This window comes from Melanotaenia boesemani, chromosome 10 (genome assembly GCF_017639745.1).
Source record: "Melanotaenia boesemani isolate fMelBoe1 chromosome 10, fMelBoe1.pri, whole genome shotgun sequence".
Taxonomy (NCBI): domain Eukaryota; kingdom Metazoa; phylum Chordata; class Actinopteri; order Atheriniformes; family Melanotaeniidae; genus Melanotaenia; species Melanotaenia boesemani.
In genome coordinates, this window is record NC_055691.1 from 28,752,937 (window position 1) to 28,897,115 (window position 144,179).

General features: G+C 37.2%; 2 protein-coding genes across 4 annotated transcripts; both read left to right on the forward strand.

Annotated features, from left to right (window-relative positions):
* Positions 1 to 16,262: 16,262 nt before the first annotated feature.
* Positions 16,263 to 84,162, forward strand: LOC121648032 (voltage-dependent calcium channel subunit alpha-2/delta-1). Of its 3 annotated transcripts, none has more exons than XM_041997934.1 (40): positions 16,263 to 16,485; positions 22,709 to 22,790; positions 23,727 to 23,843; positions 37,336 to 37,395; positions 37,945 to 37,980; positions 38,837 to 38,966; positions 48,561 to 48,692; positions 50,136 to 50,205; positions 50,567 to 50,617; positions 50,809 to 50,908; positions 56,822 to 56,980; positions 57,389 to 57,493; positions 58,736 to 58,814; positions 59,144 to 59,193; positions 59,285 to 59,374; positions 59,495 to 59,569; positions 59,662 to 59,742; positions 60,123 to 60,197; positions 65,673 to 65,744; positions 66,018 to 66,089; positions 66,299 to 66,360; positions 66,580 to 66,656; positions 67,496 to 67,507; positions 69,810 to 69,818; positions 70,144 to 70,204; positions 70,289 to 70,380; positions 71,603 to 71,684; positions 72,235 to 72,297; positions 72,838 to 72,941; positions 73,423 to 73,512; positions 73,603 to 73,670; positions 74,308 to 74,346; positions 74,524 to 74,595; positions 77,055 to 77,207; positions 77,346 to 77,398; positions 77,787 to 77,842; positions 78,257 to 78,386; positions 79,088 to 79,200; positions 79,801 to 79,883; positions 81,999 to 84,162. In XM_041997934.1, the coding sequence occupies exons 1-40, from the start codon at positions 16,397 to 16,399 to the stop codon at positions 82,107 to 82,109; spliced, it is 3,255 nt and encodes a 1,084-aa protein (XP_041853868.1). In that variant the 5' UTR covers positions 16,263 to 16,396; the 3' UTR covers positions 82,110 to 84,162. The 3 variants fall into 3 exon arrangements, with proteins under 3 accessions (XP_041853868.1, XP_041853867.1, XP_041853869.1); XM_041997933.1 differs by lacking the exon at positions 81,999 to 84,162 and adding an exon at positions 80,213 to 80,350; XM_041997935.1 differs by lacking the exons at positions 69,810 to 69,818; positions 81,999 to 84,162 and adding an exon at positions 80,213 to 80,350.
* A 10,970-nt stretch (positions 84,163 to 95,132) lies between these two features.
* On the forward strand, positions 95,133 to 114,758 carry LOC121647741 (hepatocyte growth factor). Its single transcript, XM_041997410.1, has 18 exons — positions 95,133 to 95,263; positions 97,226 to 97,385; positions 97,692 to 97,804; positions 98,353 to 98,467; positions 100,144 to 100,292; positions 102,136 to 102,256; positions 103,061 to 103,179; positions 106,073 to 106,238; positions 106,340 to 106,473; positions 107,473 to 107,566; positions 108,758 to 108,888; positions 110,239 to 110,268; positions 110,907 to 111,012; positions 111,221 to 111,295; positions 111,390 to 111,539; positions 111,646 to 111,752; positions 112,253 to 112,395; positions 112,881 to 114,758. The coding sequence occupies exons 1-18, from the start codon at positions 95,215 to 95,217 to the stop codon at positions 113,058 to 113,060; spliced, it is 2,142 nt and encodes a 713-aa protein (XP_041853344.1). The 5' UTR covers positions 95,133 to 95,214; the 3' UTR covers positions 113,061 to 114,758.
* The last annotated feature ends 29,421 nt before the right edge of the window (positions 114,759 to 144,179 follow it).

A 144,179-nucleotide genomic window follows, 5' to 3' on the forward strand; every position in this document is an offset into this window, starting at 1 on the left:
TAAACTGCAGCCTGAGGAGCCCTCGGTAATTTATCATGCACCTTGGCTCCTGAGATTTGATTAGCAGTCCATCAAAGAACAGCACATGGGTGATGTGAAGATCAAATGGTATGACTGTGTTCATCAAACGGTGAAAGGACAATTATGGTGGAACAAGAAAATAGTGTGGTGCAGTGCTTGCCCCTGGGAACCACTGTCATTTGCAAATGACATGGGAAAAATATGCATAATGGCTTCATTTTAGATTGTTATGAATATCTTGCATGAAATATGAAATGTGGAAATGTGTTTTGCTGGCTAAATTGTCTAAAGTGAAGTAGATGATTTCTTAAAGTTGATGTTACAGTATTTCAACTAGATGAAGTTTCTAAAAATGACTCTGTTTAGTTAAATCTCCTGTGAGGCTCATAAAGTCAGATATTTCAGCATTTTCTCCTCACAGTGAACTGTCTGATGGTAATGTATAATGCAGGCTAATCCTACACTGTTTCAAACTTTTCTTATAGTCCAAGTCAGGTTTTTCAGTAATTTGTATTTGTTTGAGTAATCTTTGACTCATGAGACATAAGTGTTTTTCACTTCTTTAGCCAACAGAGATGATGAAAATGCCGCACCCCATCACTGGAGAAATTCAGGTACAATAAAACAGATTTAATAAAACATTGCTGTTTTTTTTTCCTAAGCTGCAACAAAATAAAAAATTCAGTCCTGGACTTTGGTTTCTCTCTGTGCATTCCCTCTACTGTTTTTTTTTTTCAGCTCCAAATCAACTATGACAGAAACCTTGGAAACCTGATCGTCCACGTCCTGCAGGCTAGAAACTTGGCCCCCCGAGACAACGACGGCTACTCTGACCCCTTTGTGAAAGTCTACCTTTTACCGGGGAGAGGGTGAGCTTTGAACGTGTTTGAGTGTTGACTGATGTCTGTCTGCCTCTCTGCTTTTGTGTCTGTCTTGTTTTCTTTATCCCATTTTTTTTTCTGACTTTGTATTGACTGTGTCATATAGCACTGACTAACCATTTGAGTTTGTATAACACAGGACATGATGATATGAGGCAGTCACTTGCATTGTAACTTGATTCCAATTTGGGGGCTATAGTTAATTTCAAATGTCAAACAAAGCTGCAGGAGGTTGTCTTTGCCCTGCTTCTATAACAAAATGTTCTTTTTTTTATTTTGTCCAATTTTAACTTTTATTTTTATATCCCTGTTCCTAATGTTTCAGACTTCCTCCTCTTATCTCTGTCTGCTCCAGTCTTTTCCCAAGAGCCCGTGAATAGCAAGAAAGAGGATCGATATAGGCTTTATCTGCTCTGTAACAATATCTGCTCTTAGATAATGACTCCATCAGATCTGTTTATGGGATTATACACCCTTTCTACCTACATGTACTGGTCAAATGAAACCTCTTTGAAAGCACCTTTTTGTTTATTTGAAGAGTACTTTTAACTGCTTTTGTCTTTCATCAGCAGAAGAGTGCAAACAATTTGCAGTAACAGCCTAAATTCATTGTTAGGTTCTTCTTGCATTTGTGCCACATTTGTATTCTGGGGACAAAAAACAAAAAAACAAACAAAAAAAAAAGAAACAAGGCACAACCCTCAGAAAATATTGATTGCCTCAGCTCTCTATCCTTTACTGCCTTTTCTTTGAGCTCTCTGGGCTTCTCTGACTGTTTTTTGTGTTTTTTTGCCTTTCTTGTTTGTGATATCTGCCCTCCTCTTCCTCTTCTGGACTCCCTCAGCCAAGTCATGGTTGTCCAGAATGCAAGGTAGTGTGGTGCCGATCTTTGCTTTTCAGTTTGTGTCGTATTTTCTTTTTCTTGAATTTTTGTAAACAATGTCTCTAAAGTGCTTTTCCATCCTTTCGTTGTGGCCTTTGTTGTTCGTCCAATTATATGCTTTATTTCATAGTTTGTGAAAACACTCCAGTCATTGCATTTTTCTCTCCATGCCTCTAACTTTTAACTCTCCTCAGCTTCTAATCTTTAGTCAAATTTTGATTTTGTAAAAGCATTTTGGTCAAAACAGGCAATATTTGAAAGTAGAAGATGTCAGTTTCTTCTATCTCTTCATTGGAGGTGTTGGCCATTTTATAAACATCTGTTTATCACAGTTGGTGAATGTTTGCCGTGGGATGAAGCAGGGAAAACATCTATTTTTTTTTTCTTCATGTGCTACTGACCAATTTTAATGATGATTTTCATGAATTATCAGTGCTGATAACAAGAGGAGGACCAAATATGCTCAGAAAACCATGAACCCAGAATGGAACCAGACAGTAATCTACAAGAATATTCATTTGGAGCAGGTACTGTGCAGAAACACAAACACACACATATATACAAACTTTACAGTGCAGTTACAAATTGTGCTGTTGGCCATTTTGGGAAATGCGAATGTCTAAGCCTGTTTTATATCCAAACATTCTCATGTCTTTGCCCCTGGGCTGTTTTCAGTATCCCTATGAAACCTCTTATTAGCTTTCTCAAGACTCAAGCTAGCGACCGATACTTTTGCTCTCCCACAGCTTCAGTAGTCTTACTGCATGTCATGAGATGAGTGATAGAGACAGATAGGGGAGCATGTGCACGTTTTGAACATCCTAAAAACACATACTGATAAAGTTGCTTATGCGTGCACACTGGAAAATATAAAATACAACTTGTGTTTTTTAGATAAATTATGTTGCAAAGTACTTTACATTATACGCTGCTCATGACGAGTCACCTTCACATGCTGGTGGGACATATACACACATGCATAAACACATATTTCTTCCAATTTATGCTGCACTGAATGTTTCACCATCAATTTTAATCTTTCCTTTCTTTGTTCCTCTCTCTACCAAGCTGAAGAAAAAGACGCTGGAGGTAACAGTGTGGGACTATGACAGATCATCCTCTAATGACTTTCTCGGAGAAGTGAGTGTCTGTAGAATCTAAATCCCATGTTTCAATATATCAAATGCATTTCTCATGTACATTATATAGCAGGTTTCTTCTGTTTTCTTTTTTGTTGTTGTTGTTGTTGTTATTTTTCTGATTTTGATGAACCAGTAACCAATGAATACTATAAGTCAGTTATGACTTCATGTTTCTGAATTATCATAATCAGTATAACCATCTACAAAAAAAAAAAAAAAAAAAAAAATGCAATACGCATTCCAGTTGTATTGCAAATAGGCTGTTCACCCACTCTACTGTGAGGCTTCTTTTCTATCTTTATGCAAGAAATGAATATATCTTATTTCCACTTTGTAATGTTTTTATTGTATTTCAGGTTCTGATAGACTTGTCGAACACAGCCCAGCTGGACAACACTCCCCGCTGGCTGCCTCTGAAGGAGCAGAGTGAAAGTATTGAACATAGCAGAGTCCACCATGCTGCTCAAGCTCCACCAGGGTCTGGATCCGGTCAGGGTCAGGGTCTTGGTCTTGGTCAGGGAGATGGCCAAGGTCTAGGCCATATGACTGTGTCTGGACAGGGGCATGGAATGGGAGAGGGTCAAGTACCAGGACAAAGAGACGGAAGTCAAGATTCACCAAAAAATTCTGTTATCAAGAGCAGAAGCCATGGGATCTTCCCTGATCCAGCCAAAGGTAAAGGTCCACATTAACGCATCCTTGATATTCATAGCTTTAGTATATCAGTTTGTTCTGTATCAGTAAATATTTGAACCATGACACCAAAATCAATATTCTTGGTAGGACTCCATAATCACATTACGACATGTCTAATTAAACTTCATGTAATTATCAACTGCTGCATCTACAATCAGGACTGCAATGAAAATGAAAATACACAGTGAATCCTCTTTATGCACAGCTTTTTTCATCAGTTAGAACTCTCCATTTCATCTTCCTCCAGACATGCAAATGATGCCTTTGGAAAAGTCACACAGCAGTCCAGGCAGCTCAAAGTCTTCCTCCGATGGGCAACTGCGCTCACATGGCCCCTCTCGAAGCCAAAGCAAGAGTAGTGTCACCCAAGCCCACCTTGAGGATGCCGGGATTGCCATTGCTGCCGCAGAGGCTGCCGTGCAACAGTCCCGCCTGCAACCAAGTAAATCCTTCCCTTGCCCATGACACGTGTCCTGTGACATGCCTCCTTTTCCCCATGCATGCAAGTTTTATTTAAATTGTTTGATTAAATACCTGAAATGTAGTGCATTCACCTCCTTAACATTTTACCTTTGCATTCTGCTCGCCTAATTTTACTTTGTATGATCACAAAGTGATTTGTTTTGACCAATAACCTCAGTCTAATTTAAACTTCCTCCAAGTTAGAACAATTTTATTGATATAGTCAATAAACAAAATGCAAGGGGAATAAAAAAAAAAGTACAACCATAGAACTAAATTGTAAAAAAAAGAAAGAAATAACAGAAAGAAAGAAAACAAGTAAAACTATTTAAAACAATAATAAAAATATATTTCAATCAGTTTAATATTTTGGAAGCTGACATATATATGAATGCAGAGTTATTTACACAGCAGATGACTTTAAAAATATTCTTTAATAATAGTAAAATATGTAAATATATACTTAGACATACTGCAAATTCATTTAATTAGCTCCATGTTAGTGGCCCAAACCCCTCTGTTTCTGCAAGAAGTGTGCATGTGCCTATCCCAAGCTTATGGTTTCTACAGAACCCCAGTGTGGATATCTCCAATCCCCCTACAGAAACCAAGCTGGGATGGCATTCCTTCACATGTTGTATGTCTAACTATGTTAACATGATTAGAACAATATCCATTAATGTTCATGCATAACCCTCAGTGTGATGTCGTCGAAATCAAAACAAACTGTGATGCCTTTCTGAGACAAGTTAACACAGTGGTGGAGCTAAATAAGCATGCAGTTGCAGACTCCCTGGCTACTGTTTTCTGGCCATTGAGTACTTTGTGGTACTACAGTATTGCTGTGTATGTGCATGTGTGTCATATGAATGAGCCCTTAGAGAAGTCACAAAAGACACACACAGGCACACACAGGTATGGCACACAGTCTTCCCACCCCATCCAGTCCTTTCCCATTCCTGCCGCCTTAAACAAAGGGGACACAAATGTGAGACTGGCCAAGTCAAACCAGGAAACACAGAAACACCAAGAGGTTTCAAAAGTCAACAGGAGGCTCACTCTGCACTTACCGGCCAATGAGAGTAAAGCTTTCGGCTAACCATGAGAGGAGCAGAAGTGTCAAGGGAAGGTGAGGCAACATAGGAAAAATGTGCAGTATGAATATATAATTAAAGATTTTCAAGCTTTCAAATCAGAAATCCTTAAAACTAAAAACACAGAGAAAAAAACATAAGTCCACCAAATAACCAAATGTGTTGATTATGAAGTCAGTTATCTCGGATGTCTTATTTAACCATTTTTATGTAGACCCAAATCTTTCAAAGTCTGAGAATTTGAGTTTTTGTTCTATTTATTCATTCCTACATTTCAATATCATTGTTGCTGAAAATGTTTGCTGACACATGAAAGAAATTACACATTGTGTTTCAGACAATGTTCATTACACTCAATCATACGTTAAAAGGAATAACTGCAGACAAACAGGATCAAGAATAACAGTTTTCCCCAGTCACTTTGATGCATTTCTCACATCAGATTTAACATTCTCACAACTATTAGTTCAAACTCCACAACTAATAGTCATTTATGCACATCAGACTAGCATTTCTCATTGCACTGATCAAATTGCTTATGCTTTTGGACATGTAGCTTTCAAACAATTCTCTGCTACTTCATGACATTAGTCATCATGACATATTAACATATTTGATTTGTTTTGTTCATATCTGTCAAAATTAACTATACTTACAACTGCAGAATAGTCAATCCCCATAAAATTAACGGTTCTCATTGCATTGCTTGAGTCATTACAGACAATTTAAACAATCTGTAAAGCAGATTTTAAACAATTCTTTATAATATTTTCCTGGAATGTCTTCTAAATTGAATAAATTGACCCTCAGCTTTAATTTAATCCAGTAGAGGTGTTTTTCTCTGCCTGGAGGTGGAAGGTGTACGACCAGCTTCCACCTAAAGAAATCGCTCTGCTAGCAGCCATGGATGCAAGATGCAATGAGATCACAGCAGAGTCCTGCAGAGGGTGGTTTCACCACTTGAGGAGATACCTTCCTCGCTGCATCGAAAGGAATATCTGATGTGATGTTGATGAAAATATCTGGCCAGACAGACAGCAATGTTTTGATGCACAGGAGTAATTTTGTATGTTCAGTTACAAACACTAATATATATGTACTGTTACAGAAGTATTTTGTTTACAGTTATGCATAACTCTACCCAATTCCTGATACTTATTTGAAGTTTGTTGTATATAAGTGACTGAAGTGTAGGTCTTTTTTGCATAATGCTGTGAACAAATTACTGTAAGATGGCAAAGACCGTATGAAGTGAAAATGTGAAACAAATGCATTTTGTGTCGTGTATTCAGTTGCACTGCTAGCAAAAGTAATGTGTAACTTTAGTTTTCAAATGGATCTACATCTAGTGTGTGTAGTGCTGACTTGGGCATTTTCTGGTAGTGTCTCCAAGATCAGAAATTTTATTTTTTAAACGAAATCACTTACAGATTAAATGGCCATCATGAAAACATGACTAAGCCATTCAAGTACGGTGTTTGTACTCTTTTCGTATTGACGTCTGTGACAGTTTCATTGACATAAATACTTGCTTTTGAGGAATGCTATTTTTAGTTCTGCAATTTGTACTAATTATTTTGAGAAATGCACTGACTGTTGTGCAATTGTTAATTCTGATGAGAAAAATGCACTGAAGTGACTGAGAAAAACTGTTAGAAGGAGATTTATGAACATGCAGCTATAACTTTATTTTACAATATTTTTTACATTTATTATTTCTTTGTGAATTCATAGATAGATAGATAGGTAGACAGATAGATAGATAGACATAATCACACTCAGTGTTGCGACCCACAGGACCAGGACACCGGCTGGGCGATGTCTCAGGATCAGTGGTGCTGTCTGCCCCGAGTCTTGTTGGAGATGCCTATGGAGATGTTGGAGGGGATGAAGATGTGGGGACTGGAGTTGACAGTGCCATTTTCCAAGTGCCACGCATGTAAGAATGTTTTTGGGGGTTTTAGTACAGCATATATCTAGTAATGCTTTAAACAGCTTCATTGATTTTGTGAATAAAACTGCATCTATATTACTTTCTTTTTTCGTTTTTCCTTTCAGTGGTAAGACTATTCCTAACGGCACAGACAAACATCAACAAATCACCCCAGAAAATGAAGGCAAGCTGCAGTTGTTTTTCTTTTTTTAGTTGTAGATCTCCCCCTGCTGGGCGCTTTACATTATGGCACCATAGGTACACTTTTTTTAACCATCTCTAAACTCTGTTTCCATAATGAATTGCAGTCTCAAATGTTCAGTTAAGTGTTTATTGTCTACTAACTGTGCTATTTCTGGATAATGATTAAATGCCTGACTTGAAATGTTGGTAAAGGAGAGAAACGGATGTCATGCTATCCTACCCCCATTGTCATAACTATATCTACATTTTATGTAGCTCAAGTGTCATGATGCCTCCTCTCCATCTCTAGTTTCATCTCATTACAAAGAGCTCAAGGTCATTTAAGGCTACAGCCTGACAGCTGTTACACAGACGAGGGTCAGAAGGTAATTTCCATGGCGCCTGACAACTCATTTACCACAGCTCACGCGACTCACCTTGTTAAACTCTTAAGCGTAATTAGCTCTAGAGGCACCTTACAATTTGATTAGATTCATGTGAAACCTCAGATATGCCCCCTGACCTGGTTTCATTCTTTTGAAGGCTCAGGTTTGGGGATACAGAATTGTTAAATAATTCGGATGAGTTTTTCTCCTGCAAGCTTGAGACAGCGCCACAAGAGTAAAGAAATATGGAAATCTTACTTTTTTTTTTAATTACTTTTATTGTTAGGAGGAAAGACACAAGTAATGGGCGAGATCAAGGTTGCTCTAAAAAAGGAGGTGAAGACAGAAGGGGACCAACTGGTCTTGGAGATCCTTCAGTGCAGAAACATCACTTACAAGTTCAAAAGCCCGGACCACCTACCAGGTCTGGATATACTGCACTGTAATATTCTGTAATATGCATTTGTTTACATGCACTATGCAATTTAATTTAACCATACATTTTTATTTTTTATTATTTTATTATAATTAAGCTAATGTATCTTGCAATTCCACCTACATTTCAATTTGTTACTTCTATCCGGTCTCCAGACCTGTATGTGAAGTTGTATGTGGTGAATGTGGCCACTCAGAAAAGGATCATCAAGAAGAAGACCAGAGTTTGTCGACATGACAGGGAGCCTTCTTTCAATGAGACCTTCAGATTCCCCCTCAACCCAACAGGACACTCCATACAGGTCAGTCTGGTAACATAAGGACTATGGACATGTGATTTATTTCAGTGTGATGTTTCTTTTGAGCCTGCAAATTATTTAGTGTCACTTGCCATTTGCAAAGGCTGAGCTTATTCTGTAAGCTAGAAAACCACTGTTTCAAGAAGGGGAACTATTCAAGTATTGTACCAAATGACATTCATTAATACATTTTAAGGAAAATGGTCATACATGAATAATGATCTACAGAATAAAACATAAAATTCCATGTACAGTAAGAAAGGGTACAGCCAAATGCAGCAGCTTCATCCTATCTCATCATGTAGGATTACGTTTTCTTATATTCAAGCATTATTGTCTGCAAATATTTCTATGGACGGTGATGACTTAACCCCACAGACCGGACATAATGCTCAAATTGCCATCTTAATCTGTGAATTAGTGATTGTTTTTATGACAAATCATTTGTTTGTGCTTTAAAAAAGAACAAAAGAACAAATGAAGTGTCTAAACCATCGTCCTTTAAGTGTTCTGGTTCAGTGACAGCTTGTATCATTATACTGTTTACATGTTGGTATCACAAGACCAAGATGAGTCCTAACACACGACAAGTACTGACATATTGAGATGTCATGTTGTTGTATCACTACTGATGGCTTAGTTCCAATACATTGTTTAGATGAAGGAATTACCCTTTCATGATTTTACTTAAATGTACTATTTTTACGATATAAAATCAGTGTAGCATGAATGTTTTGACTTTTTCTGTCAATTTCATCAAAAGTTTATGATCCCTAGTTTTCTGTGAGCGGTGTATGTATCTAACTATTTTTGTCACTTCTTAAAACTGGAAGCACTTGTATGTTTTGAAAGGAAATCGTGTTTAAGAATCCAAATTGAATTGATAACTGTTCACGATTAACAAAATGCAAAAGATTATGCTGCATACAATAAAATAATGACAAACTTAAATGTTCTTTTGATTGTATTTCAGCTTTTCTTAGTGTCTAACGGAGGAAAGTTTGTGAAGAAGACCTTAATAGGCGAAGCCTACATCTGGCTTGACAAGGTGGACATGAGGAAGAGAGTGGTCAGCTGGCACAAACTGTTTGTCAGCTCCACTCAGACCAACCCCTGAGATACAAAGAAGATGCAGACACAGTAGATGGGTGGATGGTGAATGCACAGATATGATCTGACAAGGAAGAGAGAAAATAATAGAGTAATAGAAACATCTATTTAATTTATTTCCTCAGTTAATATGTCATCAAAGGAGAAGAATCATGTCATAAAAAATTGCAAATTTATCAATCCAACACTGCCAACACACATATCCATCTCTCTTCATCATATCAGCTCTTTGCAGACTGTGGACTTTGGTTAATGCAAACATGCAAACACCAAGGCATGTACTGTGTCACTCCACAGCAAAAGGCTTTAAGGGCAGTGATGTCTTTCTTACCACTGTTATTTGGATGCTGCATGACTGAGGTAACATATCTATGAAAAGAAATAGTGGGAAAAAGATAAAAAGATTACTTCGGGAACTGTATGTCATTCACAGTTGTGATGTTTGTGGACATCAGTGGTCTTGATATATTAAGGATGAAGGAATGCATAATGATTTTTGTATGATAGTCTTTCCATTTTATGTAACATGGAAAAAGCATTATAAAGCCTAAGTAGATCTCAGACTGTTGACCTTTGCAATGGGATGAAGATTAAATGTACAGCACTTCTGACTGTAGATATCCCACATGCAGATTACAGAGCATATCAGAAAATTGTACAGTGTCATATTTATATAACATGAAAAGTATCAAAGTACAATATAGGTTATAAGAGTTGTTCTCTTGTCACTAGATTATATAGAAGAAGAAATAGACAAAAGGTATTGATAGATTAAAACTGTGGGTGGCGCATTGACAATCCACTAATCTAAGGTGTAAGCAGCCTTTATAGCTGCCAAGTGAATGTGGACCTATGTGAGCTCGACGTTGGTCCTTCGCTCCTCTGATCACACTGATGCACCACTTTGTTGAACAGGGCCATGATCATAGGTCGATTCAACATCTAGTGACAAGTTATTATTTCTTTAGCATTGTATTGTAGTGCGGTTTAGAATTAAAATAGGAACGAACAGTATCTTGTGCTCTGAAACCAAAAGCACATGCTGTGTTGAATGTTACCGCACAAAGTACTGATGATGAGAAAGGTTTATCACATCTGTGTCACATGTGCAACATCTTAATTAATGTAGTGGCTCAGAGCTGAAATATTTCTTCATGTAAGGCCCTTCATGTTATCACACTGTTGGTATCGACATGTAATTCACACAAGTTGTGTCAAAACCATATTTAGATCTGCAGCTGTCATTATGTCTGTGTGTTAGAAGTGGCTTTTGATCTCAGTTTTACCTGGAAATAAATTCAAAATGAAGAAAAAAAAAAAGGTCTTAACCATCAAATGTCAAGGTTCCTCTGTGTCTCTGGCTGTGCTGTGAAACACTAAACTGTTTTGTGTCAGTGACTCCCGTTAAACACAGTGAACCAGCATCTTCCACTGCCTGTGATCAAAACGTTATCTCAGGCCCAATCAGGTTGAGATTGAATCATGAGGCTGAGCACGAACCTGTATGCAGGTGACCCATGTATTCATCTGTGTTTTTTTGCCACTATGTCCAGAAAATAAAAAAAAGAAAAGAATACAAAAGAAAAAAAAATACTGAAAACTTCAGTAAATGTATCTATTACAGGGCTAATGCAACTTTTTTTTAAAAAAAAACTAGCAAACACACTATGGAGCAAGATGTCACCTAACACTTCAAAGAAACAAACCAGAAAGTCAAGTGAGGAAGGGACTAGTAGTTATTTTTTATTTTTATTTCTATTCCAATGTTAATTATTTTAGCTGTGCCAAACTTTGTTCTTTGTTCTAAATCTCCCATTTGTTTGATTTAATTTCAGTAGTATTTTTAACTTTATATCCCTGACCCTTCTGTTGTTTTAAAGTAATTCTATGCAACATATGTATTTGAATGCATTTGTGTTCTTGAAATTAAATGTTTAATATAATAATATGAAAATATTATCTTAAAAGACGTCTAATAGAAAAGTCTCTTTAATTTGTACATTTGTGAGAGAAATTATTGAATATATATTTTTTTTTTACTTATTTTAATATATATATAAATATATATATTGATGTTAACAGCCGTTAACATCTACATGGAGCTTGTGCACTTTATTACAATGTTGTTTTGTTTTCTCCTTCTAAGCGTCATGACATGCAAGATTACGTGTTTTGTGTTTCTGCACTGAAGCAAACTGACTCATGGTGTATATGGCAGCAAAAAAAAAATGAGGTGTGCATTTTGCATCTATGTGGCAAAAGAAAAACATACAAAGATGCTGGGGTTCTTAAACACAATGCACAATCTAAAGGGAAATCACCCTTAACTACATTATGCTCATTGTGTACTTAACAGTCTGTGTACACAGTACAGTAAGTAAGACCTTATCTCAATGTGTAGTCATGACTGTTTGGCCCCTCGTGTTTCATTAGACTTCCCTCAAGCTAAATACTGTTTGTTTAGATCAGCTGTTGCCTGTAATCGTGAAACCATTCATTTGTTGTTGTACTGAGGAGTGTGAATGTGACTCAAGTCGTCTGACATGTGTACATAAAGTGTTTATTTTCTACAATGATTGAATGTTTATATTGTCCGAGGTTTGAGCATGTGAGTGTTGGAAAAAAAAAATACAAAAGACTTATAACTGTACAGCAATGAGTGTCTATAGTTGTATAAGGGGAGTTGAGAGTGTAATCAAAACATGCGCTGTCAACCAATGACTGATCGTGCAACTTTGTCCTCTGAGCTGCAGAAGCATCACAAAGGAAAAAAAATCTATTCACCTTCAATAGTTGTCTGAAACGTTATGTTTTGGATGTTGCATGTTTTGTTGATGGTTTGTCTGTATATTTTGCCTAAAGATTATGTTTAAAAAGAGAGAGAATATGTATAGATTTATCTGTATGCTGAGTGTAAAGAAATATGCTTGTAAAATTGTCTTGTTTTTCACTCAGTGTAAAAAACAAAACATATAATGTCATGGTTTTGTGATTGTACACAGGATGTGTTGAGATATGCAAATTGTGCTGTAAAAAAATAAATAAGAAAAAAATTCAGCGTTTCCCCAGATTCAAAAGAATAAATATTAAGAAGAGCTATATTGCATACCCAAAGTGGAGTTTTGTTCTGTTTTTAATTATGGAAAAGGATTTTGGGGAATGTCTGCTAATATTTTACCATGAGTACAAGATATCTTTCTTTGTGCCTGGTCCTGCTAATCTTGTATCCCAATTCTTAATTCCTACTTTTGGAGCTTATCATCTATTATTTATACTTGTTCAAAGAAGGGTGCAAGCTATTTTTGACCCTTTGTTCCCTGTAGGGTCTGCATTCTCTCTCTGAAAATAGCCACTCAAATTACGTAAAATCTATTGAAACTGACAGTTTAGTGCCAAATCACTGTGGTACCTGTGGACAATGTTTGTAGTTAGCTTATGATGCTGCTACTGACTTATATCTGAGCATTTAATTATGGCTTATTGTTAGCTAAATTATAATACTACATGTTCTGTTCATTTTCATTTCACACTATCAGGCTCTGTATTACCACTTCTATAACTAAAATAACCAAACATTTGCCTTTAGTCAAATAAGTTTGAAATCTGGTCATTTAGGATGAAGCAAATCCAAAAATGAAAACAAACTTAAGAATTCATCCAGCTGTAATTTCAAAACACGGCCACACTGAGGCAGAACTGGATCAAGTTTCTATCTGAAGCTGATTTGTTTCAAAATTGGACAGTAGAATAAAATCTAGTGGTTTATTTATTACTGATACAAATATTATTTTGACACTCAAATAATTTTCTTTCACTCTTCCTCCCTTCCGCTTTTCTTTTTTACTTGGAAAACCCAACCAGGGACAATAGTTGTGAATTAGCTCAATGCTATAGTCTCCATATGCAAAACATTACTGGTTCTGTATGTCCTCTTTGCATTGTCCCTGATTTAAAAAAAAAAAAAAAAGCAAAAAATGGAGTCTGGTTAATCCTATAATGACAAAAATGAAAAGAAAACTAATAAAGTTTAACAAACTATTTCATTTCAGTATGTGAGAAATGACTGAAGACTGGCAACAAATTGGTGTTTTTGCATCAGAAAACATTGATGATCAGTAACTGAGGCAGGACTGGATCTCTCACTCCACCTGAGAGTACAAACGGGAAAATGGATTTACGTATGTTCACAATTTTCATCCAGATAATCAGAATTACTCAATGATAATTTGCTGCACAACAATTTTGGAGAATGTATTTAAGATTAATTTTATTTTCTTAATAATAATAATAATAATAGCAGTTTGCATGGTCTCTCTCAATTTGCTGTCCCGGTAGGAATATCCCTGTGATGGACTGGTGACCTTACCAAGGTGTAAATCACATCTTCCCTAATAGCTTCTGGGATTGGGTCCAGCCACTGTACATCCCTGAATTTGAATAAGGGGGTCTACAAAATTAATGGATGGATAGAATGTGTGTGAGTGTGTTAACAATATCATGAACTATGTCCAGGATGTACCCTGCCTCTAGCCCAGTGTTAGCTTTCGATTCCAGCCTTATAACGGCATCCTTATTTAGCCACACATATGAGTTATTGTTATTGGCATTACTGATTAACACATGCAGAGGAATAAATACGCTGTGTTAGTGTTAGTTTATTTGTTCTGTGAATTACAGCAGATAAAAAGAGAAATTACTGCAGAAAAAAAAGCAGAAATGTTCTTAATGATAATCTCATGTAGGTGCAGTTTCGAGTACTGCAATGATCACATGGATTTTATAAGTTGTTAAATAATTTAAATTCTAGTTTTCATTGCTGGTAATAAAAATATAATGCATATCTAAATAAACCATAAAATATTTACATATTCTTGTAATGTCAATGCATTGCCTCCAGGTGGCAATATTCTCTGGCCACTGTTTTTTTTTTTTTTTCTTTTTTCACTGCTGATGCTTTTAGACATGTAATTAATCATCAGCCTGCCAGTTACTGTCTTTACTGAAAATATGAAAAGCATTATATCTCCTAATTTCAAAATGGTGCCGTGTTGGACAAACAAGTATGAATTATTGGCTTATAGTGAGATTTTTCTTCTTGTTCTTCTTCTTTTTCTTTTTTTTAACCTTGTACCATTATACTAAATGGTATGCACTGAGCAGATGTGCAGAGACATATGCAGTTTGTCAGCTTCTGTCTGACAGATTTCAGGTTTTATACGAATAAGAAAAAGTGATACAATGAAAGGAACAATCTGACATATCTTCTTATTTAGGGTGTAATGTGATATTCTTTCAATTAATAAAGAAAAAAGCTACTGTATGAGGCTGTTTGTAAAGGAGACCTTCATTCCTCTGTGCTATCAACACTGTTCTTTTCTATTACAGTATGTTCCTTCACTCTGAGGAACCTCTCCAGTTCTCATCATTCACTTTTTCTTCCTATTCTATCAGCAGGTGCATCTGTTTCTTTGCTAGGTGAAATGAGTGTGAGGAAGGGGTAGTGAGAGGAAATGTGGAATAGGAGATGTGACAAGGAGTGTGAGGATGAGAACTGAGAAGAAACTGAAAGGGAGGAGAGCAACAGTGCAGTACACTCAGAGCATTGGATAGGTGGAGAGGGAGAGACAAAGAGAGAATGAGGGGAAAGGGAGGAGGGCAGGGTGAGAGGACAAGAGAAATGGTGTGTGGTTGCCAAGCAACGATTGATAACCAAATCCCCAAGCATCCTGCTTCTGCTGCCCTGCCCTCCCTCCTGGCCTGAATTAGACACAAACACACACTCGCAAACACACAGACATGTGTTCATGAACGCACATAGCTCCTTTATGTTCTTCTATTGTTGTTAGATTATTTTCAATTATTCAGAGTGTTGATGGTTTGTAATTTCCATCTCTGATAGAAACTTGGATTTTTTTTTTCTTTCTTTTTTTTTTTTTTTTTATTAATATTACTATTCAGCAGCCACACTGGTTTCAGTAAATCCAGTAATTTATATGCTGGTGTTGGGATGAGCAGCACATAGTCACAAATTCAATCTCATAAAAACAGGTATGATGGATGGCTCTGAAATTCATCAGACTATTGCTGTATTTTTCTCATAAGATTTTCCACTGAATGTGGGAAATCAATACATCTGTCACTGTAGAAGTCATCCTGATGTGGGACAGCAGCCTTTCCTACTGTAACTACTGACAAAGACTTTGCCGTCAAAGCTAGTATATTCTCTCATTTCTCCAGGTTGTAGAGATTTGAATATATATATATATGTATATATAAGCATATATATATATATATATATATATATATATATATAAGCATCTGAAAACATGGTCCCTCCATCTGTATTCAACATGCGTGCAGCTTGTGTGGGTGGTTGTCCGACCCTCCTTGTAGCAGGTGTTTCTTCATAGGGAAGCAAAGAACAATTTGTTACTCACAATATGGAATATGCTGTAGTCCACTCTGAAGGAAAGGAAAAAAAATATATATGAGGAAGCTTCTTATTGCTGAATAAGCTAAATTATTGTACTGTTTGGTTTATTATTTTGTTAATTATATAATTAATTTCAATTGCATATAAGGTTGAGTGAAAAGTACTTTTTTTTTCTTCTCTTTCTCTGAAGGAGTGGGGGCGGCTGGGGAGGGTGAGAGAGACACAGAGAGTCTGACATACCCTTCTCCAGCAGCCTACCTGTTAGAGCGCGGGATGGCCGAGTGATCAGATTAGAGGTGTCAGGGTTCGTTAATCTGTGTGGGAGCGACAGGCTGCCACACGCGCTGCTTGCGCACATCGCTCCATTCATCGGCGGCGACGGGGAGTGGAGCAGATTGGATACTGACGCACGTCGGGGAATTTCCCCCCCTTTCTACAATGGATACCTGCAGGGTACGAGCCTGGGTGTTTCTGCTCCTGCTGTGGCAGGAGGGCAGTTTGGCATCGCCGTTCCCCTCACCCGCCGTGTAAGTATAGCCCTTGTAATCCTATTTCCAGGAGTAGCCTATAAGGTTCGCAGATTGCCTCTTGTTTCAAAAGCTTATTGTTTAGGGCTGAATTTTCTTTATTGAGCCACTCGCGCTGCACAGTTCGGTACGTGGGTGTGAGAGTGGGACGGACAGGTTATTTCATTCATGCACCCATGGTCACCTTAAGACAGGCGCAGTGATGGCAGACAGTATTTCATCCAAACTCTGTCCGTATTCGGGCGTTGATTAATGTTGGTTACCATAATCAGCAGTTTGTCGCCGGTGGCCACACAGCGGTGACAGCTCCTCAATGAAGTTGTAGAGGAGTTACAACGGATCGTCTCCCTGCTTTATTTTTGAATGCTAGAAGTTGGCCTTTATCTGTGACCTTAGTGTTTAATGAGCTAATTCCTTGCAGTAAAACCAGCCCCTCGTAGTGGATAAAAGGCTATTTTTGGGGGGGGCGGGGGCGGGGGGGGGTTTAGGGTCCCAAATAGGCTATTCATTTTGAAAATCACGATGGCTCATTGCATTTGAGAGGTAATTTCATATACCAGGTGCTCTTAAAATGCAATTCAGTTCCATCCGTTGCATTAGTCTGACTCAGAAGCAGCAAGAATAAAAGGCACGGTCTGTATAGGCTGCAATAATTCTGAATCATCATTAACGTCTGAATCACACATGACATATCAACACTTCATGTTTTACAAGTAAAAATAGAACTCAAGCATCTGAAATAATTCACTTTTTTGCCCATCAAACTGCTTTTATAGATGTGTTATTGCTTGTGATTCCACATCATTATTCATTCAATTTTTTTTAAAAATAAAGGTCTGGTCACCTGACTGGACCAGAAATTTTAAACTAACATTTTATTTGAACATCCGGTCCAAAATATCAGTATTTAAGTCTGCAATGGCAGACTAAACACTGTAAGTAACACAACAGAACTTAATTGTTAAGAGCCTTGTGGTTACCTCACACCTGTTTTATTTAATTTCTGACTTTTTTTTCTTTTCAAAGTAGAAACAGTATTAGATATTATTCTTTTGTATGCTCAGCAATAGTAAATTTAAAAAAACTGTATGCACTTCTACTTATTCTCGAAAGGGGGTAAAGGGGTAAAAAGTACTATATAGCCTATATATATATAGGAAAATAATAGGAAAACCTAAAGAAAAGCTGGTTTTGCTTGAACCATGCACAGACAGATGGGCAGAAAAGTCTAGATGAGCTCTGTTTCACATCATTCACAGACAGTATTTTCTTGGATATAATTTACTTAATTGTCAGTAAAAAGAGAGAATGGACATCATTTCTAAAAAATGATAGATTTTTTGTTTGGGCACTCAGGAGATTAAACATTTTGCATTACCTTTGATGTTTAGAGCAGCATTTCATTGTGCAACAAAAAGAAAAAAAAGACTGAGACAAAATCTCTTTTGACAGTATCATCTGGGAGTTTTTTTTTTATTTACATCATGACTTAGTGATTGCTATGTCACTAAACCATTAACAAGTACAACTGGAACTCTATGCTCAATCCAAGTTGTTGAAAAAGCTTGAGGGTGTTGTGGCTGACACCAGAGTTGTATCCAAAAAATGTCATTAAGGTGTTGTTTAGTGTCTTTAATGGGCCAGACTGAGGAAAACCTAAATTTGCCTCCTGGGTGTTAGTGGTTACAAAAGTGAGCAGAGCACTGGGAATCGTTTTGGCGAATTTCAGTTGGTGTTTCCATGCCTTAGTCTGTCTTCTTTTTTTTTTCTGGACTGGACAACTTGCCTCTGTAATGATGTGTAATTAGTGTAGTTTAACACAGCCACCAGCTGAGTTGTACATTATGGGTCAACTCATTACTCTCTCTAGTTCCAAAGTGATTGTACCACAACATCTGTCTCATGTAGTCTTGCTGCTTCTCATTCTGTTCTTGCACTCATTTGCTCTTCCTGTGACTGTAAAACAATGTAGGGCAATGTCTGACCCAGTTGCCACTTGTACATGCGTTTGTGTGTGTGTGTGTGTGCATGTGTGTGTGTGTTTAATTATCCAGCATTGTACCACAGGCAGCAGTAATCAAAGCTCAGCAACCCGAGCAAAAATATTGCTACCTCAGCTCAGCTACGCTGACTTCATTTATTACTTTTCGGAATCACAATGTTATTTTAGCCTCGGATAAGAACCCATCTTTTTGTGTGTACTAGGAAAAAAAATAAAAGTGATAATAAGCTAAACTAGACGTCGTCTACATGACAGGTAATCTGACTTTATAAAACATGATGAACTGAGCGCATGCTTCACCTCGTGGCATTTATGCTGTGTTGCTATTAAAGGTTAGGGCTAAAGTTGCTTAAATATGCATGATTTAGGGGTGATGAATTAATGTGCTGAGATTTTCTATAATTGAGGATAAAATATCTAGTTCAACATCTGTTTAAGAAGAAAATCGAAGTTACAGATGTGCAGTTTTAGAGACTTCCTGTTTATGTCTGTTTTTCTGAGTATAATAGGTTAACTTTACAGCACATATTCATGTGTTTGGTACTTTGTCCATAGAAATGAAGCAAAATATACTGAGCAAATACAAAAGATTCAGCTTCATGTTAGAGTTGGACCGAGTCATTCTGCAGTGATAGGAAATAGAGTTTCATAAGAATGTGGAATAAGAAAAAAGAGCATTTTATATATCAGGCCTTATTATACACTGTCTGGCCAAAAAAAAAGTCACCACCACAAAAAAAAATCACACACTAATATTTTGTTTGACCGCCTTTAACTTTGATTATGGCAGCATTCTCTGTGAGATTGTTTCAGTAAGCTTCTGCAATGTCACAATATTAATTTCCATCCAGGGTTGCATTATTTTTTCACCAAGATCTTGTACTGATGATGGGAGAGTCCAACTACTGCATAAAGCCTTCTCCAGCACATCACAAAGACTCTCAATGGGGTTAAAGGTCTGGACTCTGTAGTAGCCAATCCATCTGTAAAAATGATGTCTCATGCTCCCTGAACCACTCTTTTACTATTTAGCTCTATGATTCCTGGCTTTGTCATCTTGGAATATGGCCGTGCCATCAGGGAAGAAAAATTCCACTGATGGAATAATTCAGTATATTCAGGTAGTCAGTTGACCTCATTCTTTGGGCACATAATGTAGCTGACCCTAGACCTAAACACCTGCTGTAACCCCAGATCATAGACTGCCCCCACAGGCTTGTACAGTAGATACTAGGCATGATGGATGCATCACTTCATCTGCATCTCTTCTTACCCTGATGCTCCCATCACTCTGGAACAGGGTAAATCAGGTAAACTCATCAGACCACATGACCTTCCTCCATTGCTCCAGAGTCCAATCTTTATGCTCCCTAGCAAATTGAAGGCTTTTCCTCTGGTTAACCTCGCTGATTAGTGGTTTTCTTATGGCTACACAGCTGTTCAGTCCCAACCCCAAAGTTCCTGTTGCATTGTGTATGTTAAAATGTCCTTACTTTCACTATTAAACAGCCCTGAGCTCTGCTGCTGTTTTTCTTCAATTTGATTTCACAGAGGAGGAGTAATTGATGACTCTAAATTCTCCCTAGGAGTGTGTGCGAGTGTGAATGGTTGTCTGTTCCCTATGTGTTGGCCCTGTGATGGACTGGTGACCTGTACAGGGTGTACCCTGCCTCTCACCTGTTAATGTTGGCTCCAGCTTACCTGCGACCTGTATTGGACCAAGTGGTACAGAGAATGAATGAATGATTTCACCGAACGTTTTTGTGATCACCGATTACCATCATTCAGGAATTTTTATAAATGACAGTTCTTCCTCAAAGACAATCGTTCACCATCCTTCCAGTTTTTATTAAAATGTTGGAAAATTCTTAACCCAGGTTTAGTAGTTTCTGCATCTCCTCAGACGTTTCCTCAGACAAAAATTTAACCCTTCTTAACCAAACTTTCCAGTTACCACAGGATGTGTCTTTTGACATGGTTGTTTAAGGAATTTGAAGCTACTCATTGCATCAGATGGGGTTAAATAATGTGTTGCCAGCTGAAAGATAAATCACCATGCAGTAAATATCGAATAGGAGGCGTGTTCCTCTTGGCATAGTTAAAACCAGGAGGCAACTTCTTGTTGCTCCAGGCAATGTGTCTTGGATGTGTAGAATAACACATGCACAAATACTACACTAATGCCTGTGTTTCCAATCTATTTGTCAGCACCTGAGAGATGTTTCGCAGAGATTTACAGAGGTTGCAGCAGATTTCATGAAAGTTAAACTGAGGAAAGAAGGCTCTACTTGAATGTCAGATCCCTGGAAACACACACTTACACATACACCCTCTCTCTCTACACACACACACCCACGCACACATACATGCACACACACACACACACACATAAACTGTAATTCAGGATTGAGTCTTTAGTGCCTCAGGCTTTTTGAGCTTAGAGGTCCAAGGTCCAATTAAACACCTGCAATTTGTAGGTTTAGGGACAAAGACGAAAGGATCAGAGGATTGAAAATCAAAAGGAGTTTAAGAGAGAAAGCAGTGACAGAAATACAAGGAAAAAAAGATACAAGAGACGTGAAACAAGAGATGAGAAGATTAGCAACATTACTACAGTTAAAAATATTCTAATTGTACATCTAAGTCCCAAAACCAAATTTAAATGTGCTAATCATTTCTGTATAGTTAAATTCGTGGATTCAGAAATCCTTCCCCTTAGTATATTGTACTTTATGCAGCACTGGCGGTACATAAACTCAATCACTATCATAAAACAATCAAATCTCAGCATCGAACATTGCTACTACATATACAGTTTGGAACAAGAGTGCTCCAGTGCAGATGTTGACTATGCATCTGACTCTATTCTAGTATATCTGAGTTGAATTGCTTTCTTTAAACTCTATACAGATAAGTAAGCAATTTTTTTTCTATTCTCACAACAACTTCATAACATTCATACAATAGAATGACCTTCCCAATATTATTACATTTTTAAAAAGTCTTCTTTTCTTGTAAATCTTGGAAGTTAGTACTGGAAAGGTAAGCATCAAGGTATCTTAACTTTTACTGTTCATCTGGCAAACTTTCTATCAGTGTGTCGTCCCAATATGGTATTTCCTCTCATGCAAAGTATCTTATCTTTCTCCTCAAGTGTACTCGCTCTGAATTTTCCTAATCCACTGTGTATTTTGTGTCTCTTGCATCTTTCCTCTTTTTTCTTGCTCTTTAGATCTTCTTCACACTTTCTCTCCTTCAACTCCCCTTTCCTGTAAAGAGTGTCACAGTCAATGTTTTTGTGCATTTTGGCTCAGACATGTTTATTATTCCACTGCTGCTAACCTCCCTTTTTTAGATTATTCATTGGAAAATAAATAACAATCTTTCAGTGTTTATACTACATTGCATACATGTGGATGTGAATGGCTCTTTACCATTAGGGAGGGTCACAGTCAGTGTTAGTATGGATGCATAACAATGAGAACATCGGTATTCTAAGTCAACTTTTTATCACTCTCATATAATATTTATGGATCTTCTCCTTACGTGTGTGCACAAGAGACTCATTTAGTGCATTCATGGTAGCAGACATTGTCTAGCAATGGCTACTTTCCTTTGGAGCCACAGAGTGATGGATCTCCCTGCCTAGAATGAATTTATTCCAGCCATAGAAATAGGATCGCTAAACAAAACAAGATTTTTGTTTTGTTTTGTTTATGCATTGGATCAGTCATTTTTATTCAAGAGAGTGGGTATCATGTTAAAGTCATATGGTACCAGCAGGGTGGAAACAATGCTAGGCGATCTTTGATATACAGAAAGACATGTTGATCTTGGCCCCCACTCACCTCTTGCCTGTCCACTCACATCACTGTTCCTGGTCACAACACTACCTGACACTTATCTGATTGCTTGAGTTTATGTTTGCACTCAAAATGTAATCATACTGGGTGCTAGCCAGTGACACATGTTTATTAAATGACTTTGTTCCTGGTGATTCAAGTCTGATTGGTTGACATGTTCTTGACCTATGAGAGTGATTCTCCCTGGTCTTGTTTGTTTTCAAGCTGTGTGACTGAACGGTAATGCTCAATGATAGATGTAAGATATAAGATAGCTTGATTGACAGTTTAATTGTGCTGTGAAATGCCTGTGATGTCTCTTTTAAACCGGCAACATCTCAGTTACAAGATAGGCTGTGTGTATTGCTTTGTCCCGCAGGATCAAAGACTGGGTTGATAAAATGCAGAAAGAGCTTGTCACCCTGGCAGACACAGCCACAGCTGGGAAGAGCCTCACTAAGGTAGAAACACCCAAACACGAGAAACACATGCAGAGGACACCATAATCCAATTCAAGTATTTTGAATTATGCTATCTACATGAAACTATATATTAAAGCCCCAGTGTGTAAGAATTACTCCCATCTAATTGTGCGCTAATGCAAGCAAACAACAAAACTCGTTATTACAACTATGAAAAATGCGGAGAGTCATAAATGTGAAAACGTCAACATCTCGCATAAGTTCGACTGTCCCGTCACGTGATGAGGTACAGAACGATACATAATTCTGATTTTTTTTTTTTTTAATGCTGTTAACTTACAAGCATGCCATCCATGTATTTGGTACCAAGCTACTGCTAACAGCTAATGTTATCGTGTGAAATCGTTTTTCGTGACTTACAGACTCAGAAATCATCTGATGAAGGGAGAGGAAGAGAAAAAGTGAGAGGAAGAGGAAAAGGGTATGACTTCTGTGAAGTGTAACAACAACTGAAAACTGTTGCAACAGAACTTCTACTATAGGCTAACCAACAAATAACCGTTTCTGCCGTTTTATATAGCAAGTAACGGTAAATGATCCGACTTAAATGGGAGGATAAAGTAGTTGCTGGACTGCCCTGCCCCTTTTCTAACATAACAAAATAAACTTCAATTTTAGATTGAATTAACTTACCTATTCAGCAGAGTTCCTCTGGATGCGATTGTGATCAGACTTTGGTAAGATATGTATTTATGGAAGCAATACTTGATTTTTGCTAATAAAAAGCCAAATAAGTTACACACTGGGGCTTTAAGAAATTAAATCCACCCACAGTATTTACAGAAAATTAAAAAAATGTATGTTTTTTTCCAAATAAAATCCTTTATGGTTCAACATTCAACAAAAAAAATTTAAAGTCACATGAGGATTACCATGAATGATTGTGTACACTGTATGGTATCTGTATTTATCTAGATTTTTCTGAGAAACCAGCACCTTTACACTGTGGAACAAAATGATGCAGAGGAGCTGGTGGACAGGGCAGCCAGGAACATAGAACAGCTGCTACGGAAGAGGTCTGCGGCCTTGGAGGTAAGACTCCTCCCACTCCAGGGAACAAACTGTCCGTTTGCAAGTTTATGTAGATTTTGATGCTGTGCAGGACAAACTCTTTTATTAACAAGGGCCATGATGGATAGCACTTTTCCATCTGTTCTTCATGAGGACTTGAAGATATATAAAGTGTATTAGGCAATCCAAGTGTGGGGGTAAAAACACTGAAGTTATAATTAAGTCCAGTAGTTGGTAACAAATTTTATCTAACTTTATCTAACTTTTTTTATCTGAAAATGAAATAAATAATAATAATAATAATAATAATAATAATAATATTAATAAAAATATTATTATTATTATTATTATTAGATGCTACAGAATGAATCCTTGTATTTGCTTATTTAAACACTTGCTTTTAAAATGTTATATAGATTATTATTATTATTATTATTATTATTATAGAACCCACTCATATAAGCAGTGCATAAGCATGATATGAGCCTTTAATGTTAGCATACAGCTACTAATGTGATACTAGAAGCTAATGTTAAATCAACTTTTTTTGTATTTTTTTGTGTTTAGTAGCAAATTTGTGAAATTGATTGATGATAGCTCTCCCTTATTATCCCCAAACCAGTCAGTGAGTGAAGCATATTCATATAAGAGCATAAACCGTGGCTTGAGGTTTTTTCTTTCTTTTTTGTTGTAGGAGGAAATGTGATAATGAAAGTCTTGACCCTGGGGAGCTTATGTCTAACTCCCCACCTTCTTTTTCTCATTCAGAAGTAGGTCAGAGATGCATATCCATATTATGAGTTTAAGAGTGATTTTACACATTGACAGGGAGTCCACAGCACCCCTTACTTTGGCTTTATATGGGCTCATCATTGTTGTATTATTAGTAATGGAACAGAAGTATTTATGAATATTTATAAACATTTCTTCTGCCAAGTGTCTGTCTTGTATATGTTAGCTAAAGACTCTGGTGTTCTTATCATTCTTCCGAGTACCAGTGCCACACGTAAGTAAGCAGCAGAGCGAAATTAGCAATAGTGTATTAACAAAGTGATACAGGAGTTCTGTAGCAGTTAGGCTGGGTTACTTCATGCATTTTCATGTATGAACGGTTTATAAGAGTAGGTGGTAGGTGGAGCACTGGTTTGCCTGATGCTGACAGTAACTCTCACCCCCAAGACATTGATCGTGTCTCATTATTTATTGTCTTTGGGTCTCATCCACTCTTATGAGTATCCTCAAGGTATACTGGTATTGGATTCTTTGTCCTCAGGTGGGGGATAAATGAATGAACAAATGCTGGGGTAGAAGTGCAAATGAGGACATTGTTGATATGTGGACCTTTGGATGGAGAGACCAGATGAAGATATTTGCAAAGGATGGTGCAACTCGTAAAAAAATGGCATGGTTTCAGAATTCTGTGCTGTTCTTTTATGACTCTTAGGTTGCCCTGAGACCATAAACAAAACAATTTAAGTAAGTTGCCCATGTAGATTTTAGATCTGCTTTAAAACAACTTTTGCTGGCTAACCTTTATGTGAGGCGCTGGGCTGCAAGTTTACCTACAGAAAAGAGAGGGGTACTTTTCATTTCAACTTCCTTTATTGTTCAGTGCATTTAAAAATAAAAAAAAATAGTAGAAATAAATAAATAAAATTGTGCAGTATCAATATAATCAGAGGAAGCCTGAGGCACTCGAGCTGGTTTTCAACTGTTTTCAATTCTTCATCTCCTCTTTGCATTTCATCCCTTTCATTTATTTACTCTGTCTTTCTCTGATCTCTTCTGCATGATGGATGGCCTTCTGCAGGCCACGGTTTACCTAGCCACAGGTGTGTGAAACAAGTGTGTGGCAATGTGTGGCTACTCATGCTTCCATAAATAAGTGTGTGGCAGAATGTAACATGCATTATTAATGAGTACTTGGCTGCATGCTGTTTGGAGGGATTGCTTTATCAAAGGTCTTACAATGTATGCTGTGGCTTGAGCTTCACAGGGGACACTCACACACTCACGGTAACATTCACACCAACAGAGCCACACACAAATATAGTCGTGCCATCTTTGACTAAATTAATAATTTTTCCCTGAGTGTTGTTTGTGGTCCGTTGAGAAGCATATTAAACACCACACCAAGGAAACATGGTGATGTTTTAAAGTGGAGTTTCTGATCAGACACGTTTCATTTTTATATATTTGATACATTCATATAGGTCATATTTCATACAACACTTTTCCAGACACTCAGACATTTTCTCACATAATTTATGTTTTTGTTATTCCTTTATAATAGAGGGTGCAATGTAGAACCCCTCATAGGTCCATGTTTCCCTAGGTTCTTTTTAACTATCTCAGTGGTGTGGAAAAGTGTTTCCTCCTGCACAAATCAAATAGTAAAACTGCTTATTGCATATAAACATATGCTACAATGTGGACACATTTACTTTTCCTGAAAAAAAAAAAAAGAAGCTGTGCAGACGTCATCAGCATCAACCCTTAATTCTGCTTCAGGGGGAAATCACTGAAACGTTTGTTAAATGTAGATGACCACATAGTGAAAGTGTAAAATGTACTCAAGGCCAGATCCAATTACTTGAACACATCCCTCCCTCCCCCATCCCCAGCCTGTTCTCTCTTTGTCTAGCTTTTTGTCCGCACTGTAATTAAAAACTTAATTATTGATGTTGCTTAACTTTTAATGCAAAAATAGCATCCAGGCATGGTCCCATGTTATGTTATTGACTGTTCATTATAACCTAGAAGGGTGAGGTTGTGATAGAGAAAGTTAAGACTATGACAAGACTAATATGTTTTTATTAAACATTCCTATTTCAAAGATTATTTTAATCCAAACCATCTTATAGTAATTTCACAAATAGCCTTAATACTAACAACTAAGAAATATTGTCACTATGTAAGTTTTGTATGCCTCTTTTACATGTAGGCTGTATGTTAACGCATGTTAATTAGGATGTACTGTATGTCACTGTTTTGTTTGCATCTGGGAAAGGGTTGGATTGTATGGTCACACAGGTCCCAAAGAGATGATAGCACACAGGTTCCAGTCAGGAAGAGACCGATGAGTCTGTACGAAGAAAGAAAGGCAATTAGTTAGCTCCCAGTCTGAGAAAATGAAGTCAACTAATGCCAACAAGTGCATTTTCTTGAATGGCAACTGAAAGTGGGTTCCCAAAGCAAGTAAGTGTAACAGCAGAAACAGCCGTGTTTACAACTTTGTGGAAAACTGCTCAGTTGTTTGTGGTTGATATGATTCTCCAGTTAAACACACATTACAATTTAAAAGAACAGTAGTTAGAAATCACTATATTTATGCAGTCCAGACCACCATGCAGCCCTGGAAGTCTGTAAAAACACCTTTAAAAATAATATTATTTAAAAAGAACTATTGAACATTTTCATTGCAGCATTGTACATATTGAAGTTACAAAAATTTCTCATAAATGCCCATAACCTGAATGTTAATAAATTCATTTCCAGTGAAGAGAATGTCCATATTTAAATAAAGGATACACACTAATTCATTCACAAACTCTCAAATATGACACTATTCCCAAGTCTTAAACAACCGTATTCCCAACAACATGCTCTTTGTTGAATATATGGCGACACAAATCATTATCTAAAGAATTTAATTTCACTGCACAGCTGATTTGTAAACTTGACATTAAGAATTTGCACAACTTTTTATTATTTTTTAAACTATTTGCTCACGTAACTTAGAAAAAAATGTTAAAAATGTCAAATTTGTTGTTTTTTTACAGTAAAGAGGTAGATTTTGCAACATTGACTTCTCTTGTAGTGGATAATTAATATCATCTTCCATATCTTAAATGTGTACCCTGTCACTAAACAGTATCCATAATGATGTCTCTGCTTTATTCCCTGCCACCATCTCAGCAGCACTCTTCTTAACAAGCACTTGTGCTGTTTGAGTAGAGGGACACTTGGTTTAATCCACTCATTTTGTAAAGCAAGTCAACTTCCAGGTATCCAGCCCAGCTCAGCTTTATTTATAAAGCACTTTACAAACAGTAGGTACTGACCAAAATATTGACCAGTAAGTATCTAAGTATCTAGGAATTAAACCTGCCTCTCATTTTCACAACACACAGACTCTATTTAAGAAAGTAGAACAACAAATTCAGCTCCTGAGGCAATAAAGGATTTTAAACATAATTTTAACTGTATCTTACTTACTATTTACTAATGGAAGGAAATTAAATTATATTTATCCCAGAGGGAAATTACATTGTTGTAGTAGTCTTTTTTTTTTTTTTAAATAACAACAATAATAATTTTTTAGAAAAATATTGTGCTTTTTTCCAGAGGCGATGGCTGCTGGCAGGAATGATCTCCAGTAGCTTTGCACTGGATTTGACAAAGCCTGAACACACTCTGTAGGTTCTTCACTGTGTTATGTAGAGGATTATTTTCAGCAGTGTAAATGGCTATACCTCCATCACCCTACCCTTAAAAATAAAAAGAAAAAAAAGCTACAACCAAATGTTCACATGGCTTCAATATGACAAGCCACAATCCTCGGAGTAGCTACATCTTTGTTATGCTGTGGATGTGCCAGAGTTGGAAGGACACTGGAGGTAAATGTATTAAGAGTTATTAAGGAAAACATATTGTGGATGTAGCCTGTAGGCAGTTGTGTTAAAAATGTTTTACTTGAATATGTGTTAAAAAAATAAACTGCAGAGTTTTTTTCATTTTCACCACCTTTAATGTGTTTAATACAACATACACATGTTAAAAGATCACTTTCAATAAGAGTTAAATCTTTGTTTTTAAAAGTATGAAATAATACCAATGCATTAAACAATTCAAGATCATTTTGACACTGTGTTTTGATTCCAGTGATGTATCAAGGCCTGAAACTCCTGGCCAAATTCTGTTTTTAAAAGTTTTGTACTTTTAACATAAAAAGCTTACCTAAAATAAATTTAGCTCCACACCTTATCTTTAAACAATAATATTTAAAAAAGTGGCCACATGAGGAACATAAATCTCAATAAACAGATGCTACAGATGAGGCTCCACTTTGCCAGCTGCACCCACCATGTTTATTCCTCGGTGTACAACTTACTGATGTCAGATGCAACATTTGATTGGACACCGATGTACCAGAAATATTGTAGCAGACCCTTGACTGAAGAGTATCTTATGTGATTTGTATTTAATCAGTGTCCCACATCCCAGTGTGAAGGGGTTCAGTGTGCATTGGATGCTCATTTAGTCACAAGTCAGATGTCTGCTGTCTGGAAGTGATGTTTCTTAAATTTAAAAACCACATTTCTGCTACCGCTATTTGTTACAGCTTGAACAGCCAGCATAAGATGACTGTGTGTCTGTACAGTATGTGTGAATCTGTACAATCTGTCTCTTCTCCTGTGATGAAAGGCTCTGTCTCGTGACTAATGTGCTAGTCTACAACATAACTTTGAGGAAAACTTCAGCCAGCACTGCTAAAACTCTAAAGGACTCATGTGGTACAGTTCTCCTTGCATTTATACTGAATATGAGCTTTGATGCCTGCAAGTTTGTGGTGTATGATGCTGCTTTTTAAAACAGCATATCTGGCTTTTTTCAATGTGTTTCATGCAAATGAATAATTGAAATTTAAACAGTCTTAATCACTGAAGTGAAGAGCATGCATGAAACTGTAAGGCTTCTTGAACATCAAGCTGATAACTGACCTTTAGGCACATCTAGAGCATCAGTGTGTGTGTGTGTGCCCCTTCAACATCATCAGACTCTATCATCCTCCATTTCTGACCGATTCCACTTGTAGAATTGGGGTCCTGTTTGTGGGTAAGAGCGCTCAGTTTGATTGTCTGTCTAACACGGTGAATGAATGTAGAAGGCAGAGGCAGTGATGATTGACAGCTAATGGCTAACTTCAAATGTCACACACAACCTCTCCTCTTTTGTCATCTTCATTTCTTCACAACAAGCAACATATTTTCAACTACGTGGCCATGCTGATAGCTGTATTAAATATAATCCAGAGTGAAGATTTCCGGTGCTAAATGATTTGGTTATTCAGTTCCATTCATTTTGAACTGTGTGTTAAGTGCTTCATGTGTTATCTCCGCATATGTTAAATAGAGTCTTTGAGCCTCAGGTGTTGGACCATATTTATATTAATGTGTTGCCTGCTGTTATAGTGTTATAATACTGAGCACAAGATGTGACATTGTGATGTTTCCATGCATGTGGCTGTGAGTGTGTGTGTGCAGATGAAACGCAATAATGAGCAGGGGCTATGATACGATCAGAGATATGCCAGTCTCCAGAGCAGATGTTGCCCAACCTCCCATCTCCACTGTGTGCTGATCATATTAAGCAGACGTGAGGTGTCTGCATGTGTCTCTCTCTGTGTGGTTGCATATATGTCTATGTGTGATGACGGAAAAGCCAAGGCAGTGGGAGGGCGAAGCACAGATGGGGAATTCTAACTAGACTCATGGTAGGCTAGAGACGAGTGCCTAATGCATTCATTGAGAAGAAATTCAAACTGTGTTGATGGATGCTTCGGAGTTATGACCTTTTGCTGCCAAGAGCAGCAGTTTCTTCATTTCAAATAGTGATCGATATCAATTAAATGTGGTACATGCATTTTTTTTTCTGTTACCATTTTGAAACCTTGTGATAATTACAGTAACTGAGATGTGACAAGATAATAATGGCTTACAGCAGCTGATGTAACGGTTTGCCTGCCACATCAGATATGCTTCCTCTCTACATGTGCTTGTTTTTACTTTATGTCTAACAGAATTTATTCTGTTGGGAGAGATGTTTTTTCTGGTATTTTTATAAGAGCTAGTAAACCACTGCTTCATATGAATTAATTAATAAGAATGATTAATCAGTTATTGCAGTTTATTCAAAAATGTATTTGACAAGAACAAATGTAGGTCGGAATAGGTCTTCTGGCTGTTGATATCTTAATTGGTTATAGAGAATTATAACTTGAATGTAAGGCCTCTTTTTAAAATGTTTTACAGAAAGTTTGGGCTTCCTTTGTAGCTGCCATTTATTGATGTATACAGTCTCTTGAATTTCTATTTTCTTTATCGCTTACAAATGCACTGGAGTACTCTGAGGTTTAACATCACTGCCACACTACCTTTATTCACAGTCGCTTCATGTCAAATTTACCAGCCATGTTCTAACTGCTCTTTGTCTACCATGTTTGTACCGTTTTTTTTTTTATTATTTAATGGACTCTATTCTGCCTGCTCCCCTCTCTGGTTAGTTTGCTCCACCGACTGTCTAGACAAACTTACCAGCATTAAATGAAATCTTGCCTGTTGGATTTTACTTGACAGCAACCTGCGTTTGGGTTCTCAATTCCACCCCACATTTCACCACAAGTGTAGTGGTTCCTTCTCGCCACATCAAGTTGTCACGGTGTGGCAGAGGTGAGGATCCAAAAGCAGGACTCAGAGGTAGACAGGATGCAGGAACAAATGATTTAATGTCAACTTAGGAAATACCGGAACCATACGACAGAGAAAAACCACAATGAGCTGACAAAGGGAACTGAAAACCAAGGGGTATATATACAAAGACTAACTAGAAACAAGTGAAGTGAATGAGGAAATCAGACCACGTGAACTAATGAGCAGGAAACAGAAATCAACACAGAACACACAAGTGAAGGAACTACAAAAATAAAACAGTAAACAGAACTAAACATGACAAAACCGAGAACCTATGATCATGACACAAGCAGTTGTTTTCAAGAAAAACAGACAGAAAAAAATGCACTCTCAATATCATGTGGACAAAATTGAATACGGTGAATATAGTAAGTTATCTTTGCAGTGAAAGAACTATTTCAAAGGGCAGAAAAAGAACAAAATATATTTTGTGAATGATCCATTACTGCTCCATAATTAAAATGTCAAAAGATGCCTGTGCTGACAAAGCTTCTTGGCATTTTTAACCTCAAGGTTAATGGCCTTTAATAAGGAAACCTATGAGGATTTATTATGTGATGTGCAAAAGTCTTTTCCATGCCATTGGAAAACTACAGTGGGGTCTCCAACTCCCGTCCTCATGATCTACTGTCCTGCAGGTTTTAGATGTCTCCTACTACAACACACTTCTGCACAAGCCTGTTAATGACCCAATGATTTGAGTCAGGTGTGTTGCATCAGGGTAGAAACCAAAACCTGCAGGACAGTAGCTCATGAGGACCAGAGTTGGAGGTCCCTGAACATAAATCTGTGAATTACTAGCGTTCCACTGACTGACTGACAAATTAATGTCGCCAGGAACCACTGATGTCTTTAAACTTCGTTCTGCTAATTGTGTGCATGAGTGAACAATGTGCTCATGGTTCTGCTTACTAGTTCATCACAAGCTCCCATCTGTGTGTATTTTTCATATAAGTGAAATTCTGCAATAAGCTGAATGGTGAGTAAAAAGAAAGTGAGATTGCTTCAGTATGTAGTTCTGCAAAGTCTAAATCACGTAAAGCTGATATAGTGTTTAAATGCATTTAAGACGTTATTTTCAAACTGCATACTATACTATATAATTGTATAATGTCTTGTCTTTATTGTTCTGTATTTTACATCATACAGCAAATGTCTCTCACTGTTTTGATGCTGCTTTGAAATTCGATGCGGTGAGGGACTTTTCAAAATGATTTGGAGATTAGTGCCACTGATAGACACATGCATCAGATACAAGTATGAAAGTAAAAGAGCAAAGAGAGTGAATGAAATGGAGAGCAGCTGTAGATTTACTGTTCCCATCAGAGGGTTTTTTGGCTGCTGAGAGAAGCCACATGGAGCAGCAATGCGCTCCCATGGGTTCTCACAGCTGCAGATGTCTCACCCTTGCTCTCATTCTCATGGTATCTCCCTTTAGCCATCTTACCTCTTTCTCTTCGGATCATTGCATCTCCCCCTTTTGTTTTCATTATCCTGTATCTCCAGTCTACAGTATCTTACCTTTGACCATCTCCTGACATTTTGTCACATTCAAATTGAATGTGACATCAAAAATCAACTCCTTTACCCTTTTCCTTAGTCTCACAGAGCCCTCCTTTTTTTCTTTTCCTTACTTCATCTGATTTATTCTCACACAACCCTCCCCTTTGCTTCTCTTTAATATTTTGCTCTTCTCGTATCACTATCATACACTTTTTATTCAATTTGATTTCCTTTTCTGTCCTTGTCTTGTTTCTCTTTCCCTTTAATCCCCTTGTTTATTACTCTTATTTTATTAATTTCCTTTCTGTTTCTCTTGCTTACACAGACAGGGTATTTATTTATTAAATATGAAAGCAATGGAAAAACTTTGATGACCTAACTTTAAGACTGATCATGCTGAGTCGATAGTTTTTTGTTTTTTTTTTCTGTTTTCTCAGACTTATGTCTTTTACTATTTCCGCTCTCTGACCCATTGTACTTTGCCCATATTTGCTTTCCTGTCATCCTTTTGAGCTGGAACTCATGGTGAAAAGACAACCAGCATTCAGAAATATGGACATGTCAGGTATGAGGAAGGGGAAAAAAGGTGAGAAATGATGTTCAGGATCTCTAAGACTCATATGAACATAGCATTTTTTTTGTCTGTTTAGTGGGACAGTATGCACAGGATGGCCCATTGATTTTAGGCATATGGAGGCAACACCCCTCCACACACATGTTCACACACAAATACAAACCCACACACACATGCACACACATGAAAGGCATCTGAGATAGGCTGTGAAGTTTAGTAGAGCCTGTCTCATCTTCACTGTCTATCCTTTAAGCTGTGCTCTGCTTTTTCACTAAATGCATGGTGGGTTGCTGGGCTGCCCTGGCAGAATGACAATAAGACTGGTGATAGTCGGGTAGAAATATCTCTCTGTGGGGCTCTCAGTACTAGCACAGGCTAATCTCAGGTTTTGCTTTGAATTGCAGTGGCTTAATGATCTCATACATCTTATACAGCCCCCTGTCCAGGACATTGTACACAAAACTGTCATTACACTTCTGAAATCCTAATAACCCTCTATCCTACATACATATAGTATGTAGATGTACTCATGCTGTACTGTTACTGGGAATGCTATTTTTATTGATCCTCTTGCTATTATATTTTATTTTATTAGTAGTATCCCGTCCCAAATATTTATTACATCATTTACACTTTTATTTTTTACTTTTTACTACTGATGCATTTTTATAACCTTCTTTGAATTACATTATTATTATGGAGTTTTTCACATCTGTGCTCCTGTTTTCAGTGAACCACCTCATTCTGTTATCCACTTCCTTAATGCCATAGACTCAGTGACCAATCTCACTGTATACATGCAGTCCTCAGTCCCATAAAGCTGAAGGGGAGTAATATCTCTCCTCTGTTCTCCAGTGGTCATCCATTGAAGGAGTGGACTCATTATTGCATAGAGCTTTTACGAAAAGTGAAAAGGAGACTAATGAGCAGTTAGATCAAACATGCTACAGAGACTGTTATGCACTCCTATTAAGTAAAACACTTGAGTGCTGAATTTGTTTCAACTGACTTCTAATCAATTGGCAGAAATGGCAACTTGCAGCAGCTCTGTAATGAACTGTTACACAAGTTCAGAGACTGGCTGCCACTCACTGAACAATCTCATCAAATCTGGACTTTGCAGGTTAGAGCCGACGCCACTGCTCGGTTATTTTTCTTTTTTTTCTTTTTGGATAGCTTGATAACATCTCTATATGTTTGTGTTTTAGGAAGAGAGAAAAAAAGATATTGAGAAGGATACAGAGAAAAACAGAAGGCTAATTACAAATCTTTGCTCACACACCCATTTTCACCCTCCCCCAAGTCTCCCAGAGGGGAGAGGAGCCTCGTCAAAGCCTTGTCATGAATTTTTAACAACCCTGTCGGTCTGCTCTCTTGAGAGGTGTGTGTATGTGTGCAGATCAGCATGTTCATGTGTGTACAGTGTAAGGGAAGTGGGTATTTTCACACAAGTTATTATCTTCCTATACTTTATCATTGTGGGACAAATTGTTCAAAATGATGTGTGATATGTCAAATATCTAACCGCTGTTCCTTACGTTCATCTTTCATATCACAGCAATGTTCCAGAAGAGATTTGTAATCAATATCCATATGTCTATAAAATGCCTCATGAGTGTATTTCTAAAAATATTGAAACTATTGATTCAACAAACTGAGCATATTTTGCAAGGTAATTTGAATATATGCTAAAATGTTTAAGTTAGTTAACCTAATTGTACCATGTCATCTTGATATGACATTAAATGGCTGACATTAAGCTCATAAAAAACCTAATATAAAAGCTTTTCAGGATGCTTCTCAATCTGTTCCTCAAATAGTGCATTGTTAGTTCTGAATATTAGCTTTTTCCATTATAGACTTATGGGATGAAATTATAAAAAACTACATATTTGCTGACATAGTCATCAAAGCCTTTTATACAACCCAAGTCAGGTTCTCCCTGAGGCTTCTTCATATGTTTTGTTTAAACCTTTGAATAAGTACTAAGCCATTAGTTAAAAATTTGTACATTTATAAAACTTGGTTTTGTGGGTTAAAGGTGCCCATAACAGAAGAATATGATCAGCACATTATTTCCATTGGAACTGATGTACTGTATACTCTTGCACTGTGATAGACATCTTTCCATAAGATAGTTTTATTTTAAATAAAGCTCTTTAACAAGATGTAAATGGCAATGCAGAGCCACTATAATACTGTAATATCTAAGATAAGATGGATCAGTGTCAAACAACAGACACAATGCACAGCGGAAAAACACGATTTACTACATGATGCTGACAACATCCATATTTTTGTTTTGAGGTAGACCATGCATAACAATTTTACCATCACTACTTTGTGTTGGCTGCTGAGTATATGTTTGTTTATGACTGGAATAAAGTGTATATTTAGCCGCTGACATCCAGCGCAGAGGAGATGGAGATGGGTCTGGAACAGAGCCCAGGACCCGAGGAGAAAAGGATGAGACTGTTGATCAAGAATGGAACTGCCGACAGCAGACACACGGTCATAGAAACACACAGACGAGACCATGCCCACGCTCAGAAAGAAGACAGAATGACTGATACTATAAACATCCAGTTCTGACATGCATATTATTTTATTCTTACTTGAACAGTCCAACTGATGCAGATTATCGGGAGATGAAGCAATAAAAAGTAGATTATGTATATTTTCAAACTGCTTTTATCTATTCAAAATGCTGAGGGGGACTTCTCTGTATATTTTGTAACATTACTGTTGTGAAAGAAGTCAGTATGTCAGTTGGATTTCTTTTCTTTCTTCCACACAATTGACATTACCCAGTAGAAACCAAGCAGGCAGGCCATGGCTAGGGTAAACTTAGATTTTTGTGGATTTGCATGTCTGAGCAAAAACATGGTTTTCTGCTGAAGCTTCCATTGCCTACTACATGCCTTCAAATATTATTAATATGATATTCTAAAAACTGATCTGCTCATTTCATACTGTAGTATCAGAGCATGTAATGTTTCTCTGTTTATGTTACTTAGTTATTTGGTTTGGCAGTCATATTGAAAGAGTACAGCAAAGCTGCTGATTTATTCATACAACTTTACCCCTCCAATAAGCAGAGTTTTGTAGGTGGGCTGCTGTTTGTTCTGGGGGCCCACGCTTTTGTTGGATAATCACTTGCTAGCTCTGGTGTGGACATGACAGTCCATTAGCACTAGTGCAAGGGTGTTTAACAGTCTGTAGCTGTCCTGTAGAATGTATAAGTGATGTTCAGAAGATAAACATTATATTTCTTGACAGGAGTGACCCCTCACTCTGCTCACAGTCCTCCAAATATCTATTGCTAGCATAATATGAAAGATGATAAAGTAAGCTACAGTAACTAAAGCTTTGTTTATGTGTTTTTTTTTTTTTTTTTTTTTGTTTGTTTGTTTGTTTTTTTCCTGGGTACTTTTCTGTTTTCTCTAAACCTTCTCTGTTCAAATCTGTGTATGCATGCATGTACAGCTAAAGAGATGTGTAGCTGTAAAGGTCAGGTTAATTACATCTATATCCCCTTTGTTATTCAGCAGTATCCAGTCTGATTGACAGCCTCTCAGGAGGTAATCCATTTGCTCTTGACTTTATCCAGTGATCAGCCATCTCTTAGAGTGCTGACCCCAACTTTTCTTCATTTCACTCTTTGTTTCACACATTCAAACACACACCCACACATACATGCACATTTTCTTATGTTTCAACCTTTTATAATGGTATTCAGATACACTCTTGTCTGGCCTTTAGTGGGCAGTGAGTTCTGCAAGAAATCCCTATGGTTTGAGCACTGCAAGTGAGATTATAATAATTTCTCTGTCTCTGTGACGGTCTCCATTGTGTTTCCTAACATATGACCTGATGCTCAGGTTTTCTTAAATCAGGCAGATGCTCTGTAAGAAAGACATTCAGAATTTTTTTATCTAAACCAACGCCAAATTTCTCTCTGCAGAAATTGGCCTCAGCTGCTGAAGTTTTCCAGATGGAGCATGAATGGAAAGATGAGTTTGAGGTAAAGGGCAGAGAAACATAAACACACGCTATGAATCTAAAATAAGAAAAGATGAATAAATAAACACAAAAATGTAGATAATCATGCATGTTGTCTAGATTTAATTTTTTTTCTCTATTATTGGCAGATCCTAAATGTATGAGTTTCTAAGAGTCTCAGTGGCAGACAATTTAAATAGAGAGTTAAACTTTGGTCAGGAAAAAAACAAAAAACAAAAAAACAAAACAAAAAAACAATGTGATAGCTTTGTGTTGAAGCTAAAAAAAAATCCCCATTATTCTCTTAATGGCAGGAAAATGCATCCTTGGAGTTTTGCAGTTGGCACACAAGAACATATGTAAAAAAGGAACTCTAACAATAAGCATAACCCTTAGTTTTCATTTAGCACATTCCAGTGTCAACAGCACCATAAATGCAATGCTTTTACATGCCAACAAATAAAAATTAAAACACACACACACGTTCATAAACATAGATACCACACTTCTTTGTGCAACACCTTAAAGAATAAAAACCTGATATTTCTGCTCCTTCGTGACTTTTTTACAGGATGACGAAATCGCCTACTACAATGCAAAGGACAATGTGAGTGTGATTTTTTTTTCCCTGCATCTATTTGCTCTCCTTTTGCTTAAGCCCACACACAGGTCACATTCAGACATAGGTTAGTAATAAGCTTTTGCCACAACACTCCCTATCTTGCCCTCTTCGCTCGCTCATCTCCTCTCCTATCCCTTATTTCCCTGCTTTTCACCATCTCATCTTTTTTTCACCCTCACTTTGAATTAATGTCTCAGCTTTTTACTGCAGTATCCCTTTCTTTTACCCCATCTTCTGTATTTTCCTTCCTTTCTACGTTTTTGTTCCACTATCTCTCAGGTGAAGAGGTCTTTGCCATATTTCTTCTCTAATTGACAGATGAGATGTATGAGTTGGCTACGTTGTTGCTTTATTAGGAAGCAAGTGTTCACACAATTCCTCCCTCCCCCCTTTCTTTTCCCTCTGTCAACACCTCACTATCTCTGTACCCTGCATTCTTTCATTTCTCTTCATGCTTTTTACCCTGTATTTCCCTGTCTCTACCGCTCTCATTGATGTAAATTACCCAACACACACCAGGAGTTATAAATTTGCACATAGACTGCACTGTACTTCCTCCCAGTGGTAATGACATAAAAGAAAATGGCAAGACATCATTGAGCAAACAGTCTATAATACTCTCTTTATAATGCAAGCATCGAGGATGTAGGATTTACTATAATAATGTAATTGCTTCAGACAAGGTTTGTTGGAAAGCGCTTTTTAGTTCTCATGCATTCACATATACTAGAGTATTTAGTTGTTTTTATTATAATATTTGCTTCAGCAAGCCGGGCTTTATTTGATATCTTGAAATTGTGGTGAGAACTACCGCTTACATTGTGATTTTTTCCCCCCTCAGCTGGATGCAAATGAGACAGAAGCAAGAAAATACAGGATTCGACCAGACTTTAAAGAGGACCCCTTGTTTAAACGTTTGACAGATCACAACCACACGGCTGTCCACATTCCCACTGACATCTATGATGGCTGTGAGTACATAGACACACACACAGACCCCAAGTGGTAACCATGGATACAGCTGACACACCAGCCCATTATTTTAATGCTGTTTACAGCTTGTGCCACTGCCTAACTTGCCTGTAGCTAAATAATGGTTTTAAAAATAAGTGAAACAGCATAATAGGATCTTCTCTAGGCTACTACACTGCTGTCTCTAAACCAAGTGTGACCTTGGGATGTAGTCGAACAGAGGGTGTACAAACTGAAACTGATGCGTGAGCTGATTTTTTCATATTTTCCTTTTTTTCTTTATTATTATTTTCAACAGAGTTTTGATAAACATTTTTTAAGAATGAACTTATAAGCAGTTTTGTGGCCTTGAATTGGGGTCATTTGAAGGCACAAAACATTCAGAAAAATAAATATCACAACATGAATGTTTAAGCTTTTGAGTCACACTTAAATGTGCTGTTGCATAATTTCCTCGTTTATATTGACTGAGTGAAAAAATTCAAATGTGTTTTCTTAATCACATGGCTAACACATAATGTATTTATTTATACTTACAGTCTGTAAACACTCATTATTTGTCGTTGCTGTTTATAACACATTGGACTAAAATTAGGACGGTTACATACTTACTCTTAAAGAAATCCTCACATGTGGTAATGAAACTATATTATTAGCTGCTGAAAGACAGCTGTGTGCTTGCTGTATTGACATTTTTATAACCAGATGACTACTCTGCAACCCTGAATTGGATTAGGTGGGTATAGAAAATTGATGTTGCTATAAATCATTTTGGCAACCTCGTGTTTGCTTCAAGTTGTTGGTGTGAATTTTACTAGAACAATAGTTTGTATTTCATAAAACTAGCTAAGATTTAAAATATACTCAAAGAGCTAAAGCATTATTGCTGGTTTATAAAAAAATAAAAAAATAAATAAATAAAAACTAATTTACTCACAGTTAAATCTTTATGTATTAGACTTTACATGAACATTTTGTTTTGGATGTACTTGTGTTGGTTAAACTTAATCTCACAGGTCTGTGTTAAACAAACACCATGTATTAAAAATGTATTGCAGTACAGGTTTAGCCTAAATAATGCTTGGATAGGTTTAGGCAAAATGAGAATATTTAGTCAGGTTGAGGACTAATATATGCTATAGACCGTCCACTGTTACCCAAAGAATGGGAATAGAATTTAGTGTAATTTTCTAAGTAATTTGTTATTTACTAATATGCCATTGTTTATATTTATTACATAATGCCGTGTTAAGTCATGGTTATTTAAAATATTTCTGTGAGACCAGCTTGTGTTGGATATTGAAGAAATGAGAAGATGTTAAGACCTGAGCAACTCTGACAAAAGCCATATTGTCTTGGCCAGACATTTTGCTTGGAGCACTTTTAAAAGGGCAAAGCTTGTGGGGTGCTTTGAATCAGCAATAGTCCTGAGCATGATCACCTGGTTGTGTTTTCAAATGGAGTAACTTGTGTTTTTTTTCTAGGGAATCTGCAAGAAATTGTCCATTGATCAATTGAAAAAGGTCAAGAAATGTTTGTCAAAGAAAGTCTGGTATTTAAAAATACATCATATTAGCATGTATGTTGCAGCATGTTGCAGGATGTTGCAGCCTGTAGGTTGCAGGTTACCAGTCCACAGTCAACTTGGGACAGTCAGATGTTCTTAATGAAAATAAAAAATAAGCAATGTTAACCCCAAACTATTCTTGTGCAGCTAACATAATTCACCTGCACAAAATATTTACTCAGGAAAAAATAGACAAAAGTTTTATGTGAACATACTTTAAATATTGACACAGATAATTTAAGTTTTTTAGTTTTCTCTCATATTTTCAGTACCTGCATCTTACTTACTCATACCCACCATGCTGCTCTAGCTGAGCAGAGTTAGACAGCCAGCCCATTAAAATCCTTCAATTTTCACTTAAAACAGGTTTTTATGGATAAAAGACTTCTTCACACATTTTACTGGACTACTTTTACTGGACCCTTGCTGATGTAACAGGAATATTTTTGACCATGTGGCCAGTATCATCTGCCACTGGAGTACAGAATGGCTTCAAAGATAAATAAAATTTGTGACTGGTCAGAAACTGAATATATAGTTATTAGTTTAGCCTGTAATGTTACACATAATTCAAAACTCAAGAATCAGCTTTCCAGTGGCATATAATGCATAGGTACATGAAAGGTAGACATGTACTGTGAGCTCTCTCCAGCCAGAGAAAAACAGTCTTATCTTGACTTTTGTCTTATCTCTCGCTCTCTCTGTCTCTTTCTTGTCCTCTGTTCCTCCAATAATATCCTGTTACATTTCTTTGCTGAATCAGCCACGCTGCACGTTCAAAATGGCCAGATATTTGATATCCATTTGCTAGCATGTGACGTAGTGCACACAGCAAAACTCAGCTGCGACGACACGTGGCAGCGGAAGAAAAAGTCTCAGGAAGCTGCTGGGCAGCGATGGCTCCAGAAATGTGTGTGATGAATGTCACCGTGCCATCAAACGTATCAGGAACGCAGAGTTTTAAGGTCGGAAAGTTACATAGTGTGTCTTTAAAATGAAAACATTTCAATGAAGGCATGTTGCTCTGTTGTGCTTCTCATCTCCTAAATGTTGTCAAACGATTGATGAACAAGGAGACGCCTTGAATATGAACTACTGAGGTTTCATAAAACATGACAAAGCTAATATTAGATGTATTTAGTTTGTCTAAAACAGTATCTGGTGTATTGAAATACACAACTTCCAGACTTTAAACTTAGGGTAAGAATGTCTAAATCCCAGTTTACCCTAATAAATTCATCTCACCTGGTTCATTGCATCTGTTGTCATAGTGAGTAATAAAAGAAAGACCATGGAGGAGCAGCGATCCCTTTAATGTGACCTGCTAAAATGTTAGAATAAAGTCCTGTACAGAGACAACTTAACAAATGATCTCATCATAAATGCTAATGTGATGTAATAGAAACAAAATGCTTGATGTAGTCTCCCTTAAAAATGTTAAGTATGCCCTCTGAGGACATGAAATACATGTTATTTAGACAGATAGTCTGTCAAGAAAACAAACTAATGAATTAATTACTGAACTAAAAGTCATCTTAGAAACAAAGAGCAAGAAATCATCTCTGAACTATTTAGTTTGGATTATAAGTAAACTTCAAGGCTTTCCTCTATTTGGTAAGAGATTTAAAGTTGGTATAAATAATATGTGACAACATGTTTTCAACATGCATGTTGTGATCTTGTGATAAATTGCACCTGTTGCAACAATGATTTTGGCATAATTTCCTGAAAGTTGGTACTTACCAAAGTAAAATTGCTCCTAAAAGGCAGGGATACAGTGATCTTTGCACCTGGTCATATTCTAGATGTAATGATGAGTTTCCCTTTGAAACATCACATGAAAAAATAGATGCCTTCACCTTTATTTGACCAAATTCTGCTGAGTATTCTGTGTAGACCATAGTTTCTTCACAATTGTTGTTGTATGATTATTTATTTTCCTTCTCTTCTTTTACCTTCAACCTTCCATCACCTGACCTTGTCTTTTGCACTTTCATTGGCTGAGCTCCTCTCCTCATGGATGGCTCACTTACAACTACTTTCCCACTGGCCACTCCAGGGTATTGGATCAGAGACTGGGATGTTTCCACGAGACTCTTAAACCACATGTTTGAAATGTTCATACCATTTTTTAGGCACCTGTTGTCATTTAGAACTTAAAGACCGTGGCCTGGAAACAGGGTTTTAGGGATAATGCTGTTAAGAACATTTGTGAACTATTTCTTATTAAATCTCATTTCTGATTATTTCATCCAGGTGTGGTGACATTTACCTTTGAGTGTTTTAGAAAAAGTGGGTTCTCTCGAGTCATTCTGACATTAACAGAGCACAAGTTGAATGTCAATGACTTAAGGATGGTCTGCTGAATATCTGAGCTGTGGTTTGAATTATACATAATTCAAATGATGTTTTCTGTTTGGTTTTTGTTTTTTACTCCTACATGTTTTTTTACATTTTTATCTCTGGAGTGATAATCTAATTATGTAACTTGGAGGGAGAGCTACTAATGGTACAGTGTTTTTCTCAAAAATGTAATCATCACAGCAGAGGTTCCAACTGAGAGACAATTATAAGAGTCTGGTTACAGGATAGTTTTTCTAACCACAAGTCTGCTTTCTTGCTTGTTAACTTGTTTTCGTGTACTTTACTGTGCTTATGTGAGATTGGATCTTTGTGTGTTTGGATGTGATAGGAAAGCAATTAGTGAACAGTGGAATGTGGTGCGTCAGCAGTGACTTGGAGGGTCAGCAGGATAGAGTGACTTCCACAGCATGGACTTCAGCCTGCTGGGGAACCGTCTGGCTCCAAGGTTACATGTAAAACCTTTCTGCTGACCCCCAGATGCAGGGGCAGAAATGAGGGACAGGTATATCTGTCCAGTTTTTTTATTTGTGCAAGTCTGATGTATTAGCATACTTTTGGACTTGCTGTGACTTTGTCATTGTCTTGCCTTAGATACCTGTGCGACCAGAATCTGGGCAGGGTGCCATGACTCATCACACTCTCTTCTTAGCAACAATGCCGTTTATTGGTAGCTGGTAATAAGTATGCATAGATGCGCCGAGCCTCAGAGATTTATCGAGCACTAAAGTCTGATCTCAGGTAGATTGAATGAAACTATAGCTGTGTGAATGTGGGTGAAAACCTAAAACAGGGTGTGGAGACCAATTTCTGTCAATACTAATGAAAAATTTTCCCTACAAGTTAATTTTTTGACTTAAACAGGATTTGAGAATTGACTGGGTAAGGAAGGTGAGATAGATTTAAAGTAATGCTACTACTGATGGCAATGAGCTTAACAATAAATGTATTCAAAGAGAAAAATGGAAATAAAAAAAATCTGTGTGTTTGAGCTTGGTATATACGACCACACATCCAAGAGAAAAAGAGACGGCAGATTTATATGTTGTTGCAGTTTCAGCTCTCCAATTTGATCTCTACCCCTATAAATGTTCCAGGAATAGCCTTTGCTCATCTGGAGAAGATTGGATTTCTCGATAAAGTGGTTGATGAGTTTATAAAATCAGTATCACATGCGCGAGCCAAGTATTGGACAGGATACAGTCATTCAGATGACAAAAAGATCTCAAAAGCCAAATCTGTTTGTCTACTGAAGGACGGAGTGCTCAAGGCTGAGAGAGACAGAGACTGGCAGACAAGTAAAAGACAAGGTTGAATTCAGTGGACATAGAGACAGAAACTAAACACACAAGCTTAAAATGTATGTAAATAGTACATGTAGCTTACATCCCAGAGCTACAGAGCTGCACTAAATCCTTTTGAGGTGTGTGGCAAAATATTTCTCACTTGAAAGATTGTATGACAAAATGTGAAATTTCCAACATAGTTTTTTACTTTCAGAGTAAGGTGGCATTCACCACCCAGGAATGACCAATGGTCCAATTTAGAGTGAATGCAGACAGAGCCTGAGTAATATTTCAATTTAAATAGTAAAATAAAGAGGTTTAAAAAATAAGTTTTCAAAAATTGTCACTTTCTTCAATAGAGTTATATATTTATGGAAGGAAAATTATTTGCTATTTAACCATGTAAAGGAACAGGTTTCAAGTAACACATTTTCTTTTTTCCAGCCCAACAAGAGCCTAAAGTTTTGAGGTGTGTTGTAATAGTGGTTTTTTTATTCCAATATATAAAAAATACAATATGCAAAATTATATTCTGATCTCACAGTGTTCTGAAAACTGAGGTTTTCAAATATTTTCATTTCTAAATTTTGTTTTTAATTTTGATGTGTTAAAAAGTATTTCATGGAATAAAAAAAGTTGTAGATTAGTTCCTTCATTATATAAACAGCACAAACTCAAAAAAAATGCAACAAAAAATATATAAGAAAATGAACAAAACATTCATCTGACTTCTGAAAAACAGCTGACAGAGTTGACAAGAAGTGTGTTTTTATTTCTGATTAATGAACCAGATTATTTTTAAACAGATCAAGGTTACAAAACATGAACTAAATGCTTCTAATTAAACTGTATATAATGAAATATGACAAACTACCACAGATGAAGACATGAAGACAGACCCTTTTTCTTTCTTTGCCCTCTCCATGTATTCATCTTTCTCTTCTTTTTTTATGTATATAAGTAATAGTTTTATTTCCTTAAAACTTATATATATATATTTTTCCTCTGGTTTATATAATTAATCCAAAATCCATAAATTGCAATATTTTTCTTTTTTTAAAACATGATTTGAAAAAAATAACGTAGGTAATCGGAAAAGCAGCAAGATAATTGAATACAATAGAATTATAAAGTTAGAAATATTGAAGTGGCATTCTGGCCACCCATCATTCAATTCAATAATTTATTGTCATAATAACACAGAATAAATAACGAGTTTCTGTTTGAAAATCTTATATGGACGAAGTTTTAAGTCTTAAAAGGACTACTCAAATCTTCAAGCTAACGCTAATACTTATGAATGTAGTGAGTTAGAAAGGTAATCAAAACTGTTTACCAAACACAAGATCCATAGTTATCTTATTCAGATAGACGAACCCAACAGCAGGACAACTACCAGTGTTGCTCTACCAATTAGAACCTTATGACATAATGGACAAACCAAAAGATCTTCATAAGAGATGGACGTGTAGCCACTATGCTAATGTCATGTTTGTGAAGCCTTGATTCCAGACTTTGGCAACTTTCATGTTGGACAAAAAGTCTTTTGTGAGTATGAGTCATGAGTTGCATTTCACTTTAAACCATTTCCAAGTTGGCTTCAAGTCTGACACCAGATGACTATGTTGATTTTTCATATGTGATCTATGAGCCAGATTGAACAAATTCCTTACAAAAAGGCATGTGGCAGCCCACTGGGAGTTTGCCAGAGGGAACTGGAACAACTTTCAGACTACAAGAAGCAAAAACCTCTGATCAGATGAAACACAGATTGAAAAATATTAAGAAAAATTATGTTGTGTGAGAAGTAAACTAGGAATCAAGCATTGGCTCAATAATTCTAATAACATCCTTACAGTAACACTCAACCAGATAGTTTGTGTTCTCTTCTATTATTTAGTTTTGTACATGTTAACAGAGGACTGCGTGTTAATTTATTAAATAAATCAAACTATGGAACCCTAAGCCCAACTGCTTCCCGAAGCTGAGAAACTGCAGGTCACCACATTTGGTTCCGGCATGCCACGTTCATTTTACGCACCACGCCGCACGCTAGCAAGCGGCTATCAACACGTTGGCTGTTTTAAATGCACACAATGGCTGATTGGCAATGGCAAAGAAACACAGATTACATTATCTGAGGAAGAGAGGACATAGCAAAAGGGACAGAGCAGGAAATAAGACAAAAGTCAAAATAGGGCTGTCTTTTACTGTCTGGAGAGAGAGAGCAGTACAAGAAGAATCCAAGATGGATGCTGATTTAGCTGTTGATAGGGGGCATGTCACTGAGAAAATCTGTAGTTCTATAGTGCTTCTTTAAGATTAGTTTGAAAAATAACACTTTTGTTTCTGACTATATCTTCCTGTATAATATGAATATGGAAATAGTTTTTCATCTTTAAGTAATGTAGAAAGAAAATAGTCTCCTGTTTTAATTTTATTAAAAAAATTATTTATTGTCTTTAGTCTAAAATAATGAGCTCATCCATCTTCTAGAAATCTGTCTTAATTCACATTGTGTTTTCTAGTTAATTATATTGTTCCTGTGATGTCCCACACTGATAAAGTGATTACTATATGTAGATTCAGTTTGGCATCAAAGCCGCACTTGGTGCAGCCAAGGAATTCATTAGTGTCGGGGGCAATATGTGCAACCAGAGGATTCTCTAGCCCTTAAAAAGCAGCAGGGCAGTTTAGCTTATTAAATATTATAACTATCAGATGTGTTCAAACCCATTAGTGGCATTAAAGAGAAACATTACAAGGTAAAGGTTTTGGCTTTGCCTATGTAGTCAGTCCAGACTATGTATGTGCATGTTACCTGTAAACTATTTATTATCTATGCAAATAGAAAAAGGTCAAGGCTTGTTAGATACGATCATCATCATACCAGTCTATCATCATTCATCCCAACTCAGAGATTCTACATAAAGTTAAGGTATTTTCTGAGTATCTAATGAGGGCTGTGGTGTTATTTTCTCCCCCCTTCCCCTTTAATATTCTGAGCTTGATGAGAGAAACACACTAATTACACATACACAGCATACTTTTTTTTTCTTCTCGCTTTCTATACTGTGATGAAATACATGCACTTCTGGCAGCCAGGCCTTCATTAACTCTCCCCCCAAGAGACATGCATGCAAATGAACAGTGTTTGCACATCAATGAGCCACGTCACACCCAATACAGGGTATCAGTGTGTCCTGAACATGTGCACATTTACACAACTACTCACTCAGATAAAAATGTACAGTCATACTAGCACATATTATACATATATGATCTGTTCAAAGAAAGAGGAACAGAAGACATGGAAGCTAGTTAAGCAGAAGAGCAGTAGACAGACAGACAAAGGGAAAATAGAGTTGGGGCAGCTTATGTTGTGTCTCCATCCATCATAGTGAGGGTTATGTGTCTCTGAGCTGTCTGGGTGCTGTGCCATTACATCCATAATGCCTGTTGTCTCTCACTACACACACTATCAATCACATGCATACACTCATTCACACACACACACACACACACACACACACACACACACACACACACACACACACACACACACACACACACACACACACACACACACACACATGCAGGTCTTTCAGGTAAAATTAACCACTGTTTAATTTTGTCAGAGCAAAGCAATTACTTGCCAGAATAATATTCAGCGCTATTTTTGACTAAATATGTGTATTAGCTCATGTGCCGGTCAAATATTTGTTCATATGTCCTGCTGGGCTAGAGGGTTTATACTGAGAGAGGCTGTGTGAATGTTAATGAATGTGTTAATCCTGGATGTTCAGATGTCTTTAACCATGTCCATTGACATTCTGACAGGATCTGCTGTGTCCTCTACATGTAATCTATACATAGAATTGTAGGTTTAAGATTGCAAAACAAAACAAAACTAAATAGAAGTTACAATCCACTAATACAAATCAGTGATACTGATTTACTGTGATACTGAAGTGAGCTGGTTATTTGGCCATTTCGGCATCATCAGTACTGGTAGACATGAGCTGCAACAGTAGTAGAGAAGTTTGTTTCATTTACTTGGAATAATTTTGTTTTACCCATGGAAAAAAACAGATGTCCTCAAATTGACGGAGAGAATACAATCAACAACTATGCCCGACAGTTTTTAACGTGTTTTTGTTCAATTGTTATTTTATTAGAAAACAAAGAAAGACTAAAGAAATGTGATGCATCATGATTCAGCTTTCAGGCCTCCATGTTCTCTAACTTGTTGTCATTGGCCTTTGAAAACACAAATTAGTTGACCTCTGATATACTGTTCTTCCTGTACATTTCTTTCTAGCTTGAGCTGGTTTTGACATATGTATTTGTTTATATTTTTACTTTGGTGGGATGTGCAGCTACCATTGTGTTGAATGAGCTCAACTGGACAGAGGCATTGGAAGATGTTTTTAAGAAGAATAGAGAGGATGACCCGACCCTTCTCTGGCAGGTCTTTGGTAGTGCTACAGGCCTGGCTCGCTACTACCCAGGTAAATGAAAACAACCAAATAAACAAACAAATGAAGCCTAACTAAGGCCAGTAACTGCTTTGTATGACATTGAAGCTGTATGACCTTCCATTCTTAAGGTGGATTCATTAATAAGTTTTTTTTTTCTTTGAGTGGGATTATGTGAAGTAGTTATGAGTAGTCAGTGTCTTATCTGTAGTAGACAGTGGATGCTCTGAGTTTTAAGAATCATAAGCTTTCCTGATGGGCAGGCTAAAGCTTAAAGCTACCCACAAGGGGTTTACCAGAAGAGCAATTTTTTTCCCATGTAAAACAACTTAAATCTAAAAAAAATGTCTCAGGCTTTATCCTGCTACAGGAAGTAGGAATTGGCTTTGACTGGCAGGTCTAATCCCAAAACAATGCAAACAGCAAAAATGAGTGATTTTGAAAGTGACATCAATGTGTAATGTAATTGGAGAATTTGATGTATTTTCTGATCATTGCATTGCTGTTCAGTGCTGCTTGGTTTTACATAAAATTCATCAAAAATTAGAGCAATGCAAGTGGAATGTTTCCTCAATGCAACCAATAGAGTGTTGACATCTAAATATTGTTCAAAAAGCCAACATTTCTAGAGGTGTCTTTTAAACAAGGCAAATAAAGTTAAATGTATAGTGTGACAAGGATCTTACTCATGAAAACCACAAATATGTACTTTAAATCTCTGCAGTGCAGTCCTGCAGTACAGGCAATGATGTGGAGCAACTCTCAGTTGAGAAGGTGGTGATTAAGTAAACAAAAGTAGTGGAGGGGTAAATTTATTTTTATAAAGTGTTTGCTTAAACCACTATGACTCTTTTGAGGTTTTAGATAAAAAAAAACAAAAAAAAACAACAAAAAAAAAAAACCTTGTGGGTGCTTTTACAGTAACTTTAACTTGCCTGTCAGAAAAGCAAACTATTCATTAGTACATAATCTCAGCCTTGTAGTTATTTTATGTGATGGCATGTGCAGCAGTTTTATTCCCTATGGTGTGAGTCTTGACTAACTTTGATCTAAGCTTTTATGCAAAAACTGCTAAATTATTTTATTTGCTTTATTTGCATGGCAGCCAGTTATAAACTCTTGTAATTACTTTTTTTTTTCATGGTGCCGCTCACCAATAGCAGGCAGAAATTAACTGAATCCTGTTCTTCACACACCTAATTTTAGATGAATATTAAATCTAATTTCCTTTCTTTTTACCCCTGTAATGTGAGCATAAAAAAGTTAGAATTTAGATAATGTGATAGATTTAGGATTCTGTCCAACAAGCCAACTGTCACAACAAAACATGTCTGACAGTGACACATCGCTGAGATTAGGATGGCTTTATCTTGCTAGATTTTGTGAGTCTTGCAGTCACATGTTTCATAAATGACACCAAAATAGAAATGAGTGTTTATTCCTTTAATTAATGTATGATGTGATCTCCTTTTTTAGCCTCTCCATGGATGGATTCTCGTAAGACTCCCAGTAAAATTGATCTCTATGATGTCCGCAGGAGGCCGTGGTAAGAAGATCAGTAATTGTTCATTGTTGATTAGGATGCTGTATGAAAATACACACCATATTATATGCATGATCACTTTTTTGGTTAGTTGGAATAGATCTTTGTAACCAGAAATAAATATGGCATTTTGAATATTATGTCATGTGCATATAGGACTGTAAAAACAATTGGTTCAATCGAATAACAATTTCTAGAAATTTATTACATTTTTATTTATTGATTCTACATAGTATGTGTCAATGCTATCATACAAATCAAAATTTATTATGGAAATTATTTACCCTTAGTATATTATCAACTGCTGTATTAGGTGTGTTTGTCAAAAGTGTTTCTTTTTTTTTTTTTTTTTTCTTTCATCAAGGTACGTTCAAGGAGCTGCCTCACCTAAAGATATGCTAATCCTGGTGGATGCGTGAGTAGCTTGATAATCTTACAGATCCATAACCTTCTTATATCTGTCATTTTTCTTCTCATCATAATGCTTCTTTATATTTACCATATAATTTAATCTGTTTCCTAACTTAAACTTAGTGAAATTTTATAGCTAAAGAATAGAGTACATACTGTTATAGAGCTGTCGGGCTTCTCTTTTTTTCTTTTTAGGAGTGGGAGTGTGTCTGGTTTAACTCTTAAACTGATCAGGACATCTGTCAGTGAAATGCTGGAGACTCTGTCTGATGATGACTATGTCAATGTAGTTTATGTGAGTATCAGAAAACCTTTCACTCATTCACTGATCTGTTTGTGTGAGGGCAAGATGAGGATTCATGCTAAGATAAGGGACATAGAATAAAAGATTGATTCATATTATGAATGTGTATACTTAGGTGCTTATTTAACTTATAAACATTCAGATAAAGTTTTGCATCTGCACGTGTCAACACATGAACAACCCATTCTCATGCGGACGTGACATATACTCGAACAAAAGAGGCAGCAAGATGGATGACAAGTGCTGAAATATGGATTTCTTTCAAGTCTGGCCACCCTGAAACAGGCCTTTAATGAAATACCCACTGCTCCATTTGGTGCTCAGGATTAAAACTCTGCACCACATACCCCCACCCCTCCTCCAGACCCACTGTTGTGGGCACCGGTATGGATGTCCATCCCCTGTGCTCCTAAAGAAATTAAAGCTGTGCTTCTGACTGCAGTGAACCCCACGAAAAAGCCATCCATCAATCTTTTTATCTTTCCATCATCTCTACCTTTCATCATAAAGTGATGAAATTCCTTGCAGCATTTCACTGTAAACCTCTATTCATCTCTATGTGTCAATGCATGGTCTATTCAATATATGCCTCCTCTCCTGTATTCACAATATTCTATAACTTCCCCTGCTATCACTGTTTCCACTTTCTTTTTCCTTCTTTTCTGCTTTTACCCCCCACCAATCACTTCCAGCATTCCTCTTCTGCACTTTTCCATCTAGGGCCACAACGTTTGTGATTACACTCAGAGAGAACCAATCAGGAGATTGTTTGATGGAAAGATGGGTACCCATGGAGGTATTTGTTGAGATGAGTCTTTATAGAGATTGAAGCTATCACCGTTGTCCTCACAGAAAGACAGCCATTCACATTCTCTCTCCTCTCCATGGGGACCTTTTGTTTTGGACACAATGTATTCTGATCTGTGGTGGACTTGTGATTCTGCAAAGATGTGTAATTACTGGAATCTGTTGGAGAGCTAAGTGTGCCTGTGGCCATATTTCACAGGAAGCCAAACTGACTGAGAGATTCTTTCAAAGAGTATAATCCTTTTTGATTTTCATGTTGCTTTTGGACTTGTTTTTTCTATGTGTTAAAACTCAGAGGGTGCATTTGCCATCCATGAGTGTTAAAAAATACACAAGGATGCAAAACGATCATTTAGTTTCCAAAAGATAATTCTAATTTGAAAAATATATTTTAAACATTTATACAACTGTAAACACCTATTTGTTTTTTTTTAAATATAGAGTACTGAACACACGTCACAACGTCATCTCAGGGCACTTTACATACAAGCAGTTCAAGCCAATCTATTTTCATCCAGTCAGTATTCATGATTGATGAATTGATGATTAATAATATCCTAGCTAAGGTAACCAACAGACTGCAGAGTGAAACTAAACTTTGATTCAGTCACCCACCTGAGCATGCATTGGACAAAAGTGGAAAGGAAAAACTCCCTTTTAACACAAGGAAAAAAACCTCTGGCAGATCCCAGGTCTGCCTTGACCGGTTGGGGTGGAGAGGACAGGAAAGAGAGACCAAAAGGCATCACAACCTTTAGCCAGAACAACCTGCTGAGAGAGAAGAGGAGAAATACTTTAAGCTTGTTACAAACTCCACAAGAAAGGCGTTTGTTCTTGTTCTCGAGGCCTCAAGAACAAGAAAAAGGTTCCTATCTGGTCAGTTCATACTCCATGAGAAGCTTCATCTGCGATGGGGCAGGATTACTGCAGGGGCGATGTCTGTGTTTTTATGTGTCATGAAGAGACACGTACATGGCAGTGCGGGTTGTGCACGCGGTAGTGTCTGTGTCTTTAAATCCCACATGTATTGTATAAATTTACATACTTTTTTCCCACCTCAGTCAGCTGTTCATTAAAATGATCTGTTCAACCTGACATCGGGGAAATGCGGATGCCACAATTTTCCACTTTATTCTTTCCAGCGTTAACTACTCCCACCTCAAATGTCCGACCAATCACACAAAACTTCTTGAAGTTCTACGACAAGAAAGTTCTGCTCGGTGGATGTAGCGAAAACAAACCCCAAGATGTCTCCATTCACATCCTCAAGAACAAAATGACGTCATTTTGTTCTCGTGGCCTCGAGAACAAGATAAAAGTTCTCGCTTTTCGTATGTAGCATCCTTTAATGATGCCAATACTGTCAGGAGTTAATACATGGAAGATAATGAGCAGAGAGATGAAAAGGAAATTTCATGGAACGTCCCTATGCAGTATAAGCATATGGCATCATTACTAAGGGATGGCTAACTATCCCTAACTGTAAGATTTATCAAAAAGGAATGTTTTAAGCCTGATCTTAAATATAGAGATGGTGTCTATCTCCTGAACCCAGACTGGGAGCTGGTTCCATTAGAGAGGGGACTGATAGTTGCAGGCTCTGCCTCCCATTCTACACTTAGAGACTCTAGAAACCACAAGTAAGCCTGCAGTCTGAGAGTAAAGTTATCTTGTTGGGAATATATGGAACTATGAGATCTTTGATATACAATGAGGCTTGGTCATGGAGAACTTTAAATATGAGAAGAATGTTAAATGTTGTCCTACATTTAACAGGGAGCCAATGAAGAGAAGTTAAAACTAGAAAAAATATGTCTCCTTCTTGTTCTCATCAGAACCTTCACTGCAGTATTTTGGATCGTTTGGAAACTTTTCAGGGCACGTTTGGGACAGCCCATTAATAAGGAAAAACAGTAGTCCAATTTGGAAGTAACCAAAGCTTGGACTAGTTTTTCTGCATTATTCTGTGAAAGGATGTCCCAATATAAGTGGAAGAAGGCACTTCTAGGCAACTGTTTTATATGTGAGCCAAAGAACAAATCTTGGTAATAAAAAACTCCAAGGTTCCTTACTGTAGTAGTGGAAGCCATATTGATGCCATCCAGATTAATTAAATAGTTAGACAATTTTTCCAGAAAGTTTTCCAGATCCAAAGACAACGACTACAGTCGTCACAGTTACAAATCTTTTCCTAATTTTACTGTCATGACTTTATTTCAGACATTTACTGAGGCCTGAGGTGCACCACCTAGATTTTCTTGGCGCACTGCTGCATTTATTGATGTAATTACAATATGTTTATAATTGCAATGATAATAAGTCATTAATGTGGCTACTTTTGTTGAATAATTATGACACGTAACATGCCATGCATTCTTCATCTAAGTAAGTGATGAAACATTGGCATCAAGATTATCAGAAGAGGTTGTAAACAATTCAGCAGTATGACCAGATAATTCAAATGATATATTTTGTTTCATTTTTATAATTTTATTTTTGAATATTAAAGAAGCACTACTTAACTTTGGAAAAGTTTCTCACTGATGTGCTCCACAACAAATAATTTTGCATCCATCTTGCATCCTACCTGTACATTAAGTCTTCGTTCGGTAAAAGTCAGTTTGATGTTGAGTCGTGCTTTATCTCTTGCTCTGTACTTTTTGATAGTTTTTCCTCCTGTCTGCCTCCTATAATGTCCTTTTGTATTTCTCTGATGAATTAGCCACGGTGTTCATACAAAACAGTCTGTTGATAGCCAGTTGCTGGCATGTGACACATTACATGCTGTAAAACAAAACCAAGCTGTAAAGTGGCAGAACGTCCTGAAAGAAAAAGTTGTGAATAGCAGTTTTTTAGCCTCTGGATGATGCAGGAACGTACATAGTAAATGTCACTGAGCCATCAAAACGAGTAAAAAAATGCATACTTTTAAGGCCAGAAAGTAACGTAATGCTACTTTAAACTAAACACATTGGTAAAATTTCCTGATAACTCATAAATGAGGCGCAAGTTAAGGCAAATGTAACAGGCTAAGGCGTATTCAGGAAAGTTTGCAGAAAATGAACAATTTGGACTTTTAAAATGTGGAATTGTCTAGCACTTCTGCAATCACAGTTGTATTAATTGCTCCATCTTGAAAATGTTGCACACTTATTTTCAGATGTCAAAATATGTTGAGCACAAACTTATTATAACCTACATGTAATAAAATATAATAATTAAATGAAAGAAATAATAGAAAAAGACAATATAAAAAAACATATGGAAACTGGAATCAGTTCCAGTTTTCCTGCCACTCATTAGTTTGTAAATGATAAACCAGGGTTCAGTTTGCCTTTTCTTCAACAGAATGCGTCATGCAGTTCTTCTGTTATTGACTCGCTCATTCATACACCTGCACACACAGCAGCATTTGTCTGGCCCCAAGGGGGGTGTTACCTGTCACTAAATCACTGGTCTTTGATAATACCTATTAATCATTAACCTCATTAACAGTAGCCCAGGGACTAAGTTGGATTTTTATAATGGAAGACACTCACAGTCTTCCTTAACGGCTTGGCAGGTCAGAAAATTGTTACTGGCTGGCTTTGTCTTCTCTTCCTATGTCTGTCTTATACTCTTAATTTTTCTTTTCACACTTGTGTTCTCACTTTCTTCAAGTCTCTCACCTCACTGAACCTTCATCACTTTCTTCTTGCCCGTTCAGCCATGTCAGTCAGCGTCAGTGCTGTTAGCCAGTGTCACTCCAGTAGGCAAACCAAAGTACCCAAGCAGCATCTCAGACAGTCTGCTGGGATTAGAGCTTGAAGATTAGCCGTCTCTCCTGTGTCATCACTAATCCATTTCCAAGGCCTGGACCATAACACACATATGAGTGCTGCTGTATTAGGACCAAGAGTATACAATAGAATTTCCAGTAGGTTGTTTCACATTTTTTTTAATTTTGTATATGTTCTACTTATATATAAAGTAAGTACTTTTCTAATTACATGGCTGTGTCATATACACTACACGAGCTCATTGTATGGGATAGAACTTCTCACGTTCCTGTTTTTGAATCTTATATTCCCACCTTCCTCCTCTCTTTTTATCCTCTCATCCAACAATATGGTCTCACCTTCTTCAAGTCTCTTAATAATTGATTATTTGATCTAAAACTCTTTTTTCCTTTTTTTTGGTTTTCTTTTTTTTGTGGGCAGTGACATGTGTATGTGATTTTTTTATTTTTATTTTATTGTGTTCTTGCCTTGAGTCAGTCAGCCAACATGATATTGCCTTTTAGTCACGTAGAGACGTGTATGTCTGGTATCGTCACTCTAAAAGAAAGCCAAGGCTGCCAGGCTCATGGGAACACACACATGCATAGTCACAGACACATATGGCTCTTTTTGCCTGCTCGTCTGTGTAGATCAGTGTTTTCAGCCTCCCATTTGGCCATCTCACAGAGACACATTGATTAGTTGAGATCGATGAGGTGCAGCTTTGTTTTAGAGTTCTGCAACAAATGCAGTGTGGTTTTCATGTGCTGGTTTACTACTCTTTTGTCCCCTCTCCTCCATATTATGACAACTTCTTCTATCATTTATATGGTTATCAATACTTGTAATTGAGAGCATATAGAAAATTTCCTTCACTTCAGTCTAGATCAAAGTTTCAGGATCAGATCAGATATTTACCTATGAAAATACATAAAAAATTGGACTGAGCTGGAACAGAGTTCAGTCCAGAAGCCATAACTTGGGTTAACAAGTGAAGTATTTGCACATATATATGTTGTAAGGGTGAAAACGTAGAGGTCTCACCTTTTAAAGGAAAAAATATGGTGTTGCTTCCTATCCTCATTTTTATATAGCTGAATCTAGTTTCCATGGGTACCAAATCGTTGAGCTCCAAGGAAGTGAAGCAATTAGAGGGGCTTGATGAATGTGTCTGTTTACCAATGCTTGATAACAGCCAAGGCCAGGTGGGAGTGTTTGTGTGTTCTTATGTCTGTATGTGTGTGTGTGTGTGGGCATCATTTGTATTTGTTACACATGCACACATGCTATTATTATATGAATAATTTGCAAGTCATAACTTCTTGCCTTTGCTTCCTAGTTTAACACCAGGGTGAAAAAGACAGCATGTTTTGACCATCTGGTTCAAGCCAACGTGAGAAATAAAAAGCTGCTGAAGGATGCTGTACAGAACATCACAGCCAAAGGAATTACAAACTACACTAAAGGCTTTGAGTTTGCTTTTGAGCAGCTCTCAGCGGTAAGAAAAACATGCTATTTTGTCTGTCTTTAGTGTGACGTGGAGCACAGCTTTTAAAATAAGTTTTCAACCAATGGCACCTGTGAGTTAAGCAGCTGTACATTGTTGTCTTTTATCGCCATCTGCTGGTTGAATGTGTTACTCCTGCTTAGCTGGATAATCACAGAGAAGTATTGTTACAGATGAGTGGTCAACACATTTTTTATAAATAACAATGACTGTGCATTTGTGAAATTATAAATTATTTTAAATAACTATTTAAAATCTGTTTGGTACCAAGTGAGATTGATCTAATATGAATTGTGCAGGGAATGCACCCATATTTGTGGAATTTGGCTTTGAAATTACTTTGAATCTAAATTTTTAAAAATTAAAAATCTTTTTTACTTGTCTGTTTTCTGTGACTAGACTAATGTGAGCAGAGCAAACTGCAACAAGATCATCATGTTGTTTACTGATGGAGGAGAGGAAAGAGCTCAGACCATACTGGAGAAATACAATGCTGACAAAAAGGTAAATGGACCAAATACACATCTCTGTCACTTTAGAGGTAATTTCATTGCTTTTCATTAATTATGTCATGCTTAACTCCCAACTTCATTGTTTTAATCATAGTCTAAACTTAACCTTACTCAATGGCAGGGTCTTTAATAAAAGTTTTACATTTTTTTGGGAACTTACTTTTTGTTTCCCAAAAGGAGGTCTTTCCTCAGGATGTGATGCAGTAAACAGGTTTAAGTACTTGCAAAATAAAATTTACAAGCATGCACTTGCATATGCACAGATAAGCAAGTTAAATATTAGATTTTGGTGCTCCATTTGAGTTGACATATCAAGGGTTCATCCTCTACCCAGAACTTCATGCAGGGGCAATTTAAGTCTTTTTGCATACTTTATAACATTTTATTTTTATTTAATTTAGCCTTTATTTTAATGGGGTAGATGTTAGAGATCAAATCTCTTGTATGAACTGGGCCTGGCATAAAATGATGACCTGCTCATGTAACCATGCACACCCGTGACTATCACAAATCCATCTTACACAGATTCTCTTTAAACATTTTTTTTTTAAATTCAGGACACATATTGGAGAAGTCTGTAATAAAAACAATCAAAAGTGTTTAAAAGAATGAGAATTACTTCTATTGAAGCTGTGTCACTCATCTTGGTTGTCATAATTATGAGATATAAGACGTTGATTATTTAGTTTCTTTTGTGTCAATTGATTTATAGAAATGTAAAATAATCCTGTGTTTGAATTCAGCTTTCAGTGGTTTAGACATGGTATAAAGAGTACTTATTATAATATAAAATATTATATAAGGTACAAGATAAACAAAACACTCACACATACTAAAAGCCACATGCCAAATATTGGGAAAACTGTTTCTTGCTGCCAAAACAGCTCTGACGTTCCTGAACCTTTGGAAAGTTTGTAGAAGTCATGTGGTGTCTGGCACCAGGATGCTGGCTTGTTTTTGTGGTGTCTTCCATCAAGTTGTAATTTTTCATAACCATGTTCAGATGTGTGGTATGTGTCATGGTGAACTTCTGCATGAACATCAGGACTAATGGTTTCCCAGCAGAATATTGGATTGGAATGACGTGATCAATGCTATTCACTTAACCTGTCATTGCTTGTTATGTTATGACTGTAGATTCTAGACCAAGTAAAAAAAAAGGATTATATATATATTTCACCAGTGTAAAGGTAACTGTGTGCCATTGTAAATGTTTTTTGTTTTTTTTTTCCAGGTCAGAATCTTCACCTTCTCAGTAGGACAACACAACTATGATAAAGGACCTATTCAGTGGATGGCCTGCTCCAACAAAGGTGTTGCACATTATTGCTAGTTAGTTGTAGTTCTAGTAATAGGTAATATTTTTCCCACCAGCTAATCAGCTCTATTTGAAGGCTTTATATACTTGTGTTTTTCCAGATTAAGATGCCCAATAAAACATATGGGACAGATAGTGAATATTTTAAGAGAGCAAAGTAAAAAGACAGTGGACGTAATTTTAGAAACAGCTCACGAGTCCAAATATCCTCAGCCAGATGTGTCTAATCCCTCATAAAACTCAATGGAAGCTTTGCAACCCACATTCTTTTCCCTGATACCCTGTTGCCTGTCTTCCTAAAAAGTTTTGTGATGGTTTCCTTAGGTTACTTCTATGAAATCCCCTCCATCGGAGCCATCAGAATAAACACACAGGTGATGTTAAGCTATTATTTATTGTTTTTCCCCCTTCACCAAGCATTTAAAAAGTCCACAAAAAATAGCTGTTGTTGTTTGTTTATTTTAGGAATACCTCGATGTCTTGGGAAGACCCATGGTTCTAGCAGACAAGCAGGCCAAACAGGTTCAGTGGACTAATGTATACCTCGATGCTTTGGTATGACATCGTTCTTGGTTGTGTTGTCATGAATAAGAAAACTTTCAGGAAATATCTACATCTTTGTTTATTCTACTCTGAAATATTGCTGAATGGTTCTTTCGCTTGATTCTCCATCAGGAACTGGGTCTGGTCATCACTGGAACACTGCCTGTTTTCAACAGGACCAAGACCTTCGATGACAGGAATGGCGAGGTAAAGTAAATAAATTCATGAGCACACAATGGGTGGAGTCTTCCTGGTTGTGTGTTACTCCTCATCTTTTCTTTCATTTATTTCTCCATCAGCACCAGAATCAGTTGATTCTTGGTGTAATGGGGATTGACGTGTCTCTTGATGACATCAAGAAGCTCACGCCACGCTTCACAGTGAGTGTAACACAACCATGTGTGATCACGTGCATGTATGCAAGTGCATTTAACACACACAAGACTCGTGGCATGCCCAGTTGCAAAGACCTTGCTTGTATGTTTTCCTCTTGAGTAATTAGTATGTGATTTGATTCATTGGATGAGTTGTTCCTTACTAGTCATTCACAAATAAGAATGCTCTAGTGGTAATTATGCCCATTCCCTTGTGTTATACCCATGTTTTGTGACCTCTGAATTCCTTTTTTTTTTTTTTTTTTTTTAGTTTTTTAACTGCCTTTAATACAAAATTGTCATTATTCCATATAGTGCGTAGGCACAGTGGCATCATCAAGTTTTCAGGATTAAAAAATAATTTGTTCCATTTATCTTTATACCAGATTGGCCCAAATGGATATTATTTTGCCATTGATCCAAATGGATATGTCCTGCTACACCCCAATCTTCAGCCAAAGGTATGACATCTACCATATGTGTGACTTAGCATGGTCATGGCTAAATTTATCATATTATACCCTGACTATTCCACATAGTTCCCCTGTAAATTCTTACAGTCAGTGAATAATATGCAGCCTAGCATATGGTGCAGACTCTTTTCAAACTTTTCCATGTGCCGTCACCTCATCAATCTTCATGAAGAGAACCTATTTCCCAGTTAGTGTATGACTTGATAAAATCAGTCCTTAGATACTGGCTGGAAGGTCACTTCAGCCATGTGGGATTTCTTAGATATGAGAGCTTGGCAATGAACTGGCATATATGTTTAAGAAAGAGGGATAAAAAGAAACTTTGTGGCATATTGTAGGGATAATGTGTCTTAAAGTGGTTAAAAAAGCATGCCATAGCACAGCAAAGCATGCCACTATAATGGGATTTCCACCATTATTAGAATCTCTTGAAATTAATCAATCTTCGGTCTCTTAAACTATGCTTAATGTCATTTAAATATATACTTCGAACATTTTTTGTTTTGCTAACATTATCCATTTTTACAAGGCTTAACATTTAAATTTGAGGGAAACACATAAAACTTCCACTGCAAATGAAGTGTCAACTAATCTACCAACCCTGATGCTGCCAAAGGCCCTGCATAGTCTCACAGTTTGTCAGATAAATGCAACAGGACTTCTAGCCACTGGCAGGTATTTAAATGTGACCTAATAAAAATTAGCCATGACCCCACAATAGATTCCAGCCCCTTTTCTTTTTTTTTTTAGCAAATCCTATTGCAGCTCAATACCTTCAGCCTGAGGCAAGCTGGCGCTGACAGGCTGCATACGGGCCATGTGCTGCTCAGAACTTCAAATGGCACCTCATTGGATCTGAAGCTGCAGGCCCCACGCACTAAGACAAATAGTTATGGATCCAATTATTTGAATTCTTGGTTTAATTCTTTTATTGATGTGGTAATTTGCATGCTGCCAGTACACATTACTACTATACACTTGTAACTGTGGGCTCTTGGAAGTAAGAAGAAAAAAAAAGTGACTTTTATATCGTATGAATTTTTCTATCATTATAAAAGACAATAAATAAGGTAGTAACAGTGGTGATTATAACACCATGGCACAAAGGCTTTGCTGGTTAATGTAATGGCAGATGTCCTGTAAAGCTTCATATAATTTATTCAGACAGTTTCAAGTATTCATTTGTACAGGAACATTTTAATCTGATTAAAGTTATGTGTGCATGTAGTGTTTTCACTATGCTAAAGCAGCAAATCACATAATCTATCTTTTTTTTCTCTTGTCAACTCTAAAAACCAATTTCCAACAAATTATAAAGCATCAAAATTCATCACTGTACATTTCTTCATAATTCTGCAGAAGAAGATTCGTAACAGGAAGCTCAGGCTCAGTAATAAGTATGCTGTCACTTTCCATGAGGTGAGACGATGTAGGTGCACTTAGAGTGCAGGTGTCATTTTTAAGTTGTAGAGTTGTCTGTGTTGCAGTCTCATAGATGTAGTAATAGTGACCTTTACATCTCAAAAGAAATAAAATTAAACTGCAATGTAGTTTGCAGCTGAAATAATAGTGCTGATAGTGTGAGCATAGCTTTATGTGTAGTGCTGATAATTATGCACATGCATCTGTGTGGATTTATTTTGTGGTTAGATTTACATCCTCCCCATCCAGTGTATCCAAGAAAAAGGGAGTCTTTCTTTATGGTCCAATGCATTGCAGTTTTGGTAGCATTAAATCCCCACCACAGATTTTCTCAGTAAGGCACCCCCAACAAATAATTCAGCATCTGTCTTGCATCCCACCTACAGTGTCTCCAGTCAGTAGAAGTCAGTTTGATGATGACTCCTGTTCTGTCTCTTGCTCTGTCCTTCTTTCTGTTTATTTTCCTTGTTTCCTTTAATAATGCCCTCTTTCATTTTTTTGTTGGATCAGCCACAGTGTGGGTTCAAAACGAACACAGAGTGTCAATATTCAGCATGATGCAGTGGCATGAAGAGAAATGCTGCTGTAAAGTGATGTGCTAGGATGGAAAAAAAATATGCACAATAAATGCTGCTGTACCATCAAAACAATCCAGAAGTACAGAGTTTAAAGGTTGAAAATGTATGTAGTGCTACTTTAAGAAAAGAAGGATATATAATGTTAGTTTAATATAAATAAATAAATGTGCAAAGTAACATACATACATTTTTTGTTAACCCTCTGCTGCATGAATTATTTAGTGGTGTCACATTTTTTCACATACAATATTTTACTTTTACATTTACAGTGATCCTTCTCTTTATTTTCAACATTACTTGATTTTTTATTTAGTTTATTTTTATCTTTTCTATGAAAATATTTGTAAAATATGTTGTCATTTATATAACATAAAAAATACAGCATAAGGGCTGGGACGCGCTTAAGAAAATTGAATTCATTAGAGGGTTTGTAATTAATTAATCTTGATTAATCACTTTTTAATAGCATAATATTTACACCAAAAAGCAACATTTTTTAGTTTTATTAGTGTATGACAGTATGAAGTAATAGACACAGACATTAATATTGTAAACTCAAGTTCTAGTAATGTCTGGAAAAACGTGTTTATTTGCATTTCAATTCAAACAGTAGAAAAAGAAATAGAAAATATCTCTGGTTATGTTACGATACTAGAAAAAGCATTACATTCATTCACGTTAGTTTCCAAAAGTCTCTAATAACACCAGAAAACATCACTAGATTTTTTAAAAATTTAAAAATTGCTGAATATAGCGCCAAAGTAGTTAAATTAGCCACAATTACATGCATTAATTTAATCGGTGGACTGACAAACGTTCCGTGTTGTATGGAACACAAACTGCGATTAAATGCTTTAGTTTTTTTTTGTAATAGATCATAACTAACGCAGTATAGTTCCACCCCTAATATATGTATATATATATATATATATATATATATATATATATATATATATATATATATATATATATATATATATATATATATATAGATATATATATATATATAGATATCGAGACCTAACATATTAATTAATATGACTTCTGTTTTCCTGTCAAGTTGGTAAACGGATCAATGTGACCTCACAGTAACCTCATGTTAGAAACATAAATAATGATCTCACTTTAATGTACTATTCTAGTAAGCATTTTCCCATCAGCCCTAAGGCACATTGTCTCACTGAATCAACCAAATGGAAGATTGTGGAATACTGATAGTGACCTTGGGCCCTTTCAACATCTGAATAGGAATTACATCATCCAAGGCCCCATGCTGCAGCAGAGTTTGATTTTGATCTTATATCCTATTGCTCTTCAACAAATCTCATGATGATACAGTACCATCTCATTTTCATTCTCTCTATGTTGTTTAATATTTTCCCCTCGTTATCATTTTTCATCTTGCTTTTCACATCATTCATCATCATCTTCTGTTTTTTTTTTCCCCCTCCTGTCATACTGCACTTTTGATGTTTTATTTTGCATCACCCAGGGTTGTACCTCTTGATCTTTTATTCTTTCTTTTCTTATTTTCATGTCGCGATGCCTCGTCTCCATCGTCTTCCTTTGCTGCTTCTATTTATTTCACTTACCATGTAAGATGCTCACTTCACTGCTTTTCTTGTCTGTTTCAATTACCTCTTAACTACTTTAAAACTTAAGCTCACATATGTCTTGAGTTAGCATTGTCTTATTATATGCCAGTGTAAAAGAAATTGTTAAAAGCATAACTTAGCCTACATTTTGTTACCCTACATGTTGTTTGAGTGTAAAAAGGACAGACTGGTATCAAATTCCAAATACAACTGTTTTACAGAGAGGGACTAGATTACTGCTACTTTTTTATACCACCATAAAGCCACTCAGGCGTATTGGGTTTTTAAGAGAGGACAATAACAGAGTTCAGTGTCAATTTGTATCAACTGATTCAGCTGTGTCCTGTGTCAGTTTTAATGTCAGAACACCACCCTTTGTCTTTTTTTTATTTTTATTTTTTTTCTTTAAGCCCTGCTTCTGATTAGATTCAAGTACGGGGACCAAAAGAAGAAGAACAATAAAAAAGAAGGATTGGCATTTCTCCTTAATTGACTACCAAATATTTTTTTATTTACTTTATGTAATTAAATTTATACTAACAAACATTTCCATTAATATCTGGGCTTGGTGGCAACTTGATAAAAAGCCTATGTTTTCAACAGCATACTGAAAAAATAAACTTGTTAAATTATAAATAAAGGACTTTTTTAAAATACAAAAATAAGTAAACTGGCTCTGATTATGTAACAGAGAAACATTTTAAGCAGTATGATGGATAAACTTTGCAGTTATATATTAGGGGAAATATGTTAATGGCCTGTTTCATATAATGTTTCTACATTGTTTTTATTATTAAATTAAAAGTTAAAGATTCAGAGAGGTTTGCATGTTTGAATAATTGTTAGGATGATGGCAGTGCAACTGGTTTAGGGGCTTAGTTTAAAGCTGAAATTTTCTTTTTTAGTAAACTATTTTGACAACAGCAGTCCTAAAAATTGGGGCAAACTATAATTTACTTATGCAAAAAATCTGTGGTTCAGAGTATTTGTATTATGCATTTGCTATGAAAAGTAAAGAGTTAAAAAATATGTGGTCCTAGTTTTGTGAGGGAAAAATGTTCTGTAGGGAATGACCTGCTCCAATTAACCCAAGGTAGTTTTTCAGCCCAGGTCTGCAACTGAATCTAGAAGTTTGCACCAACACAACAAAATGACAAACTTTGGTAATTAATTGTTGTGACCACATAAAAAATTAAATAAATGGATGACAACACTTTCAAAAGGGATTTATGGCCGGAGCAATGTCCACATTACCTTTAAATCTTACACAGAATCTTTGTTTGTTTCAACTTTTTAGTTGTTGTTAATATTAATTTTTCAAATTTCACCATTTACTTAAATATTTCTTGTGTCTTTATAATTATTCAAACATTGTTCTGGTCAAGCTACAAGTTAAAAGTAATTGTACAGTGATTTATGTCGCTCTAGATTTGCTCCAAGTTGCCACTGACTCAATGCATGATATAGTCTGAACAATGACTCATGCAAGGGTCGAAAGCATTGGCAGGACTATGATCCAGATTTATAGAGAAGGACTAGATTCCTCCCTGTGGCTGACTAATAGTAAGAGCACACCTCTAAAATCATGTTGTTAAATGGCCCACTGCACTTTATTACATTTCTCTGTATCAACTCAGTAATCTTTAGATGAAGTGATCACAAGAAAAACTGCTTCCAGCTTTAGTCTGGATGAGCCTAAAGTCAAGAATTCTCTGTTTTTCTCTGATCAAATCATTATTTGTTTGTGTGTGTGTGTGTGTGTGTGTGTGTGTGTGTGTGTGTGTGTGTCTGTGTGTTGTTTCTTAGGTTTGAGTGTAGTTTTCTGGTTTAGTGACACACTTCAGACTGAAATGTTATCCCTTCCACAGAATCCTAAATTCCAGGAGCCTGTAACGCTGGACTTCCTTGATGCTGAGCTGGAGAATGACATAAAAGTGGAGGTAATGCACGCACATACATAGATCAGTCCCACTCACGCACACATTTTCTAGTGCCAGATGTTTAATGTCTTCACAGGAAACAGCTACATGTTGTGTCTTCTTCGGTTTATTCCTGAGTTGTTAGTATAAACTTATTAACACAAATAAACTGAGTCAGAGACAGTAAAGTTACACTGTCTGTCTGTCTGTCTGTCTGTCTGTCTGTCTGTCTGTCTGTCTGTCTGTCTGTCTGTCTGTCTGTCTGTCTGTCTGTCTGTGTGTCTCATGATGCAGATTAGAAAAATGATGATTGATGGTGAGACAGGAGAACGCACCATTTACACGCTGGTCAAAACTCAAGATGAGGTAAGTCAAATTAATCATATTATTATAAATTTGTTTGGATTTTATTAAAATGAGATATATAGATTTAGGTTTGCATTTTCAACATATAATGAAATAATGCTGTAAACTGTTGTTACTATAAAAATATGATTAAATGAATGGTTAATTAAGGTTTTACATTTAAACTGCTGCTCCTTACATTTATCATTTGTGTGCATTATTTCTGATAGAGATACATAGATAGAGGAGTCAGGACCTATACATGGGCACCAGTCAACGGAACAGATTACAGGTAAGAGATCTTTTATGATGTTTGTTTCAGGCTCATTATGTTTGTCTGTGTGGAAGCTACCATGGAGAAAGCCAACAGGTGTCAGTGTCCTGCCTACCAGCTTTGCTTGGTTAATTGGAAACTTGATTGAGAGATCATTTTTTACATTTTACTAAACATGTAAAGGACACTTTACAAAGTTCTGCTGTAAACTGAGTTTTACTTTCATGTTTTCTGCAGCCTGGCCCTTGTTTTGCCTAAATACAGTGAACACTTCATTCAAGCTAAGCTGGGGGATGATATAAGACAAGCCATATGTGAGTATGACATCCATGCAAATGAATTTTGTTATTGTCTCACAGCTAAACTCCCATGCATACCTTCTTTGGGTCATACTCTTAAGTATTCATTGCTTTGTAATACTGCTTCTATCTGGGACCTCAGCCACTCCTTTGTATTTGCAGTTCAGATCAGTGAATTCCCACTGTGCTTGTCTTTTGTAGTGTAACCCACTGGTCAGTCGCCCTTCACTCCCACACAAGCTATTCCACATGCTTCTCCTCTCATATACCCAGCCCAAGCACACAGTCTTTTGATCTTGTCTGTATTTTGTTCTTCTTTTCCACTTTACTCCCTGCATTTGGCTCTTCTTCTGCTTTAGAAGAAAACAAAAGCTCCCTTTTCTTATTATTGTCATGTCTATTACCCAACAGTTTGCTTCTTCAAGACCTTACCATAGTAAATATTCATCTGATTCCAGTTCTTACAATATTGCTGTCTTTAAGTCTGACTTTTTTTTCTGATATTCACCATGGTAATGGGTTTTCTTTAGCAGAGCTTTCAACCTTTTTTCTCTCTATCTTTCTAAGCATGCTTTCTATTCAGATCCCTCTCCCTTCCCTCTGGATTTATTTTTTATTTATCCTATTTATATATTTATTTTTGCTGTTGTTGCGCTCTCAAGGTTGTGGTACAGTCTGTCTGCTTCATCTACCAGCTCACAACATAGCGGATAGAATAGATGCTTATAAGTCACAAGGACCGAACTTAGTCATACACTAACATGCTGTGCGTGCAACTCTTTGTACAGCTCATTGCTTCATTATGCTGATTAAATTCCTTCTCCTTGTCTCTCTTCTGTGTTGAAATTTTACAGCTTCCTCTTGGGGTAAGTATCCAGTGTTATATCTCCTGTATCTACCTTATCCCATGTTATGCTCCCCACTCCAAAAGCATGTTTGATTTTTATTATCTCTGTGTGGTTACATGTCACTCCAGAGAGTTGAAGGAATGGCTTTGGGTGACATATCGCTCAACATTAATAGCTAAGTGATTGAAAGAAACCTGATTTTCAAAAGGCAAAATGATTTAAAAGGTACATTATAGTTAAAAAATAACATAAAAGTTTTTTATGAATTCCTTCTGCCAGAGGGATCTTTGTCTGGGAAATGTCTGTGCTGTTAAAGGACTGTGATGGACTTCAGTCTAAGTTTTTTGCAGTGGTCATACTGAGGTGTGTGTAAGATCATCCTCCTGCAGAAAAAGTAATCCTCCTTTTGGCTCCGTGATTTTTAGTGACAGCCTGCTTATAGATTTCTCTACATTTCACTGAATTCCTTCTTTCCTCTACTATTGAAACCTGACCCTCATGACACAGGCTGCAAGTCCAAAGAATAACTGATTCAAGATTTCTTTTCATATCTTTGCTCATTGCAACTAAAAAATTAAAAGTCTCTCATCTTCATGCAAAATGCATTAAAGTTAAGAAGTCTGATTTAGAAGTTTCATATGAAATTCTACTGTGTGGATGCAGGGTTAGTTTTCCTCTGATGAATATATTGAAGTATATAAACAGTGCTTTAACACTCCAGAGTCAGAATTCTCTTGAAGGTCTTTTTCACACAAATGCAGACTTTGATTTGCATTTCCAGTAATTTTATCCATCTCTAAATGCTTTCTATACTACTGTACTGCCTTCTACCTCAACAAGCCAATGTAGCTGAATAATTTTGATTTTATGACACTATCCGGCACCTATTTACACACTTCTCTTCTTGTTCTCACCCTAAAGTAGTACAAAACAGAAATACATTTACTCTGGATTGGTGAAAATAATATTTCCTTCTTGTCTGCCTTTTGGAAATCAGTTCATTTTGTACTTGCTTAACTATTCATTATAATGTGAATTATTTGGTTTTAGGCATGAATGGATCAGTAGATGATTCCATTTTGATAAAAGCAAAATGGATTAATATGAAAAACTGAGAAAAACTTTAGATTTTTCTTATAATTATCAGTTTTTATTGATTTTTTTCATAACTTTGACATGACAACACTACAGAGCATAAACAACTTATGGTGCCGTTACTCTAGCCAATGAGATTTTGAGTGAGTGTTTCAGCTCTTCTATCACTACTCTTCTACCATAACAAGCCTGTCACTGTGCCATAAACACTGTCAGCGCATTTACAGGCCTGTTAAAGAAGGCAAAACACCATGTCTTACTGCCGCAGACCACTCCAGCTGGGAGTTTCGGACTCTAAAGTTCTCTGTACAGCCATATAGAGTTTCACACTGGAGCCAGACCACCAAAACCTTAAACTATCTTACCACTTTCATGCAGTAGGTGGTTTCTGCAGCCACTTGCCCTCATTATTCTTGATGAAGGATCTCTAGCCAAGGGATGGATGAACAGAGATTTATTTATACATTTTTTGTTTTCTTTCATCCATATAGCAGCAGTGCTGTATTTGTTGAATAAATGACCTAATACTGGGGTTGAGGAGATGGTGACAGATAAGTAAAGAGCTACAAAGCAGAGAAAAAAATCAAATGGTGTGGAAAGACACTGGACTTAGAGACACCCTGCCCATTATATAGAGACAGAGTGACAATGAATGTGCTTGTAATGTTTTATGTGAAAGACATTGTTTCATCCAGCACCAGATTTCCAGGACCCCAAGGAAAGTCAGTGTTCAGTAATTGCTTTCGCAGACTCCACCACATGAGTCAATATATTTTAAAGGCATTGTCCAAAAGTCCTCATTTTAAGAGAGCAGTGAATGATGGCTGATGATGCCTGTCCTGTCATTTATGAGATAAGAATTACAAGATAGTATTTTAAATTAATTCCAGAGTCAGCAAAGCTTTGCAAGGAATTTGCTCTGATATCAAACAGTGTTTGTTATTTTGTTGTTTTCCATAATCATCTATTAGTCCTTTTTTTTTAACAAAGTGTATCTTAAGTGCATCTTTTTTCACCTTAAGATATTTCCTGTTGGAAATAATAATCACAGCATAGTTTTGTTTTGGTTTTTGTTTTTTTAAAACCTACTGTGGCAAAAATGCACAAATCCCAGCATCTTTCTCCAGGTATGACATAATTTGTCAGATGACGAATGCATTTTTATCACCTTCTGTCTTTCTTACTTTTGCCTCTCCCCGACTCTTTGTCCCTGGGGTCCCCACAGGACAAGAAGGCAAGTATTTCTCAGTCAGTTACTCTCTCATGCCTCCCCACTTTTACTCTATTCACACTCTCTACCATAATCCATCACCTCATATCTGTCCAGTATGTTTTGTATCTGTGTGTGTGTGTGTGTGTGTGTGAATGTGGGAGCCTGTTATGGAATGTGGACTGGTGGCTACATATCAACCAAAAAGCATTTCTTAAGAAAAAAAAGTCTATCATTTCAAGAAAAGTGATCCAGATTTATTTCTTGATGGGGAAAATATATGTTTTGATACTTTATTCCATAATTTGAAATCAATGACCCTAAACAAATCACTTTGTGTTTTCCAAAGCCATGGAGACTATACAGCCAGAGAGTTTTGATGAGTTTGGTTACACCTACATTGCTCCAAGGTGAGTGATCCTCACATTACTGTACAAAACACACATGGAAGTAGACAAGTCACAGATTCCAACCCATTAATATTGTTTCTTCAGGGAGTACTGCAAAGAGCTGAAGCTGTCTCTCAACAACAGCCAGTTTCTCCTTGACTTCAACCAGTATATTGACAGAAACACTCCAGATGCATGTGAGTCATTCATCTTTAGCTGCTATTTTTCTTTGGATTTGTACTGGTTTCATTGGTTTCATGAACTGTTTATATTCATAATGACTATTTTAGTTTCAATGAGCTAGTCATTGATAATCTCAGCATTTCATAATAATAATTAATTAAAATTACATAGATTAGGATTTTCTGTGGTTGCAGCTGTAAGCAGACTGCTATTTGCTAAGAGTAGTGAATTTTAGACTCCATAGGCTGATGTAAGGCACATTCAGGTCTTGACCTTATAAGGCTCTGTGTCTTAAAGACTAGACTCCAGCACAGGATGTGAACATGAAATTCGAAGCACAAAGACCATAACAAATAGCTTAGACATTCTTATAAATATAAATACTTGATGTGTTTTATCGTTAGCTCTTGTAAAACATTGGTATTTCTTTCCCTGGTCATAATGATCAGCATCTCAGGATCAATAAGGTGGGAGAAGGGTGACATCAGACTGGCTCACTTTCCCAGAAGCCTGATCGTGTCATGATAAACAATGACTCATGGTGTTTGATTTGTTATCTTCTAATGGATCTCATCTCTAATAAGGTCTACCACCATCATCCAGCTAATGGTTCAAAATATCCTGGATCCATTTTAACGAGTCATATACGTTAGCATTAACGTTTTCCATGCTGCTGCTTTGTGGAGTCTTCTTAAAATATGTGGGCATGATTTAAAACAACATTCAAGAGAGGCTGTGTTGTAAATGTGTTGTTACTTGAAAGGTAAATGTGCTCAAATAATTTATTTTGAAGTACTTTTCTTGACATTGAGGTTGAAATTCAACACCTTTTCTCTCTTCTAACAGCCAGTCATTCACACATTATGTTAGTGATAAGGACAGCTCAGGTCTCCCTTCTGGATGATCTGCTGCAAGACACCATGAGATAAATGTCAGTCTTCAGTTATCAAAAGAAAAAGAAGTTAGTTGCTATATTTAAGACCCTAGCTATTACCTCCATCTTAGTCTTACAGCTAGGCAATAAACAGATGTGAATCCTGATTTACTGGCACTTTACAAGGTTTTCATTGGAATTGTTTGCCACACAAAAGCATCACATATTAATTTTTCCAACCCAGATGTGTTGAATAAAGTGCCTTTCTTTCAGTTACAATGGTGCTCCTTCTCTGTGTGATTACTATGGTGTTGTGTGATTATAGGTGCAAAAGTGAAACATATCTTTTCTTTAATCTGTAGGCAATGTATCGCTTGTGAATAGACTGATCCTGGATGCAGGTCTGACAGCTGAACTGGTTAAACTTTGGAAAGAGCAGACAGTGTGAGTGTCAAATGTTCCAGTTTTTTTATGTTTTACCCAAATCAAAGATGTAATATTCTTTAAATCATATAAACTATCCTCTTAAAATCATAAAAAATATATATGTATCTCTTATGTATGATTGTGTCTTACATTTGTACATTAATCCACTGAATTATGTCAGTTAATGGTTATTTCATGCACCATTCATTGCCAAACAGAGCCAAGTTTTAGTTCCTTACTTTTGATGGTTTGGTCCATTGTTGCTGTTGAAATGGGATGAAAGCAAAGCAAAAACTACACATCACACCCAGCACACTAAATCCAGCCAGCACATGCTGTTTCGAGAGGAATGCAACTGTAACTGGATCAGTGTGTTTTTCTTTTATTTTATGTCCACGTCTTAAACAATCTAAACATCCGTGAGCATATCATGAAGGGTGTCTGTTTAACATTAGGGCAGAAGGGGACATACAGCTGGGTTTTCACAGGTTACAAACTCATTTTTCCCAGTTATCGTGAGTCGCATCAACATTGACATATGATTGACTATTATATTTCATGTTCTCAGGGATGGGACAGTAGCCAGATTTGTTGCCACAGATGGAGGAATCACAAGGGTCTATCCCAGAAGGTACCCTTCCCTCTCTCTTTTCAGTTTTGCCTTACATCATGGCAAGCCTTTCCAAAATATCTGGTACCATTAAAACAAAAGATGAAAATTGATACAGACTGTGATATTCTTAGGTTGAGCACTTTTGGCTGCTCTACTCACCTGCTCCTCTGGGCTTTTATTCAGAACATGGGGAATTAGACTCTTTCAGATTAACTCCCAGAGCTGGCCAGGCCAGAACGGGACGTGGGTCAAATCCACAAATCGTTTATAGCCAAATGCTGCTGATTTTCCTCAGTTTTCAACTTGCAACAGTTTCCTGAGCTTAATTTGGAGGTGCCATATGTCAAAAAGTAAATGAATGTATGACAAAAAAATATTCCTGGAAATGGATGCATAATTAAATGTGCTCAAATATTACTCTAATTACTGGGTATAACTCCTATTTACATTATTTATCTTGGCTATAGATCAAAATGCTACATTTGAACACAATTTCCTTCGGTGTACTTCATAACCCGGTATATGCATCATATCACTTGAGCATTTTCATGTTTTCAGTGCTGCAGAAGTTTGGACTGAGAATCCTGAAACATATGAGTCCAGCTTCTACAAGAGGACCCTGGATAATGAAATATATATATTCACGGCTCCATCTTTCAACAGTAAGTGTGCATGTTTCTGTGCGTGAGCGTCTTCAGTGTGGTCTGGAACTGAGCCTGTTCTGTTCACTGCCTTTGGACGTCATCCCAACCTTACTGGCAATGATCAGACTCTTAGGCCGTTGATATCACTCGCCTTATCCTTCTCCCTTTCCTGCTGTGCTCATCCCCGCCCTCCCTCCTTCACTGTATACATCCTGTCATCTCCACTGATCTCTATAACAGACTCTAAGACAGGCAAATGTCAGTGTTACAGCTACAGTACACTTGACAGGATTACCACATGTTCTGGCTTCACAGACTTCACGTCCATAAATTACAGCAGCTAAAATGTATGGAATTTTCTATGAAAACTATCATTATTTTACCATTTTTATCATGAAACCCATTGAAAAGTTATCTCTGCCTTACACTTAAAATAATTTTCAGTTAAATCATCAGGAAGCTGTTTGCTGTTCTTTATGTATCTTTGTCTAAATTGCAGCAGAGGCCAGGGAGCCTGCATCTGAGTCAGGTATTCTAGTGAGCAAAGCAGTGGACCTCATCATCAATAATGTCACGCTCAAACCAGCAGGTCAGTCTTTCTAATACCAGACCGCTGGCTTCCTGTGTGATGCTATAAAAGTGTGCTGACAGCCTCTTTGTTTTGTGGTTGATTCTTTAGTGGTGGGAGTGAAACTCAATGTCTCATACTGGATGAACAGTTTCATTAATGCTACACTGAAACAGAATGTAAGTTGAGTTAATAAAACTAACTTCTATTGTTTTCAGTAGGAATGCACCGATAGCGATACCAGTATCGGGTAGCCCATACTATGTGTGTCTGCTTGTACTCAATGTTCATAAAAGTGTTTCCTATACTACAGAATCTGATGCCAATGTGAATAAATGAATTAATTATTTTAATGCATAAACAACAAAGTTATTACTCATGCCATATTAAGTGTGAATTTGTCCTCATCTCAGTAAGAGAATCTGATTTTGGGCATATAGGTGGGTTGTCATGGCTGTGAACATGATCCATCAAAAAACACTTTATCCTCCTTATCTATTAAGATTCTGACAGTTTTCCAGTCACAGGATGACCCATCTGATATATAACACAATTAACCACTCACTATGACATTATGGTCCACACTCCTTACCAGTGAACTGTAATGAGGTTTATTAGTGCTTATTTCAGTGTTCGTTGTCAGCAAGTACATAAATTTAAGTACTTATATTTGGTTTCAACAAATGTGTTATCGGTGCATCCCTAGTTTTTTTAATATACTGCATACAACTTTATATATTTATTTATAGTTATTTCATTGTGTACAAAGAAAATATAAAAGAAAAAAAATGTTTTTCCCTTTTTCTTATCTTCTAGTGCAAGGATGAGATTTGTGGCTGTCTGAGGAATGACAAGGTATGTGTGGGAAAATTACAATTTTTTAAATAGTTTTATCAGTGGTTGTGTTGCTTCATCTTGTTTTTGTAACTAATCTTTTAATCTTCTGCTTTCTGTTATTATTATTATTATTATTATTATTATTATTATTACTATTATTATTATTATTATTATTGTTGCTGTTTTTTGTTACAGCATGTAGACTGTGTACTACTGGATGATGGAGGATTTCTTCTCATGTCCAATCAAGAGGAATATATTTCCCTAGTGAGTTGTTTCTTATCTTATCTTATCTTATCTTATCTTATCTTATCTTATCTTATCTTATCTTATCTTATCTTATCTTATCCCTCCTTTGTCCTCTGTCTCCTGGCTGTCTTCTTGTAAGTGGAATATCATGATGCAATAAGACCACAATCTGTATAGGTATAGATTTCACCACAATAGGTGAAATCAAAGATGTATTTCTTATTCCCTATATTCTGTTTTTTTTTCCACCATTCTTGAACTAAGTCCCTTGCCTTCATCAGAGTAATTCATCAACATCATATTAAGATCAAATAAAAGCTTCGTGACTCAGCTCAGCTATGAGAATAGCCCGCTTGCTCTGAAATGTACTCCTGTGTTACAGCAGTGCAACCATGTCTCTGGTAGAGGAAAGCACCAGCCACTGGAGGAGGATCAAAGGAAAGGCTGATAGGTTTTAGTCCATCATGGAAGCTGTACAGAAGTGTGTCCCCTGTGTATGAAAAAAGTCAGTTCTGCTGCGTTTACTCTGCTCTCTTTTTGGCTGCCCTCAGCATCTGCCCGTCAGTGGTAGGAAATACGCTACAGTGGGTTTGGAAACATTTTATGTCAGTCAAGAAGGAACATCTGGTTCCTTTGATCCATTTTTCCATGACAAAATATGACATATACTTTATCTCCTTCAAGCATTTGAATAAGCGTCTTTCTATCTCTTTTTTCATATTGTGAAACATTTGTTGTCCACAAGGACCTTTCAGAACATTTTTTCCTGCTCTGTGCTGTCGAAGAAGAATTGTTATTGTACATAAGAAGAACTTTAAAACCCTTCCAGGTTGAATAGCTCTTTAGATCTATTCAAGTCATTTTTTTCTCATTTAGCAGCACACAACATTGCATATTTACAAAATTGTCCACCATTTGGAGACTGATGACAGATAAATAATTCTTTATTTTATCAAATTGGAGGATTTTTCATCATATGTTCTCAAAGTGATTCAGGTGCATCTTTGCAAGTTTCCAGCAGTCTGTCAATAAAGAATTCCTTCTGTCTGGACACTACCATAAAGACCTGATTAGTAAAGTGTTGCACCGATGGTCGTGCTTCTATAAGATTCTTCTCTTTCAACAAAACAGCTATTTACACTGTCTTGTCACTACCTTAATTCTAGTCAATGGCTTGTAGATTACTGAACGAGCCCTTAGTTTCCAATTAGCATGTTTGTCTGGTCAGGCAGATGCAGGAGGTCTGTTGGTGGTCTCTCGCTTCTTATTTTAAAGAACTGCTTTAAGGTGTTGTACACTATTACACAATTTAATGTATTTGTGTCCAACCATATCTCTGTCATATTTGGGAAATTTTACAAAATTCAGATGTTTTAGTTTTGTCTAATTGTTCACAAACTTGATACCAGCATTTCTGTCATTTTTTTTATTCTTTTGATAAATTTACAAAATTCTTTGAATAAATTACATTTGTGTTGTCACTGTAGATGTATAGATATATTTAAAAATTAAGGAATAGAATAGCAACTTTGTATAATACACAACAAAATGTGGAAAACTTGAAGCAGTCTTAAAAATTTCTTTAGACTTATTGACTATGTTTTAAAAAAAAAACAACATTTCTAGAATGATTATGTCAAATACTTGCACAGAAACAGATGTAGGTCTTATTGAAAAATCAAAATTCATCATGTCTAAAATGTCATACTGCAAATTCGTAAATACTTGGAGCAATTCTTGTAGTTTCTTAATGTATTTTGTGGTATAACACACCCAGACATGCAGTCAAGATCATAAAGAACTATTTTTAGCCACAGGACAAAACAATAACAGAACGTCTGCCCCCCACCGAGCCCTGAGCCCAACATCACATTGGTCTGGAAACCCATGAAAAGTGGAAATGTACTGAAACAGCCAAATCCACAACAAAACTGCAAGCTTGCAAAGTAAAAAAAAAAAAAATCTGCTTGCACTGAACAAATATTTTAATGTTCCTTGCAGAAATTTGGCTGTTTATTTAAAAGCAGGCTGGTTTATGCTGCATGTATTACAAATTATTGTTATTTAAAATCCAATTTACTCAAATAAAATAAACTTAGTGCACATTAACTTTAGTTTAAAAAATATATTAAAATGGATAATTCACAGTTTCGTATTGTAGTATTTGACTTCAGTATAACTGTTTCTTGGACTACTTAATGCTTTCTCTGATTGACTTTCGGTTCAGATTATTATTATTATTATTACTAATATTATTATTATTATTACTGTTATTATTATTATCATTATTATTATTATCACAATGGACTCACGTTGATCGGCTGAGCCCACAAATACAAATTATGAAAAGAGAAAAATGAAAAGAAGTTCTGTAAGAGAAAACAGCAGGACAGAGCTGCTTTTTTTTTTTTTTTTTTTTTTTTACAGTGCTTTAACTGCTTGTTTTGTGTGTGCGTGCATGTGTGTGTATACATAAGATAGGTCAGTTCTTTGGCGAGGTGGATCCGGTGCTGATGATCAACCTGGTCAACACCTCCCTGTATTCCTTCAATAAAACGTATGATTATCAGTCTGTCTGTGACCCTGAGAAGGACAGCAAAGCAGCAGCAGGACCTCGCTCCATCTATGTGGTTAGATAACTCACTCACACAAGCTGTCAGAACACACTCACTCTCTCTGGCATTATTATTGTTTGCATACTCACATACTCACACATTCATGCAGCAGTTTATTATTTTAAACAAATATATTTCCTTGTCCTTCTCCAGCCTACCATAGCAGACCTGCTCAGTATTGGCTGGTGGGCCTCCAGCGCTGCTTGGTGAGTAATACAGGTCAGGCAGGTTGTTTTTTGTTTTTTGTTTTTTCGTTATTTGATAGTGGACGTACACTTGGCTTCAGAGTGGGAGTTTCTATGGGAATGGACTTGCATGTTCTAAAGAGATGAGGTTTGTTGAGGCTTGTAGTAAAGGGGCATTTACACAGCATGACACTGCATCATTTTCTGCATTGTCTGTCCAACTGCAATATAACCAGATTTCAAATAGGCAAACTAATATTTCCCATGTAACATCATCAGGGACTCCTAACCTAAGACAGATGTGCTGCTTTCAAAAGCAGCTATTGGTTGTTTATTGTAAAGACATTAAAGAAGCTTGCAGACTTACACAAGTGACTCCTTTTGTTTTTTCTTCTTTTTTGTGGCTTAGGTCAATCATTCAGCAGCTGTTCTTTGGCCTCATGTTTCCTAACCTTTTAGAAGCAGGTGAGAAACACATCTATAAGTGTGCATGATAATCACCATTATTTTACACTGATAATATTTGACTATCCACACTTTCAGTTAGAATCACATCCACATAAACATCCACTTTGGGTAGTGGCCACAGCACTTACCTGTTCCAGCAGCTTCACCCACTATAAAGCATTAGTTTAAACATTAATCCCATCACACACAGTTTGCATTAAGGAGGAAATTACTATTTGAGACCAACTGTTTTTTCATACCAGACATTTAACGTGCTTATTATTACTGTAAAATTAGGCATTTTAAATGGGGATCACTTCTGGAGCCAGTGGATTTTTTGCCACTTCCATAGTGCCTGCTTGCTTTTAGTTCCACATGCTGATCGTTTTTTAAGTAACTTCTCTAATTACTTGATATGTTTCTAATTTTCAGTGGAATCGGCAGATGAAGAGATACCAGATGCCATGTTCAAGGAAAGCTGCATCACAGAGCAGACTCAGTACTTCTTTGACAATAATGAAACATCTTACTTGGGTGTCCTGGACTGTGGAAACTGTTCCAGGTATGTCCATATTTGTTGTGTAAAGATCTGACTATGCTCCCATCTCAGTTGACTCATCCTGTAAATGGGATGTGCTGTTTGGGCTTTTTAACCTTTTATATCTTACTGAACATCCTCCTGTTTAGCTGTCCCTGAGGATTGGTATAGAAAACTGTTCATTTCCTGGCTACTCTCTCTCTTGCAGACTGATTTCAGGCAGCTGTTTTGTGATGAGCTCAGTTCAGATACAAATTACCTTGATCTGTCAGTGACTGGAATTGCAGAGGGAAGAGCAACAGCTTTCCTTTTCTTTTATTTTTTGTCCCTTTGTTTGCTGTTTGGCTGTACTTCAAACTCACTTCTTCACAGAGCATTGCACTTTTGCTTTGCTCTAACATCCTTTTGTGTCATATTGTGCTGTATAAGGAGGTTAAATATGGGTATAATTACTGCCCGTTATGAGTCTCATGTGTCTGATGCTTTACTCTCCAAATTTAACAACTGCAGAAACAGAAACTTTACTGACTACCATAAAATGCCTGTCCCAAGAGGAGGGAACTGCAGGAATCTGTACAACTGCATACATTCTTATATGTATATATACAAATGCTTATTAGGGGGATTTAATGCATTATATAAATTAGAGGTGCACAATAAATCCATACTATAGGTATGTCACAATCTGTATGAACACAGACTGTATGTCTTTGTTTACTTTTTAGAATGTATCGTGCTGAGAAACTTCCAAACACCAACTTAGTGTTTCTGATCACTGATGCCAAAGCAACGTGTTTGTCGTGTGACCCCAGGCCACTTCGACAGGCTGAACAACCCTGTATCCTTTCACTCAACTTGTAAAATCAACCAGTTACACTTCCTATGTGCTCTCCAATCCTCCATCCATCACCCACAGGACAGCAGGGCTTTAAGCTGTCAATACAAGGACACACACACACACACTTAAGGAATTTGTAGTAGGTCCCTTGCGGATGTTCACCTGTGAACAGTAATCCAGATGCACAGCATATGAAAAGTGGTCTCACATTACTCTTGAATTAGATTTCTTTGTATAAATTCACCTGGGCTTTAGTCTGCCATCAAGCTCAATTAAAGTAAAAAAAAAAGGGGTGTGTTTTAGCCACACATGTGCATATATGTTCAGGATATGTGTTTGACAGATGTGGTGTGAATATAGCTTCCTGCTGATGTAACAGTGAAGGTGTCAGAGGTCACAATAGGGCTGCAGCAAGAGGATCCATTTGTTAATGTTGATGCCAGTCAACACAGATATTATGCAAAAGATTTGTGGTGAAATTAAAATATGTTTCCTAGTTTCCTCAGGAATTCAAGAGGGATCCAGGCACTATTGCTTTAATCATCATTGTTAAAAAAAAATTGTTGATAGAAATTCATGTTTTTCTGAGTATCTGTTCAGCTGAAGGTCCAAATCCTTGTGAGCTGGCTCAGAACCCCAGATACCGCAAAGGACCAGACGTGTGTTTCGACAACAATGAAAATGTAAGTCACAAACACATGTGGCTTTGTGCAGAGAATATTGCTGGGAACAGCTCTATTAGTGAGATTAAGCAGTTGAGTTCTGACAATATCGGCCTGATTTTCATTATTATGTTGCTTTCTGCATTAAGTCAGACGGCTCTTGGTTTCCTGCTCTTCCATGATGGTTCATTTATTCCCTTTGGTGTAATTATCATGCTTTAATCTTTTTCATGTCCATGGTTTTTCTGTGATAATTCTTTTGATCTTGTTTTTGTCTTTCCTTTCTTTTCTTTGCATCTTCTAATTTGCTCATTATCTTTCATTCTTGTTTTGTCATTCTGCATCCCAAGGATGAGCCCTTGTGCCCGATCAGCAGAGGTTCCAAACTCAGTCCTTCACCTTTTTTGTTGTTTCTGGTTCTGACTTCAGGGTCAGTGTCATCAAACAGTTTCACAAGGCTTCATTGTTGACATACAATGTACACTCAGGTAGTACACCTGCACCCTAGTTGGATGTCCAGGAACATTTACTCTGAGATTTTTACATTTTTGGATAATATGCATCTGCATGAGAAATACAAAATAAGTTTTACATTCATGCTCCACACATCCCAGTCTAATGTAGCTTGGACTGAGTCTGCTCTTTTTTTTCAGCTAATTTCATTGGTTTTTCCTGAAATATCATGACAATTAGAAAGCAGTAAATAACACAAAATATAAATATAGCTTCTTTGTTATATTCATGTCTTTCTAATGCAATACTAAGATTTGCAATATGCCTGACAAACATTTCTCATCAACAAATGTGAAAAACAGTCATGACTGCAACTGTTTCTGTTAAATGTTCTATAGAAAGATCACAAGTTCCTTAGTTTTCACAATATAAAAAAGATAAAGGTGAGAGGAAGTCATGGGGAGAAAGTGCACCATGCCACCAACCTAAAAAAAAAAAAGATCTATGGGAAATCTGTGCATTGTGCCTTTTGAGCTAAATCAGTAAAACAAAAGGGCAAGAAAGATAAATCATATGTGGGAGAATTTCATCACCACCCAAACTTTGAACAATTTACAAGATGTCTAAATATTTGTTTTAAAAAAATGCTTCTCATATCTTTGTGAATCCTGCCTTTCATTGTGTTGCAAAAGTGTAAATCATACAAATAGCAGGACACCAATTCATGTGAGTGTATGTTTATATTATCGGGAGGCCTTTCTAGGAAGCAACAGGGAGGGGATGAATGGCTGGGGAAATAGATGAACAGAGAAAAAGTAGGTCGTGTCCCTTTTCCTATTTCCAGCTGTCCAATTACTTTTGGATTTGCTCCTCACAGGAAGACGGTCTGTGTCCAGGCCAGTTCATTTTGTCAAAGGAGTAAACAGAGGAAGCGTCACATGGCTTTCCTGCCCTTTGAACAGGGAAGACTCCCACCTTTTTCTCCTCTGTGTTTTGCATGCACGGATATCCTGAATATTCCCATTAAACATAAAAAAGTTAAATACAGTTAAAGAGGCAGGTGTAAGTGCATACAGCACACACAAATACACACAAAGACAATGAGGCGGGAAACAGTTCGACTTTCACCAAAATGTTTATTAGCAGTTAATCTTGGACAAACTTGCACATTTTCTTACTTGTTGAGAGTTAGATGAAAGGACTAATACATGAATCACTCTCACTGCTCAGCAAATATGAAGCTCCTGCCAGCAGCCAAGCAGCTTAGCACAAAGCCAGGACGAGGGGAGGTAGTTAGCCAGTTTCTGAAGCGCGCCACAAAAACCTGCAGCACATAGACTGTCTCTTTTTGCAAGGATTAAACATAAAAAACAAGACAAGCAAACAAAAAACAATTAGTTCATCTGTTAACTCTTATGTTCTGGTGGGTTGGTTGGTTTTGTGATATCTGAACAGCCATTCTGACAGTTTGAGTCTTTCTTCTAAGGTCACAATTTCCCAGATTCAACTTTGTTGTTAAGAGATACAAGATAGCAAATAAGCTAACGATTGGCAATAAAGCAATATAATAGGATGAGATATTGTCTTAAAATTGTAGAATAGCAACAGGAATTTTCTAGATGGTCTACTTAGTGTCAGAGAACCTTTTTTTTTTTTTTGAATGACAACTGCTTTGTCCAACAGGAAGATGATTCAGATTGTGGAGGGGGGACCTGCCTAAGCCCGAGTCCATGGCCAGTGATCGTTCTCCAACTGCTGCTGCTGTGGCTCACCAAATCTTTACAACATTCATGACCCCTACACACACTATCTAGCTCACTCATATGCTGATGATCATCCCATTTCACAGTAGACCCAGAGTTGTTTCAATTACGCCATACAGGATGTATGCAGAATTTTTGCCACACAGATGACCTGTATCAGCTTTTCCATTTTCAAATGCCAAAGGGTGCTCATTCATTTCTGCCTCCTCATTTTCAAAAGTAGAGACACATTTATTGTTCTCAGCTGCACACATTTCCATGATACACACTTTAATCTTCTATGGTGCAAGAGTAAGAGCTAACCAAACCCTTTAATTCTGCCTCATTTGTGTCTCTGATTTGTTCAGCAGAGGTTAAAGAGTTAATCCACTATGCCAACTGAAAATCATTCAAAGACTGTATGTTTACTGACAGCATCAATTTGTGTATTGTCAGTATTGTTTGTTGCTTATTATAATTATCACATATGGATTGTTATGCTGTAATGATGACTTATTTTTTCAACCAGTGCAACAATTGGGGATTTCCTTTTGGACTGAGTGTTTTATAATGTTTATTAGCTATCTATCTATTTCTTTTCTTTTTTTTTTGTTAGATTGCAACAATCAACTAGCATTTTTTGACTAGCAGGGTGTTGTATTGTAGCAGCATGTGCTCAGTACAGAGCGTGAGACGACACCAGTATGTTGACACCAAAGCTCCAAACAGTATCAAGCGCCACAAAGAGATGTAAAAACTACTACAGATTATGTCCACGCTAGTTTATTTCAAGAGATTACTCTGGCTGGACACCAGGGTGGTAACCCTACATCTGGGTGGACACCAGTATTTAAGTTACAGCATTATGCCAGTAATGTAGATACATTAAGATATCTCACAGAGGAATAAGTGAGATCAAATTGCAACCGATGTAAAAATCTAGAAGTATATTCTAATTAAAAATATGTTTGTACATGGACTGACAGCTTTGGTTGTCTTCAATTTGATGCATCAAATCCCCAGTGCCTACATAGTAGCTCAAGCAGTCTGATATCTAAATGAAACAATTCATCAAGGTTGTGTTCTTTACATGTTTGCCTCTATGCTAATGTTTGCTACAGTATAGCATGGAGGTCAGTCCTTGTAGTAATGTCTGATGAAATGGGCCAAATCTGCTTCTGTTATTCTAATTTTAGAGACCCACACAACAGTAGAAATAACCAGTGAGTTTGATTGTGGGAGAGGAATATTATTTTCCTCCCAGGAGAAAACTAACCTAAGCCAGACTTGAGCTTGCGTTCCACCATCTCTCTCTTTATTAATCCTGTTTCTGTTCCCTTTCTGGATCACAGACTCAGGAGCCAAGATGACTTGTGAATGAGATCAGCATATCAAAATGACTGTTTCTTTGTTTTGTTCTCCTTGCTGTTCTCCTCCTAATGCTTGTTCCTTCTTTGTGTTGCTCTATAAGTGCTGTGAAGCAGACGCTGGAATGCTCAGTGTTGAAATGCTGCAATGTCATGGGATGAGCTTGTTCTGTGTTTGAACACTGTATTTGCCTATGATCATCATCAGGGCCTGCTGGAGAGAGCCTCTGGAACACACTATGACCAGTGGTAGTTTTGCATTGCCTTACATTATCACAAAGATCACATGAAGGTTAAGTATTTCAGTCTGTTTTTGAAGCTTATTAAATTTTGAGTTCTCTCCACCTCGCCTTCATGGTGACATACTGGTGTTGAGTGATCAGGTTATGCCGTCTATCAGAGTTGCGTGTTGACTTGTGTTTTACCCCGGGGGTCCCGTGTCTATGTGCAGGCATGTGCGTGTCCCTCCGATAAATGATTGTGCTTTAATACCGTACATGAAATACTCTTTTGTGAAACTTCACTAGCCTGATTGAAATTTTGTATACATTTGTACACTAATACTATTTAATGTATTAAAAAAATGAGAGAAGAGAAAAAGATGTTTATAATATTGTGTTGATTATTGTGCAAATATATATTCACAATAAATTGTTGTATTGTTATCACCTGAACTTCTGTTGCTTTGGGCCAACTGGGAACACATCAAACATGTCATCCTTCATACTGAAAAAGGCATAATGATGTTTGCTTGTGCTTCACTGTGCCTTTCAAATTCTGATACTTTGCTTAATGCATAATAATACCAATAATTTAATAAAAGCTACCCCTGTAAGTGATGTCTGTGTTACAACTATGATACAGCATGTCACTGCAGCAAGGCGATGGTCAGAGAAAACAAGTTTCTAGGGTTATCCTTTTGATTTCACAAGTGTGGTTTAATAACATTACTGTGATCCTGGTTAGTGCAGTAAATATAGGAAAGCATGAAAACAAATCTAACCAAGTATTTTGTGTTGGGTCAGCAAAGCCCTCTGTCAGTGCTGTTTATGTCTATTTTTTTGTGTTTATGGCAACACATGGACAGTATAACCACTATATTGATATTATTGAAACTGAGAGGGAGCTTATAAGCAAAGGAATCAAAATTTTGGTTTGGCTCAAGATCACAGTCACTAAACAGAGCCCTGTGCTAACCAGCCCATCTAATGAAAGCTGCATTGGAAATAGAGCTATTAAGATCAAAGTTGCAAATCTCACTAGTTTGCATCCATATTGGAAAGTAAATTCTGCATGAATTCTACTTGATAGTTCTGTGTTCTAACTAAACCAGCTCACTATATAGATGAATGGGGAGAGAATGCTCACCAAGACATAAAATAGGTGCATAAATAAATTCACTTATAAAATGTCCGATTTTAAATGTTAGAAAACTTTGAGTTAGATAGATTTCATTGTTTCATTATTTTAAAAACCATATTAAATAAAAACAAAAAACAAAAAAAAAAACACATTTTTGAAGCTTAAAAACTAAGAGAAGATATACCATGGAGTTTTACTTAAACTATAAATGCTGTGATGTTGTATATAAACTTTATGTAAGAAGCATGCATAAAGATTGTGCAGAATCAAGACAACATAGTATAAAATAAAAGTAATAAAACTGTGCTTCATGAGGGGGATATGAAGTTTATTTCAGCTTCGGAGGGTAAGGAGGAGTAATCCATCTATTCAGGCAAAGTGCGCAACTGCCTGTGGAAAGAGACTGTTTTGAAATCTGTTTAAGTCTTGATTAGATTGTATATTTATCCGGTGGGGTGGAGATGTAAATGGCTCTCTACCATCTCCTTTTGTATACAGAGGGCAGAGTGCTCTTTGCTCTTTGATTTACTAAAATCAAAATCTTTCCCTTAGCTTTTGTGACTTTAATCCCTGCTTACTGAGAGCAATATTGAATTTCCATGTAAACCTTTCTCAGAACAACAATGGTGCTATGTTTGGCAAAATCGACAATGCACAGTCATGAGTGAAGGTGGAGTGGACAAAGTCCTGGTGGTGTCCCACTGTTCAGGATGAGAGTGGTTTATGTGACAACCAATCTCGACAGGAAGTCCATGCCTACAATTAGCTGCCAAAGCCAAAGTTGCCTACTTTTTTTTTTTTTTTTTTTGTAAAAGCTGAGTTGAAATTCACAAATGGGCTTTTTCCTGTTCCAGGTGAGTAGGGGATGTGTGGGGAGTTGTGTTGACTGCATCCTCTGTTTAGCTGTTTCCTCCATATGCAAATAGATTTCATCTGATACCCAACTTCCATAGAAAATGGAAGTCACAGGTTACTTTTCATATCAATATTTTGCATTACAAATTGTATGGAGAGATTCTGAGATAGTCTAATGTCAAATGCTTAATCAGAGATGACATTGTGTATAAATTCAAGCCAAAACAAATGTCTATTACATCCTGAGTCATCACCTTTAAGAGTAAGCTTCAAACTAATTTCCCGATTGGGACAATAAAATTATTTTACTTTTACTATACTTAAATAGTAGGCCTTACAGGGTACACTCCAGGGGGTACATGAGAAAAAAAAGAGAACAAAAGTAACAATATAGTGTCAATTTAAATTTTACAATAATCACATAATAAGAATAAATATAAATGCGTATAAAATAAAATAAAAATTTAATATTCAGCTTAATTCGTTGTGGAAAAACCTAGATCACCTTATTACCATGATTTTTGACACATTCCAGCCCCTCTCAAATAACATCACCTGTCAATCATTTATCACCATGAAAAGATTGTACTTATTTTTTGAAGCGTGGCAGCAATGTTGCAGAAAACAAAGAATAAAGAGCCAAAGAAGGGGAAAACAGACAGGGTAAAATTCAGAGTATATTTTATTGGGATTTACACCCACGAACTCCAACAAATTTGATTTACCAAGAGGAGCTTTAAGGGTATAAGGTTCCTCTTGATAATCTGATTTTTTATTTAAATGATTTGCTATTTATTTTGAATTACAGAACTTAAATAATATTGCTGGACCTGACTGTGGGGGACAGAAATAAAAGGAGAAGCATGAACAGAAATAAAAAGGAGCGTAGAGAAAGAAAGAGGAGACAGAGGTACAACATATAGAAGGCAATGACTCTTCAGTCCAAACAAACACCAACCTACTGTACAGAAACACAACAGAGATTTTCCTATGGCTTTTACAATAAAACAATGATGGCAATCATCATGAGCACCAATAAGAGATGAGTAAGCTAAAAAATAAAACTAACATGTACCACAGCAAAAACCAGAGTGCCAAAAATACACTCACATAAAGACCTAAACAAAACCCACAGGACAATGCAGCGACTGTGTCAGCATGCAAAATATGAGAACTCAAAGATGAGTGTGATTGTACAAACGTCACCATGCCGCCACGAAGGTTAGAGGCAGACCGGGGCGGCTCAGATACCTGGGAAATCAGCAGCAATACCGGAGCACGAAACCCAGCCACCCCACCACTAAGACGACCCCAGAACTACACAGAAGGTGGCAGAGGAAAGCCCCAGCCAGAGCCCCCCAAGGTCACAGGTAACAGGCCCCAGCGGGCTAAGATAGTAGCCGACCCCGCCAGGTACCTCCATCCAAGGTGGACAGAACCAGGGCCCAGGGCCCCAATAGCCTGCAAGCTGCCCCCCCAGATGACCACCCGGTGTGGACCAGCACTCGCCACAATGTTCCAGCTGCACGCCATCACCCACCACCCCCTCTCCTCCGAACAACCTCCAGGCAAAAAAAATTTGGAGGGAAAAACAACAGGAAAGGACATATTTAATATCGTTAACATGTTTTTTAAACAGGTTGTAAATATGTCCTTTCAAAATGTTTGAAATTTAAGGGTTTTTTTTTTGTCAAAGATTTTAATAAACCTAAAAACATTTGCAGTGGTTTCAGCTGGCTGAAAAACACTGGATTAGACAGACAGTGATCTTAACTAGCAAACGTATAACTTCTTCAGTCTTTACTCAGTCTTTTCAACCCAGTTTCATTCTGGTATTCTCATTAAATCTGTATCCCTGCACCTGTCTGCCTCCTGCCTCTGTACCCTGCATTTAGGTCCTCATCCTCCACGCACGGACACAGTTTGTTCTTTATAATCATATAAAAATGGCCTCTTGTGAATATATATCAATAATGAAAAAAATCCTGTATAAAATTTATGTTGTTGTTGTTTCTTATCCATACAATCTCCCTCCTTCATAGAAATACACACATACTGATACATTCTTACATGACTCAGAGCAGGATAACAGTAGTCTCCTATTCCTGTGTCTCTGATTTTATGGTGTCTGTTCCAACCATGTGATCGACATCAAGTATGTAGTGGATGGCCAGATACTAACACATCGTTCAGAAAACAGATGTACTAAAAGGAAGCGTCACTTAACGATACTGGTATTTGTCTGACTGTTATCTAAGAATTGGTGTGAGCACAGTTCAGACTGATAAGTTTGTTTTTCTTGGAAATGGGTCAGACCAGGAAGTCGTAATGTGTGCAGTGTTTCAACAATCAAGAAGGAAGGTTGAAACGGGATACTGTTGTAAATAGGTACCAGGTCATACCCTTTAGCATGCCTGGCTTAACAAGTTCCAAACACAGTAGATGGAAGTTATACATCTTTTGTCAAATTATATGTTGAAATACTTTCTGGGACAAAGAAATTGTACCACTCACACCGCTGAACAAACCAAACCTTAGTCTAGATTACTTGAATATATTACTTAAAACCTTTGTTTGGAAAACCAAATAAAGGTAAACAATAACATCACTTTCTAATCCAGGCCCTTCTGTACACTTTATTTCCAGATTTAGTTAACAAAGTGACAAGTTCAGCAAATGTGTGCATGTAGTTTTACAAACCTTATCTTGTAGAAAAACAGGAAATCAACGGGAGCTGCATCGTATGTCCATGGACTGGGCATAAATTTCAAATGAGGACACAGAAAAAGCACCAATATTGTTTGGTAAATAGAACACAAAAACAAATTAATATACATTCACGTAGATATTGTATTTGAGTAGAAAAGAAAAGACTAAAATTCATTTAAATATGTTGCTAGAACCAAAAGGCTGTCAAAACCAGACCAACACACAGAAATAATGTTGGTGGAGGTTAAGTGATGCCTCCGTATGCATTTAGCTTGATTCAAATTGGTCAAGCCATGCCACTCATTCTCCAGATTATCATAATTTTCCATAATTTTGTTGAAAATAGTGAAGTGTAAATATCAGACAACCACACTTTGCTTTAAAAAAAATTGTGAGATCATAACCTGAGCATCATCTAACAAAATCACTTTTAAATAACTTTAAAAAGTATTGCTTATTATTATTACTATTATTGTTATTATTATTATTATTATTATTATAAGGTTTAAATATTAAAGGGTAATCTGAAAGGTCGGAAATTGGAAAACAAAGGGATCTCCTGCTTTCTCAGAGTGGTGTTGTTGTCAGGACTCATCAGACCTAGTGACCAGGCATACTGGTCCAACAGACAAGAACATGACAGACAAATAATGTGGAGGGAAAGATCATCCACCCTTTAATGTGGTGTCCAGATGCTGCACTGTCTTTGCCACCTGTGAGCCCAGGATTAGATTTTCTATACAAAACATAATTACCTTGTGAACCTTGATCATTGTTTTGCTTTTGGATGAAGAGCTTAAATGGTGGAGTTAAAGTGAGGATCATAAAATAGCTTAATAGAGTGTCTGTTGTATGCTTGTGTGATTTTTTTTTTTCTTTTTCTGGCCATTTGACAACAAACAGGACAATAACTGATGCAAGTTCAACTGGTGTGATAGGTAATTCTTTTTCTATTCAAGTACTCATTCAACATGCCTATTTCTAAGGAACACCAATAGTGCTAGGTTCCTCACAGTTTCCCTCAATCTTAAACTTTTGTAGCCAATACTGTGACTCGTTGACGGTTGATTTATAGCATCAAAGGGACTTTTTGGATTTGTGCCAGTAACTACAGGAAGTGAAACATGAGACTGAAGCTGCATCAGCAGCATGACCGGCTGGATCTGGAAGGATCAACATGTCATTAGCAAACTCCCGTCAAGTTCAATAACATCACTGTGATAGTTATATTACACTTATTTGTGTAGACTTTTACCAGAATATGCTATTTTTGGAACAGTATTACAACTCAGTGACACTTTGAGATTACTTGCAACACTCTAAGCAACCTCTGGGTCACAGTGCTCCAAGGGCAATAAACCCAACTCTGAATAAACTTCTCTGAATCTGGTAAAAAATAAGATGGTTTACATTAGCTGCAACATTTTAATTAACAGCATTTTGTTCCCTAACTATAAAAAAAGTACTCTTCCTGTAAGCAGTGACAGAGAGGTCACAGTTTTTCCGTCATCATAAATAGCATTGCAGGGGTATCAAGGTTGTGTCCTTACCCTGGAAAAAAAAAAAAAAAAAAGGAGTAGTGAAAATTATTGCTGCCAAAGTAAGTGCACTGGTACATTTATGATGTATTTTCAAATACAATTCACTCCCCAGTCTTTGATAAAAAAGAAATCATTTGTACATAAAATGTCTTTAAATCACAGAATATGGTCCTAAAAACCACAAAACACTAAACACACACTTGGCATGTATTATCAGGAAATGCCACAGTGTTCTCCAAACCCATAAATATGATGGCACACTTGTCAGTTCTCACTTAGTTTTTCTCTCCTTTCCTTCAGTTTGCTGTGTATGTGTGTGCATGTGTGTGCACGCCTGTGATTGGCAGGCATAACACCAGAAAAATCTATCCAGGTGAAAAGCCTAAGCGTGACACATTCCATTCCATTTTCTCCACATTTAAAGCGGGCCTTAACATATATTAACTGGTAACACGAGGTGTTAGGTTTGTGAGAGGCATGTGTATTCACTCAGGTTATGTCACGTTTTGCTAGAGATCCGATAAAGCACTCAGCTTTGTGACTGACACGGAAACTGTGAGATTCACGACCCATAATCAGAGAAAAGTTAGAAAAAAATGGTCTCCTTTGACTTATTCACAAAAATCAGACATTTCATGTTTTTTTCCTGTTCCACTTCATTTGTTAAAATCCTTAAATCAGGATTTCAACTCATTCTAAAACAAGGTGAGAATAAAGTTTTCACCACTTTATGTTGCCATTTTGTTTCCCACAACACCTTTTTGAATTAATGCTGCCATCACAGAGGTTTGCTTTACCTTTACCGAGAGTACTGATACAATCCCTTACCACAGAGCCTGGCTTTTGGAGTTGTTGCAAATAAAACTCTTTATTTTTTTTATTTTTTTATTTTTTTGTGGAGCGCTTAAGTGGGTGAACTGAAGCATGTTCAAGACCCTGTCTGCAGCCCTGCTGCATGTCATCCTATGCTTCTTCAATTTAACATTCTCCATATAGACAAAAATATATGTCATAAAATTTTTACTACTTTAGACATGTGAATGTAAAAGGTAGGGGAAAGATAGTGGCAGCACAAAGGCTCACCTGGTTGTGGTTACAGAAACTTGAAGCAGCTTCACTGAGCAGGCCGTCTCTGAAGATGGGTGGGGCGGTACAACTAAAGCAGCTGTTGCCAAAAGACTTTACACACCGTGTTTGTGTGCAAGTGCTTGCCTGTGTGTGTTTATAATTCAAGTTCCCAGCATGAGTGTCTGGCAAATCACTCAGGTGGGCTCTGAAGGCTGTTTGCAACCCTGCCTGCTCTATGCCATGTTCACCATCAACATGTTAATTACATGCATGAGGTCTGACACGGACACATGTGGGATGAAATGTACCTTCTGCCCCACAGCAGCTTTTTTCCTCCTTGTGTCTTTGATTTTACAGACCACCTCTTCTCCCCTGTGCGTCTCCTGTTCTGCCTGAATCATGCTGGGGAAAATTAGTAGTGAGCAGCAGACAAGACAAACTGACTGTTTGCAGATGTGTGAAAAATGAGGAAATGCAGGTTTAGGCTCTATTTTAAGACATGTTCTTACATTTATCATTGTCCTAAAACATTTCTTGTTTTCCAAATGTGTGTGTTAGCAGTGGTTATTCTTATGTATAATTAGATGCTTGATTTTTTTGGTGTATTGCACCTCAATATTTTTGTTTTTGGACATTTTATCAGGTTAATTTTTTTGTTAATATAGAGTTAAGTTAGCTGTGCATGCCTTTTTATTTAAATTATGTTTATTTCCTAATTTAAGGCTGTATTTAACAGGAAGTGCAGATACTACAATGTGTCAATTTGTTAAGGAACGTTGCATTATGAATAAACAGAAAAAAGTGACAATAAGTCTAATTCCATTAGAAGATTTACTCTGTGAACATTTGTGTTTTCCAGCTTGTATTGGTGTTTTGCACTTTTGCTAGATTTGCATCTTGTGTCAAAGGGCCCAGCACAATAGCGTGCATGTGGGATGTTGATGTATTTCCATGACATGCTTTATGTGTACCATGCTGACGGATGTGTCATTTAAACAGTTATGCTTTGTATGGATATACAAACTCACCAGGGCATTTTGTTCATGAATTGTTTCAAGGTTCGGTCTCAAATATTCACATCAACACCCATAAACACAGGAGGAGGGACAGACAAAAGGCAGAAAAAGGGCTGTTCTCTGTGAACTGAATGTGTTGTGGGAGATTAAAATGTTTAGTGTATTAAAGCTTCATACGTTTCACTTTGGGAATTATCATAATCAAGTCTGTGGGTTTGAAAAGTTTCTGATAAAAAGTCCTGATGATTTTCATTGTGCATTTTACTTGCATCTAGGTGTCTTTAGATGAAATACCATGTGCCAAAAATAGAAAACATCAAGTTTCACAATGACTTCTGCTGACATGAGAACTTGAATGATGACTCAGCATGGTTAAACTAAGTCATCAATAAGTGAAAAGTGGAATGTGTTATTGACTAATTGATGTGTCTGATGAGTAGCTTATTGAATGACTTCTATTTGCAATGACTGTGTGATTTTGTTCAAAGCTATTTTAGGGGTTCTTTTGGTGACTCAGTCAGATAATGTGCATTATAATGAATCACTAAGTTAAAAACCCAGTTTTTATTTTGTACCCTCTTCCTAATCGCCAACCTCTCTCTGAAGTACATAAATAAAAAAAACATTAAAAAAAACAGACGTAACTTGAAGGGACACAACAGGCCTGCAATGAAAAATAAAGTCTGATATTGCATAGTTAATCTGAGAAGTCATGTTTTTTAACAGTTTCTGCAGCCAGGCAGCCTGTCTGTGAGTGCAGTTTATTTTTCTTTCTCGTAAATGTCAGCAGATCTCCATTACCAGCAGTGGCCACAATCACATGCACTGACAACAGGAAGTGTGTGTTTGTTTAAAGGAAGATCTCTTGACACACTATTTGTGCTTACAGTGTGTTGCCCCATCATTTCTTCACCACACACATACACAACAACACAACCCCCTAAACATCTTTCTCGTCTAATTGGAGTAAAATACCTGCATTACCACTGCTCGACACCAGCACAGTTCTTCAGTCTAATTGTCTCCTCCATTATTCTCTTATTGTCTCAAGCTCAAACTATTACGTAGTTATTCCTGCCATCACTTCCCTAAATTTTCCATTTTCCTGTTCAAAAGGTCATACTATATGACTGATGTCTGGAAGAGGAGCTGGAATGATTCAAGGTCATGAAGAGGTCCAGCTAATTTGCTGCAGATGAAAATGTGCACATATGGGTGTTTGCATGCTCACATTTGTGCAGAATAGTAATAGTACAAAACACAATGCACACAAAGGTTCCAAACATATCTACAGGAAATCTATTAATACTCCACACACTACAAATATGCACACAAACAGGCCAGCCATTAGTGTACTGCTCTGTACTATACCTCCTCACTGAGAAAATCCATTGGCTGACCTCTCTTCATCTACATTCCCTGCATATCACCTTCTTCATTCTGCATATCAGTTCCATCTCTTATTGAACTTCCTCTTTCCATTACCAGATATGAAGTTTCTGGCAATGACCCGCCACAGATGTGAGGAGTCTCCTATGGTAATGGCACTCATATGAGTGAGGCAGTAGGCTACTGGGTCTTATTAGAAGCCTTGCAGATGCAGTGAAAACACCCACTGAATTCTTACTAGGAGAGTCAGCAATGAGATTGTGGTGATCAGGGCTTTTTGTCACAAACTCAAACTGGTGAATGTTGTCCAGTCATCTGCTGCTTATTATGTGTGAGGCACGTTTGTTTTTAAGACATGTTTATGTGTCTTTATGAAGTACACAAAGAAAAAAAAGAGCATTTTGTCTACAAGAGGGAGTATATGTGCTTTTATAGTATGCATTGCCTCTGTAAATAAGTAAAGGTAGTGAGGGAAAATTTAAGAAACAGGAGACACGTGCTTTGCTTCAGTGGAAGTATCTGACACATTGGTGTGTATTATTGCAGCAGACTGTAGTCTTCTACGAAAGCCACGGCAGCATTACTCAGTGAACCAGAGAAAGGATAGAGATGGAGTCAGTTTCCTCCTACATGTTTATCCATTTTTTCCTCTGTTTTCTTTTGCCCTTTCGGGGGGTTGTAAAGAAACTACGGGGAATTTCCACAGTGCTATAAATCTCAATCTGCAATTTGGTAACTAACTTGATGCTGTTACTAACATAATGCTGTCACCAACTGCTGCAATCAGAGATGCTCAAAAGCATGCAGGGCCAGCTCAGGCTATCTCATGCTGTCATCGCTGGAAATAGAGATGGCACTCAGGAAATAGATGTCTTGTCATCCCCCAACCACCACCGCCACCATCAGTGAGTTCACTTCTTATCTGAGACAGAGAGGATATGCAAAGTAGCATAAACAAACCTTCCTAACGTAACCCTAACCGTTGTCAGTGACAGGAGGTTTAGTTTCCCATTGCTGACAAATGGCTATCTATTTCTGTTTCATTTAGCACATGTTGTTTAGCAAACTTTATAATAATAATAACAATAATATGAATAAATAAATAAATAATAATAATAATAATAATAATAATAATAATAATAATAATAATAATAATAATAATAAAGAGAAAAAAGACAAGAAGACACTTGCCAGAATTATTAGGTCAGCTATGTGTGGGTGTGTGTGTGTGTGTGTGTGTGTGTGCGTGGTGGTGGTGGGGGGGGGGGGGGGGGGGGGGGGGGATATTTGCATAGAAACTATTTCACTTTGCTGTTTTTTGTCCCCCTGTTTGAAAGTTGAAGGATCAAAGTAAATTATGTACATTACTTAAATATTTAATTGATTAATCTACAACTGTATTAATCTATTGTAATGTAATATATTAATAAATAACAAAAATGTCACACAAAGGGCATTATATGGGCTCGTTATTTGTTCCTAAGTTTTGTTTAGAGGTCTAAACTCATGAATATGTAGCCCCCCAAAGACACAGACATATCATGAGAGCAATGGGTGACAAGAGGACAAGGGTGGCTAAAGACGTATGTATCACTATATTGTGTGTGTGATACTGGTAGACAGAACGAGAGTTAAAGACAAGAAACAGATGGAATGATGAGGAAAAACGATGGAGGAAGAGAGACACGTGCGCGTAGAGAGACGGAGAGGAGGGAGGAGGGAGGTAAAGTACTTAAAGAGGAGACGCATCGTTTGTGCAGTGGTGGAAGCAACATCTCCTGGTTGCAGTCAGGCAGCACAGCAGGCAGCGTTTCCATTCGTTCCTTAAACTGTTGTTGTGTGACGAGGCGATGTGGATTTACAAGCTCGTTTTCGGACTCTTCGTCATTTCTTGCTCTGGTAAGTTTGTCGAAAACTATTTAGTTATGCTTGGATCGCTCCCTATCTGCCACTGTAGCTGCAGAGGGGTACTGTTTTGCGCTCCGTGAACAGGCTGTCAAACATGTGTTAAGTGGTTTTATTCCTGTTACTTTATCACGATTATAGCAATAATATAATGTGATAACAATTCAGGTATTTTACACACGATAGCCTTGGCTGCCTATAGCCTACTGGAACGTTGGACTCGTCTTGGAAATGTGTGTGCGATTAAATAAATCAGGATAAATGTGTTTAAATGTAATATAAACAATCAAGGAAAGAAAAACCCGTCTTCTTGAAATTTAAAAGATACAACTTAATGCGCACGGATGGAAACAGACATCCATCCCAACTCTTGCTGTTGTGACATCTCCAGAGCGCAAGACTTGTAACCAAATCTTATTTGACTGGATTACAATATTAAAAAAGCTACAACAAAGTGGGCTAAAAACTAAAGTATTTGTCCACGCAACAGATTATTTAAGGAAGGACAGAAAAAGCAGATTGTTGATTGGATTGAATTGTTGAGTCATCCTGTGATTGTAACAGAGTGGGACTCTTTCGGTTCAACGCTCCATTTGGCACTCAGGCAGATACATTGTGGAGCCAATGAACTCTAGCTGATCGGACAAAAAAGAAGACCTCTGGTCCTCTGCGATCCCCACCTGCACGTTTCCCCAGAAAGCTTTCATACACTGAATCTGAGAGCAGCTCTGATGATGACTTATAGTTTGTATGGTCATTCCAGAAAAAAAACAAGACAGCTTTAACAACTTTTCCAGGAGCGTCACAGTCATTTAGTGATGCTGATGATTAATAGAGAGAAAATACTAATATCGATTGAAATGCACGTAGACAGATAATTGAAAAATGTAAAAGGAAGAGAAATGTGGGCGGGGTTCTCTTTAACTGAGTGGCTTTCTCATTTTGCAAAGACGCAGAAAAGCTACAAACACACGCACACGCACACACACACACATACACTAACTCACAACGTCAAAGCAGACTGACTACCACTTTGTAATGCTGGTGTGTGATGTGTATGTTGGCAGATTATCCACATTTTCTCCCAGGAAAAAGTACCTAATTATATCTTTCAGGGAACAAAGGCTTGACACTGGGGTGCTGCCCTCAAAGGTGCTGAGCTGTACCCTCAAAAGTGGCTACTTAGTTGTACCTTTGTAGTTTGTACCTTATAAAGACCAGTATTGTGCCTCTGTTGGTTGTCCTCTACCCTGATTTAAAAGTTTAAAGAAAGATAAATTATCACATCCAAATGCCAATAAACATACAGGAGGCAATGCAGGGTTCAGTGTCTTCCACAGGGATGTTTCAACTTGTGGTCTAGGGAAACCTGGGATTAAACCATCAGCCTTTTAACTGGCAGACAAACACTCTTTCTCCTGACTTACAGCCAGCCAGAAACATATGAGAAGTGTGTTATAGAGTGTTTTCCTAAAAAAAATAAACAACCATAAAGACATTTACTGATATCTGCTTTGAATGTATGAAGGAACTGTTGAGGCTTCAGCTAAGAGTAAAACTTGTTTAACTTTTTCTTCTCTTGTTTTTTCTCAACATCTGCTAATTGTGTAGCCTAACCCCTAATATACTATTACTATTACTAAGGAGCATCTGCTGATGCATTTGCTTGCATGTTCAATGGTAATGATGATGGGGATAATGATATTAATAGCAGCTAAATATAAAAAATATTACAGCAAAATACTGTTTATTAACGGTGGAAGAATTAAGTAAAACAAAACCAGGCTGTATTGTCATCAGAGCTGCAAAACAGACAAATCCTTTAACTCATTGAAATAAGCCCTAAAAGGTTAATAGCAGTTTAAGCTCCACCCCCACTGTGGCTTATACTAGTATTAAAGTATTCTAGTTATAATAACTGAGCTGCCATGATGGTGTGATGTTATTGTATTTCAGAGAGCAAAAGAAATGCACTCCAGGACTACCAGAAATCTGATGGCATCCAGCTGGTTTCACAGTCTCCTGAGGCTTTCCATCTGACCAAAACCAAGAAGATGAGCTTATCCAGGTGTGCTAATGTCTGCAGCCGCAATAAAAAAATCCCCTTCACATGCAGGTTTGTTTGTTATGATTCCATTATTACCCTTTTAGCTCCATGATTTTTTTTTTTTATGTATTATCTTTTTTAACATGGTCAAGTAACTATTGTTGAATGGTCAATTTATAAGACCTGTCAAGTTTAAAAGATGTGATGGCTCCACAACTTCTTAAATTATGCATAATGGCAATATCGTAACTATAATCTGGTTAAGCAGGCTTCATCTTAATTCAGACACCAGTGCTAATTGCCTTTGGTTTCATTTTGCTTCAAGAAAACAAAGACAGCTTATTATTCTTCTCTCTGTCTTCTTTCCTTTCCTAGAGCGTTCCTTTATGATCATAAAAACAGGAAATGCCAGTGGCTTTCATTCGACAAGAACTCACCAGGAACTCAAAGCTATCAGACCGACAGCTACCAACTCTATCAGAAGAAAGGTGCCCTTTCTTCTTTGCAAGCTTATACTAAACCAGTGACTCCTTCTGTCCTCACATCTGTCCATCAGGAACACCTGAAGGAAAACCTTAAGCTGATTGCTTGAATACTTTATCGATTCATTTTCAGCGACTTTGTCTTAGAAATGATGATGATCCTCGGGGGAAAGAAAAGGAAGGGCAAGGACCATTGTCGTGTTTATTGTCGTGCCACAGCGTGTTACGGCTAATTTTATGTCATTAAGCTGCATTTGTGTAAACACTGGAAATTCCCACCACATCTTAGTCTGACTGACCACAATAGTGAACATGCGGGGTGCGTAACTTATTCCACTGAATTCAGATATTTGTGATTAGGAAAACAGATTTGACTCTTGGCAATGTCACGTCCTTGTTAAGCTCAGCATTCTTACTCCCCCTCTGTTTTCTTCATCATCTGCACTAGCTCCACGATCAGGCTGTTAAGTCATTGGACAACTCTTTAATGCTGTCATTTTGCCTCATTCTACCCATCTTTCTCTCTTGTTATATTTTTCTTTTTCTAAATATAGATTATGTAAGAGAATGCATTGTGGGGACAGGTCAGAACTATAGAGGACGGAGGTCGGTGACAGTGAGTGGGATCAAGTGCCAAGCCTGGGCTTCTCCTATTCCTCATGAACACAAGTAAGAATTTGATGTACTTTCCACCTCAATGTCAAACCATATAGTGTTAGAAGCTGCTGTTAATGTTAGTGTTGGCCTGTGATTGATGCAATTAGCTGGTAGCTAGAGGCTAGTCTATGTGTGTGTATGAGTATGATATATTAAAGGTTGATTAGGCTCCTGGGAGCAGTCATTCATCAGAACTGACCTCAATGTAAAACTCTACAGAGTCACACATCATTTCCTGCAATGGCCACTCTGTTTATCTAGGTGTGTGTGTGTGTCTGTTTGACTCTATGTGTGTTTTACAGAAATCAGGATCATATCTAAAACGCAGTCTTTGTTTAAGCTCTGGATGCATAACTCAGCTAATGTCTCAGATAAAGCTAATTTTCAATATCTTGGCATACCTTCTTGATGAAATGTATCTGTTTCTCAGTAGAGAGAGAGTGTTTTAAAACAAAAGATGAATCATGAAAGGGATGGCTTGGTAAGGAACAAGAGAACTGCTACATAAAAAAATTAAAAAGTGGTCAATTCTTAGAAAGAATAACATTATTCTGTGTGAAGCACAACAAAAAATGTCAAGTATAGCCCCAGTAATACTTTATATAATAGCATACAGTTTAATTAAAGTTGTGTGGAAGTTTTCTTTTAAACAGCTCATTATATCTTGCTCTATGGGGGATTAATATCTTTTACCAGCTAAATATGATTCCTGTATATTTACTACAAGCCAGTTATTGACCACCAGAGATCATTGTACGGTGCACAAGACAAGGCTTATGCTTGCTTATCCCATTTGCTCTTTGTTTTCTTTTTTTTTCCAGCTTCCTGCCTGTTTTGGCTTCCTTTTAATTACTGTTATATTATGTCAATAAGGTAAAATTATCTTCCTAAAATTTTTACAATGAAGAGAGTAAAGAAGAAATCAGTTTCCCTTCCTCTCCTCAGAGGTATGAACTAACTTTAAAAGGCTTTGTAGTGAACTGACAAAGCAAAGCCAGCAGTGTACGTTTGTACCTCCAGTGAACCTGCCCTATTAGACTACTATTAATGCCTTTACAAATCAAGTAATTAAACCGAGGCAAGTTATATGTATTTATCAGTCAGCTCATGGGCATGTGGAACTCTGACATACACACACAAGAAAAATAACATTTTTATCAGTGGAAGTTTTCCCTTATCTCTTTTCAGCTATTCTCATTTTTGTACCTATCATTACCCACAACCAAATGACGAACTTTTCATAATGTTATCGTTTCATCATCATGGAAAAATACCGCTTGACTTAAAAAACTTTTACTCACTATGGCCATCATCTCAGCTGGTGACCGCAGCCATGTGCTTGCCTGATGGAAAAGATATGAGTCATTTGTCTGTGTGTTTATACTACATTCTGAACAGGCCTCCTAAGAAATTGCTTTTTTGTGCATCATTGTGTTTTTTTTCCAATTAGCAATATTGTGTTATTGATGACTCAGTCCATAAACAACATTGTTTAGTATTGCAGATGTTGTAAATGGAATAAAGGTCCTCTTTCTGTCAGAGATTAAGAAAACACAACAGAAATGATTGCAGGAACTTCAGTGTTTTATTTTTTCTAAAATATTGTGCTCTGTTTGTAAGCTGAAATATTTGGTAGCTGGTTTTATTACATGTGTTTGCTGGTTTAACTACTCCTCTTCTTTCAACAGATTTATGTCTAAGAAGTTCAGGAAGAAGGATCTCAGAGAAAACTACTGCCGAAACCCTGATAACTCCACTGTTGGTCCATGGTGCTTTACCACTGACCCCAGGCCACATCTTAGACACCAGGAGTGTGGCATACCACAGTGTTCAGAGGGTACGCTATAACCACACATAAAAAATATGTCTGCATGTGAACGTTCACTTGAAATAATACCCATTCCCCATTGCAAATTGTCTCACCAATTTAAGCTTGACAGTCTGAAATGAGCTGCAGCAAATTAGGCAATCACATACTTGGACTAAGCGGCTTTCGCTATAACTGTGGTCCACTGAGCATCTGTGCACACGTGTGTGGGTGCACAGGTTTTCTTTATTTGCAGAGGCCAGCTGTAGCTGTTTCCAGGTGTGTGGTTCAGTTTTTGCTGTCTTCTCTTATTCCATCAGGCTCAGATTTTGTAAATGGTTTGAACCTAAAGGAGCTGCTTTCTGAATGTTAGAGAATATTAATTCCTCTGTCCTCTCATCTACACAAATTGCCAGCCATTATGTCCATCCCTGTGGACATACATATGGTTGTGATGAAAGGAAATCCTGTCTGTGTCTTAGCCTTGATATTATATCACTCAATGTTACTGTCAGGCACTGAAGTCTCCCTGAAGAAGGGGATGATAATGACCTCTGTTATCTAACCCTTGAGGATTCATGCTGTCAAGAGGGCTTGTTTCCCCAGCATGCATGACACAGGATCACTTTCAAGAAGAACCAAGTTGTGGTTTGATAAGAAACAACGATGATACTCTGTCTTCTCTCGCTCACATATGGTATCCCATTGGGTTATCAAGCCTTGTACAACAGAGATAACAACATTTCATTTTGAAAGAAAGCCTGTGTTCTGAGAAGAAAAGGACTGGAGGGATTTCTCCAAAAATTAACTTGCACTAATAGGAAACATGCACGCAGACACAAACATGGCGTGTAAACGTGAATATGCACACGCAGCCAGTTGTATTATGTGTTGTGTAATGACAGAAGTGGACTTGAAAACATCTGTTTTCAATCACCATCCTCTGTTGTTTTTACTAGAGAGTGTGTAGTACTCACCATGCAACAAATGGTGCCCTCGCTTCATCAAAGATTGTTGCCCTCATTAGTCTGGCACATAGTGTGTGCTTAGAGACATTAAATGTATGTGAGCATAATGGCTTTATGCTGGGTTAAGTATTTTATTATAAGGTGTTTATTTTAGAAATACTGTGTAGTGTGGGCAACGGTGGTTAAAACAGTCACCTTACAGCAAGAGCCCTGAAACGTGTTGCTGAGCTGAAGCTGTTTTTCTTTTTTTTTTATTTTGGAGTTTGTATGTTTTTTTCTGTGTCTCAGTGACTTTTCTCCAGGTTCCTCCCACCAGTGCAAAGCCATGCATGTCACACGCAATGCTTTTGCTACCAAAAGTCAGAGCTAAAGTACTAAATAGAATAGTTATAGGGTCAAGGTCAAATTTATTTATTATGCACTGTCAACAAAAACAAAATTTAGAATAATGGAAAAGAAGAATAGAAAAAAAGCTACGTACAAATGATCTATTAAGATGTCGTGTCTATGAATGCAAAGGAGAAGTGAAGAGTTTTAAGCAATGATTTTAAGATATCTTAAACAAGAAAGGTGCAGAAATTTTCCACAAATTTAGAGCAGCTGCCACTAAAAGCTTAATAACCTTTGGGGATTATCTTGGAGCATCTAAAAGAAACTAGTTGAATGTACTGCTCTTAGATCTTTTACCTAAGATGGTGCAAGTCTATTTAAAACTTAAAAAAATAGCAATAAAATCTTAAAATCAATTAGAAAACCGACTGGAAGCTTATGAAGAGATGCCAACACGTGAGCTATATACTCACATTTGTTCATGTTTGTTAAAAAACAAGAAATACATGTAATGTTATTCTAAATGTAAAATATGATATTAGTTAGGATTTGTTTTGTATTTCGTTGCTCTGCAGTTGAGTGTGTGAACTGTAATGGAGACGACTACAGAGGACCCATGGACCACACAGAAAGTGGAAAAGAGTGCCAGCGATGGGACCTGAATGAACCACACAAACACCAGTTCCACCCAAAGAGGTGATCCTTTCACACACATACTGTGCATGCTCCATCACATGTACGTCTGCAAACATTCAAGCATATACTGGCAAAAATCTTAAGAATACTTGTTGCAATAATTGGTTCACACAACTGCTTCATATGGCTGTGATGTACTTAACTCTGGAGATGAAGTGATTTTGAGTGAGCCAGTGAAAACTTTTCCCAAAGGAATGCTTTCTCACTCCAGTGTGTAATTGTATGTTTTAATAGTGTTATGGGTGGGGAAACACCTTCTTTCTGATTTATGGAGGCTGTATATTTCAATGTGTATCAATAATTCTTATATGATCTTGGTTTGTGTGCACATCAGCTTTAAATGTGTCTGTGTAAAAATTGTTCCAGCCAGTTGGGTGGCAGGTGGTCTGGATTAGTGGAGACTCGTTAACACATCCTTAATCATCCCACTGTTTGTGTAAACCAGGTCCCAGACTGCTCGCAGCGCTAATGTAATGAGAGGATCCCATAGCCTGATACTGCATGTCTACAGGCTGCAGGCCTAAAGGGATGTGGGACTTTGGGATGACTTACTGTTCAACACCTGTAGTGGTGCAACTTATTATCCTCCTCATCCTCACAGGGGGATTCACAGATGGAGTCAATGCACCATTATAGTTATTAATGTTTCGGCTGCATGCAATGGTGAACTGTCTTTCCACTCTTCCTCTGCTTGCAGTTTAGAAGGGAGATGTTGTGTTGCAGTGTTCTTTTGCACTATGGTTTTAAGTCACGTGCAGCTTTTGTCCACATATTAATGTAGCTGCTCTGCATGTTTTGTATTAGTTATCCAGACAAAGGCCTAGATGACAACTACTGTAGAAACCCAGATGGACGCCACAGACCCTGGTGCTTTACCACGGACCCAAACACATCGTGGGAGTATTGCAGCATCAAAGTCTGCGGTAAGCATGCATGCATGTTTGTTTGTGTGTGGTTGAATGCATTAACATAAGTCAAGCAAGTCAAAATGTATCATGATGGGGAGTGGGTGTGGTTTGTGTGCAGTACAAACCCATGAAGTATGACTGCAACATACTCTAACAACTTCATGTACCCTTCATTTTATCTTTCCTCCTCCTCATATTAGTTGATTCTATGGAACACACACACACACACACACACACACGCAGAGTCTCCCCACTTAGTTGGGCTCTCTGTTATGTCTTCTCTGATAGACAGAATGTTTATTTTTTCCCTGCGTCACTCACCTGCTGTTTATTGTTCTATGCCAGCTCTTATGTGTGGTGGGCAAACTGCAAAGAGCTCAGTTACATATAGATACAACTCCAGGGTCATACGTACTACAAGCATATCACTTTCATCACACCTCTTACACTTAACGTAAGCAGTGTGATTGATAGGTAAGAGCCAGAGCTGGGGTTGTGCTTTGTGCATCTTTGTGCTTCTAACCAGCAGATGCACTATGTGTAGTTGACCCTGCAATCAGTGACAAGTCACTAAAACAGCCACTGGAGTCTTCAGGAACATAAAACAGAGAACTGATGTTATTGTTAGGCTCAGATTATTTCTCTCCAGTGTGTGACTGACCTGTTTGCCTGCAACAATCATCAGCGATCCTGGCAACATGTTTACTAGATGGCATTCGTCCATGAGGACGCAGTGATTCACTGTTCCTCTCTGTGTTCTCTCTTCTACAAACTGTTCTCCACCCTGTGCACTGTATCCTTCTCTGTTTCTCTTTGATATGGAGTTTTTTGGTAACAGACCAAGTTTACGACCCAGTTAGTTTTAATCAAAACAAGGCAGTGAGGACAGAGCAGCAGACAGTGAAACAGAGGAGTGTTCCATTGACAAAGCCTCTTCTTTTGTTTATGGTCAAACTAGTACAAATCTATTTTTAGACTAATTGTGGAGGCAGAAAAACGTTGTTTAACAGACTTGAAGAACTGCAGCGTTTAGGCAATTTTGGGAGCAGTCAAGGACAATGTTGAGGCTAATTATTTCGTGTTTTTTGTTTTGTCATAAAAGCTCTGCTTCTATGATAAAAATTAGAATGAAACGGAATTTCTGACTTGTTTTTTCCAGCGTAGTTATACTGTGGGCATTTTAAACCCCCAGAGGAGGCTTATTCTGCTTAAACTAAATAGCAAAGACATCATTAGTGTATTGATTGTGTCTATAGAACTATCACACTACAAATTTTCCTCAGAGATTAATCACTGAATATTAATTCCTTTTTTGTACACCATGGAAATGTTTGCAGCTCTCCATTTAATACAAGACCCTGGGGTGAGGACACATTGGAACTTTGAGGACAGCTGATTTGGCTGTAGCCAGATCAAATTATGTGCTACAGGCTGAACCATTTGGTGTTGACAGCTGGGAAATAACATCCTGCATTGTGTGACTAAGGAACTGGGATCAAAATTAAATGCAAGGAAAACCGTTTCACCACAAAAAAAGTTCTTGCTTGAAGGGATGTGCTTTTTGAAAGCACAAAAATGTCTCAGATGGAGCTTGCAGCAGTAAACACTTCTGTTTAGTCAAGTGAAATAGATTTTTCCACACCATGTTTTTACACTCAACATTCTAAAAAACGCACAACTGCAAACACTTTCATTTTGTTTGAAGTTTGTGGGCAGCAATAATCAGGAGATCCAGGCTCAATTGTCAATTTGCAGAGAATTACCATCAATAGAAATGTGAGCCTGTCACACTTTGGCATGCCTGATTTGCTTAATCTTTCTGGCTCTCTTGTTGAAATGCTAATCACAATGTTCTGGAGGAGCTTGTACTCCTGTGAAATGTTCTTGAACTTCTGGTGGAAAAGCTATGCAATGGATCTAGAAATGCTTGACTAAATTATGTGTGGAGTTTCAAGACTTTCATAGTATCTGTTTAGAATGTATGATCCATTTTGCCAAAGTTCCTGGGCAAAGACACAGGTAACATGTGCGCTTTGAATTTCATAATAATTACTTTAAAATCTCTTCATCCACCATTTCAGTTAAATTAGTCTTTTGTAAGTTAAGCTTAAAATGAGCAAGTTAAACTATTGCAAATGGATGTTACTTTTCTGTTTTGGTATAGTGACATGTATAAACATTGTGCTTATGTAGCAAAATGTAAAATAACTTTTTGTGATGAAATCTGCTCAAACTGTCTACCAATCATCATTTGACCAATGCAAAGTGGTGGCCTTTTAGCCTTTCTTGAGGTCTGCACACATGCCCACCTACGTTGGTTGAATACCTACAATTCTACACTCTGCATGTACTGAGGGCAGTGCATAATCATACATATATGCTACCATGAATTGCATGTTAGTTTGAATTGTCAATTATATTAAAAAGGTGAATGTTGGCAGCATATGTAAAACAAAGCTTGATTTAAGGGGGATGGTATTCAAAGCATAAGCTGTTTTTAGTGTCTAACAGATGGACTTTAGTATGTTCCTGTCACACCTTTGTTTGTGGACAGCTGTTTGGAAGCTGCAAGTTTGCTGGTTGTCATCATTTTGCTCCCAAAGAAGAGTACGAAGGGATCTAACTAACTTGTCTATTACTATGTCTTTTCTTTTTACTTTTAATCAGCCCATCAATTACTAAACAAATGCATAATGATTACTTAAAATAAGTGATTTACACCAAGATGACATTTACTTTTTTTTATTGATGTAATAAATTAAGTAAGAAGTAAGTAATTTTGTCATGGATTAACAGATACTTTTCTGCACTCAAAACCTCCACATTGGTGTTCACAAAAATAAATAAATCTGCGTGATACCTGTATTTACCTTAAATTACACATTCAATATGTTATGGCTTTCCACAGAAACTCCTTCTATAAGTAATATGGTAGAAACCACTCAGTGTTACCAGGGCAGAGGAGAGGGTTATCGAGGGACAGTGGACGTGACGCACAGTGGACTCACCTGCCAGCACTGGGATTCTCAGTATCCCCACAACCACACTTTCATACCTCAAGCCTACCCATGCAAGTGAGTCAGAAACTCAGATGAGAAAGCCATCCGCTCACTCACCCACCAGTGTACACTTACATCTGAGCAGATTACAGGATGAGTTTCTCTGTGTTTTTCAGGGACCTGAGAGAGAACTATTGTCGGAATCCAGATGGTCAAGAATTCCCCTGGTGCTTCACTACGGACCCAAGAGTCCGCACAATGTTCTGCACCACTATTCCCCAGTGTGGCACTCAGATCAGTCCTGTCAGCGGTGAGAGATTCTACAACATTATTTGGCACGGAACTCCACAAGGAAAAATATGATTTTATCTACATCCAACACAGACAAACATTTGGTATTTTTCTGTTGTAGATAGTGGAGTTCATATGAGACTTTATAACCACATATATTGGTTTGTAACCACATTTTTCGCCTTCCCTATGGAAAACTGTAGCCCTGCTGGCCTGTGGGAAGAACTGGCGACCACATCTCACATAAATAAAATCTGACAGCAGTTTAAGGACAGCCTGGTCTCACTGGACATTGAAAGATGGGGTTGGAGGATTAGTGTTGGTTCAGATTCTTTCTGGGTTGCCGAAATATTTGAAATGGAAAGATGTAGATCTATGGCTGATTACACAAATTCAAATTTCCCAAGGGATTTGGGGGATATTTCTTAGAGATTGTATGGCCTTGCATTGGGATTATCAACCCGCTCTGAGGTTGTGCTGTAGTTCACCCTTGAGGGTTGAATACATTCCCATATAGAAATGAAATGCAGGATGACAGACAGCTTCAATAACTTATTTATGACCCATGTTTTTCTGAGGTGTCATTGTGGATGACTTATTTAGTGTTCCCAGCTTTGCCTGTTCTAGATCCAGTCACAACTATGAAAGTCTGACTAAAGGTTGTTTTTAATTCTTATATTTATACATAATATGTGTGCACCGTCAGAGTCAGTCAGTTAAAACATTTGCAATTCAACATTTTATTGATAATACAAGAAAGTAGTGATACAGTTCTTTGCCGAGTCAATCATGTTTTGTGTTGGAGTTCTAAAGTTTGGTAACAAGATCATAATTCGTGCTGTAGATGCTTAACATCAACAATGATCTTAAAAAATGCTATATTAACTGACAATGAATACACATTACAATTCTTTGAACTTTAAAGAAAGTCTATACAGAATTTGTTACGTTTGTTGTATGTGGAATATACATTTAGGATACTTACCCTAATTTTTCACCCGTTTCTGTCCAAATCTAGACTGCTATGAAGGCTTTGGAGAGAATTACCAAGGACAGCAGTCAAGGACTAGATCAAACCTGCCCTGTGCTCCCTGGAGAGACCACAGCAACAGGTCAGCCTGCTAGATCCCTGCTACCTCCTAGCCTAATAACTTTTCCAAACTCTATAATGTCAAAAACAGACCTGCACCCTTAATAAATTGCAGACGTGGGCCTCTGCCTAAAATCAAGATCAAGATGTCACGCAGTTCAGCAACATGTTAGCCATTGGATCTGACAAAGTGTAAAGGATTTTAACAGCTAAGCTGAATCAAAGCAAATAATAATAAGCAGAAGACATGCAAATTTTATGAGTTTTAATTTAAATGGGAATGCATGGCGTCCCAGTGATAATGGTTGTTTATGACAGTCCTAGTGTGCAGGACAGTGTGTCTGCGTTTGCATCGAGCATGTGTGCAAACCTGAAACACAGAAGTAATGCATAGAGGCACCTTATTTTGACCTTTACTGAAGTCTTATTGTTGTTAGTGGATCATGTTAAGCCTCTTGGTTTCACAAGAAGAAAACAGCTCCTGTGGGTACTATGACTAGTGTCTCCAGCATCTACTAATGGCCGGCCAAGTGTTTCCCTGAAGATGACCTAACTGAGCTGGAATGACTCCCAGTGATAATTTCGTTGGGGGATATACACTTCACTCCTCACCTCTGACCCCAAACCCTTCCTTTGTAGGAACACTTCAAAGCCACTCAGCCCCACTGCTTGGCTCCTATCCATAGGTCAAAAGTCAGGGTTATTCAGTCGCAATGAGAGTTGGCTGTGCCGGAAATATAATAGATATAAACACAGATTTGAACCTCTGGATCACTGTGATTTGAAACCCTTCTCTCATGTTTAACTTTTTCATTACATTTTCCACCTTACTTGCTAAAGAATCCTACCTGGGAAATTTGTTTGTTTTTGGTTTTAAATGCCATATGAAGATACACTGCATAATGCACCTGATATGTGAATGTAGGTGGATTTATACTGCTTTAGTGAGTAATTCCTTTGCAAATCGCCTTCTTGTCTGGAGGGAGAGAGCCTACACAGCTGTGTAGTTTGACTGTCCAGATCATATCTGGCTAAATTCATTCAGCTTGTAATAATACTTACAAATCACTGGGAAATCTTTTTTACTCTCAGAAAGAGGTGAATTATCTGCTTAAAGAAGAGAAAAAAAATAAAATCTTTTGTTGTGAACATTGTCTTTGTGGCTTACTGAATGTTGAATGATTAGTTAAGGGCTTTTTCTGTGTTCATCCAGTGGTGAGAGGGGCATGCTGACGGCTAGCCTAGAGGGAAACTTCTGCAGAAATCCTGATAAAGACAAACACGGACCTTGGTGTTACACCAACAATTCTGCAATTCGATGGGACTACTGCAACATAAAACCTTGTAAGTGCAATGACGTGACTCTGAATGTATGCATGTATCTGTATGAAACAATGTGTGGAAATTGAAGGTTTATCATTCTTCTAAATGAAGGACTGTACACATTCTCCCTTTGTCTTCTTTCCAAGTGGTTGGACACATGGAGACTCAATTTATTTGCAGTGTTCTGGCTGATCAATACTTGCAGATCATTGTATGTCAAAAAAGAATTGATGCCACTGTGTTCCCCTGGCAAACAGGTTTTTTTTCATAGTTTTAGACAGACATCACCAAAATTAGGTCTATAATCAGGAGAAACCGTTTTTAAAGTTGATAAGTAATTCATGGCTAGTTGTTGTCATTTAAAGTTTGTAATATAAAAAATATATGCATAGAAACCCAATTTATTTTAACAAAAATCAAGTTTTATTCCTTTTCACTCTAACTATGAGGCACAGTTCATCCTTTAAAAAGTTGTCAGTCTCTCACATGATTCTTTAAGAGACTCAGGAACATTTATTCTCACATTTATATCCAATTTTGAGTCACCAGTAGAACATTTCAGTTTAATTCAATTCAATTCTTTATTGTAATTGTAATAATAACTTATTTATAATAACAATAATATGTTGTTTGAACATCTCAACACTGGCATGAGTTATTATAAGTGCATAAAATGCCAACTCAAATATAAAAATTACCCACTGCAAGCACAGCTGTTAGAACAGTAACAGATTAGAAGCACTTAAAGAAGTTCGGTGGTGTAATATTCAAATTCCACCTTATGCTTGTAAACGAATAAGAATCGGGGCAGTAAACTCAGATGGTGGAATGTTGGAAAGCTGCAGCAATGCAACATTTATTTCACAGTTATTGCAGTGGTGGAGGACGGTGTGTGATAAAGGGTGGGGGGCAGGGGGGAGGTCTCTTCATTCATTCACCTCACTGCCTGGGGATAGAGGGTGTGCGCCAATCTGGGGGCTCTGAAACAGATGGAACTATATCTTCTCCCAGAGAACAATAAACAAAAATAAATGCAAACACAGAAAAAGGCCCAAGCTGACTTTCAGCCTAGAAACTTAACACCAACAGCACCAACCACTGTAACACTGTCAGCTCTATGATAGAAAACAAAACCAAAACTTTTTAACAAACCTTTATTGAACTTAAACTTAAGTTCACTCCATTATGGTTAACTAAGGCACACACTATTCATGTAAAGTCTCCCATTTTTGAAAGAATATTTTTTTAAAGTGTCCTGGTGGCTATGGCTGCATGGTCACTATGAAATCCAAACCTTTGTGTGACATGACCTCCTATCTTGTGTCAGTCGATCCTTCTTTATGACTTGTTTGTTTCTTCTCTACACTGCAGGTGATTCTTTACAGAACACCATTACTCTAGGTGAGTAAGAACCTCTTTGTGAGTGACTAAGCTGCTGATCTGCATGTGATAGCCCTGAAATCTGGTTATTTATTTATTTTTTTCTAGAATTTCATGGAGGCCTTTTCATGTCCAGCTATCACAGTGCATGATGTGAGACATTATCTTATCTAGCTATATAAGTTTATGTATGTGTGTTTGTTTCTGTCATTGTGGAGACAAAGCACATGACAGGATGACATCTCCTAGAGACATCCTTGAAATAAAAGTGATTTTTTTAAGGTTAAAACTTGGCTTTGGGGTATCAAGTTGAGGTTAGAATTGGATGTAGGGTAAGATTTAGAAGATTAATCTCCCATTCTTGACACACCGAGTTCAAATTCCATCCATGTGTTCTGCAAACTGGATGTAATCACTTCAATTAATGGTCTCATCAGCATAACTGGTTATTTATTTTTTTTTATATAAATAATGATTATGACAGATCATTAAGCAGCCCAAGTGTTTCGTGACTGTGTAAACATTATTACAGCATTAACAATATCAGAAATGTACCTCTGAAAGCATATTCATGAATTAAATTAAATTTAGGTGTGTACTGAAAGGAAATAAGTTACAATATTGAGTGTGTATTTGTGTGTGTGTTTCTGCTTTGCTAGTTGAGCCATCCACTGTAGGATGTTTCATCCATAAAAGAACCAGGATCGTAGGAGGGGGTCCAGTTGGCATAACAGATGGCAGCTGGATGGTCAGCATACAGAAAGGGTACATCATACGACATGTTATTCATTTTCCTCCAATACTCTCACAGATAGTAACAGTTAGGCTCCAAAAATAGCCATCATCTATGTCTCCCCCTCTTCAATTTCCATATATAGATGTCATTTGGATTTATTTAAATTTCCAGTATAAAGTTTGTAAAACAGCCTATCTGCTTACTTTATCCCATCATGTGTGTTTTTGATCTTACCAGGTCAGTTCACTGGTGTGGTGGTTCACTGATACGAGAGGAGTGGGTACTGACTGACAGACAGTGTTTCTCCTCCTGGTAATTTCCGTCGTAACAGGCAGTGCATACGTTTGAGTTCACATGCATTATTTTTATTCCATGTGGAATAATTTTAACTCCTATGTCTCTTCAGCGTTCCAGACCTCAGTGAGTATCGGGTGTGGCTGGGAGTCTCTGACATCCGAGAGGGTGCTCCTGACTGGTCCAAGAGACAAGAAGTCAGTATAGCTCATGTGATATGTGGCCCTGATGGCTCCAGTTTAGCCCTCCTAAGGCTTGCTAAGTAAGTGTTTGGAAAAAAAAATTCCTATAATATATTGATATATATATTTCTAGCTGTGTGATGATGATGATGTTTCATACTTTGTGTGTTCATTAAATATGTCCAGGCCTGCCCTTCCTGCAGACAATGTCCATACCATTCAGCTGCCTGTAGCTGGATGCTCCATTCCAGAGGGAACAATATGTAAAATGTATGGATGGGGAGAGACCAAAGGTACTAATGTTCTGCATTGTACTTTCACTTCTACTGTTGCATACATGTCTGCTCTTTAAGTCTTACGGGATTGCAATATATTGCATTTATATTGCATTTCTCATGTAGCTCACTTGCATGATTCTGCACTCTTTATTTTAATGATATAGTGGAAGTGAAAAGGGACATTATAACATAGTCTTTAATAACCAGCACTGTATAACCCTGGGTCAGTACTGCTGGTTGGATGGTTTTATTTATGAGGTGAATCAGAGTAATGTTTTTTAATAAAAGCAGAAATTTTGCCATTATTTCTTAGTGAAGTATTCAGGCTTTATTAAGTTGTTAGAATAGAAATGTGCTAAATATGATATAGCTATATATATATATGTATATGAATTGTGCATATTTTCCATTATGAGTTAATATGGATGTAAAAGGCTACGGTTCTGTGGTGGGACATGAAATGTACATGTTGTAGCAGAATACAAGAGATAATGTGTAGCTTTAAACTCTTTCAGGCACTGGCCACGATGATGTACTTAAGGCAGTGAACCTGCCTATTGTCAGTAATAATAGATGCAGAGAGATGCACAGAGGGAACCTCCACATCCCCAACACCAAGATCTGCGCAGGAGGGAAGAGGAATGAGGGAGTGTGTGAGGTATACTGTTTTAAATTATTCAGATTCTTTATTAGATGGCTTTACAGTTTAGATATGAGCCTCTTACAGCTCTGACAGCATTGTGTCCATGTTGGTAAACAAGAACAAGCCTTAAACCTCAAGATAAAGTAATAATTTCTAGTGTGACTCTCTGAGAATATTAGTGCCTTGATTCAACAGAGTGCTTTCAAAGCCCAGTTTGATTTAAATCTCAAACAAATGTTATTTAAATCCACAGGCTTAGTGTTCAGTCTGTTGTAAACAGAGCAGCTGGAGACTGTTGTGCTGAATTTAATCAACTTTCAAAGATGTTTTGTGGATTCTAAGTTTGGAAGAGAAATGCCCATGATGGTACCGTCTGTCACCGAGGGTGCTGAAAGGCATTTTGTTTCTATTTATCACTGCCAAAAAATATAAACAGTGATGATACCCATTTCTTAACTAGCGATCCAGAAAACATGTGCTATGCATTTCTTCTTTTACAGAGGGATTACGGCGGCCCTCTGGTGTGTCAAGATGGTGATATTAGAGTTATTGTTGGAGTCAGTGTCCATGGCAGAGGCTGTGCTCGGGCCAACCAGCCTGGCATCTTCATTAATGTGCCATTCTACACACAGTGGATTTACAAGGCTTTCAAATTCTACCCTAACCCTGAGATCATCTAGAGACTAAAGTAAAATAAATCACAATCAAGGGACTAAATCAAAACTTCCACCTCTCTTCTCTCAAGCAGGGCACTCAGGTCACTTGCTATGTTTTGTATACCTTAGTGGTTTTGCAGATGAAGAAGAAAGTCTGAGGATGCACTTATGTCATGATGTAAGAGTACTAATTATCATATTGATTCTACTGTAAGAATCATTAATGACAACTATGAAGACAGTTTTCTTCCTGCGTATATATTTGATCAATCCAGATCCAGGGCAAAATGTGAAGGTCTGTTTTTTTTTTTCCTTTCAAATGGACATGAAAATAAATAAATAAACTGAGGGATACAGTTTTAAGACTTTATTAAATTGGCTCAAAAAGTTAATTGTCTGACAGAATTTGTATTGATATACATTAGTGAAATATTCTCTTGCTTTGTGGCTATGTCACATTTTGCCGTGAGACTGGGTTGCAGACATACAGGTGGAATTGAATGACTGGAGCAGCAAGTGAGGAAAATGTTTCAATACATAAGTTGAAGATAACATAAAAATGTCTTTGAATGTCTTTGTCTGAGGTAGAAACAGAGCAGGGAAACAAATATTTGGTTTTTGACAACTTCCCAATTTCCCCTTAAAGATGTGTGTATGTGAACACTTGTGATTCCTGGCATTACTTGAATGATTTGAACACCAAATGCAGTGGTTCAGCAGCTCCCTTTGTAGAGTGCATCAGTGAGCCACTTAGAAAACTATTCAATGGTAGCGCAGTTTCAAAGGCACTCTTAACAAGCTCCATGCATCTCCAGGGGCTTAAATAAAGTGGTCCTCAGTGTAAATAGTGTTTTAATGAGTGTATTTATGACACTCTAAATGTATTTTAGGTCTTATAGATCTATGACAGGAGGTTATGGGTGTTTTTGGTCGGTAAATGGAATGAAGTTTGCTTTTTACAGTTTAATCTGTCAGTCAAGTTTCTGTCTGATAATGGTGTCAGACTCCATTTCCAGTATTGTAATGTTATCACAGTACCATTGACTGTATATAAGATGCTATTTCCTGTCTGTGTAGATACAATGAATGTACGGTTACTCAACCCTCTTAGGATATAAAGCATAATTCATGTGTACACAAAGTTCCTTTAATATGTTTTAAATGTTAATCATGAGTATTTTATATGTATGTTTTTGTTGTTGTTGTTGTTTGTTTGTTTCTTTGCAGCAGTGGCTGTATGCAGAACGAATCTGCAGAGGGAGAGTGTGTGTGTGAGCGCATGTTTGAGCCAGAGCTGAATGAATTATTCCTGCACTCAGACCCTGGCAGACCCCCAATTCCATTCCACTCTGGATATTAATGTCACAAAGTCTCTTGCTTCAAATTTTGTGGAAGGGATGCTCTTTGTAACTGAATTGTCTGTATTGGGCTTCACTGTGAGGACTGAATGGCCCTGAAAACAACTTAACACTTACCCCCCCTTTTTTAACAGTGTAAATGATTAAAATGGCTTTATGCTATAGCCACATTATCTGCGTATGGGAGTGATAAAATGGCCTTGTGTGTGTGTAAGTGTGTATGTATGCATACCGAAAGATGTTGCAAGCTGCTATTTTCAACAAGTTGTACAGCATTGCCTTATGTTTTCTGTATATTGTACATTTGTCATTACAATTCTTATCCATTATGCTTAATAAAAAAAAAAAAACATTTTAGCAATTATTTGAAATACTATAAGTTGTTTTCTATATTAACTATGACTTTTACCTTGTGGTTCTGATTCATGTCTTGTTTTAAATGTAATTTTCTCTGAATTGCATTTCTTTGAAAGAAAAAAAAAAGGCTAAAGTCTTAACCAATATTCTCGTTTGGTGCATAATTGATAAAATGTTGCTTTGCTGCTTTGCCAGAAGATGGCACCACTGCAGCATAGAGACTATAAGGATGTGTAGGTAATCTTGCTAATCTCTGTTTCCCTAGCACACACACACACAATGACACAAGCAGGCATATTTATAATCCTACTTTTAAATGCCAGACTCTCATCCACTTACATGCACACAGAGGCACATACCTACACACACCAGTGGCTCCTGCTTCGTAGCCTTTCTCAGTCAAACACTACAACACAACAGCCTTTTGCTGTCACTCTGCTCAGCGTTTAATAGTGTGAGAGATAAATATGAGGTAAATAAGAGTATATGGGTGAGTGTTTGTGAGAGGGGTGAGAAGCAGACTGCATAAAGGTGAAAGAGCTGCAACTGAGAGCTGGAGATTAAATGCTGAATCCATTGATGCTGTATCAAGGAACTTATGGAGCAAGCAGAAAAATACACTGGAATCGACATTTTCTGACGCAATGCACACTGTGTGCGCTGATGTTGACACAATGCACACGTATACAGTACACTTACATGAGCAGAGCACTCAATAACAGGTACTGTAGAGGCTTCAAAGAGAGATGACGTCTTAGAAGTTTGCTTTCATCTGTAGGTCAGTCAGATGGAAATGCAGACAAGAAGACAAGCACGAGCTCCACACCCCACCCTACTCCAGTGCCGGCGATGGGCACCATGACATATATGGCACACAGGAGCATTCTCAGTATAAAAAGCATGTGGCAAAAAATTTATGTGAGCCATAATCAATTTTCAAACAATTACTTATTCTTAATCACATTACATGGAAAGACAAAATCATGTGATGATCTTTAACATCCTAATTGCACATTTTCAGCATTTTGAAAAATGTGTACTTCTCCCGTGCTGCCAGGCCATTGATATTCAAACACAATAGTAGGGTGCTGCCACAGTTTCCTGACTACTGCATACAGAAATCTGCGTATCATCCCCTCATATGTGTGTATTACACGTGTCAGTGAATAAGGTGTCAGTGTGACGTTGGCTGGGAGAGAAAGATGGAAAATCATTCAGACTGATTATTTCAGGGAAAGGCTTTTATAAGCCACAGGACTCCCAGAGCAGATCATTGAGTTTCAGACTTAGTTAAGAATATCTTTCATAATCTAATTGGATTCTTTTTGTAATGTTGTTTAAACTCTTTTTAGACACTGTCTCCTCTCTGTGGTTTCATTAGCTTTAGATCTCTGTTGAGCATGTGTGTGTGTGTGTGTGTGTGTGTGTGGATATTTGAGTATCATGTATAGCTGAAGCAGAACAGTGTGTGAGATAAAGCTTTTAAAAAGTATCCTTCAGCTATTACCATTTCATTCTGTATTATAATATATCTTTCTATCTTAATTTATTTAATTTTTCACAGAGTGATGCTAAATAAAACATAAGCAAACAGGCAAAAATACCCCTCAGTTACACAGCAATATGGCTAGATGTGTATACTTCCAAAATATGTCACATATGATCAAATTTTCACGAAGCTTAAATTGTGTTAAAAAATGCCTCTACTCAAGATTGCCTGATATGGTAAATACAGTAACTGAAATCAAACAACAAACTACACGTAATTAACAAAATAATATTGAATATTCCAGAATTCAGAAACCAACCCGGTAGCACCATCTACATATAGCATCTAAATGAAATGAAATGACTAAATAAACTGTTAAATCTCTTGAATGACTAATTGTGTAACTCACAACTGGTTGTAATATTTGTTTGTGAGGTGAGGCATGCAGCAAGCATACTCTAAAAAAAAAAAAAAAACATTTGGCAAATCATCATTAATACAGAGTAATTATCATTTCTTCACGCTTCCCTTTCCAAAAAATAAATAAATAAATAAATAAAAAATTCTTATGGCAATGTTACTCATCATTTTTTTATTTATTTATTTGTCTTTTTTAATACTGACTTCCAGAGTCCAGAACAAAGCAGCTCAGAGGAGATCAGGCTTTTGCTGTTGCTGGTCCCAGATTGTGGAACCATCTGTCTCTGCATATCAGTCTCTTCTTAAAGTCTCCTTGGCTTTTTTGCACTCTTAAAATTTTAACATTTTGCTTCTGTTTTTATATTTTAATTTTTCTTTTTTTTTATTTAATTGTTTTCATTTATTTTATTCTATGTGCTTTTAGTCTTCTGTACAGCACTTTGTTACTCTGTGGTTGTTTTTAAAGTGCTTTATAAATAAAGTTGGATTAAAGATTTTGCAGTTAATATTTCATGGTAACAATGAAACTCCGATCAAATCCTAATCTGTCTGCTTTAGGTCAGTCTCACCTGTTTCCCTGCCCAGCTGCCAGACTGAAAGGTTGCCATTTTCAATGCAGCCTCATGGCAGTTTGTGACACTTTGATAAAATGTGATGCATTTCTAAATATGGCCTGGATTCATAAAAAGAACTCAAGCACTGTGGTGTCACCCCTTAGTTAGTTTATTTTCAGTAGTTTATTTTGAAAATGTGAAGAACAAACAAGCTAAAAAAGCAAGTAAGAGGACTTTCCAACGCTAAAACTTCAACTGATCCAAAATGCTGCTGTGAGGGTTCTGATGAGGACTGGTATTAGAGAACATATTTCCCCAGTCCTAGCTTCTCTTTACTGGCTTCCAGTGAGTTGCAGGATCAAATTTAAAGTTTTATCTCTCATATATAAAGCTCTTAACGGTTTTGCTCCATCTTACTTTAAAAAACTCTTAGTTCCATATTGTTCCAAGAGAACACTCTGCTCTCAAGCAGCACGCCAACGTTGGGTTCCCCCTGTTTCTAGAGTAGATGGGGAGGCAAGGCCTTCAGCTATCAGGCTCCTCTCTGGTGGAACCAGCTCCCAGTCGGTGTTCGGGATGCAGACTCCATCTCTACTTTTAAGACCAGGCTTAAAACTTTCCTTTTTACAAAGGTCTACAGTCAGGCTCAGCTTGGGTCACTTGGGTCATAGTTCACTTTGTGATCAGTTAGTTTTATTTCTTTATTTTTTTACACTTTTTATTTTAATTTTGATTAATCATATTGTTTTATGACAACTTTTACCTGTTCTTTTGATTGTTTTAGATTATCATAATGTTTTACACTGTTTTAATGCTTGATTGCATTTTTAAACATTTTTTCTCTAAATAAATTACATACTTATTTGTCATAATTACATATACACACACATGCACAGACATTTCAATATGAAGAAGGTAACATGGACTTAGCAATAATCAGCGCTCAGTGAACAGCTGGTGGTCCCTTCACAGTTTTTGTTTGCAAATCTTTGATAAAGTATTTCTAAATGTTTTACTTAAAACTGTTTATTGTTGTGTATCTTTTAACTCAACATTCAAACTAACAGTTTAACTCTCATTTAAATTGAATAAATTCTGTTGACATCAATAATTCAATTTTGTAAATCAGCACTTGAGCAATAAAAATCTGCATGATCAATATAGAATAAACACACTGGTCCCAACACTGGCCCTGGGGCACACCACAAGTAATTCTTACATTTTCTGAATTGTAGTCACCTAACTTAACAAACTAATATTCGTCCTTGAGATAGCTTCTAATCCACAATAAAACTCTCTGCCTGATATCATTCCAGTTTAGTGAGTAAAAGTTAATGGTTTATTGCATGAAGTGGTTTTCTCAAATCAACACTTATTAAAATGTTCTGCCTTTTATCCAAAAAGTATGTTATTTCTGCAACTGAATATTTCAATGCCGGTGATATAGATCTATTTGTTTTGAAACCATACCGACAAGAGAGTAGTTTGCCAATGACCAGTAAGCTTTTCTAGAATTTTGACACCTGGTGGAAGCAATGAGACAGGTCAGTAATTTGTAAATTTCTGTTTGTTCCCAGATATGTACAGATGTATAACTTTAGTTGTTCCCAAAGTCAGAACCAAAACTTATGGCAAGGCCTCGTTCCATCTTTGTTGGTTCTGACTGCGGAACAGTCCTCTGAAGAACTACAGGGCTGCAGAGGCTGTTGTTGTTTTTAAAAGGAGGATCAAGACCTACTTTTATAGCTTAGCATAAAGCTAAATTTGATTTGAGTTTGTTTTAGAGTTTTTACCTTATTTATTTTTATCATAATCTTTATAGATTTTATGAATTTTCTCTTATTTAATTATATACTTTTCTATTTATTTAAACCCCCTTATTAATGTGGCTCTCTGTTTTTAGTGTTTTATCTTACCCATGTAAACTGTTTTTATGAACTCCTTCATTTTCATTTAATTTAATTTATTTGATCTTGTTTTTTTTACTTCTTAACTCCAGTGTTTTCCTCCTGAGGATTCTCCACTCTGGCAGCTTTGCCTGCTTGGTCTGCAGGGTTGTTGCCATGGTGACTGCCCTTGTCTGGGTGGCTGGGGGTCCTGCAATGCAGCTCTGCAGCTCTGGTGTGGACCTCAGCCTGTACTGATCTGGGTGGTTCCTGTGGTAGACCCCCTCTGTGGTCATGAGTGGGCTAGCTTCTGGTGTGAATGTATGGATGGTTCAAAGTCCACTAGGGCTTTCAGGGGAGCCTTTTTTTCAGTTGTGACTTCACAAGTCACACGCACACGCCTATATATTAGTGCATGGTAGTGTGGTCAAAAATATAATTTCTGCCCAAAACTTTCTGCTACCACTGTGCAACAGACTCAAATGCATCAATTGCATGAAAGGTGAGCAGCCATTTATGTAAAAATAAGTAAGTAAGTATGTAAGTAAAAATAAATAAATAAATAAAGAAAGAAAGAAAGAAAGAAAGAAAGAAAGAAAGAAAGAAAGAAAGAAAGAAAGAAAGAAAGAAAAAGTAACTAAAATGAAGCTTTCATCACATGTGTGGGAGAAAATAACTTTCCATGCTGACACATTTTGCTTTACACCTATGCAGCTGCTTTTTATTATGTGGAAATGGTTTATTCTGGGATAAAAAGCTTGAGCTTCTACAGAAATTTGTCTTGTCTCATCTTACCTCTCAGTCCACATTTGTTAAGCATTTGTTGTTGTGAGCATCATATATACTGTAAAAGTAGCTAGACCTGCTGCTTCAGTCAAAAATAAAACTTTCTTTATTCATACTGGGTAGCAAGTTTCTGTAAACACTTAGCAGAATCCCAAATTTTCTTATAATGCATGAACACCAGGTTAGGTTAAGGTACAGATACTTTAGTCTCATAAACCCTTCCCTGGGGTTTACTCTGTTTTTTTTTTTTGTTTTGTTTTGGTTTTTTTTTTTTGCTTTATTTAGTTATTTTTTTCTCATCTCAAGGACTCGATCAATAGATGTTGTAAATCAGTTGCCGTGGCGGCGGCTCTGCTGATATTAATCATTAGTTATTCAACCAGGACCACAGGATGCACCATGACAGACTGAGAGGCAGACACACAGCATGGTGGATCCTCTGATGGGGAAAAAGCCTGAAGGACATTAAACAACATAGTGTGGGAGACCACAAGGTATGAAAATGAAGATTATTTGATTACTTGAATGTTGCACTGCATAAGAAAAAGCTTGAATTGTTATGTTAAAAACTTTGTAATTCCACAAACGGGAAAGAAATTTCAATTACTTTCTGGCCCAAAACAACAGAGTACCAATAAAGGTTTAGAGAAATACAAAATGCTTGTTCCAACATGGTGACTCCATTTTTTCAGATATTTACAACTACAAGATTTTATAGCTTATCGTGACTCCTCTTTTCCTCTCTGTTCTCTTTGGGACTCTAGCTTCAAGGTGAGAAAAGAGACAACATATTGGCGAGGTCTACAATCTCCTTAGTGCAGTTTAATCACTTTAGAACAGCTTAAGAATAAACACAAAGAACACTTTCATGTACTATACACATCACAGATGTAGACTGGCGGAAAATTATTCCGAGAATTTATTCATCAAGGAAATTGTAGATCTAGCTCACTTTTCTGCTTTATTTGGTGTTGTGCCACAAGGGAAGTCCTTGAACAATCATACTTTACCTTCCCAAACTCTGTTTGCTTTAATTCACTCTTATGTATGTATTTATTTTCATATTAATTATTTATTTAATTTATGTAATGAATTATTATAACTTTACTTAATTGTATTTTCTTTTATTCCAGTCTCTTTCTTATTTTATTTTCTTTCTGCCGCAGGCAGTAATGGTTAGTTAGTCAACCAAGATATGAGATAACAAAGCCAATAAAAAAAAAAAGAAAATGTTAAGCATATTTAATTATTTCAAAATGATTAAATTCCCAATCCCATCAATTTGGGATGAATCTTCTCGTACTCCTGGCATATTTTGTAACTGTTTTCAGACTTTATGCTTTTCGAGTGGAGTAAAGTAACAACCATGTTTATTTCTGCTGGGACATGATGTTACCAGCCTGCCATGTAATATGGCTTTGATTCTGCATTATCTAGTCAGTAATTAGATTTTTTTTTTTTGAGGAGGAGGAGGAGGAGATCAATTGTTTCAGCAGTCATTTGTCTGCCAATCCGTCGGACAGTCCTGCATCTTCCGCTTTCACCTTGCCACTATCTGTCTGACTCTTTCTATCAGAGACATGGGCATGCTTTATCTGTGTAAAGTATACCACAGTTAAGTAACATCTCCCAAGACAGCCAGGGAGCTGATAGATATCATTCTACAAACAGGCTGTTTCTCCCTGGACTCTACACAGAGATAATGGGCTGCTTTCTCTTCCTCCTTTTTCTCCTCCCTGCTGTCTCTGTCTTTGACTCTGTCAAATATTGTCCTTGTTCTCTCTGCATCTCTGTCTGCTTCTCTGTATCTGTACGTATCCCTCTCTTCTGTCTCTCTCTTTCGATCTATCTCTCTCCGTCAGGATGGTCTCATGGGGATAGAGGTGTATTACCTCTCCCAGTTGGAGATCCTGCAGATATTAGCCTTCTGTGTTCTCTCGAACCCAGGATGGAATTAGAAACACCACCCCCTGTGTGAGAAAGATATCAGTGCTGTGCTCATGCACAGTGAAGTTATGGCGCAAGTGTGTTTGCATTTGTGTGCATTTGTATTGGGTGCCAGTTCTCCTGCAGTGCAAGTGTGTCCAGTGCGTCACCCTGCTTTCTCCGGCCCAGGTTCCCAGTGGTGTTAGGCATATGGTAACCATGGGATACAAGCCACAGATAAGGCTATGTGTTCCACCCGCTACCCTTTGACGTTGCAGGCCTCCTCTCCTGTCTGTTCTTCACCATTTGTTTGCATGCCAATAATTTAAAATTGAAAAATAGATATTCATTTCATGAGCTAAATGTAAATATATTTTTTTCCAGAAAAAAGACTTTATGACACTATCAAATTTAAATCAAAAGTACCCCAAATAGACAAGAAGGGTTAACTTTTTACTGTAAAAGACTGTGAGGGCAAAAACAGCAGTTAATAGATAAAGTAATAATGACTGTTTACTGACAAACGCAGCATGGTCTCAGGATCATTTATATCCAGAAGTAAGATTTTTTGACAACAGCTCTCAGCAACATGGAGAACTACTCTATTTTCTGAAGAACTATGATTAGAAATACTTAAATGAAATCATAGGCACTGCATTCCCTTGGCTCAGTAGAAGAAATATAATCCAGCTTGTTATCAGCTCATAGTTCAAAAGCCAGCATCTATGATAGCATGATGGTGCATTAAAGCACTTGGACCTCCCATGAGGGTGAGTGTCTCTCATCTTCTCTGTTTTCCTGCGTTCACTCCTTGATGCCTGAAATACAACACCTTTTATGCCTCTCTCTCTCTTCCAGAGTTCTCGTTCTGTATTTTTGTCCAGATATCTCTCTTTCAAGAGTTGCACGATTCTGATTTTTTGGTTGTTAGCCCAGGCAATTTTTCAGCATATTATTGTTTTTTTTTGTTTGTTTGTTTTTTTTTAACCTTTCTAATTCTTTTTATCTTCCTTTCCTGTTTCTTTCTTTCTATCAAGTTATCCCAATCCATCAAAATCATGTCTTATTATTTTTTTTCTTCTTTTCTGCATGTATTCATTTTTCTTCTTCTGGAATAATTACTGTTCTTATCTCTGTCAGATAAGAAGATAAGAACACTTTCAGACTAACACCAGCTGTATAGAGAATTCAAAGTTGATTTGTTTAGACACCATATGGTATTCTGGCTTGCTCTAAGCTATCTATTACATGCACTAATGCTGTTACCTTCAGGTTATGTTGTTGTGCTAAAACTTTAGACTCAACCTCTAAAATCATATCTCAGTCCATTTCAACTCTTCATGACCTGATGCTAAACATATCTGTCCACTTCAACTTTTTCAACTTCTGCCCCAATATCTGCCTCCTGCCTTGACTGCCTGCAGCTGGGTCCTCACCTCCACTGCCACTCGTGACACTATTATAATTTGTTTTATTAAATAAACTGGCCCACCTGAAGATGAAAGGAGGCTACCTAGTCCACCAAGGTAAGCCCCACTCTAGAGGCCTGGATAAATGAGTATGCAAACACCCACTGAGCCCCTCTAATTGGGAGGAACTCCAGAGTAGAAGTGGGTCCAACCCCTGTCAAGAAGACTGGTTCCAGAGCTTAAAGTATTCCGCAAGTATACTGGCTAGTCAGTATTTCTCAACCACACGCACCAGTTCAGGCTCCTTCCTCACCATAGAGGTGACGTTCATAGCCAAGGATCGCTTAGGTCACCGCCTTTGCACAGGACACATGACCTCAATTTTCCTCCCAACATGTGGCGAGCCTGTGTTGAGATGGGGACCTGTAGCTTTTTCAGGCTGGGCCCAGCTAAGCCACAGGTGCCAAAACTCACCCACCAGGTGCTCACTAGTGAGCTCCCCTCACAAGCTTGGATCCTTTTTAGGTGAGGGAGCTTTTATAGTCTGGTGAGGATTCATCAAGGTCTTCGAATCCTCTAACCCCTCCCCTCAGACCACTTTACCTTAGGAAACCAGGGGCCCAGACAACACAGACTTTTGGTTCATGGAGTTTCTCAGACCCCTCAACCACAATAAAGTGGCAATTCACAGATTTATTGTATTTTTATTATCTGTAATTAAATTTGGAACTTAAGGATTTACAAATCATTACATTCTAATTTCTATAAAGATTTAATTCAGAATTATTGGGACAGAATGATATCATCACAAAATGAAAGAAAAGAAGTCAGATGAAATAGATTAAAAATATGGATAAAAAAATCAAGAGAGAACATCATTTGACTTAAGTTAACGTACAAATTAAACACAACAAACCCAGAATATGTAAAAGGTAAATTTAGCATTTTCTCTTTTTTTTCTTTTTGACTTAAATCTAATTTTAAACTTATTAACTTGGATGGATATCTGTGCAATTATATAGAGCATTTGAAGATTTATGTTTAAGTGCTGTCATTGGATACATTTTAAACTCTAATCACTAATCGTTCCCTTGAGATAAGGTCAAAGAGTGCTGGCCCAGGACTGCCCTTTGAAATGGCTCACTTCAACACACTTAAAGTAATTTGTGTTCTGCTCATTTATTGAGCGATAGCCCAGAAACCATGTCCTCTTGCTCTCTCCTCCCTCCTCTCTCTCCATGAGATTTTGACTTAACCCTCTGTCCAAATGAACTTGAGCAAAATATAAAGCTCCATGACAGCTATGTTTGTCCTCCCCATCACTGCAGCATGGATGCTCTAAAAGAAGACTTTGGAAAAATGACCAAAAGAAAGTGTATTCTAGTCTGTTTAAGTACTTTCTCAACTAAAGTAAAAGGGACAAGCTATGGATCGGACTGCTCAAAGCCATTTTAAATCATGTCTATCCCCACTCACTCAGCAAAAATGAACTGAATGGTTTTAGCTGTTAATATGATAATCAATTATACACATGTCAGAGCTAATGGCCTTAGCTAACACAAAAGGACATCAATGTTGGACGGAAAGACCCAAGGAATTATTAGAGGAAGCGTTATTTTTCCCTTTAGGATAATAGAGAGGATTTAAGTCCAGGACTTGTGGGAGACTTGAATTGTTTTTCCTCTCCTTGGTGTCACCTCCGGTAGAGACTATTCTAGTATTATTAAAGAGCTAAAATTGGCCCATACAGCAATAGCAACCTGAATTCTGGTGCCAAGGGGTACTTGCCTGTGTGTATGTATGTGTAGATGGTGCATGTGTGTATGACATAACTGTACAGATGAGTTTGCATGCTTTGTGCTTGTGAGTGTGTGGTATATGTGTGTATGTTGTGTGTGCTGACAGAGCCAGTTGGAAGCTGGGGTTTGTGTTTAAAAAGAAAACAGGGTGAGAAGACCTCCTTAAATCTGCACAACTCTGCAGAAAACAACTTTGGCATTTGTGCCAGAGCTCTGCAAATAAGAACTCGATAAGTAGGTCTGTTTTGTCATTGCAACTTTGCATGTATTCCACCGTGTTGAGCAGTATTTTTCAAAGATATTTTATTTGTTGTGCTTTCAGACTGTGCAATGTGCTCCAAATGTGGTTCATGTCTGTCACCTCACATATTATCAAATGAAGTCTTTTTCTTTCTGTCGTATTCCCCCACATTTTACTAATCTGGTTGTCTTGCCACTTCTTCACGTTGCAATATAAGTAAGCTTGCATGCTATACATTAAAGTACAGCCACATTCATACAGAGCTTTTGCACTGAGTGGCAGTTGCAGCTATCCTCCACTACAGGGCATATACCTCAACAATGGCTCCCTTCATATAAGTTGACCCCTGTATTTCCCCTTCTGCTCTGCTCTCCATTTTATCAGCCTCCATTTCCATTCCTTCGTGATTCAGTCTTTTAGAATGGCATCCACTGTACTCTCTTCACATGTAAACAAGAGTTAATGTTTTTTTTATGTTTGTTCATGTATAGTGGACATGTAGAGCCAGAGTGCTCTTGACATGGAAAAAAATCAGGTCAATCACAAATACATCTTCTTGTCCTGTACTATAATACTGGGCCTCCACAGACGGGGTTGACATTTATTGCAACTCTGATGACAGTTAGCGTGTATGCTGTTATGTCATTGTGCTCTGCTGATGCCTGTATGATTTATAAAGAGTCTTTTCAATGACTATGTCCCTCTGGACATACATTAACTGTACAGTAAACATGTTAAGTATGTCCCTCTGTCTGTCTCATGCCTGTTTACAGTTTGTGTCTATAATAAGTGCTTGCATTCCAACATGTACAGTACGCATGCATTAGAGCTTGAGCTTTGTACTTTAATAGTCAAGAGAATTTCTCATATTTATCAATAAATATGATTTAAAAGTTTTCACAAACCTGAAAATAGAATAAATCAAGCTGGAAAAAATATATCATGCTTGGTTTGTCATACATTGATAAAAATGCTCAGAAAAAAAATCCCTTTAAATTTTCGCTGTGGGCCTCTTAGGCACAAAACTACTTTTTCTAGTTTGTGGTGGTTTATCTAGTTCTGCACATGCACATGTCCTGGTTTTTTTGTCCATTGCTCTATATTGAAATGGTTAAGTTGTGGGATGTTAGTGGATTTCTTCACATGAATGGTTTGCTTCAAGTCTCTCTGAATCATACTGGATTATGGTGTGGCTATTGTTTTTACCAGTTTAATACATATCCTTTCTTTACAGCTTGTATGGTTATTGACAGACCCCTGGTAAAAAAGTTCAATTCAATTCAATTCAATTCAATTCAGTTCAATTCAACTCATTCATTCATTTATTATCTGAACTGCTTTGTCCAGTGAAGGGCTGTGGGGAAGCTGGAGTGCTCATAGCATTAATTCACAACAAGGTCATCCCAAGGCACTTTTATAAACAGCCAAATTTAATACATTCAACAAATCTGCTATAAGAGCAGCATTAGCCCAGTTTATAATAACTGAGTTCATATGATTCATGAAAAATACTTGCCTAGCCAACAAAACTTTCCACTGAATCTTCTTTTCAATTTGGTGCCCTATCCTGAGCATGGAGCATGGTGGCAGAGTGATAGTGGAAAAGAAAAAAAATCTTTTTAACAGGAAAGACAAATCTCCAGCAGAAACAGGATGAGGAAGGGTGACCACATGCCTCCAACTGAAGCAGTTGCAGGATCCAGAATGTAACTTGAGTTCAAGATTTCTCTGTCTCCTTGTTTTCATTCACTTGCTGTTTACTTGTCATACCAATGGCTTTTTAACCTCACCTTTCGGTGAGGTTTAGGCAACACATATTTCTTGTAAAAATAACACTTTCTTACTGTATTGATTTGATTTGGGTGTCTGAGGTTTATTAAACAGTGAATTTTCATTACCACTTATATACTTAATTAATTAAATAAACTTCTAATGATTTACAACCTGAATAAATAATCAAATTTCTTATTGCAATTTTTTCCCCAATTCAAAATTGGGGAGTGAAATGTCATCCATATAAGCAGCAGCTCAAATGTTAGCCTCTTAAATGTAATAAAAGACAGTGCTGTGTTTTAAAAACCTGGTCCATTTCAACACATGACCCTAGACATAATTGTATGCTAAAGAAAAATCAGTAGATGGGTCAAATGTAAATACTTTAAAATAAAATTGTCATTCAAAAATTGTGTGCTTGTGTCAGCGCTAAGGCTGGATATATGCTCTCTCATATGTTAATAATGTGTTTTGAAATGTTATTAATTGTAATTTGTGTCCAAATTTACACTTATGGTAGCTCAGAAATGTGGAACAGATCTCAAAAGAATCGCAGCTCAACAGAGAGAAGGGTGACGAGGCATCAACTGACTCACATTGCCCCAAAACATTCAACACCTAGTTGAAAGGGGAACTGTTATTCAAAAGTATGACATATACTTTCAATAAGATCTCAGAAAATTGTGTCATTTAGAAAAAAAAATATATATTATGTCATCTTGAAAGTAAGGCAAGGCAAGGCAGTTTATTCGTATAGCACATTTCATGTACAGGACAATTCAAAGTGCTTTACATAAAACAAAGGTATTACAGATATTTAGAAATTGTAAAAGGCATCAACACATAATCACAATAAAATAATAAATTACATTAAAATGATTAAAAGCAAAATAAGTTAAAAAGTTAACATGCAGATTTCATGCATAGGAGCATGAGAAAAGAAATGTTTTTAACCTGGATTTAAAAATGTCTACATTTGGTGAAAGTTTAATCTCCACTGGCAGTTTGTTCCACTTGTTTGCAGCAAAACAGCTAAATGCTGCTTCTCCATGTTTTGTCTGGACTCTGGTCTGGACTAGTTGACCAGTCTTTGGATCTAAACCATTCTGGGATTTGTAAACAGTCAGAAGGGTTTTAAAATCTATTCTGTGAATGACTGGAAGCCAGTGTAAAGATTTTAATAACTGGTGTGACGTGTTCAGATCTCTTAGTCCTGGTTAAAACTCTAGCAGCAGCGTTTTGAATGAGCTGTAGATGTTTAATGCTCTTTTAAGGAAGTCCTGTTAAAAGACCATTACAGTAATCCAGCCTACTGGAGATGAATGTATGGATGACTGCAGTTATCTGGTGACAGAGACACATAAAGTTGTGTATCATCTGCATAACTTAGATAATTAATGCTATAGTTCTGTAATATTTGACCCAAAGGGAGCATATACAAGTTGAAGAGAAGAGGTCCAAGGGACTCCACAAGTCATGGCCACTCACTCAGATTCAGAGCTGCCGATCGTAACAAAATAACTCTGGCCTTCTAAATAGGACCTGAACCAGTTAAGGACCGCTCCAGAAAAACCAACCCAGTTTTCCAGCCTGTGCAACTGGATTCTGTGATCTACATTATCAAACGCAGCACTGAGATCCAACAGAACCAAGACTGATACTTGATCAGAATCAGTATTCAACCCAATGTCATTTAACACTTTGACCAGAGCGGTTTCAGTAGACTTCAAGTAGACTGCTTAATGCTCATCAGATAACACAGAAATAGCCTTCCACTGTGTTTAATGGCTACATTCAAATGCTAAAGGCTACCTACTTTGGTGGTGCGAAACTCCATGGGTCCTAAGCTAAGCTTAGGTTTCAGTGAATGTCATCTGTGTGTGACTAAACTGGATGTATTAGCTGAGCAGCTCTGCAGCTACTTGTGCGCTTGCCTTTCTTCCTTGGCCCATTCCGTGGTTACAGTGTGGTTCACATTAAGTTCACTGCACTTCTTGAAATCATTTTTGTTGGCCTTTGAGTTGCGATTACCTTGCCAAGTTGCAGAAAGTTACAGGGCCTTAAGTGCTTGACTGCATTCCAAATGAGCCACCTCTGTGTCACTTCCTACACTATCCCATGCTGTATCCACTTCCTCCTATAATGTTTGTTCAGGTTTCACTTCTGTCACAGTGTGTTTGTTTGTGGGATGATCTTTTTTGCCTAAAGTGCGGCAATCACTTTCATCCATACTGATCTTTAAAAAAGAAAAAAAAAAAAAGAAAAGAAAAAAAGGCCATTTGACTTATCTCTCTAGCAAATTGGATGAATGGAAGAGAGATAAACAAACACTGTGTTACCTAATCATGTTCATACAGATTGGGTCTGTGGAAATAACAGGGAAGTAATTAATAGCTGCATTTGTATTTCTTTAAGGATAGTGAATTTCGCAGTTTAGTGTAATAACATTGCCGTATTGAGTTGTATTATATATTATTAAATCATTATCATATCATTAAAACAAACTGCCCAACTTGTTAGAAAATAATTTAAGCTAAGACAACACTGTATTTACTGCAGTAACAAAGAAAGCTTGAAACTGTTTAGGTCTAGAAAACTTTGTTCCAGGTTTTGTATGTCAGGAAAAAACTATTTCTGTTACAGGCTATACAAAAGGCTAAAGAAAAGGGCACATTGTATCTAATACCTAAAATTAACCAGGCTGCTTATTTCCTGAATCTGACAAAAGAGCTGGTTGATGCTCCTTCTGCAGCAGTTATCTGAAATGCCATGTGGCAAAACACTGGGTTGCTTTGTGCATCAGTGTGCTCTACATATAAATTTGCATTACCATGGCTTGTAAACCAAAATGCTAAATTTTTTATACTCACACACCTACCCTTATTTCTTGTCACCACAACAAGTGATCACCTCCTCTGAGTAGTTAAAAATTCTACATACCATGTTATACATTGCTCAACTGTCACTTTAAGGTCAAATGTGGATATTTAGAGACAAGATTTACAATTAATTTAAATCTTATTTATATAGCACATTTTATACCAAAAAGGCAGCACAAAATGTTGTGCTCAACTTCATTCCAAACTCCAAATACAAAGATAATGAAATAGTTTTTACTATTAAAGCACAAATTTGAGGTTTTGTCTAGTCTGTAAATCAACTTACAGATGTGATGCATGATTGCTGACCTCAGTCTGAATGATCATGTTGAATTTCATCCAACTTTTACATCAACGGAATGAGACAGACATCACAACTCTGCTCCAGAGGAGGAAGAACACAGTGAAATGGAATGTAAACAACGGGCAGAACCGTATTGTAACATAGTGTGCTGTGTGTGACGTTGCTTTTCTCGCTGCACATGGAGTGTAAAGGCGGTCACATAAAATTCTAATGTGAACAATCTTGTAAAAAAAAAAAAAGATGTCATAGAAAATATTGGAATTGAGCATTGAGACCTACAGTGTGAATGTAACCTTAGATCATTTGACTGAAATCAAGTTGAGTGTGTTTCTGCCTCAAGCTTCTTGTCAAAATAAGCCAGTTCACTTTCCAGACAAAAGTGTTGCACAGTATGTGCAAAAATATATAATATGAACAAATAAATAAATTAAAACTGATCCTTAAAATAGGAAGAACAAAGTGAGAAGACTGCAAAATCATCTCAACTGATAGCTTAAAGATATCTATAAAAGACAAAGTGACTTTACAATATATTAAAATTATGTGTTCTTATAATCCAATTTGCAGTCATTTGCAAATAATCCTCTGATCTGTTAATCAGATTGAACTTTCTGGATCTTATCTCTTTGGTAAAATCACTTAAGGCTTCTTGCCCCCCCAAAAATCAGGCCCTTGATTTAAAACAGGAGAATATCTTTGGAAAGCGCCTCTGGGGGCAATTAGTTAATACACCAGTAAGGCATTGCTCAAGCACTAAAAGCATTACATCTCACGTCTGAGTCCAGAAAAGCAGCACATAGCAGAATTGCATAATAAACTTGGGCAATGTAGCTAGTAGTTTTTTTCTGCTAATAAGAATATTTCCATCATTACGAGTGAGAATAAATCACCATTAAAATAAAATAAAATATATAATAAAAGACATCCTAATATGCCATCTGCATCAGCTTTTAGGGCAGTGTGATTAAGATGGATACAGGGTTGACTGCAGCAGTTGCCTAGTAACCGTGTTGATCTGAGGTGTGTATATGTGTGTGTAGAGGTGTGACTAGTGCAAGCTGAGGGTCCAGTCATTGAAATAATGAGTGTGCTTAATACTCTTTACTGTATCAGTAAGCTCTTGCCTGTTACAGTATGTGCTCCAGATTATGTAATAGATGTTTCAAGTAAATATGTCTGATATTTTAGGCAAGGCAAGGCAAGGTAGTTTATTAGTATAGCACATTTCATGTACAGGGCAATTCAAAGTGCTTTACATAAAACAAAGGCATTACAGATATTTAGAAATAGTAAAAGGCATCAACACATAATCACAATAAAATAATAAACTACATTAAAATGATTAAAAGCAAGATAAGTTCAAATAAAGTTAACATGCAGATTTCATGCATAGGCGCATGAGAAAAGAAATGTTTTTAACCTGGATTTAAAAATGTCTACATTTGGTGAAAGTTTAATCTCCACTGGCAGTTTGTTCCACTTGTTTGAAGCAAAACAGCTAAATGCTGCTTCTCTATTTTAGAAAAAACTACATTTATTTATGCATCATGGCCTTAAATAAAATACTTGAAAATATATAACCCTCCACTAACGCTCAGTTACACGTGTCTTTATATCATTTAACACAAAGGTCTGAATTCCCTTCAAAACACAGGGTTTGCATTGATCTAAATATATTATCATCCACTGAATGATTTTAAGTCATTAATGAGACAGTGACTCTCCTTTTATTTTATTCTGGGAATAATCAACAGATAACTTAAAATCTAATTAAATACTATGCATTGTAAGCTAAATTAACTTAGATATAGGTTTATTGTTACAAATGATCAGAAAAGATCAGCCTAATTCTCTTGGGCAATCATCTCGGTCAGTGACTGTATTTCCTTGGCTTGTTTAGAAGAAAAAGTCAACATTATTTAATCCACAAAGAGATAGAGGACAAAAGACGACAGGCCTCATGTCTGTGTCAGTCTCTTATTTAGTCATGCCTTTTCTGTTTTACTAGCTCATAATAAATCTGGGATGTACTTGAGATTATTAAAAGAAGGTAAGATTCTGCTTTATGTAATAACTCTTGTTTGATTCCTATATGGTGGCATCCTTTCTGTTGTGCCAAAAGCTGCAGCACTTGGGGTGTCATCATTCCTGTGGCTCCCATCTCCTGTGGAGGCTGAAGCAATGAAATCATGCAGCAATCAAGGAGTAACAAAGAGAACTGGCTCTGCCTCTGTCTGAGGCTTCCACTTGACATCCAGATGAATGAAGTCAGCCTCACAAACTTGTTGTGATAGTTGTGGGGAAGGAAATGATGAGGATGACCACATGCAATTTCAAACCAAACAGTTCAAAGGGCTTTCAGCGGGTAACTTGGAGACTGTGAACCTCTCCCGAGCAACTGCTGAAAGGGAACACCAGAATGACGGCCAACAACCACTTAGTGAAAATACTGTCTTTTTAATAGAGCTCTTTCTCTTATAAAATATAAACATGTCTTATTCAATACCCTCTGTACTGGTTATAAATTAAGTCAATATTTAGCTTCGAATAAATCGTCATGTTTTATTCTGTATAGTCTGAAGCTCTGCAGTTTTAACAACTAACAGATGCCTTGTTGTATTCAGGGCATTTTATTAATAATACAGTTTAAAAAGAAACAGAACATCAAGCATTTGAGACTGAATGTCTTTGGATGAACAAATTATGGAGTACATTTCTCTTACTTGGGACAGCTGCTTTAGCCGAGTTGAAAGCTAGTTGCTGGAGCTCAACCTGAATTTCATTGTGATTGTTCGAGTCTTTTTCACTCACTAAACTTAATGTGAGAAGTTCAACAACATCACCAATGTCCTTCCTGCAGTCTCACTAGCTGAGAGTGATGTACATGTGCACTGATATCTGCACGACTGCTGAGCAGCAGAGGCCCAGAGCAGGTTGGTGCTTTCTTTTCTTGGTTTTGTGGTACAAAAACATGCAGACTAATACGATGAAATGAAAAGAGTGGAGTAAATTACTAAACTACATTATAATTTAATTGCAAAATTAAGTAATCTGAATACACTAACATGTTTCCTTGGGTCTGACAAACTTTGCCGTGCTTTTGGTATGTTGTTATTGTCCAATGTTCCCAACACTTTCTGAGTCTGGTTCTGCTAGGGGCCATTTGTGCAAAGCTTCCACCATGCTTGTTCAGTAATTGTTAAGTTTCATTCTCTGTAAAGAAAACTACAAAGTAAAGAACTGTTTTTAATGTTAAAACATGGTTCTATCCAGAGCTCCCTGCATTAATTGCAAACATTTATTATTTTATTGTCTGGGGTCCCCAGGAAAAGCAAACAGAGACACAGTAGTAGTGAGGATTTAAAAATTATAGTCCCCAGCTTTACATCAAGACTTTTGGCCAATTTGCACTCCATCAAGTCCTGGGCTAAATCTCAATCCACATTTAGTCGTAACCAAACTTTATAGTGACAGACAAACAATCATGTGAACAAAGATATTTAGGTGGAGCCTTTTTCTTTATGAAAGTGAACAATTTTAATATGTTTGAATTCTTTTTATCTTGTTAGAACATAACACTAAAAAGCATGATTGTTTTCTGTGTTCAAACAGATTATTCCCTAACAAATACTACAGACAAAAGTCTACAGCAACTACAATATTCAAACGACATGCAGTTAATGAATTTTATACACTGGATTTAACTAAGCAAGTAGACAATAGCCTCCCTCTGGAATATTACTGCATGGTTCTTTTTCAGCTGGCAACAAGTTTTTTAACCTTAAACCATAAAGTGAGTCGCTTCTCATTTCTTATTAAACTATCGTGTCAAAAGACACATTCTGTGGTCATAACTCACGGCTACTTTTGATAGTAAAAGTAAGAGCTTTTCCACTCAATGGATTGTGACAAAACAGCTGTATAGTCTTAAGAAAGCCGCTTATTAGTGAGGCTAATAAGAAAAAAAAGCTTTGATGTGCTAGGGAGCATAATAGTTAGACTCTGGAGCAATGGAAGAAGGTCATGTGGTCTAATGAGTCCAGATTTTCCCTGTTCCTGAGTGATGAGAGCATCAGAGTAAGAAGAGATGCAGAAGAAGTGATGCAGCCATCATGCTTAGCGCCTACTGTACAAGCATGTGGGGCAGTGCTATGATCTGGGGTTACTGCAGGTGGTCAGGTCTAGGTTTAGCTACATTATGTGCCCAAAGAATGAGGTCAGCCGACTACCTGAATATACTGCATGAGCAGGTTATTCCATAAATAGTTTTTTCTTCCCTGATGGCACTGCCATATTCTAAGATGACAATTCATTGGGCCCAACCTGTGACAGAGTGGTTCAGGAAAAATAATACATAGACTGATGACCACAGAGTTCAGACCTGAACCCCACTGAGAACCTTTGAGATGTGCAGAACACTTTACACAGCAGTCCAACTCTCCCATCATCAGTACCCGATCTTGGCAACAATGAATGCAACTCTGGACTGAAATAATTGTCATGACCTTGCAGAAGCTAATCAAAATGATGTCACAATGAATTTGTGCTGTATTCTGCATACATAAACTTTTCTTTTCTCATGTGCCTATGCATGAAATCTGCACGGTAACTTTTTTAACTTATGTAGCTTTTAATAATTTAATGTAATTTATTATTTTATTGTGATTCATGTTATTTGTTGCTGCCTTTTACTATTTCTTACTATCTGTAATGCTTTTCATGTTTTATTTAAAGCACTTTGAATCGCCCTGTGCATGAAATGTACAAATAAACTGCCTTGTCTTACCTATTCAAATCTATAGGTGGTCTAATGAAATATTAGTGTGTGACTTTTTTGGACAGGCAGTGCTTAAGGAGTGTGTTGCTATAAGGGAAGGGTGCACTGCATTTAAAAAAAGAAAATTCCTTAGTTTTTTTTTTATTATTGATTTTACTGTTTCCACAGTCGCTGGAAGTTAAAATTATAATCAAAACTGGAATTCATTTATTCATTTAGCCTTAGGATACTCCACCCAGAAAACTTTGAATCTATGCGCCCTTCACTCTGTGTGGACATCTGTGTACACAAGAAGTGTGTCTTGTTCATGGCAAATACTGTCCACAACCACAAACACCCTTTGTGTTTACAGTTGGAGCGTTGTTTGTGTTTGGGGTAGCAAATGTGTGTAAGTGTATGTGTGTGTTTGTGTGTGTCTAGTGACATTGATAGAGGTCATGCCAGAAAGGTGATCTTTATCTACTTGTGCATCTGCCTGATGGTGTCCACTAGTCCATGTTTCTGTGTTACAATTTAAGATAGTTCCTATCTGAACCAAGGAAGACAATATAGCTGCTGCATTCACACATCGTGGAAGGAAGGACAGTTTATCAAGATTTATACATTCATGCAATTTATGTGAGCTAGCATTTAACCTTGTTATGCTGGACGTGACAAAACCAGGGCCTGGGGCGAGAGGAAATCATGTTTGTTGAGCTAAGAGTTTAGACACTGTGCCACAACAGTGAAGCTCATCTAAGATTGAAGATATAACCCACCCCAACCCCTCCCAATCTCATACACACACGAGCATCCAAATCCAATCCAAAAGCCCAATAACAAAAACAACAGCCTTCTGTTGATGGAGGTCTATTTGTGTGGGCTTTTGTTGTGTTCTTAAATCCTTATTAGCAGTAATGAAGAGTTATGAGTGTGTGAATGGCATTAATGTCTAACCCACAGAAACTGATGCGCTATTAGGCCACCAAATGACCAAGTTTAATACGAACACAAATACAGCCATCAGGCCTTTGTTGCTACGAAGTTATGATTTTAATCACATTACAACTATATGAAAGAGATAGCAGGCTCCATCAAAAGACTTATAACTAGATCTGGTTGACCAATGAGGGAGGAGAAAGAGTCATTATAAAAAAATAAAAAGAGGGGTCAGCTAAGGACACTACTGAAAAATGAAAACTGTAGTGAAAGTGAGTGGGAGGACAGAAAGTTAGCTGGCTTCCAATGAAAGAAAAAAATGGTCAAAGATACTCCAAACAAATGCAACAGGAGAGACAGATTATGGACATCAAATACTGAAAAGGCAGGGTGATGGTAATTTGAGAACTTTATAGAAGTACAAGCACAGATTTATCCAATTAAAGCAATACTATATAAGTTTCTGTGCTTCTGACTTGTTTTGATGGCACACTATCATTCATTATGCACATTCCTGGAGCTGCTCATTGCTCTGCAGCATCCTGGGGCTGAGAACCTGCACTTCACAACCTTTTTGTTTCTGTTGGTTTTTTTTTTTTTGGAGGGGGGGGGGGATTTAAGGCATCACATGCCAGCAACTGGATATCAACACACAGACCATTTCAAACACACACCGTGGCTGATTCAGTACAGAATGCAAGAGGGCATTATTGGAGGATGCAAGGAAAAGAAAGATAATGTGACAGAGCAAAAGTCAACACTGAACTAAATTTTCACTACCTAGTGAGAGCTCAGAGAACAGAGAAGAAATGAGGATACTAAATTAGCCTTTGTTGGGGGTTGCTAAAGTAGGGAAACTCTACCAAACTGCAGTACTGCTGGTTTTACAACATAGTGATTTTCTATGATAGCAATGCAGCACAAACACGTAAGTCTCACTGAAGGTTTTTAGACAGAAAATCTCATCGTGCTATTCTGAAAGAAATGTCATCTGGACGCCATCTACCCCTTAATCTTGAATAGGCAGATGTGTCCATATCTTTCATTGGTACTGGCTGTGTATACTTTCATTTTTTTGTTTATGTGCACAGAGATTTCTCTACAGTCTCAGAATACTTTAATTATAACATGTAACTTAGACTTAAAATAATTCCAAAATTTGACAGTGAAAAATGTTAAATATTTAACTGGTTTCCCACAGAGTCTTAAACAGAGATGTGAACCTTCCCTAGTGTGGCTCTTACTTTTTCCATTAATTTGGTGCTTAAGTCTTATCTCCTCATTTTTCTTTTTTTATTGCATTTGCCCCTACATTCACAAAATATGTTGCTTCTTTAATTTGCATTAACTTTTTTTTAAGAAGGAAAAAGGTTTCAACCTTTGACATATTGTCTTTGTACTATTTTATAAATACATACTGTTCTTATCTACATTAGACCCTTCAACCAGTTTACTCTACTTCAATAAAAAATAAATAAATAAAAGACGTTACTATGATGTTTTTTTTTTGTTTGTTTGTTTTGTTTTTTTTTTTTTTTAACTGAGTTCTTCAAATCCAGACCCCATGAGTGACTGCAAGAAATATTCTTTATCTGGAACTGACAAATAAAAAGTTAAACTTGGCATCTGCCTAACTCTGGTATCTAGAGAAAGCAAAACATACCAGTAAAAGTTGCATATTAGTATCTTGGTGTTTATGTAAGACACCGAGAAAACAACAACAACAACAACAAAAAAAGAGAGACACTGCTCTGCAATAACTTGTAAAGATTTGGCTCCTTGCTTGGACAAATGGCAATTTATGCCCCACCAAGATATATAAGTGATAAATGGGTAAGCGTTACTTTGCGGTCTCCCATCTCGCTCCTGCTCTCTCTCTCTCTAGTGATCGTGACTGTACTAACAAAAGCTCTCATCTGGGAAAGATGGTTGCTCTCCATGTTCAGACACCCTGGTTGCCGGGGAAACCAGTCTAAAGTTGTGAGCAATAGGCAACGCACGCCTCTGCAGTGCAGCAGAAAAACAGCAGCACGAGCCTGAACTTGGAGTGACGGCATACACAGCGGCAGTCATCACGATACACATGGTCACACAGTTCTGCGAACTCTCTCCCTTTTCCCGTCTGTGTCCCCCACCCCCCAGCACCTGAAAAAATAAAACACACACTCAGCAGCTCTGTTTTGTGTGTGGGTGAGTTTCACAGTGGCTGGAGCTGTTTGCTACCATCAACAAGTCAAGTCACTTGGAAATCTGAGTGAGATGAAGTCCTAGAGTAAACACTTGATGGTAACTGTTAGTGCACAAGTGGAAAGAGTGCTATTACACAAAAGTAAAGCCAAGCAAAACTGAAAAATTCACAGGACAACAGATATGAATATTTAGCCAACAAAAATCAAGCCGCAAATAAAAGGAATAGTGAGGCACAGACTTTGCAAAAGGATGCCTTGAATAACTGCTCTGGAAAAATTTCTTTTCCAAGAATTTTTGTCAGTAACACTTACAAGCCCACTCCCCCAATTTCACACATATACGTCCTCTAAAACCTGCACAGTCACCTAGTGTCATAAAAGACTGACTGTAATGGAACCAGAACACTTACATAGCTGCATCCTCTTCCCCCAGTGTCTTTAGTGAACTACCCAAAAGTACAAAGTGTGGAGAGGTCAAACTAATGGGGTCATGTTGTGGTAAGAAGCAAAACAATGCTAGAAGTGTAAATGTGAGTTGTTTTGAGTTCAATGTTGAGAATAATGATAATAAAAAAAAGATAATAAAAATTGTAATGACAAAACAAAACAAAAAAGTAATTGTTACATTTTGCCATAATTTTGACTTGACAAATTACGACATACTAATGATTTATTTAGGATGTTTTACTATTATTTTCATATCTAAAACACTGCTTAAAAATAAACTGCACAATTCAAAAACATCAAAAGAGCAATAAAAATGCTTAATATACAGTAACTTACTTTCAGTAAAACCAGACAAAATGTTGTAGGATTTTATGCTGAAAGGGACACAAATTGTGTTTGCAGATTTCCTCGAAATCCATCCTTGTTATGAAAATATTTCAACCTTTGTCGCAGGAAGAAGTCAACAGAACTGACTGTGTGAGAACCCTAAATTACAACTGCATAGCGAAACATCCATCGTGTACTGTAGGTTATTTTATAAGATGAGTGAAATGTGAATGCCAGTTCAAATCTTTGTAGATACTTGTGCTTGTTTCTGTCTGGACTAAAGACTGTGACTTACTGAGACACTGATCATTTGTACATTATTTCCATGTGTCTAAATTAGCTTCTTCTAAGTCTGATGGGTCACAAGCAGGGTATGAAGTATAATATTGTGATTCTTGAAAAATTAAAGGGGTCCAGGGGCTTGCTCATTGTAAATGAAGTCCAATAGCAACTTTAAGTAAATTTCTCAGAAACATACTGTCAGTTAAAATAACTGAACGTACTAATTGCTTTCAGTTGAATACAGAACCTTAGCACAAGCATTGCTTTAATGCATGGCATAACCTGTAACTTTGGGAGTATGGACATATATGAGCAATGTGGGCAATGTCATTGATCTAAAAACACCTGTCAGCCAACATTATGTGAACATGAGAGAACCTGCACAATTGATTCAGGGCAAAGAACCTGTGCTTTCACCAATCACCAAAAACAGATCAGACCTTTAGAAATCTATTGACCCATGAACCGTCAGACTTGATGTGCTTGATATCATTTTAATTTTGATGTCACAGTCTGTACACACTGCTGTCACTTTATCTGAGTCATATGTAGCAACTATGCTGCTGGAATCCACTTGATCCATCTTTTCTGTGATTTACGACCTGCTTTGGGCTGCACTTGATACAAACCTGTTGATATTTGTCCATATAGTGATCAGAGTAGCAGTTTCACAGTAATGAATACTGAGTGAACACAGAGTAATTAAATGAACTGTAATTGCATGATATAAGCAGCATCATAAATGAAAAATGAGCAATTTGACTGACTTAAATTTAGCTGTAACAGTCTCAGGGCTTTTATAAACCAAGCCGACCATAAGCAAGTGAGAGGGCTCATTCCGAGAAGAGAAGAGGCAGAAGAGAAGTGGCAGTGACAAGAGAAAGCAAACGGTTAACTGCAAATGTCACTGCAAATAGTTTCTCCTCATTTGTCATGTTGATTTTTCCAGAACAAGCAACACATCTGCATAAACTGCTATGTGAAGTGAAGAAACTGAAGACTAACTGATAATCGTGACTCAAAAAACCTGCTTGGTATTACTGAATTAGTGAAAAATACAAAGAATGCGCTGCAATTTGTTTTTAACCCCTTGCTACTTCAGCTTTTTTTTCTACAAAAATTGAGCGTATTTCTGCAACCACAAAGGCCTTTATTACTAACTTCGGTGTTTATATTAAAGAGAACACTTCTTAGATTTATAAAGATGTATAAATCATAGTATATGTGTGGTGAAGAATAAATGCAGCAAAAATGCTAACTTTTTGGAAGATGATCGGCCACACCCCATAATATTTTGTTGTTACATAATTCCCATAGTTCCCTGCTTCACTACCAGAGGGAGTATCCCCTAAAGTGAGCAGGGCCTGACTCCGTAACCTGTCTGAGCCTGTATGAAACGTTACAACGGTATGTACAGTTACTGTATGAAACTCACCCAGACAGAATAAGTAAATGTGTGTTGTCTGCTTATGGCTAGTCTGCATATTGTACGCAAGACAAAAGTGTAGTATGATAGTTACAAGATCCAAGGAAATATGGGAGTTAGCCGTTTTGTGATTTTTAGCCATGTAAATTAGCCGCAATGCTATCAGTTAGCAGCTAGAGCTAATGTGCGTGTAATGGCTGTGTGCAGATACTGTGGCACTATGGTGAGTGTGTTGTGCTTGTGCTTAAATGTAATCACGGGGAAATGATGGCAGTTGGAGTCATATTTTATTTTGTTTATGAATTTTGATATGAATAAAATCAAGACTCTGTAACCTGTCTGGGCCAATTACTGTATGAAATGTTACACACCCAGACAGAAGTAATAAGTGCTATATTTGCTCTATAAAAATCCACTGGTCTTCCTTCTAAAGTGTGCAACACTAGCCAACAAAAATATAAAGAAAAACACTGTCAAAATCACCAACTCTTAGGAATGATGGATCAAGTGCTTTAGATCTCTACAATATCAAATGCAATTTGATTTTATTTGCTTTTGGTCTTTCACATTGCCTAACTATATACCATAATGCCCTCATCTGAACTGGCAAACTACATATTCTTGTGGAGCCATAGATTATAGCCAGGGTTCGAATTGTGAGGAAGCTAAGGGGAGCTTGGCTCCCCTGGAATACAGAGGAGCTCCCCTTAAGACATACAGCCCTAACAATAGTCCACTTTCAAGTTGCATTTAATTTTTCAATTAGTTCCCTAATGTTTCCTGAAAACAATAGCATTAATTTGTCAGCTTTGTGTGTTTATTGATTGATTCCATTTAATAAAATCTTCCAAACTACGCAGGTGATCCGTTCTGTTTCCTTCAGCATTGTGGAAAGCAGCATTGTTTGTTTGTTGCGTCCTGTGATTGTCCATGCAACATAAACAAGCTGCATACAGTAGTAGCAGAGGAGTATTTTAACCATATTTTTGACCACACTAAATGCAATAATATATGCCGTGCATATGGCATGCATGAAAATAAAGCCCTGATGTAATTCAAACCTCGATTATACCTCCTGGGAGATAGTCGCAAGTAGTGTTTGTAGTGTGTTTAGGTGCTAGTCTGTTGTTCAGATTCTGGTGACGCCAGCAGACTTTGCAGGAGGTCGCATTGGTGCTGGTTCTTCACATCTGTTTGGTTTATAAGAGCCCTTATATGCTTGTGGGCTCAAAAAAATTAAATTGTCCTACTTAACATTTTGTAAAACAATGTACTCCATTCTATTATTACATTGAAATACAAATGAAACCTAATGGTGCTGATTCATATGATTCATCCCTTTTCGCCCTGTTTCTGCTTGTCACCAAAGCCAGTGTTAAGGAGAGTCTATTGTCAGTATGATATCTGACTTTTGGTCAAACGTTTGGAAGTCACCGTCTGTTTGATAGATAGAAAAAAACACTTTGGCAGGAGTACCTGTCCTTTGAGCAGTTATTATGTGGTGAGGTTCAAGTCCCAATGTGAACCAGAGAATCTAGAAACATTTCAGTTACAGAAGCTTGGAGACATTATTTCATCCAAGACTCAAGGCCCTCTTTCTTTTGCTCTGCTCCTCTTTCCTTCTAACTTATCGCTCCCAGATTCTGTGTGTGTGTGTGTGTGTGTGTGTGTGTGTGTGTGTGTGGGTGTGTGTGTGTGTGTGTGTGTGTGTATGCGCCTGCATGTGTTAAGGGGCTTTATATGCTGACGGGCAGAATGAGAGCAGAAAGAAGCTCAGAAAATGAGAGACAAGGAGAAGCAAAAAAAAAAAAAAAAAAAAAAAGGAGAGAGGGGGGGAAAGACACTAGGAGGCTGGTTCGGCTGACAGTTCGGGCTGAAATCATCTGTGAAAGGAGAAATAGAATGACAGAGATAGAGGTGTGTGTACTTTTTTTCCTTTTGCTTGTGTGTCAATGTGTGAGAAGGTGAGGGAAAATATATACCAAAAACAAAGAGTGACATATAAATTAAGTCTATTTGTCACGAAATGCCAGTCACTGTGGCCTCACTTTGTTATTGTGAGGAATGTTGCCTTGCATATTTTATTCGAGGCTGATATTGTTTGTGGTGATTGAGACACATGAGCCTCGTTAACAAGGTTTGCCATTCTCTCTATCCTTTTCTGTCACTTAACATGATCATTCAGCCAGACAATGAGGGATAAAAGCGAGTTGAAAAGCGGAAACTGCAGACGCGATAAGATAAGAGCTACTGTCGGTCGGCTTTAATAAGTTAGGTGTGTACTTTGATTAATGGATCGGGAAACACTGGCATGTATCAGTGCATTTTATTAAAGAGGGGGAAATCATGCATAGTTACTTCACAACGCTGAATACACCAGCTAAAACATAAGCTCCAATTTTATTCAAGGTGACTGGCTGTTCTCCCAACATTTTTTGGTATACCTGCGACATCCAAAATCCTGCAGGTGCTTGGCTCCTTTTAGCAGCCATCTTGAAACCTAAACAGGACATTGGCGGCTGTCCTTGACCTTTTCTTGCCTATTAACATCCTCCCTTCCTTCCCATTACAGGCAAAGGAACGAGATGGAAGAAAGGGCAGCTCAAGGGAAGAGAGGCTGAGGTGTGGGTAGGTACGAAACGGGAGCGAGAATCTGTGTGTGTGTGTGAGTGTGTGTGTCCTGCTGATCAGCAGTGTTCACTCTGTAGGAGTTCTGAGTGAACAGCGTTGCCTTCAGGAGCAGGGTAATATATTCAGCTGATGAGCGCCGCTGTGCACTGTAAAGAGTTCTCTCCAGCATGCTCCTGTGTGCTTTCCCATGAATAAACACTCTCAGGGCTCCCATGATTCTTACTTCAAGAAAATGAATATTTTATACTGTTTTTTTAGTGGGGTAAAATGCTAATCTGATCAGTTTCCGTTTTAGAACAATAAATATTGAACATAGTAAGTTGTTTGGGATATGAGGGTGAATTGGGTGTTAGCATTATGGATGAGGGACAGACAGAGCAGGTACAAAGGACTGGCTGTGTTTCATAGGCTGGTCCTTATTTCCTGAATGTGGCAAGCAGCAACTTGGAATATCAATGATGCTTAATTCACCACTGCAAGAGTGTAAGACTGTGCGAGTATATATATATATATATATATATATATATATATATATATATATATATATAGGGGTGTGTGTGTAATATACTGTATTTTATTCAGTTCTACCCTGCAGCCTCTGCTCAGATGCCTGCCATGGGCCATACACCAGTTTACAGTTTATTAACAAAATTACACACATACACACTCTTGCCTGAGGCGAGCTCTTAAATTGGATTGAGACTACAAACTGATCAAAGCAGTTTGTAGCACGATTGGTACAACTGGGAGTCCTAACCTGCTTATAAGAAAGCTTCCCAAACCCAACCCACACACCCTACCTCTGTCTTCTTAAATTCACAAACACACACTACAGTGTTTGCTAGAATCTTCTTTCTCGGTCTTTGCCACTGTGTGATTCATACAGTGGGCAAAGACTCACAGCTAAACATAGAAGTGGTGAGTTTGAGTATGTATGTGTGTGTGTTTGTACATGCATGTCCATA

Bases quoted from the DNA above. Each gene is read 5' to 3' on its own strand.
- LOC121648032 (XM_041997933.1), top strand. From the start codon at position 16,397: ATGGATACCTGCAGGGTACGAGCCTGGGTGTTTCTGCTCCTGCTGTGG. The intron at 66,090-66,298 runs GTAAGTCAAATT...TATTTCTGATAG, and splicing joins TGGTCAAAACTCAAGATGAG to AGATACATAGATAGAGGAGT. The intron at 77,843-78,256 runs GTGAGAAACACA...TCTAATTTTCAG, and splicing joins TCCTAACCTTTTAGAAGCAG to TGGAATCGGCAGATGAAGAG.
- LOC121647741 (XM_041997410.1), top strand. From the start codon at position 95,215: ATGTGGATTTACAAGCTCGTTTTCGGACTCTTCGTCATTTCTTGCTCT. The intron at 106,474-107,472 runs GTGAGAGATTCT...GTCCAAATCTAG, and splicing joins TCAGATCAGTCCTGTCAGCG to ACTGCTATGAAGGCTTTGGA. The intron at 111,540-111,645 runs GTAAGTGTTTGG...AAATATGTCCAG, and splicing joins GCCCTCCTAAGGCTTGCTAA to GCCTGCCCTTCCTGCAGACA.